General features: G+C 47.9%; 2 protein-coding genes across 15 annotated transcripts; one reads left to right on the top strand and one right to left on the bottom strand.

Annotated features, from left to right (window-relative positions):
* The first annotated feature begins 26,776 nt into the window (after positions 1 to 26,776).
* CTPS1 (CTP synthase 1) lies at positions 26,777 to 48,718 on the top strand. The gene is made up of 19 exons (XM_052811248.1): positions 26,777 to 26,907; positions 27,254 to 27,427; positions 27,884 to 28,054; positions 28,837 to 28,937; positions 30,154 to 30,270; positions 31,741 to 31,824; positions 32,070 to 32,150; positions 33,877 to 34,028; positions 36,841 to 36,973; positions 38,417 to 38,505; positions 39,419 to 39,513; positions 40,051 to 40,113; positions 41,007 to 41,050; positions 42,004 to 42,100; positions 42,370 to 42,425; positions 42,510 to 42,606; positions 42,860 to 43,004; positions 45,350 to 45,440; positions 46,985 to 48,718. Exons 2-18 carry the CDS (start codon positions 27,262 to 27,264, stop codon positions 45,432 to 45,434), a joined length of 1,776 nt encoding a protein of 591 aa, XP_052667208.1. The 5' UTR covers positions 26,777 to 26,907; positions 27,254 to 27,261; the 3' UTR covers positions 45,435 to 45,440; positions 46,985 to 48,718.
* A 2,873-nt stretch (positions 48,719 to 51,591) lies between these two features.
* Positions 51,592 to 127,624, bottom strand: SCMH1 (Scm polycomb group protein homolog 1). 14 transcript variants are annotated; one of them, XM_052810659.1, is made up of 17 exons: positions 127,508 to 127,621; positions 112,874 to 113,096; positions 110,469 to 110,575; positions 107,027 to 107,111; positions 104,232 to 104,300; positions 98,230 to 98,300; positions 97,215 to 97,449; positions 94,071 to 94,159; positions 92,867 to 93,110; positions 71,941 to 72,173; positions 71,242 to 71,368; positions 69,974 to 70,174; positions 69,111 to 69,296; positions 62,908 to 63,039; positions 56,966 to 57,169; positions 55,633 to 55,775; positions 51,592 to 53,770 (listed from the first exon to the last, which is right to left on the bottom strand). In XM_052810659.1, the coding sequence occupies exons 4-17, from the start codon at positions 107,049 to 107,051 to the stop codon at positions 53,645 to 53,647; spliced, it is 2,085 nt and encodes a 694-aa protein (XP_052666619.1). In that variant the 5' UTR covers positions 107,052 to 107,111; positions 110,469 to 110,575; positions 112,874 to 113,096; positions 127,508 to 127,621; the 3' UTR covers positions 51,592 to 53,644. The 14 variants fall into 14 exon arrangements, 13 of the variants coding, with proteins under 13 accessions (XP_052666619.1, XP_052666617.1, XP_052666618.1 ...); XR_008238652.1 differs by lacking the exon at positions 112,874 to 113,096 and adding an exon at positions 54,642 to 54,812 and having other exon boundaries at positions 53,636 to 53,770; positions 127,508 to 127,623; XM_052810657.1 differs by lacking the exon at positions 112,874 to 113,096 and having other exon boundaries at positions 127,508 to 127,622.
* Between the last annotated feature and the right edge of the window lie 15,699 nt (positions 127,625 to 143,323).

Here is a 143,323-nt window from a genome sequence, read left to right as displayed (position 1 = left end):
AAAGAGCATCACGAGCCAATATGATGAACTTGGTGTGACAATTCTGCTTTCCCTGTACAGCCAAGGCCACAAGGGCTGAGTCCACTCAGGGTTTCTGCTCAGGTCTCTTGAATGCCTACTTCCACCAAGTTTTCAGCTGTGCCTCTGGCTGTACCTTCCATCCTTTGCATGCTTGGAAGCAATTATTCCTGCAAACCAGCATTCGCGGTTATTCACAGTGCCTAGGCAAATATTGGAGCTGCACATGTGAACTGACATCTCTCAAAGATGATGTTGCATCAGGGACTCAAAAAGAAACAGTCTCTGCTCTTCCTGCTTCTGCTCCAGTTATACCACTTGAGAGGCACAGGAGAAAGGAGAGCATCTCCTCTGACGTTTGCCAGCAAAGGTGTGAGCAGGGCATATGAAGGGCCCGGGTGACCCAAACTTCATGGATACAGCCGAGGAGGAGAGGGAGAGCAGGTAAAGTCGTAGGCCATGTCTGGACTGATGGCAGGGGTGCACTCTTCAGGATCCATTGGATCTTCATTGGATCCAGTGAGGCTGTGGGGTCCCAACTGGTCTCCATCCCTTTGTCCAGAGAGTGATGGTTTCTGGTGCCGCCTCCTCCCAGAGACAGTTTTGGTAACACTGAGCTTTAACACAGAGTCCCCTGCCCAGGAGAGGTATCAGCTTGGTTTATGCTAATTAGCATTTCTGGGGTTACATGAAATGGGAGAGAAGGATACAAAACATAGGCTTATCAGCTGAAATTAGTGTTTTCTGAAGAAGTCTCCTCACTTCCCCATGACTGCATCTGGAATTACAGGGGAGCTGGCTGCTGTGACAAAGCTGCTCCTGGCACGGTGCCTCAAAGAGGAGGATGGATTTACTGGGACTTGGGTGACATTAATAATAGATAGTTGTCCTGAAATAGCAGTTTTGTCTCTATCTCCAAGCTCCATACAAAGAGAGCTCTCATTTCCCAGGGCAGCATGTAACCCTGTGTGTCCATAATAGAGCTGGGAATACCATACACCATCCTGTGCACCAGCTCTGGGTCCTGTTCATGGTGGCTTTGACACACACACGTGCTGCTGTGGGTCTCCCACTGTCTTGCCTGAACCTCCAACCACTCCCCATATCCAGGGGATAATTAATAACACATGCTTTCCTTTGTCCCACTCTCATCTGCATTGTAAACTGATAACCCACAACAAGTGTCTCTTACGTAGCGGAAACCCATCCTTCACCTGCTCCATTGGCCTTATCTGATACCTGCTGCCTTACCTTGGCTCAGCAGCAGTAGTTAAGAGCAGACCTCTTCAAGGAGATGGTTTCCTAGTTTTTGCTGATCTGGGTCACTCATAAATTTAAACATGAGTTAAAAGCTGTCAGCTGTTTTGCCTGATAATTACATGCACATGGGATTTGTTTCAGTTCAAGAGAAAGTAGCAATTTCTTTGACTAAAAGTTGTTTGGAAAAACTGTGGCTTATAGAAATTAGTCTTGCAACACTCCCAGCTCTGACTGCTCTGAGACCTGCTTTCTGCCTTAGTATCACATCCCTTTGTTATTCACCTAAGCACTCCATAGTTAATTGCAGAGCTCACACTTTTTCTTGGCTAGCTAGCTTCCTGCTGTTTCATGATTCATTACTTGTAAATGAGTCCCTGCGGTTCCCAGGCAAAGCTGATTCTCAGCTACACAAAAATCCTCAGATCTGTCCTTTGGCTGAGCTTTCACTGTTAATGTGTGCGCCTGCTACTGGGGAAACTGTCACTGAGTTACAGGTAGTAGCTGCGATTTGAAGAATTGTTTCATCTTCTTGAAAAAGAGACTTTTTTTTTGGAAGTCCCAAAATTTCTATTGACTTTGGGACTGTGAAGTGAGTTCCCCCCTCTGTGCAACAGCTCCAGGGCAGGGTCACAAGTCATGTTCGTATGGGGGCCGTGGGAGTAAGACCTATAGACAGACAGGGCAATTGCACTTCACCACGATCTCCACAGCAGCCCATTCATGTCCAGTGTAGATCCTGTCCCAGAACCATTCCCCTTGACCAAAACACCACCAGTGCCCAGGGACATCCTGATCATGTCTCTGGGAACAGTCATTTAAGATCGCCACTTAAGCATCACCTCAGAACTAGAGCAATGATTTGTTATCACCTGAGATGGACAGAGAATAACCATCCCAGACTGGAAAAATGAATTTTGTTGCAGTTTGCAATGAAACGCCCGAATTTCAGAGTGTTTCTCCTGGAACAGATGAAGCACCTGCTCCAGGACTGTGGGTATGGGAAGCTCCTGCCACCCAGGACAGCAGAGCAGGCTGCATCAGGGCAAGCCACCAAGAATTGGCTTCTTCTGACTGGTCACCACATTCTGAGTGGGAAAAGCCTCTCCAGAATTTGTGTGACTCATCCATGGCAGGACAGGCACAGCCTACTCCACGTGCCCCAAACTCCTGTCCTGGGAGCCCATGTGGCTGTGGGCAGGTCCCAGACCATTGCTGCTCCTGGTCTCTAGGGCTCAATCCCAGGACACAGTCCTCCCACCTGACACCCCTTTCTCTGCTCCCTGGGGAGGACATTGCTATGGCAAGAGCTGCAATTAGGATGAACCCTTCCAACTGTGACAGTGGCTGGTGTCCTGTTCCCCTCAAGTACCACAGTTTAATTTTGTGGAGAATGAGGCAGTTAGAATAAGGAGCACATACTCCCTACAGCAATTTTTAATACTGCAGAGAGATCATGCACAAGGCACAAAGCAGCACAAAGCAGGACTCCTTGGATCAGCTTCCCTGGGCTCTTCGCGGTCTTCACAGAGGTGAAGTTCGAGGCATAAATGCAGAGCAAATCACTTCATGGAAGGTCCTCACAAGCAAATGGATCCTACAGAAAGTGTGAGCATGGGGCATGTCCAGCACTGGCAGAACACCACCTGAGCCAGCCAGGCACTGGGAGTGTGAAGACAGGATAGTACCTGCCCTGGGAGGGTGAGAATTGAGCCATGCAAGCATTTAGGAAACAGTCAGATCCTTCCAGAAGAGCATTTGACATTTCAGGGCAGGTGTTCAGCAAGTGTGTTGTGTGTCTACAGCCTTCACAGTCAGGACAACATTGCTCACAGGGTGTTAGCCCATGTGTCAACCCACAGTCAGGAGTCACTCGAGCTAATGGCTGTACAGGTAGAGACTCACATGCTCCCAGGCTTGGTACCTGCATTTTTGCTAAAACTTGCCCAAATTGACTGTTTTCTGATTCCAGACAGAGGCTCTCAGCTGCACCAGTACAAGGGCCATAACTGCCAACCTGCAAGACAGAATCCATCATGCCAGGATGTCAACAGAGTGCCTCATGTGTGTACCATCATGGCTGGCTGCCATGGATATGACTGTAGGGACATCAGCTGGGACCCACAGTCCCCTCTGAGAACTCCTGGAAAGAAAATGAGAAGGAATGTGTGTTTTCACTAGACAGCATTGTAAGGTAGGAGTAACCTTCTCCCAGCCATTGGGTTAGGACTAATTCACTGCCTCCCAGCAACAAGTGAAGATTAAGGATCAGTCAGCAGTTTGCAACCCAAATTGGGTAGTCATTTGGAGGATCTTCCCTCTTCTTGGGGGAACATTTTAAAACAACTTGCCTAACAAATGGGTATGCACAGCTCTGATGGCAAACACCATGGGAATGGACCATTTAAGCAATCACTTCCCCAGGACTGACGTGGGTGACTCAGCCCTCTGCGCTCACAGCCGTTCCCTGTTTCTAGATGGATGTGGACAAACTGCTTCCCCCGCTGGAGCGGGTCCCAGGCAGCAGGCTGGCATGGCAGGAGTCTTCGTCTCTGGAACAACATCCTTTCCCTTTGTAGTCAGATAATGACAATGATTTCATTTTTGTTTCACTTTCTTCCTTGTCACCAACATTTCTTTTGTCCCTTTCTCCCTTTACAAATGTTAATTTCCGTCTTTGTCTCAGCTGTAGCTGTTTCAGTGCATTGTCTTCTGCCAACTGAAATGAAATCCTCTTCGATAGACAGATCTTAGAAAATTAACATCATGCTGCAATTTGGAACAAGCACAGCTAAAGCAGCTGCTCAGCTGAAAAGAAAGAGAGACAAGAACAACAGGACCGTTAGTTTGAAAAGCACCTCCAGCCCAGAAGAGCTTTGCAAACTTGGGGCTATACTTTGCCTGTATTCATCAGAATGGTGTTACTTTATCATTTGAAGCCAGAAGAAATACCTAGGGACAGGCAGTTAGGCAGGGTTTTACATTCCTGTTGAATTTGTATCAGCTGGAGCAAGAAGAGGACTGGGAACTATGGGCCAGTCAGTGCCTAGACGGGTCATGGAGCATGTCTTCTTGGAGTCCTTATCCAAACCTGTGAAGCATGAGGAAGCAACCAGAAAGAGTCAGAATGGGTTTTACCAAGGACAAATCATGCTCAGGCAAACTCATCGCCTTCTATGACAGTACAGGCTGGAAAAAACTACACTTCAGTGGTTGAAAACTGGCCAGACCACAGGACTTAACAGTCATCAGCAACAGACTGACAGCTGGCTGGTGGGCAATAATGAGTGTGTGTCCCCAGGGTGATATTGGGGTTCACGTCATTCAACATCTGGACAATGACAGAGAGCTCACCCTCAGCAAATGCACGATACAAAATTAGGGGGAGTGGCTGTTGTGTCAAATGAGACATCAATCCATAGGGACCTTCGAAACTGGATCTTGGGGTGGGTCAACAGAAACCTCATGAGTTCACTAAGGAGACATGCAAAAGTCCTACAGATGGGGCAGAATAATTCCATGCATTGGTCCAGTCTGGACCCAACTGGCTGAGGGGCAGCCTGGCTGGGAAGGATCCAGGTGTTACAGCGGGCACGAGGTTCAGTGTGAGCCCATAGGAGTGTCCTCTCATTGCAGATAAGGGAACCACTGTGCTACCCTGGTGGCAAAATGGCCAACGCATCAGATGGAGCCCAGTAACCATCCCCCTTCCTCAGCACTGCTGAAGCCACACCTGAAACACTGCATCTGTTATTGGACTCCCACGTCGAGAGGGATGTGGGGAAACCAGAGAAGGGCCAGTAAAGGGACACCAAAATGATCAGGGGTCTGGGGCACACGACCGACAAGGACAGGCCAAGGTGGCTGGGCTGCATTGGTCCAGCAGAGAGGGGAAGGGACAGTCTGATGGCAGTCTGGAGATACTCAAACTGCAATTACAAAAACAACAGAGCCAAAACCTTTTTGCTGGTGGCAGATGATGTTACAAGGGGCAACAGGAAAAACAGCAGGTGGTATCCAGCTAAAATTGCTGAGGATCCACAGCTACATGTTGGACTCTGACTGCCTAACTCACATTGTTGTAGGACACCTGGTTTCTGAAACAGTGTGGCTCACTTTTGGATTCTCTAATGTCTTATATAGTAGGATTGTGAAAATTTTACCATGGCTGGAGCATTCACAGTGTAAGACTGGATTCTCTGGCATACCACCACTTGTGTCACTTCCTTTCAGAAGAAATAATCCACTTAGTTTAACTTTTCAACTGAAGTGGTGAAAAAGTCATAGCTACCACAGAAAGCTAATACTTTATTTAGACTTAGGACCTTCCTGAGCTATGAACTGTGGGAGGCTGGAGCATTCTGTGGTTATGTGTCTTTACACACTTTCCTGGGCATCTTCTGATCTTTACTGTGGGAGAGAGGATCTTAAGATGAACTTTTGGTTAGACTCAGCACAACTCCATGGGTGTAACGAAGCATCTGCTCAGTCAGGGACCACGGGCAGAGAGCTCCTGTGTATCTCAGAGGCACCATAAATCCAGACTTGCTCACTGCTGGTTGGGCACATGACTGGGATCACCGGTCTCTTCCTTGGCCGTCTACTTTCTGTCACACACGGGCACCTGTGGACATTTTGTTCATCTTGTAGCTGACCATGCTCTGAGCAGGTGGTTGAACTAGAGACCTCCTGATAACATCTCCCAAGGTCATTGTTTCTGCTGACACATTCCTTTGACCCTCTTCTCTGTTCATCTTGGAGGGGCTGTACCCCTCCCTACATGACTCAGGTAGGGACTATGTGTAATATCCCTGCCAGTAACAGCCTATGTCAATAGTAATGCACCGGGCACAGCCTTTCACCAAGGGATCCCAAAGTCTTTTACACAGGTGCTGCTTAAAAAAATCCTATTTTGCCACCGGGAAAGAGAGAGAAGGGAAATGACACAGGGTCATCTATCAAAATGGGACAGATCCAGGTGTTTTGACTTCTGGGCTGGTGGGACCCTTGTATCCAAATCTGCGTGGTGAATAGCAATCTAGATCCCTGCCTCTGCTTGGAGTTGACCCTCCTAGGAATTTATTGGTACTTGGAGAGTGGAAGGCACTTTTTGTCAACTGTGTGTGGAAAGATAGCTCTGTAGGAGTTTCCTTGCCAGCACCAGTTCTTTAATTTAAAACCACCACGTCACGACTTGTTATTTATTTTCTAAAGATATAAGAATGAGCAAACCTTGAAAACTACACAATTTTTCTTTCTAACTGTCATTAAAATTGCTCTCAGAAAGCAGTATTTATCAACCTATCCACCAGTACATTGTGCACATATTAAATGCATTATAGATAACAAAACCAGCTCATTACAGCGTGAAATATTGAGGTCCCAGCTTCTCTGTTTCAGTAGGTTCATAGTTGCTCTTGAGCCTTAAAACCTGACAGAGCAGATCTGGTCTCTCTGGTCCCATTTGCCCCTGTCTTGGCTCTCTTGACATGAAATAACAGAAACATGGAAGAGAACAGTCCAGAAGCTGTTGTAGGTTGTTGTGATGGGACATCTTTGATAAGGATAACCTGACTGTTTATTATTTGGCAAGATAAAAGTTATGATGCCCATAATTGCTATGTTAAGTGACTGGGCTTGTAAACAAAGTCACATACAGTTCTGTTACTTTTGCTCTGCTTCTACAATACTGTTAATCCAGTTTTCTTGGGAGATCAGGCTTGTGAAAGACCTGCAACAGATTGATCTGACAAGTTTCTCCAATTTAAGTACAGAATAGTAAGGAAATACTACTTCTGTTGGATCTGAACCTGCCATAATTCAATGGGATTTTTTCTTACTTGGTGTATCACAGGGGACAATGGATGGTCATTCCCTACTCATCTTCTCCAGGTGGCTCATCAGTTTAGAGATCTCTCTTATCCTCTTCAATACTTCTTTTCAAGGAGGATGGGTGCTGGTCTGCTCCGGGCTCCTCAGATGGAAGACACTCCAGACCTTTTATCATTTTTGTTGCACTTCTCTGAACCTTTTCTAGCTCTGGGGTATTTTTCCTTGTTATTATCTGGCCACCCATGAATGCAGTGATAACCAGGGACCTGGTCGTGTGCCAGACCTTGAAAAATTGGTGACATCTAGGCACTTGGGGAGGAAGAGCTGCACTGAGGAGTAAGAACATAGTGATGTTCACATACTTTTCCATGGGGTGAAGCCAGATGAGGTAAGCTTAATGCACAGCAGAAATGATGCAGACCTGTAGGGAGGGAAGACAGCAACCAGTGAACATGAAAAGAGATTGTGCCAGCAATGCCCCCTGCCTCGTTCAGCTCCACGAGCCCAGTCCAACAGCCCATTTTCTACCACAGCCACTCTATCACTCTGTACAAGAAGACACCTCCCATCTCCCACAGCTCTTGCAGACGTCCCTGCCCTCCAGAAGCAGAGTGCAGGAAGAACTTTACAGCTCAGCACAGAGCTTCTCTTGAGAACCCACAATCCTGGTTTCAAATCTTTGTTTCAAACCTTTGGATCACTGCAAATATATGTAAGAAGTTAGACATATTTGTTCCTTGTAAATAGATTAACTGTGTGGCCTTGTTTTATGGACTATACTTTTCATAAAGTCCAGTACTTTCCTCAGGTGGCCAGAAAACTTTTCATTTGTATTTATGGGGAAAAGCCCAAAATCTGGGTGTCAGAGTGTCATGGTTTAACCCCAGCCAGCAACTAAACACCACGCAGCCGCTCGCTCACTCCCCCCCACCCAGTGGGATGGGGGAGAAAATTGGGAAAAGAAGCAAAACCCGTGGGTTGAGATAAGAACGGTTTAATGGAACAGAAAAGAAGAAACTAATAATGGTAATGATAACACTAATAAAATGACAACAGTAATAATGAAAGGACTGGAATGTACAAACGATGCGCAGTGCAATTGCTCACCACCCGCCGACCGACACCCAGCCAGTCCCCGAGCGGCGATTCCCCGCCCCCACTTCCCCGTTCCTATACTAGATGGGACGTCCCATGGTATGGAATACCCCGTTGGCCAGTTTGGGTCAGGTGCCCTGGCTGTGTCCTGTGCCAACTTCTTGTGCCCCTCCAGCTTTCTCGCTGGCTGGGCATGAGAAGCTGAAAAATCCTTGACATTAGTCTAAACACTACTGAGCAACAACTGAAAACATCAGTGTTATCAACATTCTTCGCATACTGAACTCAAAACATAGCACTGTACCAGCTACTAGGAAGACAGTTAACTCTATCCCAGCTGAAACCAGGACACAGAGCAAAGCTCCTGTGTGGCAAAGCTGGAAATTACAGAGGATAAAGCCTTAGAGCAAAGGACCCAGCAGCTTGTGTGCAGGGTCTGCCCTGAAAGTATTGCGAGTGAGCTGTGGAGAGAGCAGACTCTTGGAGCAGAGGGATGTGTAGTGATGCTTGTATGTTTTCAGAGCAACAAGTACATGTTACAACATGGTTACAAATACATTGACGTTAGTTGTAAGTGAAGAAATGAAAGAAAATATTGACAGTGAGAGTTAACCTGAAATGTCTTTCTCTCATGAAATTCAGCCATGTAGAAGGCTTGGGGCACTGTCTTTCTGCAAATCTGTCATCTCACCCTGTATTTGCTGAGGATAACTTTCCTGATGTATGATTCCCTTTTGGAGAATTTCCTTCTTGAACTCCTTCAGGGACTCCATTCAGATTCACTGTCCATCCATCAAGGCTCCATCTCTGATTTGTGTAGTTTTGATCTTTTTCCACTAAATTATGGAGTATTGCACCACACTGGAGATGGACTGCACGCCTCTTGGGTGATCCACCCTAGTATACCACTGTCATGCCCCTTGAGAAGAGAAACAGCCCATCAAGCGAGTGCCCACATTTCAGAAGGAGAGAGACATAATTCACTACATCTCATATTTAGATTGACTTGTAAATTGGCAAACACATCTGATACAACAAGGTGACTGAGATTATAAGTGCAGCTCTATACTGAGATCAGACACAATGGTATCTCTGTGATGATGTGTCTCAGATGACTGATCTCATGCTTATATTCAGGAGGTAACTACTGCTGGAAGGCTGACACAATGACTCTGTTGATGGGCTTAGTAGCAGGCACATACTTCCCTGGTGTATGGTTTTGCCAGCCAAGAGTTGTAGAAAACCAGGGCACCCTGCCAGTGGTGAGAGAAGTAAAGTACTATGGCAGCCCACAAAGCAGGATGGAGGGATACACCTTCATGTCAATATATGGGAGGTGGAAAGGACAAAGTATGTGGATTTGGTCTAGTCAACAGCTCAGAAAGAGATGGGAGATAGCTGGGTTGAAATCCTTCAGAACCACATTGTTGGCTGACCATCAAACACAAATAAGCAGTCCTTATATCACAGCTAATCAAGCTTATCTTCTTGTCAAGTACAGGTGAGACTGGCACACATCTCTCTGGGCATCACATTTCCCATCCTGAGGCTGCCTTTCTGCTTATGATCCCCGCTTCCTGGACACCCCACTGCCGAGAACGTGAGCCAGCACATCCCCTCCCCCACCATCAGGGAGGACAGCTGGGGGTGTGATACTGTACACTGGGACCAAACCTCAAGGACCACTGCAAGAACAGGAAAACAAGCTCCCTGCTCCCTGTCTCCCTTTGTAGACCACCTTTGGAAAGGCAGAAATAGAGCAAAAACTTTGTAGTACCAAGATGTATGTGGAATCATGGGAGTAGCCCAGTAAAGCCTATTGAAGGGGATGTCTGTCAGTCCCAATTGGTCTGACGAGAAATTTCTATAGATTTTGTCAGAGATCTAGAGGTCTCAAAGATCCGAAGTTTGTGTAAATACAAAAGCCAACAGCTGGCTAGAACACAAGCATCCCACCTTGAAGACTTTGCATTCTGCTGGGCAGCAGCCAGCAGGTCAACCAACACGCATGTCCTGGCCAGTCCGCTGTCACACGTGTAGCCTTGGGACAGCCACAGCACAAGCCCATTGACCTACTCGGCAGGTGAACTACGGTGTGTGAGAAGTGGTCGTAGCACAGTCTGTGGGCTCAAGGGCCTTGGATGGCACATGGTGGTACTACAGTGGTACAGGAGACGGGGCAGGGAGCTGAGGGAATTGTGTTTGGGCACCCAGAGGGACAGGAGCACTGGTGGCATGGTCTGAGGTCATGGGAAGGGCTGGCTGGTATGCAGTGCCAGCACCACATGGTCATGGAGGAAAGGGGGTGTTATTTCAATAAAACGGAGTCAGGGCCATAGCACAGAAAACTGGAAGAATCAGGCTTTTCAGTTCCTGTAATCCTGAAAAATCCTGATTTGTCTTGAGATGGGGAGACAGAAAAAGCAGTATTGTGATTAAGCTCCAGTGATGCTTAGGGGCCTCACGCAATCTCAGGTTCCCATCACTCAGGGACTGTGCCAACATGCACAACAGTGCATTTGTCTCCACAATAGTGGAGACAAAGATGCAGAGCCTCAGCTTTGAGACTTGGTGAGAAGTTTGGTCTCACTCTTGGTGGCTAAAAGCCAAGTCCTATGTCACTCTGTTAGAAATCATCAAGGCCAAAACCTGAGCTGAGGCTCACAGCAAGAGCCCACAAACATTCTTCTGAGGTTTTAATCTATCACTTTCTGGGAGACAAAATGGTTTTGGATCATTCAAATTCATATAGCTGGGGATGGTGTCTGAACCCATGGCAAGAGAAGCAAGACCTTCATGCGGCTAGAAGGACAACACAGCTTTAGGTACGAAAAGCCTGTTAGCAACCTGAATAATGTACTATCTACAAGGACATGGGGTTTTTTGTTAATGCTAACAAAACACCCATGGTGTCAGCTTGTAGAAATCTTCATCTTAAACAGGCAGATTACCATGACAGAGACCTGGTAAGTTCCAAATGCCTGCTCCTTGTTTCAGGTTCCTTGAAGTAGACTACTTGTAATTCAGGGATGAGGAAAGAAAAGGAAAACAAAGATTTAAAAATTGCTTTGAACACAATTCTGCAGTTGGCTACAAAAGTCTGATAAAGGGAAGAAAGTGCAGACTTGCTTCAGCCCCCTTGTCCCATGATTATCCCATTACCTTATTCCCATTCATACCAATTTGAGTAAGACCAGAATGAGCCCCTAAAGTTTAGAGATAATTCCTTCAAGTTTTTGGTTTTAGATGTTATAGTTCAGGAACTCAAATTTAATCAAAGTGCAGTCATTACCTTGCAGCTGTATTACGTATTACAGCTACAATTTGCACAAATGCACTGAATGATGATAGAAACCTCTGTCAGTATTGTATCATTTTGAGCACAAAAGCTAAACATCTTCCTGGGATGCTAAGACAAAAGCCAGAATCAGATCTAATAAACAGCACAATCGGCTGCAGCTGCAGAACTAGTACATGAAGGGAAAAAACACTTTTCAGCAGTTCTGCTTCTGAAGTGAACTTTCTCCCTTGAGCTGCAGGCAATACAACACAGTTCAGCCATTAGGCAAGCACTGTGAGAGTAAAAGAGCACTCAAAGGCCTGCAAAAAGGATACTGATCTCTGAAGTTTCCAGAAGCTACCACTCCAGGGATTTTGGAGGAGGTTGATGGTATTTAGTTGTTTACGGGACTGAGGCCAAACGGACTGGAAAGCTCTGACTCTGGGAAGCTGACTGATTATGTTGTGGTAACCAGCAGAATGCCTCAATTAATTCCTCAATTAAACCCTCAATTAACTTATCAGATGTAGGACAGGCTGAGCTGGACAAGGCAGTTGATGCCTCAGCAGAATCCTTTGCCAGGCTGGAAGGAATGTGGAAATCATTCAGGATTAAAATTCCTCTGGACCATCCAGATTGCCCCTCTGCAAACACAGCAGGACTGCAGCCCTGGGGTGACAGCAGGGACAAAAGCCTGCTCTCTGATCTGCTATTGTGGCACATCTCCTTCTCACTACTGGACTTTTAAGACCATGCTCAGGCTTATGCTAGAGAGATCAAGAGGGAGAGATCAAATAAAAATGCCAACTGTTTCACCGTGGGATGAATATTGCTGAGTTTACACTCCCGATGCTCCCACCACCTGGTTGGGCCATTTGCAGGACCGCTTGCTGTTCCCTTTCTCCTAAAACAAAGGCGATGAATAGCATTCATTTATATCTGAAAACAACCCAGGTGTGCTTGTGCAGAGCTTTCCTCTGTTCTTGACCCAGTTTCTTCTACTCCTCCTGACTGAAACAAATAAATCTTGTTACCCCTACATACTCAGCCAGTATATCACAGGTTGTATAGCTCGCAGCTGTTCTTGCAGTATCCATGCCGAGGTGTGGGTAGCTCAGCATGCAGGCGTTACCTGTCTTTTCACACCTTCATTCCCTTTGAGCTCTTTATTCGTTCGTGTCTTTCATAATGTTGGTCTCTTCTCAGCAAGGATTCGAGTTTATAACCTGCTCCTACTTAACAACCTGTCTTATCTGCAGGCATGGAGTGGAGTTTGCAGGAATGTTTAACAAAATGAGCTGGAAGCATTAGCTTGACTGCAGCTCAGCAGGAAAGTGCACCAAAATCCTTTGACTGCACTTGAGGTTTTCTTCTATAATGACTCACTTTGTGCAGGGAAATGTTATAAATTTAGGCAGAAATTAGTAGCACAAGTGTGTGAATATATCTTCATTGACAGTTAAGCAAAAACAGTATAAAAATTAGCTGTGAGGTGGCCTCTAAATGAAAAACCCATTATGGCTACATCAGCCTGGTAGAAATAGAGTGCAAATGGGTTTGTTTCAAGAATGCAAATGGTTTTATTTCAGGAGTTTTGATTGAATTAAATGGAAGTTCATATTATCCTGCAATTGAATTAACCGAAAGTCACTGTATTTCTCACACATTTCATAAAGATGAATAATCCAATCACATAAGATTTTAAAGAGTACTTACAGCAGGGTTTTGCTGCCTTTAAGACTGTATGAACTATGAGTGATCTGCCCTTTTCCATGCAGTCCATTCTGAGAGATCCCACACTGTTTATGTGATACACTCATTACCAACCAACAAAGCTAGCACGTATGCATTCAGAAAGCAATTGAAATCCCCCAACTTTTTTGCCTCTTCAAAATCAGACACTAAATGGCAGAGAAGGAGGAAGAGGCCACCTGCAGAGTCAGGTTCAAAGTGTTGGAGTCCAAAAAAATCAGTGTAAGAGAGTGAAAGGCATTTCAGACTGGCAGGTGTTCCTTAAATGACTGCATTGTGGAGCTGTTATCACCCTTCAGGGTGGGTACAGGGATGTCACTGAGGGTGATAAGCTTTTCATAGGAGCTTCTGCTCAGTCATAATGCACGTTGTACTATACCTGCTATTCACACAACCAAATGTTTAGCAGAGACTTAGGATTTTATTAAGAGGGTGTTAGATCTGGTGGCTCAAAGACCATCCAGCTCTTGAAACAACCACACCAGTTCTGCTCATATCCTAGTTCTGTTACCTGCTGCAGCCAGAGAGGCTGGTTGTTAGAGGCAAAGCCTTTTGATGGATTTCTTTGACTTTGGGCACTGACCAAAAATACCCCACCTGACACTGACCCCATGGATGTGCACACGGAGCAGCCATCTCTCAATGTGGGACAGCAGACCCGCAGATGATTTGGGCAGAACATGAACTCAGCTGCCTCTGTGAGGTTTCCTTGCCAGCTCAGCTTCACCTCTGCAGAAGTCCCTCCAAGAATCCCCCACAGGCCAGTCTTCCTTTCTCAGGGGTTATTGTCAACCTGAATTTCCTTCATTCTCTCTCTGGAGGCTTTATGCCTCTCCTCTCCTTGCCTGGCTTGCCAGGAAGACTCACAAGAGTGTCACTGTGGGACCCGGTTTTTCTCAGCCAGTCTCACTGGCCTGAAAACTCTTCTGTCTGGACATTTGCTTATTTGATTTCTCACACTCTCAGCTCATGCTGGTGTCTTCTCACACCAGTTCCTCTGTTTTCTTTGCACTTTGTCAGTGGAGCTCCTTCTGCATGTGCTTTGCTGTGCTTCGCTGTCCTCCAGTCAAGGTCAGGTCCACACGGCTCATGCACATTGTTGTGCTAGTAGTACACTCTCCTGCTGATGATCACATATGCTCTGCTCCTAAAATGGAAGGAGGACACTACCTTTTTTACAGGGAAAAGAACCTGAGGGAAAGTGACACCTGGGTGAGAGTCTGTGTCATCTGTTCTCTGCATGAGAGATCTTGTCAGATTTATGTTGTGAAGTGAAACATGGCGATCTGATCACACTCCTTAACTCTGCCAGAAATCTTATGTGACCTTCAGCAAAACACCGAGTGCCTTCATCCCTAGATCACCATCTTCAAAGACACACCTACAAACTTGCCGGAGAACCCAACTTTCTCCCAGAGCTGCCTGGCTGATGCTAGTCCCTAAAAGGTATTTCTTGCACCTCAGCACCTGTTTGCAGCTCTAAACCTTCCTCTGCACTGTTGGGAAAAAGTGGCTCCATTTTGCCTTGGATAGAGCTGAATCCTGCACTGAGGTGAGACCATTCCCAGAGGAATGGGAAGGCTCAATGTTATCCAGTTATCCAGAAATCACCTTTGCTACCAGGCAAATGTTGAGGTGAAAGCAGAGTTCAATCATTACAATGCAAATACTGTCAGTATAGGTTTAAAGACAGGTACAGAAATAATGAAGCATGTTAACAGAGCTTTAAATTAGCTCCAGATGGGTTGTTTTCTGCGGTCAGTGAGTTGTTGGGACACTTAAACAGTGATGTGGTGGAGAACTAGTGTTTAAATAAAATTCCAGTCTTTGCCACATCCACAAAAGTATCCTGAATTAGGGACAAGTTTAACTTCACATCCCCAAACCTTCTCTGGGATTCTGGTGTTTCCTCACAGTGGTTTCCTGTGACACACAAGTCTCCTATGGACTGGTCCCACCTAATTTAATAGCAGCGATGTTAAATTAGCAGTGTGTGTGTGGCATTCTGGTCCTGACCAGATGGTGTCAGGACAGGGCTCAGCCTCTGGCCTTGACTTTGTCATACACTACTCAATATACTGTGTACAAACACACACATGGAAAAATGTGATTTCTACAAGCATATACCTGAAAATGTCCCTCTTGGATCAAGGTTTAGACATGATGGTAGCCAAAAAGCTGCTGGGGGAACAATGAGCCTGGTGTATATTTTAATTCAAGGAAAAATGTTACAGAGAATCACACTTATTCTTTTCTCTGACTTTTCTGTTGAGGATATGAATTGTTTGGGAGAGAGGTGACTCAGTGTGTGCCTGTGCAGTGCCTCACATCTTCCCCTGGGCCTTGGCACACCTGGCTAGCACAAACAGCAGACGTTAAAATAAACCTTTGTCACACTCTGTTTATGTATTGTACATTGCAAATAATAAGACCCAAACCTATTTTGCCTCTTGGCACCTCGCTGCTTTGCCTAGTGTTCCTGCCCTGCTCCGCAGAGGTCATGCTTCAGGTTTTCTAAATTTGACCCTTCACTGAGCAATTGCATTATCTTGTACAGCACCGAGCCCCCCTATTCTGCGGCTGGCAATGACCTTTTCATCCCCATGCAGAAGGTCCCAACACAGCAAATTCTGCCCATTTATCGAACACCTGGCCAGGTGAGCTTTCCTGTACTTCATCACAATGGCAAGACATACATGACTGACAAATGCACAAGTAGCAGGGATGGCTTGTGTTTGCTTGTGGAACCTGCTAGCACACCCTGGCATCCCAGGGTGAAGTCACCTCCACAAATATTCCTGCAGATCTTTCACCTAGCCCTTTCACCTCTTTGTACCAAGCCGCCTCTTCAAAACTTTTTTCATTACCATACCATATCTGGTGAGCAGCTCTGTAAGATAATTTTACAATGGCTACCTGTTGCTACTAGGAGGAAAGGGAACGATTAGTCTCCTTAGTCAATAAGAACAGAAGGTGTTACCTGACAGCAGATAAAATTTAAGTCTTGAAAGTACAAAACCAACAGTCAGTGCGTGAGGATTTGGATGCTGGCCTGAGAGGCACCAGAGAAATCCCCTCAATGGCCAAGCTCACAACATTAAAGAGGCAGATGTAAATGACTCTATGGAAATATGACAGGCTAAAACCATGAAAGGCAGATGATTCAGGGCAAAAATCCAACCGGCACGTTGCCTGGGGGTAGCAAGTCTCTTTTCCCTATACTATTCTTTTTCTTGAATGACTCACTACAAAGTCCTTGCACCAGCTTTCCCTGGTCACTACTAGAGGCAACTTACTGGGCTAGAGGACTAGCAGACCTGTTGCAGCACTGCAGATTGTTAGGAAACCTAAATTGCATGGTTCATGTACAAAGACCAGCCAGTTCTCCTGGGAGCAGATGTAATTAAATTTGGCTCAGTCATGCAGGTAGAGAAGAAGCTCTTGATAATCTTGCCTCTTGTCCTTGCACGCCTCCGTAACAGACTGCATGGCAGCTGGCCTTGCCTCTCTAGAATGCATGAGCTGGAAACCCAGAATGCTGGAGGAGCTGAGTAACCCTTAGGCTTTAGATGGTCTGCCTGGTTTCTCTCCTCAGAAAGGTGGTGTCCAGCAAAGCTCACACCAGCACAGCACCCCTCAGAGATGGAAACTTCATTTTTTTCAAAGGAAAATGCCTTACTCTGGGTCTGCAATTTCTCCATGGATAAAATCTGCACGCATCTTGCTGCAAACATGAGACCCTGCAGACTCCACCCTCACCAGACTGGCCAAACAGTGACCAGCAGCTCAATCGGCATCTCTCACCCCTTGAACAGCAGCTGGCTTTGGCAGATCTCAGTTTGCTTTATGTAGGAGATGCAACCCTAATGGAAATGAGGGAAACAAGACAGCACAGGTTCAGGTCCCCTGGCTGGTCAGTCTTATGAGTGGAGCTAAAGCCTCATCTCTTTGTGAATCCAGGTAGGGAGGACACAGGCTTACAAGCCACCAGCAGAGTCAGTAATGAAAACACAGAGCTCTAATGCCCTTTTCATTGTAGATATCAAAAGACTGTCCCAAAAGGGTCAGACTCCTTAGCTCCACCTTACAGAGGAGAAACTGAGGCACAGGACTGTGACATGACCTCCCAGGAGTGAGGACGGAAAGCTGCTCTCAGTCCAGCACTCTGTCCAAAGGCAGCACAGGCTTCATCATACAGAGCCGAGAACTTTAATCCCCAGTACATGCTACCTTCTGCATTTGCAGAACTTTTTCTTCCCACCCACCCCTCTTTCTGGTAACGTGCTGCCCTGATCTCAGCCAGCTCTGCTCACTGCCATATTCCTATTAGGTCACAGTCCTCTGAGCAAAATGTTTCCTTCCTAGCATGGATGAGCTCCGCAGCACCTCAGTGTGTTCACTCCTTGCCTCCTAGGAAAGAGACGCTTCTTCTTCATGGAGAAAAAGAAGTAGATAGGAAGAGGCCTGAAGGTGAAAAAACCTGCCTGAAAGAAGCAAGATCTCCCAGGAGGGATCACAATTCCTTAGTCCCGGTGGGAGAAACTACAGCTAGTCTGAGACTGACCCAGACGGGCGCTGCCAAATGCCATCTAATCTGCAGGGCGCATGTGGTGCCCCAGTATTTGGTCCCAGAGCAGCTCTGAGGTCCCCACGAGTGTCACCACTGTCTGGCCGCGTCCCTTTGTTACTTCAGAAACTCTTCTTTTACTGTTCAATTCCACCATCTAGTGGACATTTCTAGCGAAGACACAGGGCAGCCATCCGCTGGGCAAGAGGGAAGGACAAGAGCTAGCACAGGACTTAAAGTACGCTATGCACCTTCCTCAAACAGCTGTTATTCCTGTATTATTTTGCATCTTCTGTAAGATCTGCCCAAACCTCTTTGTTACTCAGGGTAACAGATGCGTTCACTTTGCATTTTGGTGAAAACCTGATCAAGTTCAGAGCAAAAGTGTAGGCTCAGTAAAGGATTTGAACACTTTACACAAACCCTGTATTAATCCTGCACATGGAAACCTAAAGGAGCCATACAGAAGACCCAAGGGGAACATCGTGCTATGTGAAAGTGGCGATGACCCCACTTGTAAAAGGAGATTTTCTTCCCAAATCGAACTCTGTACAGTCTGCTTGACACTTGCCAATGACTCCACATCACCCCTGTTAAGTAAGTTTATTGCAATGAAACATCAGATGAAATCCAGTGGTCAGCACATCCTGAATACCAAACACAGAAGAGCTTCTCCAGCATGTTCCAAGGCCTGGGTGACCACTGCAGTGGCTTTGATCCACATGTTGATGGGAATGGGTCAGGAGAAATTAAAAAACTGGGATTTCTACAGTCTTCTCTACAGAAGAAAGAGCAGTGTCGTACCTCAGGTAGTACATGCCTCCATTACCAAGAGAGAACTGCCACTGCCACCACTGAAGAAGCCTTTTAGTAGACGTTTGGATCACAGTAGGAACTATATCATCACTGTTTCAGCAGCCACAGTAAGAACTGAGGGTGACTCTGGAGAAGGGCAGATGACAGTCACTCTTATGTCTTGATTTTTAGCTGCCTGCAACATTCTGCATTAAAAACAGCCAACGATGGTTTCCACAGGTACTCAGAGGCAGTCCAGGGCACTTCAGCAGCATGTGAGATGATAGAATAGAATAGACTACTTCAGTTGGAAGGGACGTACAACGATCATCTAGTCCAATGACCTCACCAGTTCAGGGCTGTCCAAAAGCTAAAGCATGTTATTAAGGGCATTGTCCAAGCTGAGAGGTTTGGGGCATTGACCACCTCTCTAGGAAGCCTGTTCCAGTGTTTAACCACTCTCTCGGTAAAGAAATGTTTCCTAACGTCCATGCTAAACCTCCCCTGGTGCAGCTTTGAACCATTGCCAAGCATCCTGTCACTGGATCCCAGGGAGAAGAGATCAGCACTGCCCTCTCCACATCCCCTTCTTGGGAAGTTGTAGGGAGCAATGAGGTCACCCCTCAGCCTCCTTCTCTCCAAACTAGACAAACGCAGAGTCCTTAGCTGCTCCTCACAGGACATGCCTTCCAGCCCTCCACCAGCTTTGTTGCCCTCCTCTGGACACACTGAAGGACCCTCACATTCTTCTTAAATGGTGGGTCCCAGAACTGCACACAGTGCTCAAGGTGAGGCCGCACCAGTGCTGAATACAGCAGGATAATCACCTCTTTTGACCGGCTGGTTCTACTGTCTTTGGTGTACCCCAGGATGTGGTTTGCCCTCTTGGCTGCCAGGGCACACTGCTGGCTGCTATTGAGCTGACAGCAGGCTCCAGAGGAGCCAGCAGTGTGCCCTGGCAGCCTGGAGATGCTCCATCTTGTCAATGGGAGGCTTTGTGAACTCCTCCCACTGAAGGGTAGCATTCGGACACATACTCTGCACAGCATTTCGGGTTGCTTCTCACGGTTTGCAGTATACAGTGGTGTAAGTGCCACACAAACCAGCCGGATCTGCATGAATTACTGCTTTCTGCAGGTGTTTCTTTGGTGTGCCCTGCACTGCATAGAGGAGAGCAGAGGGGTGGAGTAGCTGCACCTCCCGTATGTCTGCTAGTGCTGTGTAAATGTTCCTGCATGGCTGGGTGATGCCAAAGCCTTCTTGTCTGGGAGGGTGCATCAGGGTAAATGTTTTGCAGTTTTCTGTGAAGTTCTCAAACTGCACAGCACAGTCAAAAAAAAAAAAAGACAAATAAGAAGACTGAAAACTTTCATAAGCAGCAATAAGGGCAAGCGGTAGGGTTTTAAGCAAAACAAAAGGGCATTTGATTTCACAAGGCTTGGAGGGCTTGGCTCACCGCAGATACTATATCAAGCTCTTAGGGGCAGATCAGAGCTGGCTCTAGGCTCAGGCAGAGCAGGTGGCAGAGCAATGGGGTGATAGCCAGCTGATTCAGCTTAAACTAGAAAGGACAGGGAGTGAGTGTCCAGCCTGCCCTTGCTGATTCCAGCCTTCTCCTGCAAAGCCTTCTGCTGCCATCAAGAGATAGGTCAGGGTGGATGGGGATGGTGTCAGGGATGTCCTCACCCACACTGTTGGCATTTGGGGCATGTGGAGGGCATTTGGAGTAGGCAAAGAGCATGGAAGAGCATGAGCTGAAACCCACCCAACATGATATGAGCGAGACAGGTGCTAAATGTAAATACCAGACATGTATGGTGATATGCAATACCAATAACAACAAAGACAAAATGTTTTCTCTGCAGCGCTGCCCAGTGGTGGGGTGGCAGCGAGCCCACATAGCTGCCAGACTCTCTCCACAGGGTCTCAGCCAAGCTCCTGGATATCCCACCACTGTCAGAAACACTCCAGTGCAGGGCCATCTTTAGCTGCTTCTTTCACCGGTCATAGAGCAGAAGAGTTACTGGCCTGAACTGATAACCCATTCTCAAAATCTTGTTGCAATAGGTCACATTTTCATCTTCAGGAGTGACCACGCTACGAGGAGGCTGCAAAAGTCCCAACTGCGATAACTGTGTTCATCCTTACTAGAGAAGCAGATGCTTCTTGGATGTCAGCCATCCCTTCTCAGGGCAGCATCTCTGAGAGGTGCACGCCTCTCCACTGTCTGTAAGAGGAGTATAAACAACTAGCTTAGGGGAACACATCTATGCTGTAGGCACTGAATACCAAGTCAGCCAAGTCAGGCACTTGTAATTCCATCTGTGCTTGCTTGTTCTTTTGAAACTCAGGCTTGTTTCAATACTTACAAACACAGCCCTGCTTATCACACACCACCCAGGAACTGCTGCACGGTACCGCCTAGGCAGAGGGGGCTTTCTGCTTCTCGAGTGGAACTAGAGCCAAGAAATATGGCAAAGTCACAGTTGAAACTCTCTGTTTTGGCAGCAAGATCTCAGAATATGGGGCAACAGTGTGATTCAGGTTAGTGGACAACTGGCTGTCGTGGTTTAACCCCAGCCAGCAACTAAACGCCACGCAGCCGCTCACTCACTCCCCCCCACCCAGTGGGATGGGGGAGAAAATTGGGAAAAGAAGCAAAACCCGTGGGTTGAGATAAGAACGGTTTAATGGAACAGAAAAGAAGAAACTAATAATGATAATGATAACACTAATAAAATGACAACAGCAATAATGAAAGGAGTGGAATGTACAAACGATGCGCAGTGCAATTGCTCACCACCCGCCGACCGACACCCAGCCAGTCCCCGAGCGGTGATTCCCTGCCCCCACTTCCCCGTTCCTATACTGGATGGGATGTCCCATGGTATGGAATACCCCGTTGGCCAGTTTGGGCCAGGTGCCCTGGCTGTGTCCTGTGCCAACTTCTTGTGCCCCTCCAGCTTTCTCACCAGCTGGGCATGAGAAGCTGAAAAATCCTTGACATTAGTCTAAACACTACTGAGCAACCACTGAAAACATCAGTGTTATCAACATTCTTCGCTCTGAACTCAAAACATAGCACTGTACCAGCTACTAGGAAGACAGTTAACTCTATCCCAGCTGAAACCAGGACACTGGCTTACACCTGAAGGCTTAAGATAATTGGTTCTGCATGGGCCTTAAATGGTGATCCTGATTAGCGAATGCAGAAACAGAAGCTACAAAGGCATAGCCCCAGTGGGAAAGCAGAACATTCCCATCACCTCCAGCACTGTGGAGACAGCCCTTTTAAATGGCAGGGAGAAAGAACATCATGAGGTGCACACAAAGTAGTGGCCTTATGGACACCACCATCTCGCATCAATCCCCCCAACACATCTGCCAAGGTACCTGTAGCACACCCCGTCTCACACCACACTAAGCTGACTTCACTGTTGATGCACCAAAGGAGGGCACGCATCACCAATGTGCGACATTTTGCACTAACATGGCAAATAAAGTTCCATCACCTGCTTAAAAATGTTTGTGCACATTTCTCTTCTTCATCTGATAATTCTCCCAGGTACTCTTCGGGTGGATTTATGAGGGCCTGCAGAAGCAGGTTCAGCAGGCCTCCTTTTGTAGATCAGGACTTGCATCTTGCAGATATTATAATTAGGCAAAATCAACTTTTCTGTGGAATTTTAAGGCAATCAAAGAAAAAAATGCAAACCCCATGATGAACAAAGTGAACTTGTTAAGAAAAGCCCTCACTTGAAAAAAAAAAAAGTTAAATGTACCTTTCAGAGAATACACGAATCCCAATACCTATAATTGGGATTATAATACAATATAATGACAAACAATATCTTAATATATCAAAATACTAATATAATAATTTATTATTATTATCATAATCATTAATATTATATACATATAATATGATAATAAGCATTTCCCTGCATCAATAGGCACCTAGACAATAAGGAAGTTCAAGTGAGTATTTGAGGATTCCAGTATATTCTTTCCTTGCATAATCCCTGTAACACATTAATATTCACCAGAACTATGCCAGTCCTCTGAGCAATGCTTTGCAGTTAATTTGTTCTGCTGTGAATCAAATCCTGTTAAATAAACAGAGTGGATCCATTTCACCTCATTCACATTTCTGAAAGGAAAACATTCACAATCTGTATTCTACTGAGAGCTGAGAACAAGACGTTATAAGGGCAAAACTTATTAAGGGCAAAACTAAGGGTGAAACACCACCACCACTCTTCCCCACTTCTCCAGAATTTTGCATAACTTGAGATATTTTTGATTGACTTTTCTGGGTCATTTATTCCACACCATTTAATGTTCACAATAGCTCCCACTGAGTGTAGTTATCTCTTAAGCACCACTGGATATCCGACCTCTGAGGCCTTAATTAGGCACTGAGGGAATGATTTATGTGTGTAAAAGGAGATGCTCACATTTTTGTTACATACACCTCTGAAAGTAAGGACCTGCCTTCAGTCACAAAGCAGTTGCCACAGGCAGATGTCTTACGCTCCACTCATGAAATGGGAAAACCTGGGACGCCTAGACCCAGCCCTGGAACAGCTCAGCCTCCCTGTGTCTTACTGGGATGTGCCACTGGATGCTCACAGCCAGCTCACACAGACAGTGCATATACAACCCCCCACCGCCTTTCCTGCATTTGTGTCACCCCTTCATCAGACCCATCACCACTCCTTCCTTAAAAAAGGTGTTGGAAAATTATGTTGTTCTCACTTATGAGCTACTTGCATAACAGAAGAAAGCAAAAGGAGCCCTTCATGGAGAAAAAAACCAGCACTGCCAGGCAATTTGAAAGCAAATGCTTTCTCAGAGAAGGCACCAGACAGTGTGCAGTACTCCTGTGCACAGTCACTGCACACCAGCAGCAAGGGGAAACCTCCTGCCTCTGGGAAAAGCAAGAGGCAGCTTTGCTCCTACAACTGATCAACACACAGAAGAACATGTCCATGGAGAAATATTCCGGCAGGCCAGAGGAACACTGGAAGAGAAGATGACCGACAGTGACAGAATCCACCGTCACACACACGTCCACAGCACAGGCAACAGACAGGTAAATGCCCGCAAGGAGGGCCTGGAACAGCATCCCCCCCCCCCCCCCCAATCCCCGGCACAGCCACCTGGGGACATGGCAATGTGTCTAAACCCACCTCACAGGCTGGTAGGGCCTGCTCTGTGCTGGCCTCCACAAACACCAGGTGACCTGGAATAGAATCACAGAATCATTTAGGTTGGAAAAGACCCTTAAAATCATCAAGTCCAACCTCAACCTGGGCTCACCTCGGTCCCCAGGCAGGACAATATATGCTTGTGAAATCAGTGCATGCCTCACTGTGGTGGGGTGGCCCTGGCTGGACACCAGGTGCCCACCAGAGCTGCTCTATCACTTCCCCCTCAGCTGGACAGGGGAGAGAAAATATAACAAAAAGCTCGTGGGCTGAGGAAAGGACAGGGAGAGATCATTCACCAATTACCATCACAGGCAAAACAGACTCAGCTTGGGGAAATCAGTTTAATTTATTACCAATCAAATCAGAGCAGGATAATGAGAAATAATCCCAAATCTTAAAACCCCTTCCCCCTACCCCTCCCTCCTCCCTGGGTACAGCTTCACTCCCAGATTCTCTGCCTACCCCCCCAGCGGCACAGGGGCATGGGGAATGGGGGTTGGGGTCAGTTCATCACACATCATCTCTGCCACTCCTTCCTCCTCAGCGGGAGGACTCATCACATTCTTCCCCTGCTCCAGCATGGGGTCCCTCCCATGGGAGACAGTCCTCCATGAACTTCTTCAGCGTGAGTCCTTCCCACGGGCTGCAGTTCTTCATGAACTGCTCCAGCGTGGGTCCCTTCCACAGGCTCACAAGTCCTGCCAGAAAACCTGTGCCAGTGTGGGCTCCTCTATCCATGGGGCCACAGGTCCTGCCAGGAGCCTGCTCCAGCACGGGCTTCCCACGGGGTCACAGCTTCCTTCGGGCACCCACCTGCTCCGGCGTGGGGTCCTCCACGGGCTGCAGGTGGAGATCTGCTCCACTGTGGACCTCCCTGGGCTGCAGGGGGACAGCCTGCCTCACCATGGTCTTCCCCACGGGCTGCAGGGGAATCTCTGCTCTGGTGCCTGGAGCACCTCCTCCTCCTCCTTCTTCACTGACCTGGGGATCTGCAGGGCTGTTTCTCTTACATGTTCTCACTCCTCTCTCTCGCTGCAATTACTGCTGTGCAGGTGTTTTTTTCCTCTTCTTAAATCTCTTATCCCAGAGGTACTAGAACCGCCGCTGATGGGCTCAGCCTTGGCCAGCGGTGGGTCTGTCTTGGAGCTGGCTGGCACTGGCTCTGCCAGACATAGGGGAAGCTTCTAGCATCTTTTCACAGAAGCCACCCCTGTAGCCCCCCCTGCTACCAAAACCTTGCCACGTAAACCCAATATACTCACCCACACCAAATACTACTGCATCCGCTCCCTCCACAGCGGAGAGGGTGCTCACACTTCCCACGCTGGACAGGAACCCCCAGGCAAAAACCTCAACTGCGGAGGGACTGAGCATCCCACACACCCCAGGGGTACTCGTGCTGTAACCTTCCCTAGGCCAGGAACGCCTGGTGTAATGAGGCATTTTGATTTGGTGGACGGGGGGAAGTAACTTGGGCATATTAGCTGCAATCAACAGCAATGCATTTCACCCATAACCCATTCAGTGTGAATACACATAGGCGGCTTTTCCGATGTGCACACCACCCACCAAAATGTCAATAAGCTCGTCAGAGGAAAAACCCTCCAAGCATTTGGGTCAGGGAGCAGTATTTTTAATTTCTTAAATCATTGGAATATGCCTTTTGTATAGCCAGACAACTCCTCTTGCTGCGAAGGTTGTCACATTACCTGCACAGAAAGGGTAATACTTTTAACTAAGATTAAAGAGCACGAATTGTGGAAGAAGAACAGCTGGAAAGACTGCAGCGCTGAGGAGGAGGAGGAGCACAGCAACGGTCACAAAAGCGAGAAGCGATGCTTTTCAAACTGCAGGGACCTAACTGCAAGGAAGATGCATGACAAAGAAAGGAAGGTAGGAGAAAATAGAAGGCGATAAACAGCTTAAGGCAACATTAAGTAATATCACAAAACCAAGAGACTGAGTGATTTATTTCTTAAGACTGTACTTCCATGCAAGCAATCGCATTTGTCATAGACAAGCAGGGTGATTAAGACACACATAGATCAACTTACTGCTCCACAGCTAAAAATCTGTGAGAACATTTTGGATAACTTACAACCAGGTGAAACTGAGTAAAGGGAAAGAGGAAGATGTGTGCGGCGCATCAGGAGCCCGACAGTGAAATGGGTTGGTCTGTCCAACAGCCAAGAGAAATCCCTTCCTATGGGATGCCACTCCACATGCGGAAGGCAAAACACTGGCCTACTGAAGACCAAGGCAAAACTTCTGGACCTAACAGGGCCAGGGTTTCCCTCGATCCTCCCCTCCATTTGCTCAGGTGTATTCCTTTTCCTGCAGGAACCGGCTGCCTGGGTCCCACTCACCAGCTGGTTGGAAAAGAGCACAAAAGTGATTGCAAAGAAACTTTTCTGTGATACTTTGAGTTCCTTTCAGCTGCTTCCCTAGCACACAAAGAGCAGCTGTTAGCACCCAGTCTGAAGGGAGGCCGAATCCCCCCCACTCCTCCTGACAGGGCCAAGCCTCCCCAGGCTCCCCTCTGTTCTTGGACCGCCCTCGGTAGCCACCGCAAGGTCTCCTGGCCCAAGACCGGCGTTTGCAGAGCTGCAGATCACCCGCCCAGCTTCCCGCGGAGCTGCTGCCCTCCCACCCCGCGGCGCTGGAGCCCCCCGCCCCGGCCCTCGGGGATGGACAGGGTGACAGGCCCCAGCAGCTGGACGGGAGACCCGCCAAGTCCGGGCCCCGCTGGCACCGGACTCCTCCCGCTGCCGGCACAGAGCGCGCCGCCCGCTGAGGCGCTGGGGGCGGGGAGGGGCGCGGGGAGGGAGGGGCGCGGGGAGGGCGGGGCGGGGCGGGGCGCGGGGCGGCCGTTACCAGGGCCGCGCCCCGCCCCGCCCCGCCCGCTCCGCAGCGCGGTAGCCTCCCCTCTTCCCCCTACTGCGCAGGCGCAGCTCTCCCTCGGCGCCTGCGCTCCGCCGCGCGCCGGCCTCATGCGCTTCCCCGCCGAGCCGGCCGGCAGCAGCGCGGCGCGCGCTCCGTCCTTCACCCCGCCCGCCACGCACCCTCCGCGCGCCGCCCCGGGGGCCCGGCGGGCACAGGTGAGGGGCGGGGGGCGGCAGCGGACGGGACCACGCGGACCCCCGCGGAGGGGGGGCGACACAGGGGTGACACAGGGGTGGCGGGCGCTGATGGCTCAGCGGGGGCCGCGACTCCGGCGGGAACTTCTGGCGGGGGCGAGGGGGGGAGCGGCCCTCACCGACAGGTGGGGGAACTTGGGGGGCCGCTGACAGGGAGGGAATGGCGGGGGCTGGTCGCTGACTGGGGGGGGAATGGAGGTTTGGTGGCTGACAGGAGTGGCGGGGGCCCGGGGCTCCTCCAGGCAGCGGGTCTGTCCCCGCCTGCCCGGGGCAGAGCCCTCGCTGAGGCGGTGTCGGTGTCGGGCAGCGAGGCAGATGAAGTACATCCTGGTCACGGGCGGGGTGATCTCGGGCATCGGCAAGGGGATCATCGCCAGCAGCATCGGCACCATCCTCAAGTCCTGCGGGCTGCACGTCACCTCCATCAAGATCGACCCCTACATCAACATTGACGCCGGCACCTTCTCCCCATACGAGCACGGTGAGTGGCCTCGCGGGGCCGGGGCCGAGCTGTCAGCAGGCAGCCGGCCCTGAGCTGGGCACCGGGGTCTTCCAGGTGGGTCCTGGGGCTGGCTTTGCCTGGAAAGAACCATCTCCTTTGCATGGTGGAAGAGGTTGCATCTGGTCCTGTGTGTGGGGCCTGCAGGCTGAGCCTGTCAGCAGCTCCTGACTGACTGGTGGGGCTGATCGTGCCACCAGCAAACAGCAGGGATGAGCTCTCTGGTCTTTTATCATTGCTTCCTGGTCAAGGGATTCAGTCCTCTTCGTTATATAAGGCTTTTAGTTTTGTTAGCCACTCCTAAACTTGCTGCAGCAATCAAAGAAGGTGTTTCCTTACATTGAATTCTTCCAGCTGTCACAGGCAATACCAACAAATTGCTTATGTGGACCATTTCACCTTGACATGTGCGCTTGTGCCTTTTTCTGTGTGCTACAGGGGAGGTGTTTGTGCTAGATGATGGAGGGGAAGTGGACCTGGACCTTGGTAACTATGAGCGCTTCCTCGATATCCGACTGACCAAAGACAACAATCTGACTACTGGGAAGATCTACCAATATGTCATCAACAAGGAGAGGAAGGGAGACTATCTTGGCAAAACTGTCCAAGGTGACGTGAAGCTTCACTTCTGATGCTTAGTAATATGTTCTGTATTTCTGTCCTGGTTGGATGCTTCTGCATTTGTTAGATGCTGTCCTTGTGATTTTTTTGTTTGTTTGTTTGTTTGTTTTCTTTAAGAGGGCAAGTAGAAGACGCGCCAGTGCAGGTGTAGTAGTGCGTGCCACACTGAATCAGGTTACCTGTAAGCCCCTCAAACCTTTCCAGTGCACAGCAATATATGGCCTATTGTTTGGACTGTATGTTGGACTTGGGTCTGACTGTCTAACGTAGCCAATAGTAAATGCGAACAGACTTCAGACTAATACACCTGTGGATTATTTGTTAGCTGGTTAAAATGGTTATTGCTTTTGATAGCTGTCGCATTCTTAGAAAACCCAGAGGCTCTTTGAGGATCAGATCAGTCCCTTCTCTTTCTGAGCATCCTCCACAGCTGGTTTGGATAAGGACTTTTACAGACAGTTTAAAACAGAGTAAGTCACTCTGCTTAGAGCAAAGAACTGTTTGTACTTGAATCTTGCAGCTTAAAGGAAACATTGCTTACATGTGTTTAAATTGAGGCAGGATTACATTTCCTGCCAAGACACTTCTCTTGAAAATCACAGCCAAGAATAATCACTTCAAAAATGCATACTGCTTTAAAGTCACAAATCAGTGCTGAAGTGATATGGGAAGCACTGGCTAGTTATTTTCAATAATTTGCTCTGTAATTAGTTAGAGGGAAAAAAGTGCATGGGTTGTGGCTTTAACCCTTGCCTGGTTTTCTTTTTCAGTTGTTCCCCACATCACAGATGCTATACAAGAATGGGTAATGAGGCAGGCACGAATTCCTGTAGATGAAGATGGCGTTGAACCCCAAGTTTGTGTGATTGAGGTTTGTAGCTCTTAAAAAAAAAAAAAAACAACCAAAAAAAACCCCCTACAGTTTTGCTTCTTGTATGGAGTAAACTGAACTATATTTGGCATAGTAAAAATTTTTTACAGTAGTGTTCAACTTTGCGTGTTATTGAGTTGGTTAAAAATCCCCCTTGTTAGCATCACTTACTCAGTCTAATCTTTTGAATGCTCTATGTCTGAATCTGCACGTAGAAGGACTGAGGTCTTGGACAGTTATATTTTTGAGATGCTTTGCTCTCTAGTGTAATGTGAATTAGTCTATAGAATTAATTTTAGCTCTTGTAACTTTATATGCCAGAGTTGATGAGTTAATCATGCTGTGCCCATTTCTCCCTTGGTGGATAGAGGGAGGGTAGGTAAATCCCCTGGAAACAGTTGTCTTTCCTCCTTAGCGGTAAAGGAAGCCTTGGAGTGACTAGTTCAAGCATAGACCTAGAAAAGGGAATGGTACAAGTTAGTGGTGACAAACCTCGTGCAGTTTCCTGTGCATTGTATGGGACATCCTGCTGCCAGAGGAGACAGAGTAGGGCGAAGGCTCTGAGACTGCTGAGTTGGCTGGTGGGGTATGCTAATACAGGAGGGAGGGAGCTTGTCAGAGTGCCCGGGTCATGGTGACATAGGACTCTCCCTGCAGCTTGAATGCCAATTTCTTTTCCAGGATTTACAAGCCTGGATCCTGAAGTACCTAGGAGGCACTATCTGACAACGCACAGGAGGTTGTCAGTGCTCCAAAGAATGCCTTGTCTCTGTTCCTGCATGTGTCCAAAACTGCTCTATATCGTTATTAAAACTTAACAGAAATTTTGCTTCTCAGTTCCACCTAATGTTCATATATGATAATTTTAACATCTAAATTTTTTCTCTGAAGAGAGAATAGAGGTAAAGCTAATGTCCCTGGAGAGGTGCTGCCCATATGAGAAGCTGTTTTTCTTGTGGCGTTTTGATTTTGGGGGAAATCATGAGGGTAAAATAATAGTTGGGGTAGATTGGAGGCTGTAGAAGTAATACATATAACTGGCAAATACTGGTGCTTTTCATATTGGGTGTTGATGCTCCTTTAGGGAATCGGAGGGAGGTGATGGGGAGATGTTTTAGTGTTCTTTTATGTATGTTTTAGTATGCTTTAGTGTGCAAATTCAGTAGGTGATGTTTTGGTACTAACTTTAATTCTAAATGTCTTTGTGTTTTTTTAGCTTGGTGGGACAGTAGGCGATATTGAAAGCATGCCTTTTATTGAAGCTTTCCGCCAGTTCCAGTTCAAAGCCAAAAGAGAGAATTTTTGTAACATTCATGTCAGTCTAGTTCCCCAGGTAAGGACCCAAAATGTTTTGGTGGTCAGAGGCTTCCCCAATCCAACACTTGCTTCCTCAATATGTGTTTCTGAAATGCTATACCTATAGGCACTGTTATATTTGTATTTCTATATATAGAAACTTCTGGAAGACATGCAGAGAATATATGGTTATGTATTTAGAAAGGTTCGCAAAAAGTGAACAGAAACTTTTCAAAGTGTGTAAATGTGTAATAAATAGGTGAGAGTTGCAGCAAATGCAATTTTGCATCTTTAACTGCTGTTTTTCTCTATGGAATTATCTCCTAGCTTTTGCAGGTAAATTTGCTTTCTAGGGCTGAAAACTTCCAGTTTGCTTTCATTTGCCTAGCCTTTCATTTCTGCAAAGCTAATATAAAAGTCAGTGAAATAGCCAGACTTCACAGCCATTTAGACTTACTAATAAGATCATATTCCAAGCTTTTCCTGGAGTTCTTTAATATTTGTTGCTCTGTGCTTTTTTTTTTTTTTTCTTTTTTTCCCCATACAGATTTACATTAGCTGTAGTTCATGAAATAGGTCGGGTTACTTTTGTAATTTCAAAACATGATACTGTGTTCTGAAACATAATCTGGTTTGGTGTCGTCGTCCCCCCCCACCCCGAGTCAATATTTTTAGTGTGTGTTTTGATCTTTAACAGTAATTTCATAGATTCTCACATCTGATGCTATGTAAGCCATAACAATCTGAGTGGCAGTTGCCCTTGGTTCAGAGATTCAACTAAGAAAATGTATTATGAAGCAGTGCTATGATAAGAATCAGTTAATTAGGAATCACAAAGAAAAACAAAATATCCTTATGTGCCAAGTAGATGGGGTGAACTCCAGTTAATATCAAAAACATGTGAAGGTGTTTTATGCCATATAACGCATGATATAACCTCATCTGTATTATCTGCTCTAGTTTTGGAGACAATTTATGGTATTAACCAAACAAAAAAATCTCTACTGCAGGAGTCACTGCTGAAAAAATTCTTCCATGGTTATGTTAACAGTAGCAGAGAGTGTTCCTCATCTTGAAACTGGATGTAACAGAGCAGCTTGGTAGTTACTGGAGTGCAGATCAATCTTTGTTCTCTTCTCCTCTCTCTCTCTTCCTCTCCCCTTCTGTCCAGGCTAGGTGATTTACAGAGAAAAAATTAGAAATATGAAATACTAGGTATTTGGAGGGAGCAGTAGATAAAATCTTTAGGATCTCTGCGCTCTGCTTCCCTACCATAATGCATACCTACTCACTGTACAAACTTGAACTCTGCTTTCTGCCAGTTGCTTTCAGTCTTGGAGATTAAAATGATAGTGTACAGGGGTATTTAAACTTCATGTGAATTGTCTAAGAACTGGGTCAAAGTTTTTACAAGATGAATTGGGGTGGAGAGTCCCAATTAGCCTGACAAATCACTGCTACATATCATCACAATTTGATATACTAATTTCTGCTCTTCTCTGACCAGCCAAGCTCTACAGGCGAGCAGAAGACTAAACCCACCCAAAACAGTGTTCGTGAACTCAGAGGTCTTGGTCTCTCACCAGATCTGGTAAGGTTTGCTGCATGGCTTTGAATTTAAAAATGCAGTACTGGCATGTTGCAACAACGTCCTAGTCTAAATAATGCTTAGGTTGAGAGCTCTTGTATATTGGTAGTAAACAAGTAAGAGTAACTGAGTTGGGTTTTTTTCCCAAGCCGTGGAGACTGCAGAAGGGCAGCTTTTTAGAGGTTTATTATATGAATGTCTGAGTACTTCTGTTTTGCTTCACAACCTTGATGTTGCTGTTTTGTTAGATTGTTTGCAGGTGCTCCACTCCATTGGATACCTCAGTAAAAGAAAAGATTTCCATGTTCTGTCATGTTGAACCAGAACAGGTAAAGATTGCTGTCTGCACTTCTTTGCAATAAATATTCTAGCTGTTTGTCAAATGCTGAGTGGAGTTTTATCTGAGTGTAGTGTTTTTGTGTTCTAGCTGCATCTTTTGTTAGCTGCATAATTCATTTGCTGCTTTGTCTTACCTATGTTCCTTACACATGTAATGGCTGTAAAAATAGTCCTTTTTATGCCAGCACCCAGGTTTTCTTCCAAGATAGTTAGCGTAGGCTTACAGAATTCTATGTAATCCAAGGTATTTTCTGAATAGCTGTTTTTGACCTTAGTTATCCTTCCACATTCCTTCTGTGAATACAGAAGAATGAGATTTTCCAGTATTTAGATGCCGAAGAGTAGTTGCCCCAAATTAGGTTTAGAGGATATACGAATGTATTTTGTACACTGCTCTTTTCGTGGTATTATTCTTCTGCCTGAGATTTCATGAGGAGAGATTGCACAGAAAAGTTGAAATGGTATTTGAGAGAAGCATTGCTTCACTTGAATGTTACATGATATGCAAAAATTCCATGTTAGCATGATTCTTTTTACACTGAGACTACTCTGCATAGCATAGTCTGAGGTAGACCTTGAAAAATAGTCAAATGGTCTGTAGGTTAAATATTAGCATCTTCCAGTCCAGCTGGAGCTTGAAAAATTTTGTCTTTTTGTGAAAGATTGAGTATCACTTTGCAATTCCAGTCTGTCAAGTAATTTTTATTAATTTTCTGTACAGCAAGATCAAACTGAGTCTTGCAGTTTCAAGTATTACATTCAGAATTAGCTGGCAATAATATTGATGTGTTAGCAGTGCGATACCTACCTCTTGTTGGCCAGGAGTTGAAAGTAAGTTGGCTCTTGTCAGTCCCTTTCCAGGAAGTTTAGTGCAATTTTACATGGTTGTTTCTCTGACTGCAGTTGCACTTGAATCGAGAAGTAAATGCTATTGACTATAAGGGAGGAGAATTTGCAGCCTAAGGGGTTTACTGGTGCAGTGTTGAACTCTGCTTTCAATTTGAGTCCAGAGAAATGAGGATTTAAAAATAGTTGTGCCAGTATATTTTTGATCCTTAAAGTACAGTCTCATTCTTGATAGATAGGTGACAGTTGTCCAGAGCCATCTTTCCTTTTCTGAGGAAGCCCATTTCAGTGAACCAGAACTGTTGATGTAGATATTCCTCATTGACCTAAGAATTCTTTGCTCATAGTTGTTTAATCTGAAGTTTGATGAAGGACGCCCTGTAAAATTTATTGCTATATTGAGATCGCAGATTTCCCTGGGCTTTAATCAAACTGGGAGCCCTGGTTAAGAGCAACAATGGTGGGAAACGGGGAAGCTGGGCCTGTGGGCAGTTTAGCTGTAGTTTCAATTAAGATTGCCAAGAAGGCTGTATCATAGGAGAAGTCTCTTTGAAGTGTTCTTTGAACTTTGCTATGCGCTCACATAACTTGCGTACCAGCTGACTTTCTTACTGCTAGGTTATCATGTTACAGCCCTTCCCAAGGAGTTCCAGTGAGCAGTAATACCTGGGAAGTGTTGAACGGTGACCTTTTCAAGCATGTGGAAACTAGTATTAAGCTATTCATATGTTGTTCAACAGATACTATTTCCTGGAAGTTCAGGTGGTCATATGATTGTCTGCTAGAGACAGAAGCTCTCTGAATATCTGTCTTAAAATAATTGCACAGGCACTTAGATCTGTTTTAATGACATTCATTTTGTATGAACAGGTCATCTGTGTTCATGATGTCTCTTCTATCTATCGGGTTCCTCTGTTGTTAGAGGAGCAGGGAGTTGTTGACTACTTCAGACACAGGCTTGACCTTCCCATTGAGAGGCAGCCCAGGAGGATGCTCATGAAGTGGAAGGAAATGGCTGACAGGTGAGCTGCACCACTGGGCGTAGTTCGAGTTAAGGCTCCAGATTGGTTTCTCTTCTTGGTCGTTGGTTATTAGGTGATGAGTGTTACTTCATGTTCCTCAAGTGTTCTTATGTGCTCAAATTTTTTTCTTCCCCCTCCCCGCCAATGTATTTTCTTCCTAGATGTTTAACTGTTAGGAAAAAAAAATTCTTCAACATGAGAATCACAGAATCACAGAATGGTTTGGTTTGGAAGGGACCTTTAACAGTCATCTAGTCCAGCCCCCCTGCCATGAGCAGGGACATCTTCAACTAGATCAGGTTGCTCAGAGCCCCATCCAACCTGACCTTGAATGTTTCTAGGCATGGGGCATCGACCACCTCTCTGGGCAACCTGTGCCAGTGTTTCACCACCCTCATTGTAAAAGATCTCTTCCTTGTATCTAGTCTAAATCTACTCCCTTTTAGTTTAAAACCATTACCCCTTGTCCGATCGCTACAAACCCTACTAAAAAGTTTGTCCTCATCTTTCTTATAAGCCCCCTTTAAGTATTGAAAGGCCTCAAGAAGGTTTCCCTGGAGCCTTCTCTTCTCCAGGGCTGAACAACCCCAACTCTCTCAGCCTTTCTTCACAAAATCCTGTAAGATAATGTTACTGAGTTCCATATCTTGTGTTGGTAGTTTACTGTCTATGTCAAAATCAGTTTGAAGTAATTAAAACGTGGACAGCTCTGCCCTCCCTTTTTATACAAAAAACCCCAGTGATGTTACAAAGTGTTGAAATCCTTTTGTAGGCATATGTAGGAGTCATCAGGAGTGTCAATAAGAACATACCTTTTGAGTATGCTTTCAAGCAAGTGAAACGACTGTTTTGTAACTGTTCTGAGACTCCTAGGACAGAGTGGTTTTTTTCTTGTGGGGAATAGACTCCATGTTCATGGGGAAATAGTGAATTGTCTTCTCAGTCAGCATTCTGGCCCTTTCTGAAGCCTTAAATATGTTTGTCCTTTGTCCTGGTTTTGTCTGGGATAGAGTTAACTTTCTTTTCTAGTAGCTGGTATAGTGTTAGTTTTGGATTCAGTATGAGAAGAATGTTGATAACACTGATGTTTTCAGTTGTTGCTAAGTAATGCTTAGTCTAAAGTCAAGGATTTTTCAGCTTCTCATGCCCAGCCAGCAAGAAGGCTGGAGGGGCACAAGAAGCTGGGAGGGGACACAGCCACGGCAGCTGACCCAAACTGGGGGGAGTTGGCCCTGGGGAGGTGTGGATCACTGCTCAGGAGCTAACTGGGCATCGGTCGGCGAGTGGTGAGCAATTGCATTGTGCATCACTTGTTTTGTATATTCCAGGTCTTTTATTATTGTTAATATTATAATTATTATTTTCTTCCTTTCTGTTCTGTTAAACTCTTCTTATCTCAACCCTCAAGTTTTAGGGTTTTTTTCTGATTCTCTCCCTTATCCCACTGGGTGGGGGGAAAGTGAGTGAGCGGCTGCGTGGTGCTTAGCTGCTGGCTGGGGTTAAACCATGACATCCTTATACGTAATTAATTTTCAAGATCTAGGTATTTTCCTTTATGTGCCGGACACAAGCCACCACTGTCAATAACATTTTCTTTGGATGGGGAAAGCCCTCTGTAACCATCTTGGTTGAAGGTACTTAGCAATTCTGAAATAAACTTCAACAATCTCTTAGCTGTAGCCAAGAAAGCTGCGTAAATCCTGTGCTGCCAGGTGCTGAGGATTGAAAGTGTAGGCAGTACAGCCTTAGGACTCTAGAAGTCTGTGCTGGTTTTGGCTGGGATAGAGTTAATTTTCTTCATAGTAGCTAGTGCGGGGCTATGTTTTGGATTAGTTCTGAAAACAGTGTTGATTATATAGAGAGATATTTTCATTACTGCTGAGCGGTGCTCACACAGAGTCAAGGCCTTTTCTGCTTCTTACCCCACCCCACCAGCAAGTAGGCTGGGGGGGGCACAAGAAGTTGGGAGGGGACACAGCCAGGACAGCTGACCCCAACTGACCCAAGGGATATTCCATAGCATATGACATCATGCTCAATATATAAAGCTGGGGGAAGAAGAAGGAAGGGGGGGACGTTTGGAGTGATGGTGTTTGTCTTCCCAAGTAACCGTTATGCGTGATGGAGCCCTGCTTTCCTGGAGATGGCTGAATACCTGCCTGCCGATGGGCAGTGGTGAATGAATTCCTTGTTTTGCTTTGCTTGGGTGCGTGGCTTTTGCTTTACCGATTAAACTGTCTTTATCTCAACCCATGGGTTTTCTCACTTTTACCCTTCTGATTCTCTCCCCCATCTCACTGTGAGGGGCGGTAAGTGAGTGGCTGTGTTGTGCTTAGTTGCTGGCTGGGGTTAAACCACGACAAAAGGCCTTTCTGTATTTCTAGCTGTTGAAGTGAACTCAGTCAGAAGCAGCGTGGGAAGATGCTGTACAGTATAAACATATGCAGAGTTGTGCTTTGATCCTCTCTTCTAATAGTTTACTGCAGACTTTGAATCTAATACAGCTTCCTGAAAAGACAGTTTGGATCTACTCAAAATGGCTTTTCAGCATAAGGAGAGATGAGTTAATTTATACATGACTTTCTGCAACTGTTTTTCTCTGTCATTGTTTTTTTTCTTCTTTCTTTTAATCTTGCTTTGATGTTTTTAAGTCATAATTACTATAAAAGGTCATCTCTTCCAAAGTCATCATCTTTCTAGTTGGACGGACTTTCAAGAGCCCAACTGTTGATGTTACTTGAAAAGCTGAATAGAATGTGATTCTTGCCCCCATTTTCCTGTGAAATAACCGTTGTGTTTTGATTTTATGTAGGTATGACCGTCTCCTTGAAACATGTTCCATTGCGCTTGTTGGCAAATACACCAAGTTTTCAGATTCCTACGCATCTGTCATTAAAGCACTGGAGCATTCTGCACTGGCTATCAACCACAAACTTGACATTAAGGTAGGGGTGGGTGCGTGTGTGTTAAAATTTCTCCTCCATACTCCTTCCATATACAGTGCTACCCATCTTAATTAAGTTTTTCACAAACCCATAGACAGTAAGGGGGAGTTGATTCAGCCAGTGAACTTTAAAATTGTCCTTGGATTACAGCATGAAAACATCTGTTGTCAGGCATAAAACGGCTTCAAAGGAAACCAGCCTTTCATCCTGTAAAATATACAACGTGTCCGTATAATTGATGGGAACTCTTCAGTGCTCAGTGTTGCGTGCTGAACTGTGATAGAGTGGTAGATGTATTTGAGGAGGGCACTGTTTGCTTTAATTTCTCTGACAGTTGTTGAAAGTGATCCTTTTTTTAGGGTTGTTGCTGTTAGCCTTGTGGTACTCACGGGTTTTATGATGCTTCTGCCTCATGCTTTATTAAGGTTTTAATGCTGGTTTGGCTGCACAGGTGCTTCTAAGGGTCTTGGTTGTAGCTATATGCTCTGAAGAGGTGGAATATGTATCTGTTGTCAGAAATTTTACTTTCATTTAAATATACTTTTTAAATGCCTAGCCGTTTCATGATGCCAGTGAGTTATGGAAATAGGTGCTTGCTTTATAACAGTTCTATGTTTGGGTTACCTTTCAACTTACAAAATCGGTAGAGGAGAAAAGAAGAAAAACAAGTAAGACTGGTGAAGGGTAAACCCTGCGCGTGCATCCATTGGTACTTCCTGACACAGCTGTATTTGTATAGTTCAGAAGGGGAATGGGTTCTGTGAGCCCCAGGCATGGAGATCTTATGTTGGATTAAAGGAACTGTTTAGCAGTATTCCAACCTTAAAAAAAAAAAAAAGCCAAAGAACAAAAATGGTTGTTCAAAAGGGTTAGCAGACTGCCAGAACATTCAGAAGTTCAGAGATACTGGAATACTGGAGATGAGAAACTGGAAAATTTGCAGGTTTTTTCCATATGGAGCATTGGTCATAACATCCTTTAATTACAACAGCCTGTGTTTCACCATATCCTATTTTGTTCTTCAGCCCCTCTTGAAGATTAAATGATGTATATTTGAAGAGGTAGTGATTCAATTTTTTCCTGCTGTGTGGTTGTTTCTGCCTGCATAGCTGTGCGTTCCCATCTTGCTGTGCTCCGTTAAGGCTTCACATTTAATGAGTCTGGGTCTCATGGACTTCATGTATGTCACAGCAGAGCTGCAGAGAGGGGAAGACAGAAAACATGGTGTCTCTTTGTGCATCAGTAGTAGGATGGTGGGGGAAAGCAGTTTTGTTGACTAGTAGACAGGAAATCAGCCCAGAAAAAACATAAGCAGGTATCCAGTAGGAAACAATTCTAGAGCTATCCAGGAAGAATGATGACATCTTAATTTAATGAGAATGAAGGAGACCCTGTACGCTCTTGTGGCAGTATTTCATCATCCTTTTTTGGATTTCTTCCCAGTATATTGACTCTGCTGACTTGGAGCCAGATACTCTGCAGGAAGAACCTGTCCGATACCATGAAGCTTGGCAGAAGCTGTGTGGTGCTGAGTAAGACCAATACTTGCTATTTCTTTGGAGCATGTCTAATAAAATTGCTGCTATTGACAGTTTTGGAATTAAGAGCCTCACTGGAGACTATTTTCTTAGGCACTGTACCAGCACACTCTGACATTGCCCCAAATACCTCTCAGTGAAATTTAGGATAAGATGTAAAATGGAGAATTGTTAAATAAGTGAGGGAGTTTGTGAAAGGCAGCAGTAGGGGAGGTGATCATGCAGATGAGGATGTGTGCAGGCTTAGTGGGGAAACAGGGTGAAAGGAAATGAGGGGAAAGGATAGGTGCTGGCAAAGGCTATTAAAGCCAGAGAGAGGGGACAGAAGGTATAAATGTGGTATAAAGTTCTTTAGGAAGAAAGTGTGAGAACGGACAAAGTGTTAGGATGCAGAAGAATGCCACGAGTTAGCCCAGAAAACAAGAACAAGTAGGGCTTGGTAGCCCTCAGGGAGGCAGGCTTTGGGTGCTGCCAGGAGAACAAAGAACCTCCTGCAGAATTAGGTGTCCTTGTGCCTGCGGTTAGGACAACTTGATACTGCAGCCAGCAGCTTCCGCAGCATGAGCCTGACTGGATGATATGTTTGCAAACATGTTTGGTGCAGAGCATGTGGGTCGTGCAACATGAACCATTCTAGTATTGTAACCTGCATTGTATTTGAGGTTTCTTGGAAAGGTAAAATTTGCATTTCTAAAATGTTTCCCTGAAAATTCTGTGACGTTTTATATGATGTGAAGTCATATGGAAACCGTGCTGCAGACAGGCTTTGCCACACAGGGCACTTTAAAGCCCTTTTCAGGAGCAAGGTCTTCCAAGTCCAAGATTTTACAGGAGAGGGCTGGTATGTGGTTGGGGGGAACTACGCTGGTGAGCCCCATGTGAATAGAATCTTTTCATCCTCATACAGCGGAGTTCTGGTTCCTGGTGGATTTGGTGTTCGAGGGACAGAAGGCAAAATTCAAGCTATTTCCTGGGCAAGAAAACAGAAAAAACCCTTCTTAGGTGAGAAACATGTTTCATCCATAAGAAGGAGGATGTTGAATAACAGCCTAACTGGTCTGCAGCAAGAGCTTTACTGATTTTCATCAGTATCTAGACTGTACAATTCTGAAGATAATTGGCGGAGGAAGGCCAACCGGGTAATACAGCCATCATCTGTAGTTAGCTCTGAAGTGGTTGGAGTTGGCTGGGATGTGATGACAAGGAATCTCTATAATGAGGGGGTAGGAGTCTCCAAGGAAGTTTCAGAGGAGGCTGTGGTGATCTTGGCACAAAGAAATACGTGACTGCATTTAAACAAAATGAACACAATGAGAGACTGGAAATGTGTGAGCAGTGGATGGGGAAGGGAGGGGTGGAGTAAAACTTGTCAGAATTACTTGGTACAGAGTGAGCAGACCCCGAATTCCAAGTCAAAGGTCTGTCTCATCCATGTTTTCCTCTGACTCACGTCTGCTCTGTGAAGGTGTGTGTGCTTTGCAATATGGGCTCAGCGGTCCTTGTCTTGACTTGATCTGTGTTCTGCCTTGCCTTCTGCAGGAGTTTGTTTGGGAATGCAGTTAGCAGTTGTGGAGTTTGCACGCAGTGTTCTTGGTTGGCAAGGTAATTGCATAAAAGCCTTTCTGGGTTTTCGTCATTTCTTTGATTGCTTAAGTAATACCTGTAATTTTTTTAATACCTGTAACTTTTAATTTTTCATTGCTAGGTAGATTTAAATTTTTTTTCTAGGCCTGTAAAATTCCCCATCTCCTTTGCTAATTCAAAGGAAAAAGAACAGTTTCCGTATCCTATTCAGATAAAAATCAATGGAGTAAGGCATGCTTATGACAGAAAACTTTCTGTTGCTTAGAGTTAGGTTCAGCTCCTGAATAAAACACCTCAGTGGAGTTGTGCTTGTGTATGCTGGACATCCTAAATTCCCGTTGTAGCCAGTGGGAATGAAGACCAAAAAGCAATTCAGCTGACCAGGCAGTTGCACCTACTGCACCAAGTTGAATTGCTTTCTGGGCTCCACTGCTTGGATTGACTAAGTCCCTCTTGTCAAAAGTCCCTTTACAGAGTACTAAATTTAGTTTCTCAGCCTGATTCTGAGTTTCACTAGTAGTGAAGATAGGGGAAAATGTGTTTCTCAGAGTACTTCTGCTCCCTTCTTGCTCCCTGGCTTTATTTAAAATATTCTAAGCTGTTGAATATGTGCTTTTCCTGAATGACCCTCACTTTCATCACCGATAGCACTAAACTGGTTGCCCTAAGATTGTAACCTCCAGGCAGTCTCAGAAATTCATGTCAAACAGTGCTGACAGAGTTCCGTTTCTGTTGTCTGGAGCTGAGCTGGTGGCTCTGTGCTCTGTGTAGGTGAGTGGCTCAGCACAGTTAAGGTCGCCACTTGCCAGAAGCGTGGGGACGAGCCGCAGCTGTACATGGGGGAGGTCCTGTACGTGCATGTCACGGTGTGAGGGACTTCATGTTTCTAATTGATGAACGTTACATTGCAGATGCTAACTCGACAGAATTTGACCCCAGAACTGCTCATCCAGTGGTGAGTTTATGATGACTTGCTTGTAATACCCTTTCTGTGCTAGACTTCTCTGCACATACCTGTTGGTACAGTTAAGAGCTTGGATTATTATTTCTCTTGGCTTTTAAGTCTGTCTTCCATCATTTACTAATCTGAAAAAATGTCTTTGCCTAGTTAACTGTATGGCAGTTGCTGCTTCATAGAAGATTGCAGTGCTTATTATAGGTGAAACACTGGTATTTTTTATTTTATTTTTATTTTTAATTGCACTTTTTCATAAAACAAGGTGTTTTCTAGGAGGTAAAATGTTCTTAAAGGGCAGTTTGAAAGCTAACTGATTTCACAGGTAAATGTTAAAGATTTGGTGATATCCAGATTCCACTGCATAACTGTTTAATTATGATCTCAGAAATTAACATAGACAGACATAAATTCCTTGGAACATTTGTGGACAGATTTCTGAACCTGCCTTTCTAAGACTGCAGGCTCTACGTGCCTTGTCCAGGGTCCACCATAATGATTTGCTTCTGCTATAATTTAAAATGCTACTGAAAAGGAAGAAGTTTTCAAAAAACACAGCTTATGAACTTATTTATCAAAGTATAAGGGATTCTGATTTGGGGGGTTTGTTTCTGTAAATTTGTTTTTGTTTTTTTTTTAACATTTGGTTCAGTAAATAGAACAGTATTTATTCGTACATGTGATCTGTGTAGGCTTTGACTGAGACCATTTCCTATGCTAAAGGTTCCTGAAAACCTGCAAACCTTCTGTATGTTCTGCAGAGCCTTTACTAGGATAACTCAGCTAACTAATCTAGTTCTGTTGGTCTACCTTGTCAAGACAGTGTTGCTTGGGTTAGTTTGCCTGTTTTCTGTACGGATGTTGTTTTTTTCCCCCTCGTTAATGTTTCAGAGTCTGCCTGGGACTGTTATCCCTTCCTCAGTCTCACCTTCCTCTCTGAATGCTTTTTGCAGGTCATAGACATGCCAGAACATAATCCTGGGCAAATGGGTGGGACCATGAGGCTTGGCAAGAGACGGACACTCTTCCAAACCAAGAATTCAGTCATGAGTAAGGCATTTCTTACCTCTTTTGGAAGTGTTTCCTGGGAATGATGTGCATGTGTGGTGGGCATGGGGAAGTGAGACCTGGGAGTGTTAAAGCATCCTTGAATGGTGGGTGTTTGCAGATTTTGTTCTGGTAGTGAAATGGAGATCAATGAATTTGGTCCCTTCTAGAAGTGGCAGATCTGGTGATGCTATTCATATGAACTTCTTAAAACTTGGCATCGTGCAAACTGTTCAGCATTTGCTCTAAGAAATGTCTTCCTTTTGGTGTAGGGAAGCTATATGGAGATCATGATTTCTTGGAAGAGAGACATAGACACAGATTTGAGGTAAAATTGCTGTTGTAGGTATTGAGCTTTTCTGTGTAATCCAAACACAAGAGATCATGGGTTTTCTTGCTTCTGGTCTTCTAGGTCAATCCAGAATTGAAGAAGTGTTTCGAAGAGCAAGGTTTGAAATTTGTAGGCCAGGATGAGGAGGGAGAGCGAATGGAAGTAGTTGAGTTGGAAGGTGGGTACTTAAGCAGTTAGTTTGTGGGTGTTGGTATTTACAGGGGAAAATGTTTGGAGGGTAATCAAGCAGGTTTTTGTGTGGGACACTAAAAGAAGAATCCCATGTGCCTGTCCATTTAGGGACAAAAGGCAGAAAAGAAATGACACTTCTTCCCCATCATCAGGGCTTCAGTGTGATCAGCACTTTCAACTGCAGTTCAGCCACAGGCTTAAGTGACTTGACATTAATATTTTCTGTTTCTTTCTCTTAGACCATCCTTTCTTCGTTGGTGTTCAGTACCACCCTGAATTCCTCTCTAGACCAATTAAGCCATCTCCCCCATACTTCGGCCTCCTCCTGGCATCTGCAGGAAGACTCACACATTATCTACAAAAGGGCTGCAGGCTCTCACCCAGGTAGGTTGAAGGAAGAGACCAGTCAGACCTTTCACAGGGCAGTGCTTCTTCCTACAGGATAAACCAGAGAATCCTCTTGGCACAAAGTTACTGTGTGGTAACTAGGGGGTATTTGCAACACCTCTTCTTTCCACTCTTTCTTTGAAACCTCTTGTCTTGCATTTTAAGATTGACTGTAGTGCCATAGAGCTGTCCCACAGTGAGGTCCTGACTTCAGGGAGAGTAACTCTGCAGTCTTGTGTTTGGGGAAACTGCAGCTGGGCCTGCTCTTCTAGATGATTGGAGACCTCGTGGGGTTTTCCCAATGTTCCTTGTACAAGTTCTAGGTACAGGTTGGTCCTTAAGAAACTTGTTCCTGTTGCTGGTTTAAAGAATGGGCCCTGGTGGTAGCAGCTTCATTTTTTTTTTTTTTCCTGCTGACTTAAGCTGTCTTTCTTCTCAGTTTGCAAAGCAACTAATGTTTTGGGTAGACTTAATGGTGCATTTACTTTCTTCTGCTACTCCCTAATGCCTTGCAGTTCTGCTCAGCAGTTGTGGCAATATGCAACAAATAAATGTCACTTTGGTAGTGACCCATTTTCCTCCTTGTGGAGGAGAACACAGAGGATTTGCTTGTGTAGCTGGAGTGCTAACATGCACTAAACAAAAACCCCCAAACTAAATGCAAAAGAGAAATAGCGCTGAATGTATTAAACTAAAGCAATGCAAAAAGGAAAGTATTGGCCTTTCTGGGTTGAGCTGCAATGCAGCTGCACCACAGGAATTCCTGAGTCAGTGTCTGGAGAATGGCTGTCAGTTGTGCTCTGACTGATCTGCTCTGAAGGGAGTTTCTCTGTGAAGGTGCCTCATTTCCATGCTTCCAAGGGTTGAGGGATATTTTAATTTCCTGCTTTTGCACATTTGAGTTTGAATTTACTTCTCACAGCAGAGGAGCTGAAGTTTCCTCTGTACTGCAGCATCCTAAGTTACTTTTATCTGCTCTTGGAGTCTTTTGTGATTGTGGTCACAAATTGTTTCATGGTTAGCATATTATCTAAAAATATTGGTGACAGTTATAGCCTAGCCTGTACTCCCCATTATTCCTGTGCTTTTGTAACTCTTGTCAAGTTTTCAGGTAAGTCTCGATCATTGCACTCTAATGAGGTTTGCATGTGACACCAAACTTGGGGGAACGGACTATACACTTGAGGATGGGGCCGCTCTTCCGAGGGACCTGGGCTGGAGGAGTGGGCCAACAGGAACCTGATGAGGCTTAACAAGGACAAATGCAGAGTCCTTCACCTAGGAACGCCTTGCAGTCACACAGGCTGGGGACTGAGCAGCTGGGCAGCAGCTCTGCTGACGAGGTCTTGGCGAACAGCAAACTGAACATGAACCAGCAGTGTGTGCTGGCAGCGAAGGAAGGACGAACAGCATCCTGGGCTGTATGAGTAAAAGCACAGCCAGTAGATGGAGAGAAGTGATTATGTCTCTTCACTTGGCATTTGTTAGACCACATCTAGAATATTCTGTGCAGTTTGGGGTTGCCCAGTAAAAGTAAAACATCAATAAATTGGAGAGAGGTTAGTGGAGGGCTACTGAGAAGGCCAGGAGGTTGGAGTACTTGCCCAGTGAGTAGAGGGCAAAGGAGCTGGGCTTGTTCAGCCTGGAGAAGGGAAGACTTTATGGGGCGCCTAGGAGCAGCCTGCCAACACCTACAAAAATGTTATCAAGAAGATGAAAACAGGATCTTTACAGAAGCGCATGGTGGGAGGATGAGACACAATGGACATAAATGGAAATAAGAGGTCCGACTGGATATAAGGAAAATCTTTTTCACCATTAGATCAGCTGTGCATTGGTGCAAGTTGCCCAGAAAGGCTGCACAGTCTCTGTCCTTGGAGAATTTCAGAATGTGACTGGATAAAGCCCTGAGCAGCCGTGTCTGATCTGATAGCTGTCCCTGTGGTGTAACTTTCCTGAGGTCCCTTCCAATCTGAATTATTTTGTGATTCTGAAGAAGCTGTTTAATGGATTAAAGGCAATCAGCTGTTACTGGGAAGCTGAAATAGAATGGCTTATGGGTGGTTAACCAGTCTCCTATTTCCTATTTAATGAATTTCATTTAGGATAACTTTGCCTTATAAAATACCTATTATATATATAATGATTTTAATTCACAAACCTTAAAATTGATGATGACTCAGCCCTATTTCCAAAGGGACCGCTACACTAGGAATTTTGTGTGCTCTGCTTTTCAACCTCAGCTAGCAGTACTTGCTACCAAACCCCACTAACTGCTGATGCAAATCTAGGTCTATAAAGCACTTGTGCTCTGTAAAACAAAATCTTTCTGAATTCTGCAGAGACACCTACAGTGACAGAAGTGGCAGCAGCTCGCCTGACTTGGAGATAACAGAGCTGAAGTTTCCATCAGTAAATCATGACTGATTCCTGGTAACTTCTAATGACCTCAACCTCCTTTACTTACGGAAAAAATTCCTTGCTCAGTCTTTCCTCCTGGCTTCTGAATGTTTCATATCAGTAGAAAACTAGCACACCATGAGAAGTGCTGGTGCTCACACACGTGTTCCAGCTGTGCTGCGGGGTTCATAATACCTCGTGTCTGTGTAACAGATGTGGGTGGGTATTTCCTTAGCAAATTGACACATATTAAAGTATAAAAATACATGTGGGAGTTTGAGATTAAATTCAAATAAAGAAACAAAGCACAAATACAGCACACATTCCTGAAAATGGAGGCAAAGCTGAGCAAGGGGTTACTGGATTTAGAAAGTTTAGTATTTTGGGAGCAATCTCTCACCTTTGCTAAAGAACTTTTTTGAAATTGCCATTCTCCCCCATCTCTTGAGACAGCAAGTTTCTCTGTCAAACCAGTGCACTTGAGCTCTGAATTGTAATAGCTGCTGCAGATGTTAGGTGGATGCGAAAATCAGATGTATATAATCCAGTCTTGGGGGGGGCACTAAAACCTAGAATTCAGACTTCACCAGCAAAAAAAGGTAGACTTAATTTTTAAATGAGTTCTCCCTTTGTGCAGTAGGTGATCGTGGATGTGACATTTTTTTACCTACTGCTCTAGCTGGTTTTATGTGTTGGTTTTCGAGAAGTTAAGCAGCATTTGTGCACACTCATGTCAAGTGAGAGCAGGGGTTTATTGCTGAATGCCAGGGGACCAAGGATGTCCAACTCTTCCCTCCTCCCCCTTTCCTTCATATAACAGATGCTTCCAAAGTTAACTGCAGAGTGAAAACGAGGGTTAGCCTGAGTCTAGCGCAGAATTACTTCCCCATCCATGGTCATGGGACTGGGCCTTTGCGGTGCTGAGGATAGCTGACATTGCTTGGTGTTGGGTTGTTCCAGTCTGGCACAGTAGCAAACTAAAAAGCTGAAGAATCCTCTCTGTAAATTTTTATCCTCCTTGAAGATATTCTGAACCTTTGGCTTGCTGACAGTATCCAGTGTGCTCCCTAATGTGACCAGTCTGGGTGCTGCATCGATACCTGACTGCTTGGAGGCCATCCCCAAATGAAGAAATTGTAGGGAAAATGACATTGCATGTGTGGCGTGTCCCCTGTCGGGCTGACTGGCCTGCTGGTACATGTCTCGGCTTGACTCTCTCTTAATAGCTGTATCATAATGAAGCTTTTCCTTTGGTACCGGCCATGGGCAGTGCTGGGAAGGGCAGGAAGTTAATTCTTAGCTTAACAGTGCTCACTCCCTACAATTTATTTACACGCTGACTTTGAGAAGGAGCTTGCTTAGGGGTGTAATACACTGGTCTTAATGTTGCTGTAGTGCCCCTCTAAAACTAATAGACATCTCTTGTCCTGGGAGGAAGAGTGTTGTCAGGTCCCATGTGTTAACGTTTGTCTAGAGTGACGTACATAAGACTCGGACTTCAGTGTGCTGGGCAGTTCCAGCCTGTTGCTCTTTGCTGTCAGTAATTTCCTGCTCCTTTTTTTTCTCTCTTCCTCCAGATGTGTCTTCGCTGAAGAGAAGAGTCTTCATTAGATTTTCCAGGCATTCTTATAGCAATAGCTTGAACACTGTCAGCTTTGGGCTTTCTTAAGTTATGGTTTTATAACTTTTGTTATGAAATCATGTCCCTTTTATTTCCTCAACTCTTTTGTCCTTGGTTTATCTTCTGCGTAGATTGTTTATTTCTGGAGGAGAGCTCATCACAGCACATGCACCTCTAGACTTTCTTCAGTTAGCACCATCTTGGAGATAAAAAGCAAATTTGGGTATGGGATTTGATGTATTGGGGAGAATCCAGCTGCACACTTCCTTCCTAATGCATAGTAACGCTGGCATGAGTTTATATCTTGGACACTGACAGTTCAGTTGCTTTCTCCAGCCTTTCTGCTCCCTCAGCAGTCTTTGTTACTTACTGGTGAAATTGTGTGGATGAGACTAGATTTTGGGGGCTTGCTCAGTTCTTTGAGCTGTGCTGTGCTGCGCTGCAGAGGATGGGTCTGTTCAGCTTTATGCAGTCTTTTTTTTGGGGGGGGGGGAGATATTTTGTTCTCTTTTGGTTTTTTTTTTCACTAGTATTTAAAAACGTTTGGCACTGGTGGTCTTGCTGCATTCATTGCCGGCAATGAACTTTTAACCAGGAAAATCTTCCTGGAATAGAGTTAATCTGGAACTTGATCAGCTCTAACTGTGATACGTCACTCTGCAGGGATGCAATTAACTTGGATCGTGTGGGGAAAAAAAAAGAAGAAGGAAAAAAAAAAAAAAGCAAAACTGTCAGGAAAGCCCATTGTTGCCTGAAATGAGGCGTAACTGTTAGCCCTTCCTATGCCAGTGTTTGCTGGTGCTGCTTCTTGGGCTGGGAACTTTCAACTCCTTGCATCAAGGGGGAGGTACAGAAAAGAAAGTGAACTACTTTCAGATGCTGCCTTTAACAGCTCCCGTGTGATTTGCCTTGGACTGAACAGTTCATGGTGCTTTTTTTCGTTGATTGGAAGTGGAGCCTTCCGTTGCCTTTTTTTATACGGCGGAGCCGCGTGTCCCGCACTCAATGCAATACAGAAGTGCTGTTTCCTGAGGGAGGGGCTTTGCCATTTGCCTGCAGTGTTACTCGGTTCAGTTTGTAGCGTGCTGTCCTGCGATGACGAGCTCAGCTTTGCAGTTCTGGGGTGGGAAATGCACTTGTTCCCTGCCCCCCCCCCCGCCTCCTGCTGCAGTGTAAGCAACAGAGTTTTTGGTCTTTGGTAATTTAGAAGAAAGGAAGAAAGTGTCTCAGTTGTCTGAAGTGTCATATGTTCAGATCTCTTCATTAAAGTTTGGAGAAAGCTGAACGTCTTGAGCCTGGCTGAGTACTAACTCCTGTGTTGTCTGATGCCAAACTTGATTAAACACTGTCCTGTCTCATCTTAAGTGATCTTCTCCACAGCCCCTCTTGCTTTGTTCCTCAATTATTTTAAACACACGCTGTAAAGCTGCTTTTAGCCCAGAAAGCTTTGAGCATTCTTCGTGTGTGCCAGTTACAACAGTTCTGCAAAAATGAGGAACCGAGTCGAGATGCTCTCCGTACTGAACAAACACCAGCCATGAAATGGCTGGTCCTCCAGCAGCGTGAGACCATTCCTTATCCGTAGCACAACTTTGTTTTCTTTCTTCTGAAATGTTTTTGTTTTGGCCAAAACTGTGCAACTGACTCGGTCATTAAATGCTTATTTGTAATAAAACGAGTAACTAGCCAAGAGCTTGCTATATTACTTCCATAGCTCAGAGGGAGGAAAAGGACTAAAGTATAATACTGTCTAATTTTGAATCAAACCAGTGTAAGCTAGAAAAAGTTTGTTAGCTGTACTTCAGTGGGTTTTAGACATGTATTTCCAAAGTCTGGCTGAAATTACGAGGCTTCCCCCCAGCAGTGGAGAAAAATCTGGGGAACCCGGACTGAGCCTACAGCCTCTGCAGGGTAGAAAAATGAGTTTTTAATTGATTTATGCTGCAAGCTGCCTGTTGGGTGGTTTGCTGCCTCTTCCTCCACAGCGGGGAGGGCCGCATGCCTGGCGCGCGCTGAGGGCTGGTGGGAACACGGGGATGGCCAGAGCCACATGGGGCCGTCGCTGCCGCCCTGTGCTGCGCTCGCCGCCCCAGGAGCAGCGTGACCCTCGCCTCGGCTGCGGGTGAAATCACCAGCTCCCCCCTGCCCAAAGCTGCCCTGGGGACAAGTGTCCCAGGGCTGCCCTCACCTGGGTGCGGGGCCCGGGGCACCCTGCGGGTGCTGACCGCTGCCCTGGGGTCTGGCGGGGAGCAGGGAAGCGCTTTGTCCCCTCACTCCTCATCTCGCTTCACGCCGTGCTCGGCGAGCACGGCGGCCAAGCGCCGTGGCTGGGCTCTCCCTGCCCTCCCCCAGCTGTGTGCTGCCCGCAGCCTGCGGGCACCTGGGTGCTCCACTCCCGAGAGGGACGGCTGTGTGTTTTCCTCAGTCGCTGTTAATTATCATGGTCATCAAGAGCGGGCTGATTGCCCCGAGCTGTGGCTGCTCCCTGGGAGCTGCTCGGTGGGGAGGAGGGCTTGGCTCCCCCCCGGGGACAAACCCCGCAGCCCTCCCTGGGCACCGGGTGCCAGCCCACCTCTCTCCTCTTGCCCTAAGGGAGGACGTGGCTGTCTCCACAGCCCGACTCGTGGCCGTGTTGGTAAAGCCCCCCCGAGCTGGGCTCCTGGCTCCTGCTGTGGTGGGACAGGGAGGAGGCAGCCCCTGGCTGTCCTGTTACGCCCTGGCAGGGCTGGGGCAGGCGCCCCAGGGTGGCAGCTGTTCTGCGCTTTGACACCCACCCTTAGCTGCTGCATTCTACCTCCTGGGCTGGGGCTGCAACAGAAAGGAGCATTTAAAAGAAGGATGATGCACTGAAATTTTACAAATAAAATGGGCCTCCTCGGGGCTCGGCATGGGGGTGTGGGAGCGTGGTCACTGTGGGACCTGGCTCAGGCACCACCGTGCGTCAACAGCTCAGCCCCTTCCAGCCCAAAAGGTGGAAGGATGCAGCCGCCACACAGGCTCTGCGGGGCTGGGGGCAGACACCCTCACTCCCGCGGCTGCTGAGGGAGGAGATGCTGGCTGTGGGGGGCAGGGCTGGCACGGCGGAGCCCCAGGTGCCCATCAGCTGGGGCTGGGAGCACCACGCTGCTGGCAAGCGGTCCGAGGGGCAGGTTTGGGCCAGAGGCACCCAAACAGAGGTCGTGTGGTGCCCAGCATGCCTCAAGACAGCAGAGCCAAGGCTGCAGGAGAGACCTGGGGTGCTTCTCCCACCTCATGTGGTGCTGGACCTCCAGGACCAGCCAAGACCCCTTCTCCCCAGCAGCACCCACCTCACTGCCCTCCCTGGGGCTGGGTGCCTCTCACCTGCCTTCTCCAACCACCAGCATCTTCACCACCAGCCCCTGAGCAGATGTCACAAGGTGCTCCAGGTGCATCTCGAGCCAGGACACAAACCCCAGGCTCACGGCACATGAAGGCGAGACCCACCTTGGCTTCGTCCCCACCTCGTTGTGGTGCTGCTGGAGGGCCAGCCCTGCTGAACCCAGGGACATGCGCGGAGCACCCCGGGGTGTGCTGTGGGTGCAGGTGCCCTTAGCATGGTGTGGGGCCTGGCTGAGCCCCCTTGGTCTCTGGCCCTTCTGTGTTGCCCAGCCCATGCCACCAGCCCCCCTCCCTGTGGGATGGAGCGGCCCCGACAGCTCACAGGGGCTCCTGGCTGACCTGCAGCCACCCAAGTGTGTGGTCCGTGGTCATGGCAATGGTCTGTGTTGGCGAGCAACATGGGGGGCTCAGCTGTCCCATCCCCCGACCTTGTGCCCACTGTCTGGCTGTGGGTGGTGTTTGCCCACCTGCTGTTACCTGCCTCAGGGCACCGTCGCAGGGCAGATGTGCAGATTTGAGGTGTGTTTGCACAGTAATGGGTTCAGGGACTGCAGCTGGGGGCTGCTCCCTGCCCCAACACTCCCCACGAGCTCCAGGCGGGAACAACGAATTGCGAAACCCTCTGCCTGCACCACTGCCAATCCCGCACATCCCTGAGAGCAGCCGCGCTCCTGGACCAGGAACTGGCGATGCCGGAGGGCTCTGAGCCAGCACTGGAAAGGTGGCCATGTTCGTGTAGCGACGGAGCCCCTCCACCGTGTGTGTGATGCAGTGCAGGGCCCTGCAGTGGGGATGCTCCTGGGGAAAAACATCCTGGGGAGCAGCGAACAGCTGCTTTGGGCGGGACCAAGCAACGCTGGAGGCTTTTGAGAGGCAGAGCTGCAAAGAGCAGGAGCCTGGGGGGGTGTCAGAGGGGCTGAGCAGAGATCGGGCAGAAGCCAATGCACCTTGCTATTGTCACTAACGAGCCCGGGTTCATTGCATCACCAGTTCGCTTGTTTTGCTTTTCTCAGCCCAGGTCTGGCCCAGCTCCCCCACAAACAGCACCGGAGGAGCAGGGCAGGAGCAGCCAGGGGTTTGTCCTGAAGCAACACCCCACGCCCTGTGCCCGTGCTCACCAGGGTCCCCCATGGCAGGCGCCCGCAGGGAGACACTGCCAGGGGCCCAGCCAAGCACTCCCATCAGTGCACACACAACCAGCAGGGAGGAACTTAGTTATCCTTTTATTTATAAACAAATCAACGTAAAATAAGTGCAGAGGAAAGCACTGGCTGACCCCGCACGGGGACCTGTCTGTAGTGGGCCAGCAGGATCAGCATCAGGTAAAAACGAGGGCCATCCCGGGGCTGATGCTGTGAGCAACGGGGCTCTGCGAGTGGCCAGAGCCCCACCTCCCTCCGACCACACCGGGGCAGCAGCAGGGACCGCAGCAGGGACTGCAGCACAGACTTTGCTGTACAACAAAAAGCCTTTTTATTACTTTGGGGTTTGGGTTTTGGGGTTTTTTTTTGTTTGTTTTTTTGCAACTTTTCCCCTTAGGGGTAAACCTGACCCAGTGCAAGAGACTGGAGGGTTGTTCACCAGGGCGCCCGTTCTGCTGCTGGCCAGGGCCCTCGAGGCTGGCGGGAAGAGGGTGTGAGACGTTGCTCTGGATGCACAGAGGGTGAGCTAAAGGCAGGAGAAGAAACAAGTGCTTGCGGTGGAGATCTCCGTCCCAGCCCTTTGGTCATTGCAGAAAGGAAGCGTGTGCGGGAGCGTGCTGTGGGTGCATGCGTGGGCACATGCCTGGGACAGCCCTCGCCGCCGCTGCACCTCTCCCCGTCAGCCCTTCCCCAGCTCCTCCCAGGCCGGGGCAGGCGATGCTCCAGGGAACCACACAGCCCCTGTCCCCCCAGGCAGCCCCAAGCCTGGCAGCCGCTGCCCAGGGGACAGGGTGGCACGGCTGGGTGGCCTCCGCTCCGATACTCCTCTTGCAGCTGCAGTAACATGCGTGGGACAGCGGGTTACTGCTCAAGTGCCATCAAAAATAAATACATTAGACTGTCTGAAACAAACAGGTGCCCCCAGGTAAGGCAAAGCCCTCGCAGGAAGAGCAACGCAAGGGCAGGTCACCACACCGGGATCCTCTGACTTGCCAGACCCAACACCCTCTCGCACACGCTGAGCTGGGACGGACCGAAACACCAGAGGACCGGGAGGGCCCCTGGGAAGATGAACCTTTGCATCTCTGGCTAAAAATCGCCAAGAGTTGCAAGTTCAGCAACAGGTAGAAAAATCATTTCATCATTTTAAACAGACAACTCCTTATAAAAAAAAAAAAAAAATCCCCCCAAAAGAAAAAAAATACTCAAAAAAAAAAGGAGAGAAGGATCAGTCGAGTCCTGCAGCATCCAGCCAGTCTCTGATGCCGACCCAGGTCCATCCTTGCCACGGGTATGCCAGACCCAGCCACGCTTCTCAGCTCTCCCGCAGCTCGCTCCACGCTCCTGGACAGTGCCGTGTGCCGCCCCACGGCCTCCCCAGTCAGAAATAAATACAAAGGCCTCCATTCCCGGCCCGGCGTCCCCAGCTGGAGGAAGGCTGGGAGCTGAGGGGCAGGTAGAGCTCGGGAGGTGAGCGGCCCCCGGGACAGGCGGATGGGCTCCCCCAAGGCGTGGAAGACGGGCATGGGGGCAGTCGTTGCTCTGAGCTCGGCGCGGTGCTATGGGGGCTGAGCGTGGGTCAGGGGCACCGTCCCCCTCGCAGCCGGGCTGCCCGGTGAAGCGCAAAGCGTCCAGCCCCCCCAGCCCACCACCCCTCCGAGGGGATGGGAGCCGAGGGCCGCCCCGAGCAGGCGAGACCGGGAGCGCACGAACAACAGCGAGAGGGAGAGGAGCCGGCGCGAGTGCCCTCTCCCCACAGGCTCTGCCCAGAGCCGCTGCTCCATCCCAGGGAAGCAGGACCAGGAGCCTGCAGAGAAGCGCTGGCTGGGCAGCAGGGAGAGACCCTCCGCTTCCAACAGGATGCCCATGACTCGAGTCCAGTGCGAAGGCCCGGGGCCAACTGTGCGCCAGCCTCCTCCCGAGCGCCTGCTGGGGCCTGGCTGCTGGCGCAGGGGCGGGCAGGCGGCTGGACCCCTGCAGCGGGGCCGGGGTGTCGGCAAGGTGTCCGTCTGTGGCGTAAATGGGTGTGTGTGCATGCGTACCTGTCAGCAGGCGAGCGCGGGTATGGATGGCCAGGAGCGGAGCTTCCAGGATCCGTCCTGCCAAGCGTCCTCTCAGAACTTGCCTTGCTTTAGTTTGTCGATGTGGTAAGTGAGCTTCAGGGCTGGCCCCAGCTTCAGCCCCATGTACTTCATCATCATGTCACTCCGCAGCAAGAGAAGGGCTTTCCCGTCGATCTCCTGCAAGGAGGGGGAAACAACAGCACTGGTGACTACACCTGTAAGCCCTAATCCTGGCTGCTGAGCCAGGCCGTGCCCAAAATGACGAGGGCTGAAGCAGCATGGCTGGGTGCGAGAGCACTGCTCAACAGTGGAGGTGGGTTGCACATAACTGCAGCATCCCAGCGCAGGCATCCCGCCTTGCCTGCAGCACGGGGGTTCAGCCCCGGACCCCTGTGTGGCGGTGGGAAATCTGCTGGGTGATAAACACCCAGGAGCCATGTCCAGCTGGTCAGCAAATCCTGAGGGGAGGCATGGAGGAAGGAAAAGACAGGGGTTTCCCTGACAGGGGAACGGTTGAGACAGTGGCAGTGCAAGGGAGCAGTCTCACTCAAGAGCATCGTCATCCCGCTGCAGGAGAGATCTCCCAGCACAGGATGTGTTGACCCTGATGGCAGTCCTGCCATGACACACGCAGCCCTGAAGTCAAGGTTGAAGAAGGAGGCAAGGGACCAAACCTCGTAAACCCAAAAAGACTGCCACTGTGTGCAAAGCAAATTTCTGGAGTTCCTAAGTCCCAGCAGCTGGCAGAGTAAGGGTGGAGCATCTCACCTCCAGCTGGGCTGATTTCAACATCACAGCTTTCAAAAGTATCTGATGCTTTACAGCTGAGCCAGATGAGTCCCTCACCGAAGCTCAGGAGGGCAGGGATCACAAAGCTCAAAATAAACAGACAGCAGCTTTGCACTTAGCATCTGTGAGTGGAAGATTTCAGTCCCTTGCAGCACTCCTTTCCTTGACCTGGTCCAGGCTTGGCCCAGAGTTTTGCAGTGGACAGTTTTCCATGAAGAAAACGTTAATAGACTTACAAATGAAAAATAAAAGTCACAACCTTGAACAACAGAAAATCCTGTCCTATGTCGATGCTCAGTTAGGTCTCACACTTGGTAAGATCTCCAGTACCAGGTTCGTTCTGCTTTTCCCTTCTTCAGATGAAAGCGAAGTTCTTCCTCAGGATTGCAAATACAGAGGACTTTCATCCCTTAGCAGAGCTGAGCACTCTCTTGCATAATTAAAACAAAACATTTTTCAATTACTGGTGGTTCTAAAATAGAACTAATTAAAAAAAAAAAAAAAAAGAGAGTGTTGTCTCAGCCTAGCACAGATTAAGAAGCATCCCATCTGCCTCTCCTGCCTGGGGAAGGCGGGTATTTTCTCCTACTGCTCTTCTGACTTCACGAGCACCACCAGGTATAACATGGAATTAATCAAAAGGCAGAGGGAAGACGAACTGTCTGGCAGGAATCAGGACATGGAGCTGCCAAAATTTTTGTAGCTTTAATTGTACAAACTCCATGCTGTATGTCTGCAGCTATTTTACACTTAAAGACATGCACAAGAGCCAGAGCCTTAAGAGAATCCTCTTTATAGGAAACGGGGGTGGTGGTGGGGGGTGCGTTTAGCAGCAACGCACTCAATGAATTCCACTTGGAACATGCTTCTTGCCAGGAGAAATTTGTTATGAGGTGAATATTAAGACTCCAGGATGAACAGGGTTTTGTGTTTTCAGTGCTAGGTTTCAAATCCAACTAAGAGCTGAGCTCTCCATATGCACAAAGGTGGCAGTGCTTGGAGCGTTAGGTGGGCTGCGATGTCTTCCCCTCGACGATTTCTAAGTAAGAGGATCCCAAGCCTGAACACCATACGAGCAGGATTTATGAGGACGTTTTTCTTAGCACAAAAACTCCAGCTGGTACAAAGTGCTGCTGTTCTTCTGACTCTCCTAGATCTTCCTTGTGTGATGATCTGTCCCCTCCCATATATAATATACACATGTATATACACACACACATACGTATATATACATATACAGACATACTTACATGTTTTCGAAAGAGGTCAGCGTGGGGTCCCAGCTGTGGATCCGATTCCCGTATGAACTGCATCACCTCCTCCACTGTCCAGGACGAGGGGTCGCGGCTGCTCAGCCGCGACACATCTCGAGATCCAAGGTATCTATCTGAGCCTGGGGGGGAATTGTGAGAAAGCAGCCATTACTCCAAGTATCCCCACAGCATCGCTCCGCAGTTATTCACCCTTGATCTACCACTCAGTCTCCTCTCTCAAAGCAATGGCAGAGACAACGCAAAGGGCACATTCCAACTGTGCCCCAGAGATTCCTGCAGCACACGTCTAGCACCAAAGCCTTATTCTCTTTCCTTAGGCCTTACTTTTCGAGGCAGCCTTCTAAACTGAGCCCTTTTGCTCACTCTAAACTCCAATTTCCCCTTGCCCCCCTTCAGCTGAGTTTGGCCCCCCTGTTCCCACTCTTCCTTGCCCAACTGCTGATGGTTCCCACCTTTGCAGAAAACAATCCTCCATTCCCACTTCTCTCCCCACGCACCACTTCTCCCCTCGCTCCCCAGCTCCGAACACCACCTTTAGCAAATTTAACATGGCAAAGCTGTTTTATGTTTTCATCGGCTGCATTTTCTGACGGACTGAGCCCATATGTGAAATTCTGTTGTCTTGAAGCACTGCCCGAGCTAACAGAAGTCCTGCTCCCAACGTGCCAGCATCGGCACAGCCCGTTATGTCAGCTCTCTCTGCCTGCATACACAGATGTGGGGGGAGGCAGACGGACCAAGGCATCAGCAGCCTGACCTTTTTAGAGGCTTTTATTGATGCCGTGCACCTAAAATTACAACTTTTTTTTGCAAGCACCTAGATTTGACAAGTGCTGATTTACTGCAGTGAACAGCTCTCCTGCCCCTATTCCTCCAGACAGACAAGTGCTGTTCACGCATCCGCCCATTGTCCTGGCCACCCGCCCCAGCTCCCAGCCTCATCGGGCAGTTTTTGACTCCCTGGCCATTCCCAATCCATCCTCATGGACTCGGATGCCCATTTATCGCTTTGACAGCCCGCTGCCCATCCTTGCAAGTTCAGCTCCTGTCCACTCCTTCCTCTCCACCGACCTCCAGGTCCATCTAGTCACCACGCCAAACGAGTGACCCTGCAAGCATCACCTCTCCGTATTTCCACCCGCCCATCTGCCATGTCTCTAGAGCTACCGTTAAACCTAACAGACTACCTGTTTAACAGTGTAGAGGCCAGTCTCTGGTACTTGCTGAAGTTAGAAAGGTGTAACTGGAGTTAGAAAAGCCCTTTATTGCCAAATTTACAATCGGAGGGCTGGCTTCTTAACTCTCTTACCCCCAGAGCTAAGCCTACGCAAGGCAGAGGTACTGCCCTGGGTGAGGCTAGAGGGTTGGTGCAGGTGCCTGTATCCTTGCAGGCGATAGTCTCTGGAGCTCCTGCTGTGGCTGGATGAATTGACAGAGTTCAAGGCTGAGTCCATGGGGTCCAGGCGAGGCTCCAAGGGCCCTGGGAGGCCATCTCCCAGAACAAAGGTTTCACCTAGAACGCACCAAGCTGCAGTCAGTGCACCCGAACGCCACGCAGCCCGAAGTTACCGCTTGGCGGCAGAAAGCAGAACCGCAGCAAAGGCAGCGCTTGCGCACGGCTGCGGGAGCAGGGCCGAACCACCACATTGGCGGTCTCCTCCAAAGCACGGAAATTAAAACAGGCACTGCTAAAGAGCTGCAGCCTGGTGTTTGCCTGGCAAACAGCAGTCCATCCAGTTCGCGTTAGTGATAATGGTTGGTAGCCATACTGGAGCAACAGCTCCTCTGTTAATGCCACCACCAGCTCCGGCTGCAGTCCCATGTCCTTACTGCTTCCAGAAGCCTTTCTGTGGCAGTGGGGCACCGCGGTGGCAGGCTGTGGAGCGCTGCCCGTTCTGGATGCCAACGGACACAGGACTCACACAACAGCCCTGACTGGGGAGAGGAGGCTCCCCGAGGGGTCAAGCGCCGCTCATCACCCACATTAGTGTGCAAGGTAACGGACCAGGCATTTGGGGTTGTGGGGCATATTTAGTAAGACTCATGCTGTAGCCTGGATAGCAGCACACATGCAGAGCAGGATGGAGCAGCAGGCTCCTCTGAGCAGCTCAGCTGCACCGTCATGGCCTTGCAACACTCTCACACCGTGCTGATCCTCCAGCCCCAAAAGCAAGGTGCCAGTGACCAGCTGCTCACCCCTCCTGACCTCTTGCTGGGCCCTTTTTCATTGCCTAACCAAGATGGTGACCAACACCCTTTGCTGGGACATGCGCAGAGGGCTCTCCCTGAGGAGGGGTCCCAGCGTGAGACTGGCTTCCTCAACTTCTCTTCCAGAAACATTTAATTTTCAGCTGTCAATGGCAGTATTAGGATGGAGAGGCTGAGGAAACTATCTGGGGTGCTATATTGTATTGGCTGAGCCTGCAAGATCTCCCTTTGCTGTTACGCTGTGACAGCTTCATCCTAGGACCACGTGTTTGTAGATTTTACTATGGCATGCATAACCTAGTCTGAGTCCAGGTGGACCTGATGCCTCATGAGTCAGCCTCAAATACCTGTGTTATTTATTATGAAATACCTGGCAAGTTCGTACAGCCAAAAAGGAAAGCAGCTCCTACAACGAGGGGTACTGCCTGTGCACTCTAGGCTGGGCCGCTGCATCTGGCTGCGAGCTGGAGCTCCTCTACCAGCGTCCATAGAGGAGACCCTGAGGGCAGCTCACAGTCCTGAGCTGCTGCCACTCAAACACCACGGTAGGTGAAAAGGATGAAGAAACCTGAGCAACTGCCCCAGCCAGGCCCTGGGTTTCTTCCCTGGGACTTCCCAGACCACAGCAGCAGCAGGTGAGAAGCCAGCACAGTGACATAGTGCTGACCTGGGATGGTGGTGAGGGTGCAGAGTCGATACTGCAGCCTGTGAGACCCAAAAGCTGTTGAGATCTTCCCAAACTTTCCCGCTAAGCTGATGCTGCCATGTTCCAGTGAAGGGAGATGCAGCTTGCCAGGGCCTGAAGTGGTACCTGAGCACTGCAGAGGCGAGACCCCACCAACTGGGGCAACCTCTCTTGTAGGCACATTATTTTCCTCTGGTTTCTATGAACTACAGGACCATTCTGTGAACTGGGATCCTCTGGTTTCAGTGCTTCTGCTGTCTGTGTTTGAGCAGAGATCCCAGAGGTGACTTCAGCTGGAGGCAGCCAGCCCATACCTTCCCTGGCTTCATCTCATAAGGCTACAGAATGGAAACATCCCTCTTGACTAGCTGTTTGGCAATTCAGTGCAGCAGATATGAGGTTATCATCTGCATAACTGCAACCCTTTATCTCATGGGCTTTGTTACTCTGCACTTCAGGCATTTCTGCCTTTCTTTGCTTTTAGGTCTCTGGGATGCTCTCAGAAACCAGCAGCACATCCTTAAAATCTCATGTAGAAACAGTACTAGTGTGAAGACTGTTATGCGACCTGTGCTGTGTGCTGGCCCACATGTCACTAGCTTCCCGCGTGGGTAGATGTGTTTTCACCTGTTCTCTATGCATAAACGAAGGCTTTCTGACTCATGACTATTCCTGAATAACTTTGAACCCCTCCTTCACTCTCTCACCACTTTCCCACCATCCCATTTCAGCACAAGACCAGATGCAAACCCAGCACTGAGGTGGCTGCTCTGGCCCAGGGGTGCATAGAGATTCCATGGCCCAGGCACAGAGAGACTGACACAGTGGATGTGACTTATACCAGTGGCACTCCATAGGAGCTTCTTCACATTTGGTCTCCTCTCCAACAGGACAGTTTTGCTTAAAACCCAAACCACTTCCCGTTAAAGATCTGTGCAAAAGGGTGATGTCTGACTCGCAGGAAAGTGCCGAGGCATGAGAGGGGTCAGTGGGCACAGCCCTCTGCACCGGTCTGGATGCTCTGTAACAGGACGGTGGCTGTGAGCATGGGAACAGGTCTGTGCTGCAATCTCCATCCTCCAAGGAAAGCCAGTATCCCCTGCGAGGTGACACACAGCTTCAACTTGCCAGGAACTCCCGGGACACTCGCCCCAGATGTGCTGGGTCAGGCAAACGTGCGCGTCTAACTGCTCGTGAAGACCCCAAAGCTCACACAGAGGGGGGTCGTGTCAGCAGAAGGAATTTCTGGGCTCAGCTAGAAAAGACTACAGCTTGGAAGGCTGGAAGACCATGTGCACAGGTTCATGTCAGTGCAATGCTAAGGATCCAAAACTCACTCTCAGAAAATATTTACCTCGACAATTAACACACTGTCGTTATTCTGATGTGAATGCACTGTGATGCATTCTTCAAATATGTGATCATGTTCTCACACGTGCTTATGATCATACATCCGAAGAAGAGGATGAGGCCATGCAACTGGGGAGCACTACTTTGTTTTGCCCAAGAGGTAGAATTGAAGCTGCATGTTCATCCTTGGGTTACCTATCTCTGGATTGGTGAGTGCTTGGTTGTGCTGTAAATATTGCAGCAGAGCTGGAGGCTTCTTGGCAGAGTCAATGCAAGAGAGATTTAGGATTTTCTTAAAAATACACACACACAGAGAACTGCTCAGATGAATCATACCTCCAGAAAGAGGAGAGGGAAACAAAGCAAGAAGGGAATGATTACTAGCCCTGTGAATCATCTGTAGCAGAAGACAACACGCTTCTGCAAGTGGCAGGGCACAGACTCTGTTCAGGCATATACACTATCCAGAATCCTTTCGCTCTTGGTAACTAGCTTCAGAGCAAGGAGGAGGTGCCTAATTCTTAGGCAGATTTCCTTATACAAACTGCTAGTTTTAAATAAAGGCTTGCATTTAGAGCATTGTAAGAAAACATGCCACGATTAGTGGCAGAGAGGCAGGGAGCAGATAATTAAAGTTTAATTAAACAAATAGTGCTATAGATTCAAGAGTGTTGTTTTACTGCTAAAACATGGAGTTTGGCCACAAGCATAAATCTGATTTGCACAACTACTAAACACCCACTGTTTCCAACAAATGATAGTCTTTGAAAAGCAGGTCCCCACTGTGCTGGAACTGCAGCTTTTTAGCAGAAAGCTACATAAATGCCACTGGATGCAAGAGGAAAAACAATGTAAGAAGTGAGATCCCCTCCTCGTCTTTCTGACTTCTTGCCAAAGGCTCCATGAACGAAGACTTCCCACTGCTACTCGCTGCCTTCTGTTTGGCAAACTGGAAACTGTTCAGGTACTGTTGTCTGTCACACTGCTGAAGCCAGAATGCGCTCTGCTGGGGGAGTTCATCACCGTAAGAAGAGGTACCTCCTTGCTCGAGAAATATTCAGTATCTGGGTATTTCAGGCTCATATTCTTAAAATATATCCTCTGAAATGCCAATATTCCCACCCGTACTTAAATTTCATGGTGGAGGAGGATGAATAGGCTTTCAGCTGTGGGATAAAAATTAATTTCTAGACAGAATTTGGAACTGCACCTCATTTCCCCCTGCCCTGTACTGTATTTTGCCCTGCTTGGACCAAGAACAGAACAAGACCAAGTTGCTGTAGGAAGTTCACACACCAACAGGATCATCACCCTCACATGAAGGCACGCCTTCTGCCCACTTGTCTCTACTTTTACAGAAGAGGCTGGAGTATTCTGGGCATCCAGATGGCATGACCCATTCAAAGGCCAAGAGATAATTGAATAGACTTTGAAGTAGACTAAGAATCAATCTTGTAGACAACCTAATATAGGTTCCTCCTTGGAATTACCCATTACAGAAGCCTTCTCTCTTCACTGGCAATACAGAGAGTGTACAATATTCACCACCCAACCAAGGCACCTTAGCCTTTAGAGCACACCACTGCACTTCAAGAACAGGCCAAACACTGCATGTTCCACCTGCTGATAGAGGAGGAGCGGACAGGCTTTGCTAATGGTTACCTAAGTGCAGCAGTTGATGTATTAAAGGAGAATGTCAAGGAGACCAGCAAGGACGTGTATCTAGAGGTGAGAAACAGACTGGGCCTCAGGGAACAATTTTTGACTTGTCAATATGCTGGAATAGATGAGACAGTCCCACACCTCACCCTGTTCTTTGCTTCAGCTATGTGACAAACCTACAATTTTAATCAATGCAGATACCAAGGCCACTAGAAACTGTCCATCATAGGGTGCAAGTTCAGATCAGCTGTGCTTAGATACGGGGTCAGTAACCCTGAAGAGCACAGGGCACAGTGATGGATGGAGACTAAAATTACACTACAGCGCCGGGAGGCTGTGCACTTTCAAATCTGGGTTCAACAACCCAAGCCCAGCAAACTCAGCAAGAACCAGGGAAATGGTGATTCTAAAAGGACAGCAACAGAGCACAAACCCGCTGAACTATAAGCCCAGCCAAGAGTCTCCAGCAATTTTTCAGGGACATATTACAAAGAATTGAGACTAACACCTTGGCAGATTTCACCATTAATTAATTAAAAGGCTTCAGTAAGGTTAAATCTCCAGCCTGCATTACGGAGTGTTTGCAGTTCAAAACAAAAGGGAAGGTGGAAGTGTATTTATTGAAGGCTCCTGCTCAGGCTCAGGTGGTCCTCCAGCTACCCGGACCCCCTGGAAATCTCCCACCTGCAAGGGACACCTGTGGACCACATACCAAAGACGACATTTCTGCAATTGCTTTTGAGAATGTGGCACAGCACATCTGTACCAGCATTACCCAACAGACACTGCAGGAAGCAGCAGCACTGCGGGATGTGATTTGATCTGGTTCAGCTGGTGGAGCACACACTAGTGAGACCCTCCCTGCTATTTAGGGAGGATTGTGAGGAACAAGATGGGATCCTGGGAAAGGGCAGCATGTTCCTGGCCGTACAGCTGCACATCAGCATCTGTACAATACACTGCAGCAAACCATCATGGAAAAATTCAGGGGAAGATTGACTGAAGCAACTGGGGCAGTTTTATGACTGTTAATACCATGCAGACCAATGGAAGCTAAAATACGGGTAATTAAATCCCAGATTATATGGTATTAGATGATGACTATCAGGGTTAGAAGGAATTCTCCCTGCGTTCCACACGCCTTACACAACTGCTTGGGGAACTTGCCTTGGCATAAAGTGGTTTCTTCACTTCTCTCTGAAACACCAAGCACCGATCCATGCCACAGACAAAGCAAAACAGACTTCCTAAACCCACGGCTCGATTTGGCACGGCAAATCTAATCCTGCTGTATCCATTACAAGTTGCTATAAACAGCCTGCTTTGGGAAGAGACGCAGTGCTCACCTTCCAAAGGGTGACGGTCATTCTTTGGTAACTTGGGGGAGAGAGGAGCACTGTATGGAGGGGAATCTTGGGAATATCGCTTTGTACCCCGGCCTGGTCCCTGCAGAGTGCCGTCTAACGAACTGCTTCTGTCTAGGAAAAGAGAACAAGCCCTATTTAGGAGTGGAGACTTTCTGGGAAATTCAGTCTTGCCAGAGTCAATTCAGACTCGCGTGCATTGCCAGCCTGGTAACAGCCTGTTAAAACTGCAATCCAGCACATCTGTCAGTGCTTAACATTTTATATTTTGCTTTGCAAGTTTTGTCAGAGAAAAAGGGTGGTGAGAAACCTAATGAAGAACCTTAGCCACGTTTTGCCATATTTCACCCCAAATATCACCTCTGATTGACTTAATTCCATTTCTCCTCATTCTACCCCTTGGCTCATCCCGCATGATTCCTGCTCCTCCCCACTCTTCACCTTTCAGACGCACATAACCCTTGGACGATTTGCAAACGCTCTGTGCCATACACAGTGCTTGATTAAACTGTACTCAAATTTTCAATCTTTCCCCAAATGGATCCCTCAAGCGTCCCAGCTGTCGCTGCTGCTCTTCTCCAAATGCTTCCCAACGATGGGGTTCTCCGTATTGTACATGGCAGATGAGACATCAGGCTGGGCTGCGAGACGTCTCTTTGCAGACGGCTAAAGGCTGCGCAGAAAGTGTCAGGGGGTGGATGAACACAGAGAATGGAATGGGAACAGCAGCCAGGCAAGCGATTCAGTGGGTGGCAGACCATGCCCCATCTGGACAAGGCATGGTCAATTGTGAAGCAATGAAGAGGTTACCCACCAGCCGCTGCCTGCCCACGTGGGCCACCGGTGCTCCCGGCTGGCCCCTTCCAGCTGCCCCGAGCACGGGCGACACGTGTGAGCCTGCAGTGTTCGAGGTGTGCGGGGAGAGACGGGTGAAATGCTCATAGACAAATGTTGGGAGCTGGACAACACCACGGAGCAGCCCCAGCTGCCGATGCAGGGCAGGAACGGGTGCTGGAGGGGTGACAGAAATACGGTGGGGAGCGATTGGGACCGGACACCAAGGGAGATGCATCATGCCAAAGAAAGAAATGAAGGTACAGATGGCTGGGAAGCATCAGACAGTCACAATTTAGTTGACTAAAGAGAAATAGAAAGGTAGAGAAAAGTATCTGTTCTATCAAAATCCTTTGGGGAAACAAAAGATAAGCTGCTTATACTGAGGTCCTGGGACTCCATACAAGTATGATCCAAAATCACTGTAACATGATTAGAAAAGACAAATACTGTCCTCAGGACAAGTCCCTGTAAAAAACATTCATTGCCCAGACATAGATGAGAAACAAATGCTCTTAATCATGTATCTGGGTATCTCTAAATGTAAAACTGCATGACTTTCTTCACCAAACAGTCACAGAACCACAACAAAAGGGGATGCTTTTTAAAGGTTTCATCAGGTTTTGTTTTGGATTATTTTTTTTAAATTGGTTGATTTTTAAAGTAATGCAAACACAGAAGGTCAGGTTGTAGAAGATAACCCAGAGAATCAGAAGTTAGGTCAGTATAAATTAATGGAAGGATAAACCAAAAGTAGGTCTGTAGTTAGGGTGTCCGATTTTAAAGGACTAATTTTAAGAAAATAAAGAAATGGAGTAATATATAGAGCTGCGCTCAGCACTCACAATGCAGATCATCAGGAAAAAAAGAAAATACCTTCAGTTCAAAAGATGCCATAAACATCATGAATGTGTATCATCAGTGAGGAAATAATCTGGGAGGAAAGGACCCCAAATCTAAGTGGATAAATGTTTACTTTGAGAATGATGCTGAGAACAAGCAGATCATCTACTGGACATGAAAAGGACCTGCTCAGCATGTAGTTGTATACCTCAGAGGATGGTGAGTACAGGGACAAAGTGAACTTTTAAACTCATTCTGTCTTCTGACACAGTGCAAAGGAAAAGACAGGACCGCATTTTCAGCTACAGAAGTAACAAGCGCATGGGAACGGAGCGAGAGGATACTGTGCAGAAAGGTAAGGATTGAGAAAAAGGACAAAAAGGTTGTCCTTGCCTGCAAATGATGGGACAGCTTTGAGGGATATTTCACCTCACCTAGCTTGGGAGGCTGGTGGGGAGGAAGAGAAGCACATCTGCCCATGCCTGGGTTTGTGCTGTTGGCCATCCCAAGGCAGTCCGGACAGATGCCTTTACAGTCAGTGAGAGTCTGCTCACCTCATCAAGTCAAAGTCAAGGCTCCTACTTTAGGATGCTGTAACTTGCACTGATTGCACTGGTGCCTTCTCCTCAACTGCACAGCGTGCCTACACAACTAGCTCAGGTGTTGATGCCTCTGTGACATCCACCTGCGTTCAGTAAAACAAATCCCACCCTTCAGTTCCAGTTGCAGCCATGCTGAACACCAGGGCAAGGCTCAAGGGATAAAAGAAACAGGACAGGAACAAAAATATACACCGTTGACTAAGAAGTGGAAGTCAAATAACTGAATGTACTCAAACCGGGGACATGAGGGTGCACAGGATGCCAAAATGTAACTTAAGAAAGAAGGCGCACATGAAACCCTGGGTCTGCTGCAGCAAACTGTAACAAAACTCAGTGACGCACTGCTCAGAGTGACTGGAAACATGGTGCTAACATTTAGAAAAGAAGGTGAAAAAATGATTTTGGCAACAAAATGCTCACGTCTGACCACAGCAGTACTGCAAGGGTTGTAAGAGGTTCTGAAGGAAAGGGTAGGGAAAATCTTGCAATTGCACATGGCACATACTGCGGTAGGCGTTCATCAAAGGAGACTAACCCAATAGCTTCCTTATCATGGGAAAATAAAATCTAATAAAATCTATCAGACAAAGGAAGAGCGGTCAATCTCATTTACCTGGAATTCAGCAAGGCGTTTGATATGGAGAACCACTAGCTGAGACAGAGAACGTGAGGATTACCAGAAGCCTTGTTATATGAACAAACATCTGATTTGAGGGAAAAATCAGTCAGCAGAGCACTAAGCCACAACATGAGGCTGGAAAGCAATTGCTAATAAATTTTCTTGAGGATCATTCTTGAGCCCAGTGTCATTTAATATTTTTATTTATAACTTTGGCACAAATTTTAGAGGTTCATCAATGAAATCTGCTCATGTCTTCCCACATCAGGCCAGATAAAGTAGCATTTGAAATTATGCAGAAAAAATATATATAGAACAGAGTAACAGAACGGAGGTAAATCCAGCAGCAAAACACAGATGTGCACTTGAAACATTGTCCCATGAGCTGGGAACTTGCAGTTGAAAATAATGGGTAAGAAGAACAGAGTATGCAACCAGGACGGGTTGATCATCACCTGCTACAAGGATACAGTGACGAAAAGAGGCTTCCAGAGACATTTATTGTGAACATGGTGGTGCCAGTGCTGTGGCACCAGGTCCCCATGAGCTCTTCCCCAGAGTGCTAGGTGGCACTCTGGTCACCTCATGAAGTTTAATTCAAACCAACACTAGATGAAGAGAGCACAGAGCCTTTCTTACCAGAGCAGCCAAAAGGTGAGCTCCCCTGAAGGATACAACTGCTCTCTAACTACTTCCAGAAGAAGGAAAACTGGGTTAAACTAAAAGACAATGTTAAGACAAGGAGACATGGATACCAAGCTGCCCAAGAACAAATCTGGGCTAGAAACTACAACATAGTTTCTAAAAATTCAGCAAAAAACCTTGGAGCAGGCTCCAGCAGAAAAGCAAAATCCCCAAATCCAGAGTTAGTTAAAGCAACACTGTATGCTGTGGTGCCCGTAATAACAGGACCCAAGGCTCAGTGGTCCAGAAGGTCCCTCCAGTCCTATGTTTTCAGATGGCTTCAGATCAGACCTACCTGTTCACAACATTTCACAGTCCATCCCTGTTCCTATTAACAGCAATTAACTTCCCATTTTCTTGCAACTCTACTGTTTCCTGATGTACAACTTGATCTATTTCCCCGTATTTCCATGATTATGCCTTACATAGCAAGAGAAAATGCTAGGATGCAGCTGACCTAAGGCCTGCTGCAGACCTTCCCTCTTTTGCCCCAAGCACACACACGAATTCTCCACGGCATCCACATTGGTGCTCCTGTAAAGCGAGTTTGTTCTGGGAATTGAGACCAGCTCCCAGTCCTAACCAGTGATAGTTTTTTCTAAGAGCCAGCCCCATTCAGGCACACAAGCACCTGTACTGTAGAGGAAACAAGGCAGGACACACAGAGCTGAAGGTGAGAACAGGGCAGCCTTGACACTTGGTGTGATTTAAGCTGATGTTCAACTGCATCCTCATTCTTCCATGACCAGCCCTAACCTCTCAAAATCGCCGGTACTGTTTCTTTGCCCTCACCAAAAGCCACTGTAATGCGTAGATAACAATGTTTATCATCTTCTTTAAGGTGCTTGAGAAAGGTGTTAGATGACCAGATGCCCAACAATCCCTGAGATATCAGTATAGACTACAGGACTAGGTGTTATCACTTCTCTTGACTGTTGTTAATCTTTCTTTAATCCCTGCAAACACCCTAAAGAAGAGTTCAGGATGGGCAAGTCTCAGCATCGTGTCATATCTGGTGCTCTGCCTGAGATCCCTGAATTCTGACTTTGCTCTTTATACTTTTCTACCCTGCCAGGCAACCCAGCTCTCAGCACAGACACCACTGACATCTCATGGTGGCTTGAAACCATGTGTGTGAGCTACAGGACCCTCTCCATCCAAGCCTGCTACCATGCCCAGACCCTGGGTCCTCTTCCTCCCATTCTGGTTTTGCTCTCTCTCATGACAACAGGATACTTCCACACTGAAACATGGGGATTTCTTCTAATTGAGGATTCCCTAGAGGGGTAACCTCTAGTCCCAGTACCTAGACATGCTGCTCCTTTACTTGCCACAGCAGCCAACCCACTTCCTACAGCTCCTCTTCCTACAGCACAGCATGGCTCCCTGCTCCTGGCATTGCTGGCTCCAGCATGGCTCTGCACAGCCCCAGCCTGCAGGCAGCTGATCAGCCATGGAGGAAGCAGGGGACAGTCACTCCAAGATCCTCACGCTCTTTAGACTCTTGCTAATCCCTTCCCCTGAGTACTGGTGCTTCGTGAGATGCAATGAAGCACTGTGGCATTATGCTGCTGCCCCTAAGCTTCATGCTTAGCAACTTTTTCTTTAACAGTTCTTCCTAAGTGCTTATTCTTTTACATTAGAAATTCTTGCTTTTCTCATCAGAGCCATAATTATCCAAAGGATTAACTTTGGAAAGACCTCAAACAGTACAACAGCTATTTGCTGACTCGGGGGGCAGAAAGACCGTGGACAAAATAAGACAGGAGAGCAGATCAGCACAAGACACTTGTCAACTACCTAAAGAGGGTGCAGATAGCTTTTATCCTCTCCACAACTGGCATTCCTACAGCAGTAGTTCCCCCAGAGGCTCACAGCTAGCATGGGGAGGCAGCTATCACCCCAGGGGTTTCTGCCACTACACAGCACTGCGGGGAAAACTACTGGTCTTCTTGTTTTCCACCGCTTTCATTTAAGAGCAACTTTGCAGCCTGACAATTTGCATTGTGGCATGAACTATCTTGCCAGGGGTGTGTTGCTTCAACGCAGAGGAGCATTAGCCATGCCAAGAAAAACAAAGCCACTTATGCCTCAGATCGCTGCAGCGTACATCATCCCTGAACAGGCTATGCTTTCACCAAGGGCTGGATGTGCTCTCTGCTGGCAGCAGATTCATGGCCAGTGTGTAAACCACTCTGCTAGGTTTTAATTCCATTTCTAATTACAGTTTACCTGCTGCACGTTATCACTCTTCTACTTCTCATGCAGTCTTTCACCTTAATTCCTAACTGGATGAAGTCACTATAATCAGATTGCAGGAAGTGGGAAGGACTGGGGGACAAGGAGAGGAGGGAAGACAAGGAGACAGCACGGATGAGCGGAAACCTACAGGCAGAGATGGAAATCAGACCGACAGGCAGAAAATACGGCAACTTGAATCCTGCGCAAAAAGAGCCCTGCGGGCATGTGCATGACACTGGGTGTGATGCAATGAACCCTGCAGAGAGGGCTCTGGAACACACGCCTGCCTCCTGAGATAAAGATAAAATCTGGGTTAAGAGCACCTGGGGTCCCTACAATGCCGCCCCCGCCCCAGCTCCTACCTGGTAGATACCTGTCGTGGTCGTACTCGTGTGAGCGCTGCATGTGGCTGTTCTGAGTGAAAGGCTGGTTCCCAAAGAGGTTGTCACTGCGAAGATTGTGGCAGAGCTTCTCCAGGAAGCGGAGGACGTAGGTGATACTGTTTACTGCTGGCAGGTTCAGAGTGTGCTGTTCCCGATCAAACACAGCTGGAGACAGAAACAAACAGAGCCCAACACGTAAACCCCCAGCAAAGGCAGGAGCCTACGCCCAGGGCTGCACAGCCAGCTTCTGTATCTCAGCATCACTGGTCTAGACTAGAGCAAACAAAAGCCACTGCCTTCCGCTGGCTGAGCGCTGGCGAGCTTGCTTCCCTGGGACAGGCTAAAACCAGTCTGCTGCACCCAGCATCAGGTATGGGGCTGCAGCGCCTGAGAAGCTGCGTTTGAGGGAATGGAAAGGCATTCAAGGAGGGGCCTGCACTTCCAGCATCCGGGTAAACACAGACTTAAAAGCAAAATTAAAAACCGGGGTGTTTCTTGTCTTTCCATCAGGAGTTCAGAAAATCCCACCCGATCTGCCTCCTCCTGGGGGCTCGGGCAGTGCTGGGGGATGATAGGTGAAGCATAACGCTGCCCAGGCTGATACCAGGGCTGCATGCTGCCTTCTCCAGCAGCTGTGCCTGGAGGCCACACTAACTGCTCTGCTCTGAATCAGCTGCTAGCTGTTGCTTCACTGACACAGATGTTTGGCAAGAAAGAGAAGACAGAAATCTTCTGTCTGCCCCTGGCCCATGACTGCACCAAGCTTCAGGAGAGACATCTTCCAACGAGCGAATTCTTGCAATGACATCTCTGAAGGCAAAGTGCTGCGGGCCAGTTCTCACCTGAGATGACCTCTCCCCCGTGGCCTTGTTTTAAGAAGGAGAAGACTGTTTTCTGATGATAAGCGCAATCAATGCAGGCCTGTACTGCTTGCTGCAGGACAACAGAAGCTCGAGCTGGTCCAAAATGGTCCGGCAGCTGCTGAACCTTCTTCTTGTCTAGGTGGGGCCCAGTGCTGCCATTCTTGTTCAAGTAAATGCAAACTGCCAAGATGAGAAATGTGTTTGCCATTAACCCACTCAAGAAAGCAAGAAACAGATGCCTAAAAGCCAACCTGAGAGATGCTGAGATTTTAAGACGGTCAAGTCACTCACAAAGGGGAATCCACCATGACTGCCTGTCTGCATCCTAACAGCAGAGCCACTTATAGAGGGGAATCGCCTCCAAAACCTTCCTGCCTCACACTCACCTTCCAAGCTGCTGCTGTTTCTCCTATGCTTTGCCCAGCACTCAGGCTCCCAAAGGCAGGCTGCAAAGTGGCTCCCATGCCTGTGAGGTAAGGTGGCCACGATGTTCAAAGGAGATGAAGGCACACAGCCTCCACTTTTTAGGGAAACTGGGTTCTTTAGGTTCCTCTGAAAACAGGCCAATTATGTTCTGGGGAAACAGAGGGCTCAGACCATATCCAGTGCTTGACTGAACATATAAAAAGCAGTTTTGCATTAGACTTTCCCGCCCAGATTCATCTTCAGCTACATCTCACAGGTGTAGCAGAGCATATAGTCTGCACTGCTGCTCCTACTACTTCCCTTGCTCCCTCTTGTCCCCGTTTGCCTTGATAACCTGGCTGAAGCTGAACAGATCATTGCCACTGTCATTCAGCAGTTGTTCTGCATCTTGCTGTAGCTTCAGCAGCTGTGCCTGGCATGGTTTGGGAGAGCTCGCACTCTGGACTCACGAGAGGTGCTGCACACCGTACTGCCTCTGGGCATGATGGGCCACAAGAAATGCCCTTCGAGAGCTGTGGAGTCACTAGCATGCACGTGGTAACTCAGGGAAAGGGGTCCCTGCACTGAACAGATGGACTCGCAATCTTCCTATGACTTCATTATTTCCAAAATGGACAGAGAGATAAATGAACAGCTGTCCTGAACTCGTGTGCCTCTCTTTTCCTCCCGACACACTCTCTATTAGGCCAGCCTTTCTGGAATTGTAACATTTGCTGGTTTACAGGTTTAGGAAGAAATGGGAGTATCTTGGTGTGTCACTTTCTGACTGATGCAGCTCCTAACTGTGCAATCTTGTCAAGAATGTGGTTCGAGACCCTTACCTGTGGGAGCCTGCATGGCAGAGCTGGGGATTGTAGCAGCATCCTGGGGCACAGTGCTTGTGTCTGGTTCTGGGGTACTGGTTGTTGGAGAGGTGGGTGCTGGGTTCAGCAATGTCCTAGGTTTCCTCTGCAGAAAAAGAGGAGATATTTCTCCTTTTATCCCTGCTCTCCTTTACGACCCATGATCACTACACTCTCTCCTCTGCATCCAACAGACAAGGCACTGTGGAACATGACACACTTCTGATGGTGATGACGGGGAGACGGGTTCTCAAGAACCTAGTAATCAATATGTGTGTATTTTATAAACCACAATCCTAAAAAAATAACAAGCCTGAGATCTGCCACCTCTGCTTGACTTAGACTAGCTACACACGATGGACGAAAGAGCTTATTCCACCGTTTGGCCATCCTGTCATGATCACAGCATCTGCCATGCTACTTCACAGCTAATGAAGCTTTGCAGCTCCAAAGACACGGTTTCTTGATGGAAATGATCTTTAGGACACAGACATTCTCTACAGCTCTGGGGCTGGACTCTGAGGGATATTCCCAGCCCACAAACCCCTTTTGTCTCCTACTTGCTGCAGTCATACAGCCAGAGGTTGAGACAAACGTGCACAACACACGCATGCACCATCCCATGGCAGAACTTGCAGCACCTGCTTTTCACCCGCCTGCATCAGCATCAGCTTTTACCTTACTGCCAGGCTTGGGGCCTCTCTTTCTGGGGAATTTCAAAGGCTCCACTGACTTGGAGGGTGTAGGCATGGGGTGATGGATTAGCGCTTTGGTCGTTCGACCACGCTTCTTCCCTGTTTTGCGACGCCTTTGCCCTTGTTGATGCCCCAAAACAGTCTTTGTGCTACTGTGCATGCTAGGTTTCTCCGAGTTTACTTCGGAGGCAGGTAAAGGGCTCTTTGGAATCACAACTGAAATAAAAAGAGAAAAAGCAAATATAATTAAATCAGGCGAGAATCAAAACAAGACCAGCCTCCATCTTCATACAGTGTCACATGGAAAAACCTGAAGTATTCAGAGCCCCCTGAATGGAGGCTACTGCTCTCCATGCCAGAATAAAAACCAAACGCACTGATCCTTGGTTCAGCACTGGAGCTGTGGGACACTGGGCTTAGCCTGGGTGGGCTGAACTCCAGAAGGATCACACTTTCAGCCATACCTTCCTTCCTGAAAATAAATGGCACCTACACCTCTTCCTTCTGCGAGTGGTGACCTGCCAGCAATCATGTAAAATGCACTCAAAAGCATTCCTAGGGGAAGGATCAGTCAAGACCTGCCTGATTGTCACAGAGCCAGTGCTGTGCTGGAAATCCCCTCTTTCAAGGCAGAAGTCAAATTTGCTCTGTCCCTAAATTACCAGTGAACTGCAGTGGAAGGTACCAGCTCCAACCTCGATGCCTGCAAGGACTATTGCTCCTGGCCCTGAGTAAAAGCTCATCTCAGTTGGATCAGCTGACCTGCTCCTATCACATACTGCCAGAGGTAAGCAAAGTGCCAGCACACAGTCCATTCCTTCTTATCTTCTCATGCTTTCCATAACAAAAGCAGGTTTCTGGTGTTATTTGCCCACGAATCCCCTGAATTTGGTCATTCATCTTTCCCAAGTCCTGCTAAAGGCTAAAGATGAGCTGGCCCAGCTCAGCAGACCAGTATTTCCTTTAGATTTAAACTTCTGCTAAAAAGAAACAAAACAAAACCCTCCTAGATTTTGAAAAATGCACAGTGACCTTTAGGATGTCTTGTTTCTCAGACCTGGAAACCTCACTCTGTATTCAACATGGGGGCTCTGAATTCAAAAAAAAACCCCACTTCTGAAGTGAGGGGCTTTATAGCTAAGTAGAAAATCTTGGCCAAGGAAACAGAATACAATAAAAGATTGATACCAGGATGGCACGCAGCCCTAACAGTGGCAAAACTGTGGGTATATAAAGAGATTTTTAAGGTTTTTCTAACGAGCGTTTTATGAGCAGTTACTGTGAGCAAGGACTCATTCCCTTGGCACAAAGACACCGTTTCCTGCCGACAGCTCAGAAGGAGCGAACTGAGCTGCGTCCAACTTTCTAGGGGTCTGGAGAAGATCAGTGGGCTGCGAGGTGACAGCAGCAAGCCCAGAGTCAGGGGATACTCCAGGGATGGGGCAGTGAGCCGACGGCTGTTAACTACTTCACTGCTAACCAAAGCACAGACCAAGCAAACGGCATAGAATCATAAAATTGTTTAGGTTGGAAAAGACCTTTAAGATCATCGAGTCCAACCATAAACTAGCATTGCCAAGTCCACCACTAAACCATGTCCCTGAGCACCACATCCACACATCTTTGAAATACCTCCAGGGGTGGTGACTCAACCACTTCCCTGGGCAGCCTGCTCCAGTGCTTGACAGCCCTTTCGGTGAAGGAGTTTTTCCTAATACCCAATGTAAACCTCCCCTGGTGCAACTTGAGGCCATTTCCTCTCATCCTATCACTTGTTACTTTGAAAAAGAGACCAACACCCACCTCACTACAACCTCCTTTCAGGTAGTTGTAGAGCATGATAAGGTCTCCCCTCAGCCTCCTTTTCTCCAGGCTAAACAACGCCAGCTCCCTCAGACACTCCTTGTAAGACTCGTGCTTTAGAGCCTTCACCAGCTTTGTTGCCCTCCTTTGGACACACTCCAGCACCTCAACGTCTTTCTTGTAGTGAGGGGCCCAAAACTGAACACAGTATTTGAGGTGCAGCCTCACCAGTGCCAAGTACAGGGGGACGATCCCTTCCCTAGTCCTGCTGGCCACACTATTTCTGATAGAAGCCAGGATGCTATTGGCCTTCTTGGCCACTGGGCACACTGCTGGCTCATATTCAGCCGGCTGTCGACCAACACCCCCAGGTCCTTTTCTGCTCGGCAGCCTTCCAGCCACTCTTCCCCAAGCCTGTAGCGCTGCATGGGGTTGTTGTGACCCAAGTGCAGGACCCAGCACTGAGCCTTGTTGAACCTCATACAACTGGCCTGGGCCCATTGATCCAGCCTCTCCAGATCCCTCTGCAGAGCCTTCCTACCCTCAAGCAGATCAACACTCCTGCCCAGCTTGGTGTCATCTGCAAAGTGACTGAGAGTACACTCAATCCCCTCATCCAGATCACTGATAAAGATATTAAATAGAACTGGCCCCAATACTGAGCCCCGGGGAACACCACTTGTGACTGGCTGCAAACTGGATTTAACTCCATTCTCCACCACTCTTTGGCCCCGGCCATCCAGCCTGTTTTTTACCCAGTGAAGAGTACACCCATCCAAGCCAGGAGCAGCCAGGTTCTCCAGGAGAATGCTGTGGGAAATGGCGTCAAAGGCTTTACTAAAGCTGTTGTCTAGGTAGACAACATCCACAGCCTTCCCCTCATCCACTAAGCAGATCGCCTTGTCATAGAAGGACATCAGGTTGGTCAAGCAGGACCTGCCTTTCACAAACCCATGCTGACTGGGTCTGATCATCTGGTTGTCCTGTATGTGCCATGCGATGGCACTCAGGATGACCTTCTCCATAACCTTCCCCAGCACCGAGGTCAGGCTGACAGGCCTGCAGCTCCCCGGATCCTCCTTCCGTCCCTTCTTGCAGATGGGTGTCACATTTGCTAACCTCCAGTCAACCGGGACCTCCCTGGTTAGTCAGGACTGCTGATAAATGATGGAGAGTGGATCGGTGAGCTCTTCCGCCAGCTCCCTCAGTGCCCTTGGGTGGATCCCATCCAGCCCCAGAGACCTGTGTGTGTGTCTAAGTGGTGTAGCAGGTCACTAACCAATTCCCCTTGGATTATGGGGGCTTCATTCTGCTCCCCATCCCTGTTTTCCAGCTCAGGGGGCTGGGTACCCTGAGAACAACTGGTCAACCCATGGCGACTGGGCCTCATCACCTGGCATGGCTGGTATGAGAAGATGTGTATAAGGTCCCATCAGTGGCAGCTCATTTTGGTCTTAAGTGAACAAGCCACTGGAGGTGAAGGATCCATTCACCAGCTTTAACTCTGGGCTACCCTGTGCTCTCCACAGGGAGACTGGGCGTGAATGAACCTGGCTGCCAGGTCCAAGAAAATCTGAGCAAATAGTTCATTCAGGCAGCTCGAAACCAGGACTGGTGTTATCTCACAGCAGGACTAGACAACTTCACATGGGCAGATGCACCAGCCAGGCACTCCTCCAGGTCTAAGCAGCCACCAGGACTCCCAGCCTCCAGCCATGCGGGCATCTCTGTCTCATGGCAGTGCCAAAGACGGCCGTGTAGGGGGCAGGAGGGCAGACAGAGCTGACCCCCAGCTGCCAGCTCAGTGTCACGGCGAGGCTGCCTAGCCAGGGCACATTTAGGAAGCAGAGGTCAGCAAGTACCACAGAGATGGGCCAGGAACACCAGGTGGTACTCCTCCTGCTGACGACTGCTGCCACTGGCAAATCTTGTGTACGCTTCCACTCGCTGCTGTGAGATGATGAACTCTGTCTCTGCCCTATCGCACTGAGCTCCTGGGTGCTGCTGCGAGTAACCTGCACAAAAAGTGAAGTGCAGAATTGTCTTCAATTGGACCTGCAGTTGTCTTCAGGTGGTTTACACCCACCCTAACCTCACTTTGCACTGGCGCAAATAACACAGTGCATGGTGCATCCAGGAACTGACCCCATTCTGCTTGTCACGTAGGCAGGGTAGAGATTTCTGGTGCCCTCAATTTTTTTGTTTAGTTTTAATTTTATTTCCTTGCTTTTGTGCATTAGCATTCTGTTTCAGATGCTGGGGAGAAGTACACTGTCATTCAGGCATCTATCTAACTTCCCAAGTAATGTCTTTTGTGTCAGGCAGATACAGAGAATCACAGTAGAAGTAGGGTTTTACTAGTCCTTGTTTGAGATGTTAATATTAACGGCAAGGCTACTTTGCTGGCAAGAAAAGGAATATGATAGCTCAAATGCTTCTTACAGTTGATGGTTTTCTAGGACAGTGTCACCTTCTACAGGTGACATCTGGAAGCGAGCAGTGCTAGCAGAGAGGAATGGCACAGATAGGACAGGCACTGATCACTGAATTGCTGTGCCTCCTGCCTTACATGTGCACGGCTGATCTCAGTGGAGAAATATTTGTATTAAAGGATTTACTAGAATCCCACAAGTTGATAAAACAAGGATAAACACAGGTAAAATGCTCTGTACTTCAAAGAAACTCATCAAAGGAATGTGTAAACCAATGTGGGGGGCTTTCTGTTTGCAATCTGCACCAATGCTAAGTGTCTAAACCAAGCTGTGCTGCAATAAGGTTTCTCTAACCTGGAAGAGAAATTGAGGATTCTACAGACAAGCTGTGAACCAAACACACAATCTCAGTTTTACTAGTGAAAAACCCACAGAAATGGTGCATTTGGAAGTTGGGATGCAGCAGGCAGAGCAGCTGAACTGCACTCGGCTCCCAGGCTGGAACCATGTTGGAGAGAAATCCCAGTGCCAGGGAAAAAGAGACTGATGTCAGGTGAACTCCTAGTGTGCAAGCTTTCACTGTATAATTTTATAATAAAAAATGGTTTCATCTTTTGGTGCAATAAATGCTAGGAAGATCTATTGTCCACTTCAGCCGTAAAGATATTACAGGTAACACTAATTTGCCAAGCTTAAGGAATCAGTTTTGGTTTTAGAGCAGTGAAAGCTTGTAACTCGGTGCAGACAGACCACACAATAGGAAACCTCATTTCATTCAGCCACACCAGAGGAATTTCCACTGTGCCTGCAGCCCCTGGCAGCACGTCCCTGCCACAGCCACAGCTCCCGCCGGGATGGAGGAGCTGCTACACCTCAGAAGACTGTTCAAAGAAACAGGCTAAGTTACATCTAAATGTGCAGCCAGCCCAGGGCATAAATACACAGAAAATGACATAGATTGTTACTTTGTGCCTAGTAGTATTGCTGAATATGCACTACTATTTTTTCCTGTGGCTGCTTCAATGAGACTGATACAATGCATAGATATTTTCCTGACCTAGAGTGATTTAATGAAACGAGGTCTTATAATCCCACGATCTAACACCATTCAGCAGACTTGCCTGGCTTTTTGTTTGATTTTAAGCAGGATCTGAGAAAACACCAGCCAGTCCTAATTCATTTCTCTTGCCCCTGCCAGATGTACTGAGCTGCACGCAATCAGCGTGACGAGGAGACACCAACCACTTCAGAGCAGAGTCGTCCCACCGGCTGCACCTCCACAGCAACGGCACAGCCCCAAAAACACAGAGGTATGGCTGGCCATGCTGCTGTCTTGTCACCAAGGCATTCATAACCACTTCCAGTGACTAGATGCTTCCTAAAGAAGCCTAAAGTTTTTGCCAGCTGCCTGTTAACTTTCCTTCAGGATTTCAGCCCCTGATGTTACAAGGACATGGTTAAGCAGCACGGGATTGCTGCAGCAAGGAGCAGTGCAGAGTGCTCAGCCCTGCTTGCACCCACTGAGCTCCAGCAGTGGTAACAGCTGTGCCCAGCAGGCAGGCTCATCTTGCAGCTGCAAACCATTGCCCACAAATCCTTTGACTGCCAAAAGCTTCAATTTACTGCATCTTATTCAGCTGGTGATGGTGCCAGCCCAACAGTGAGCATCTGCCAGGGACATCCTCACCTTTTTCTTCCTTGTACCACTGTCTTCACGCCATGGTGAGCCACCGAGAGGAGCCAAATTTTCAGAAAACCACGTGAGGTTCTCTTACTTAAAAGAATCAACAATTTGCTGTAGCTGAGAAAAGCAACGTCTCTCTGCCCCACAGCTTTGGTGCTCCCATGAGCTCTGAGCAATCTAACGCAACTCCAAAGCTGGCCTTGCTTTAGGCAAGGAGTTGGGCCATGCAACATCCAGAGATCCCTTCTAACCTGAATTATTCTGTGATCTGAACTCATGGTTAATCATTTCAGCTCATTAATGGAACAGAAAACAAAATGAATGAAGGTTTTCTGCTGGCTGAACTGTTTTGTTTTGGGTCATACAGGCATCCGGTACAAGGGTTGACATGGAGGAATGGGCCAGCTCCTTGTTGGGCTGTCTGGCATCAGATTAGTTTGGCTGCAGTGAGAAACATCACCCTAAGGAGGCAGCATCAAACATTGCTGAACTCAAAGCCAAAGAAAAGACAAGCACCACTGACTGGGCTATTAATCACTGAAGGATTATTTTAAACAAGAGCTCTGAGCTTCCTGCAGAAACAAAGAGACTTGACAGAGAATTCAAGACTTTAGGGTCTATTTCCTAATGCCAAAATATCCCTTGCCAGTTGATACACAGCACCAGCAGCACCTGCAGCTGCCCACCGCACTGTGACTCAAACTATTATTTACAGAAGACTCTCTAAAGTTGCCGTCCACACTTTGAGGGTTAGCCAATACTAGAAAGCAGCATTTGTCACTCATCAGCTTATCTCAGGCTTGTCACAGCTTGAAGAAGACAAAATTATGTCCTTGGCATAAGAATAACAAAGCTAAAACATGTAGGAAAATAAGGAATAGAAGAGTTGAAGATGGAGAACAGTTTCCTACCTTTCTCTCCAATACACCAGCTATTTAACAGTCTGCATTTACTAACAGCTGCTGGACCACAAAACCTGAAATCTCCATTTTACCTGCTAAGGGCTACTGTACTCTCAGATGCAGCTGTAGCTCACACTCCTTCTCTCTAGAGATATCAGTAATGACCATTACAGTGTCCTGAAACACAGGGGGTGGTTTCTGGGAAGACTGAACACACCATTCATACCCATTTTAAAGCATCTATGAAGAATGCCCTGTAGGCCACCTGTCCAGTGGTTCTTTGGTACTCCAGCTGCCCCTTGTCCCATCTTCAGCAGTTCACGGTCAGAAGCATGACTCAAAGAGGTAGATTAGAGACACATTTAATTTGCCAGAGAACAGAAATCTTGTTGAGATCTGGCTAAATCCTTCCCTGGATGCAGCAGTTCAAACCTAGACATCTTGAAGGCTGGAGCTGGACACGAAACAGAGCTCAGTGCCCGTCTGAGAGCAAGATGTGAAAGCTTCAAACCTCTGTGATTCTTCCCAAAGCAGAGACCATCATCACTGGCCAACATGAGCATGACTGGGACATAAATGTGGGCTCTGGGAAGGCTCAAGACTTGGTATGACCTGAGCTCTCAGCAGGCTAGGCAGACAGAACACAGGAGAAAAGATCAGAGCATGGGTGGAAGACACGGGCTCCTTGCAAAGATGGGGATTAAGGACAATCCTTCAAATCCTGGAATTTGAAAGTCAGAATGCAATTATTCTGATAATTCAGTATTTCCTGCAGGGATTCCTGCTCTCCAGCCTAAAACATCTGCTTGAGCTAAGGCTGAGAGACCAGAGGATACATCTAATACAATAATACAGCAAGAGGACCCAAGCGCTGTATGATTCAGCATGTTCTAGATGTTCTCATGATCAGTTATCTTAACTCTCAAAGATGCATCTTCTTTTTACAAAAGATTTGTCTAGATTCAGCTTTCGACTACTGAAACTTGCTGTTGCCTTTGCTGGAAGCCATGAGGTGTTTATTCACCGATCCCCTCCCACACCTCACTGGCCAGTGGTTACACAGCAGCACGCACAAAAATGCAAACCCACAGTCCCTAAAACTGTCTCATCCTGCCTATCCTGACGATCGTGTTGCATTTTAATGTCCGGTTTTGGGCTGGACATCCATAGGCACATGAGGAAGAGAGGTTACTTAAAACTAAAGCAATGCCTTATGCATTTGTTGAACCTGAGAAAGGCTCTGAACATTCACCATGAGCGTCTCATTTCTTAAAGGCTTAGAAATCTGCACAGTCTGCAGCAGCAATTTTCTTATTTTAATTGTTTGCATGTGCTTGGATGAGCTCTGTGCACTGTAGATGCCACTGTACATCCCACTGGCACAAGCTGTAGCATTTTTATGGTTGTTTTATTTACAAAAATAAGTCTCAAGAGTCACAGTGATACCAGCAACTGCTATTTGCTTTTTGCACAAGTCTTACATTTACAGCTCTCAAGGCAGCATTCCTGTGTGTCCTAAACCATATTGGTAATTACACTCAGCACTTTCCGAAGGCAGTGCAGCCAGGGATCTTAAAAACCTTCCCAGGCATTCAATGTACCTTGCAACACATCTCAGAGATGCTGGGCAGCCCACTGACAGCCGGAGGTTTAGTGACTTGCCTGAAGTGCCAGACCAATAACAGCATTGCAAAATGTCCCAAGTGTCCTACCTCTAATTATAACCACATACAGATACGTGAAAAAGAACAAGTGAAGACTGCAGTCCATGCTACTCCAGCTGAAGACGAGAAAAACCCTATTCTGGACCTGCAGGGTCTGCTTACATGGATCAAACAACAGAACTTGCAACCCAAAGAGACCTCTCCATCACCAAGGCTGCCCTTCTGAGCATCTCCATCTGCCCCATTCACCCAGTCATTTGCTAAATCCAAGTAGCTAATTTTACCCAAGCACAAAGTGTATATGGCTAAAACATTTTCCAAAACAAAACTGAGGCTTTATCTATTAACACGGCCCCAAAGAGGAATCTGACCTATTTGGGCAGTGCCAATACAGCTTCTATAACAGAAACTCAGTCTTGTGAACCCGGAAGGGTCTGGACTGGTCAGCGACCACGTGGACGGACGTGACACAGCCTACCTGCCTTTCCACAAAGTCTCTGAGAACCTTACCAAAGGCTTTTATAAAAACTAAAGAGCCATGGGGTAAGAGGAAAGGCTTCTATAAGGATAAATCAAGGGTTAGAAGAGGTAGGGGTAAACAGTCATTCTTGTGGAGGAGAGAGATCTATGTGGAGGACACAGGGATCTGCACTGCTCAGCGTATTCATGAGTGACCTGGGGAGGGGATAAGCTCAGTTTTCTAATGATCCACACTTCCCAGGGCAGATAGGATGATGGCAGCCCATGAGCAGTTCCAGACTGAAGCTAGGAGACTGAGTTTCAGGGCAAGAAAACAGCAGGTGACCATCACGCCGATAAATATAAAGCAATGAATGTGGAGAAAAAGAATCCTACCTTCAAATGCAAAATGATGGGCTCTGAGCTGCCTGGTGCTCCTTCAGGAGGGAGAACTTGGGCTGTAATGTTCACTGCACAAGAACATCAGCTCAAAGCACAGCAGTGGCCAGAAAGAGCCAGGGAAAAAGATTCCACTTTGGAAAAATGAGAGATCAGGACATTGGACGTCACGGTAGAAACCAACTGAAAAGAAAGCCTCATTACACTAGTTAAAAATCAAGCAAAAAGCCCCCAAACCTGCAGCCGATCCCTGGATTCTCATTTTCACAGAGTTCCAGCCTTTCCGGGGATATCTTCAGCCAGGGCTAAGCTCTGCCTTGCCCCGCTGCATGCCGAGAGCCACTCCGCGTCTGCCCTTCACTGATCCTATTAAGAAAACTCTTTGATCAGATTGAGCATTTTTAAGAGTTCCTTCACACTGCTTTGGCTCTTCTGCTTAGCATACAATGTAAAATATCTTTTAATGTTTTTAACCGGTTTCCAGCATCATTTCAGAGACAGTAACTCTTATTATTACTTAGCAGTTATTGACGCTTTTTAGAGTATAAATGTACGTGTGCAGATATTCCCCAATGCAGGGGGAAAGTGCTCTGAGACCCACCACAACAAGTGTTATGGATGTGCAACACAATAGACTTATTCATCAAAATGCCCTGGGGGTCAGCACAGTCCCCATTCTGCTGATGGCAAAATAAACAGAGATAAGTGACTGGCTCATGATCAGAGACAAAGACAGTGACAGTGCTGTGGAGAGCAAGGATGCCCAAATCATTGTCCTCAGCAAAAGTCATTTTCAGTTTAGTGCTGAGCACACAGATTTACTTAGTCCCGAAACCCAGGTCTTAATTTCTCCCCCATACAGGAAAGAAATTAACTGCTTTCTATCCACTGGGTAGCATTATAAAATGAATGGGTAAACTGAGTTATGCATCTTTTTTATAAAATACTGCAAAGGCTAGCATTTGGGTAAGGGAAAATGGCATCATGCCTGCCACCACTGGAGCAGTCAAGCAAGCTTCTCCACGAATAGCAGTTCACAAGCCCCCCATCTCTCAGCACCTTTGCTGTAGAACATCTGCACAACCAGCCATAAACATCTCACATTCCTGCTTCTTCAGCCCCTCTTTTCCCTGCCATCCTCTCTTCCAGCTCCCAGAAGGCAAAGCAAAGGAGCAAAACGACCGTGCTGGGAATGAACCTGGCACAGGCATTTACACTGTAGAGAAAAATGGCAGTTTTGGATGGTGGGGCTGGTTCCAGTGATTTAGTGTGAAGATCTGGATTGCACAGGAAGCCCTCAACAGAATTACAGCCCATACTGCAAGAGCACTATTATTTATTCTATGCAGAGTATCCTCATCACCCTTAGAGAAATACTTGCTTGTATGAGCCAGGGTCCAGCAATCTTTGCAGCCCATTTTTATGAAGGTGGTGGCCTTGGCTTGCACTCTTTGTGCCAGCATCATTTTTTATTTCTTCAGTGATCAGACAACTTAACTCTGGGTCCAGTTCTGCAAGGTCAGTTAGATACTCCTTTGCAGGTGCAGCCAAGAGAACGGGTGCTACCAGCTCCCCCAGCCTGTCTGAAGCACAGCTACCAGGTCGGACAACAAGGAGCTGCAATGAACCTACAGGGGCATATGGTTCAAATGCAGAGGACAAGCAAATGCCAAATTTGTCTATAATCACCCTCTTCACATCCCAAACCAGCAGTTTTCCTCCTGTCCCCATTCCTCTACCTCTTATTCCAAACAAACTGGCTGCAACACAACCTGTGTTCTTGCTTGTGATCCCCTTATTAGCCTCATCTTCTCCAGTCCACTGCAAAAATAAAGCTGTTGTAACAATGTGTTGTTTTAATCAGCTGTGAAGCAGCTATGGAATTAAAACAGAGAAATTCTGAACTACAAAAAGGAGATGAGAACTGAGCTGGGCAGCTCCAGCATGAGAAACGCATCAGCAGAGTTGAAACTCAAACCCCTGACTGAAGGGATGCACTAGCAAGTGAAAGAACACATACAGGGGCAATCAGGGAGCACCAAGAGAAATGGCAATGCCAATATTTATTGGCAAAGTCAGAACAAAATCAAGTAAAAATCTGAACTTCAATACTCAAGCTTAATCTGATTACCCCAAAGCCAGGCTGATATTGTCTCCTGCATGACAGTGCCCATGGACACATAGTGAGTACTCCAGCAGCAACTGCAAGAACCCACCTGTGAGGCCCCAGAATTGTTCAGTAGATGGTACATGAGCAGAACTGGCACTTTTGGTCCTGACACAGACACCGACAACGTAAATAAACTTGTTTCCACACCTCAGGAAAACCATCATACTGCAGCTCTTCCAGGCTTAGTGCTTCAGGAGAGGGCATCAGCAGAGCGTGTACTCGTAGAGGGCTGCCAAAAGCACCAGGGATGACTGACACATGTCTGGTCCACATAGCAGTCCTCAAGAAAATCCCAGAGCCATGGTCTTAGGAAGCAAGCAACCTGCAGACTGGGTAAGACTTCAGCTTGTGTAAGCATGCCCAAGCCAACCTGAACTACACCTGCAGCAGGACAGAGGTCACTAGCTTCTTCACAGATTTACAGCCTGTGGGAAGTTTGCAACGGCATGGCTATACTGCTATTTATATCCAGCTAGCTCAAGGACATACATTCCATGAGAATATGTGGCATGAGTGGCCACCACAGTCTATCTACTGACTGATCACGTCTTCTGCCCCTGGGAGTTAATTACCAGTGGGTTTCCAAAACCCCATGTTGAGAATGGTTCTGTAGTCTTGCCATATTCAGGCTATTCAGGACCGTTCCTGGGGTTTCTGCTTGTTCTGATCTTCTCTGAAGCTCTTTTTTTAGCTTTGGCTTCCTGGTTAAATATTAGCAGAACACCTTCAACATATCAGTCCAGAAAGAACAAGGAGACTGCTAGGTGGGTGCAGTTTATTCCACCTTTTGTTCTTTTTTAAAGCTGTTCAGAAGCTATAAAAACACCGAAGATCAAGAGGAGAACCATGACAAGCCACAAAAGGTCCGATCTTTATAACAAGTGGGGCTGTATGTTCAGTACAAAGTTCCTAGATTCAATAAAAATGCACGCCATGGCAACATATACCTGTTCGCCAAAGCCAGGGTCAGAGCTAGGCTCAACAGCATTTACTTCCCCTCTCCAAAAAATGGGGCGGAAACAAGAAAATGAAGAAACTACCCAGTAGGTCACAAGAAGAGGATGTAATGTTCTTGCTCCCATAGAATCACTGTGAAAAATCCCACCCAAATGGGTCCATTTCTCCCATACGTGCATACGCTGCTCTGACCACAACCATCCCATTAACCGTGCACAGCCTTTACAGACTTTTGTGAGAAGAGTCTGGTCGATGATTTTGTTTGCTCTGGCACTTACCCGCATCAGAAGCGGCATCTCTCCAAGGGACCAAGCTCCTGTCACCAACGGCTGGCATATGTAGGCTGGTGACAGGCTGAAACAAGGTGTGGAGCCCTAAAGCCTTGATGCGAAGCTTCTTAAGGGTTTAAAACACTTCGTCTAGATGGGAAACTGTGCTCTCCCTGTGGCTCTCCTAAAGTTATACAAACTGTTACACTGGGCATACTTTAAGCTTATTTAACTCTGCTTCCAAACCTGGCAGCAGAAGATGGTTAGGCAGAAACACCAGCCCTTCTTGTAACCAGCAACTCAGGATATCCTGAGTCAGACACTTTTAGACCCCCAGAAATAAAAGCCCCGGACAGCTGCTCTTCCTTGAGTTTGTCCAATTCTACCCTGAAAGCACTCAGACCTTCGGCCTACACAAGCACAGCCCCGTACCATGTCCCATCAGCAGAAGCATTGTAACTGGTCAGAGATCTTGCAGAAATGGAGCAGCGACCCCAGTGCTATTCACCCGAAGAGAGGAAGGTTTCAACAGTGAGGCTCCTGTTGAAACGTCCTGCCAAGACTCAGTAATGCCCTGAGATTTTGAAACCCTGTTTTGGGCCAGGAAGTAGGATAGAAAAGGGAAGGAAACATCCTGAATACAACCCAGGCTCTCTGGGTTATGAAGCATCTTAGAATAAAACACACGAGAAAAAGTCAAGTTGGGAGGAAGGCCTAGACACTGATATTAAGGACAGGCTGGGGGATAGCGGAAACTCTGCCTTTCCCAGGTCAGCTCCTCTTCTCAGAGGCTCTTGCCAGCCCCAAGACATCACACAGTAATATCAGGTCTCTGAAATGCCAGATCCACCATTCCCGCTGAGCCACAGATTTGCTGTTTGTTGAGCCACGGGCACCATCAGCATCCAAAGAGGGCTGGGGGAGCAGCACACCCTCCTGCAGCGCTGGGCTGCTCTCGTCCGAGCCCCCAGACCTCCAAAGCCATAGTGTATTCCAGACCACACATTTGAGCCAAGCCAGGATTACTGCTAAGTGCCTTGGCTCTGTGCTCTGAACAGCTCAAGAGTTTTTTCATGGGATCTTCCAATAGCAGTCACGAAGGCAGCAACACCCAGGTACCATGACTGCACATGCATTAGACTCGCACATAAAAGAGAAAATGCTGAACTTCTTTGCGTAACCTTCTGTCAGTACATAAGCTCTGCCTGTGTGGTCCCAAATCCAGCCACCCCAACACAAACAAGTGTCACCCAGCTTGATGTATGAGCTCCAAATCCCAGCTCAGTCCTGAATTGACAGTAATTAATATTTTTCCATTTCCTCCAAGCAGGAAAGCACAGAAGCACCTGAGCGTTACCCTGCCAGCTACCCCTGATGAGGATCCTCCACCCACCGCTGTGTTCTCGCCCCGAAGGAGAAGAGAAACCAAGCAACATCAAAAATAAAGAAAAGCCATAAAATACACATTACCTTTGCCCATGGGCAGAAAATCTAGCATCTGATCATCCTCTCCATTTGAAGACACCAAGCAGTTAACCAATAAATCACATGGCAGCAACGGTGGCGAGAGATGAAGAACTTCATGAACTTTCTACCCAGGGTCAGCATTTTCTGCCTCTCTGTTACCTCCTGGAGTTATCACTCCTGGCGCAGCACCCACGCAAGGGCAGCCCAGGCCCTGCCGGCACACTCCAGTCTCTTCGGCGGGCTGTGTAAAGCATGCAACAGATGGCGAGTCCAGGAGTGGATGTGAGCTCCACTTCAACATATCCCCATGGTAACTATCTAAAACTATTAACTTTTGCTTGCTTTGCAAGCCGAGGGAAATGCTTTCAAGGCAGCCAAGCCCAGAGAGAGGGAGCAGTGTGCTGACAGCTCGCAGCAGACCCGGGAGAAGGCAGTCAAGGCAAGTGCCTGCTGTTTAACCGCGCCGAGCACCAGGGTCTCCGCTGCCCTCACTGCAGCTCCCCATCGGCCTTGGCACAGCAGCCAGAAGGACATGCTCTGCGTTAGCTCTCCCTGACCCAGCTGAGTGTGGGGCCTCTCCGCCAGCGAGGCTCGTGCCAAGGCAGCAACTCCACTCCTCCAAATTCCAGCGCTGGAGCTGCTTCCAGCTCTGCCCGCCCAGCCTTAACGCTTTCACTGCTGCCCCTCTCCCACACCCAGCACGGCGTCACCCCTCTCTCTGTTACAGAGCATCCAGAAGTGTGGAAAAGGGCGTTAACAAACCCACCAGGGAACTCCAGAGGAACTTGGCATCAGCCAGAGGCATAGCCCAAATGGAAGAATGGCGCAGGAACCTTCTGAGTTACAGACTTTAATGGCTATACTTGTGACTGTGGGCAGGTTGGTGCAGGCTGCATGTGTCCCTGCATCCTTGTTTTTAAGGTTACAGTATTTCCCTGCCCTCCAGCAGTGATGTACAAAACATGGTGGAGCAGACTTAAGGGACGCTATTACAGTGGAAGAGGTGTGTGTATGCATGTGTGTGTGGGGAAGGTCCTTGTGCAGGTATGGACTAGATCTGGATTTCTCAGGACCTGGAAAATGAGCTGCTTTTCAAAAGGCCAGAAAAGACTGTCCCTACCACAGCATCTTCCAGCAGCAGTACTGTTGGGATCATGCACAGAGCCACCAGCGCTCAGCTGTAAGAAGGGCTCCTGTAAACGTCTCACAATTTTTGAGGCAAATCGCTGCTAAAGTAGCATAAACACAAGAAAAATGCATGTGTTTCTTTGAAATTTAAAGCTAATGTTTAAATAAGAGTTCTACAAGCTTTCTTGTGTAAAGACCCAGATCTTGCAGAAAATCTCGGATTCCTGTGCCCACAATCAGCACATATAGGCAGAAAGCCCTGATCCCTTCTGCTCAGTCTCTTTTTCCCAACTGGTGTCCTTTTGCTGGCGTAGATAGACTCTTCAGTGCATCACCTCCTTGGGTGAAGAGCTCAGAGCTGGAAGCTGCCTTGCAGAGGTACCTGAGAAGACCCCAGTTTGGTTTCTCTTCCCCCAGGGGCTCACAGCTCTCCACCCCACAAACCACTTCAGAAAGGAAAATAACTGCTCATGGAACCTCTTCCAATGTGTTTCCCTGACTACAAAGGACTGAACTTCACTCTAGCCTGTGATCAGTTGTGAAAACCCAAATTTCCCATGGATAACAGAAGCAGACACATCTCTCTACAAGACCATGCCTTGGCTGATGGGGGATTTCCCTCAGCCCCCCTCCCCGCTGAGGTTTCCAGGGCAGGTGGCCCTGGAAACTACAATCATTAACCAGCTTCTTACTTCCTCTTTTCTTCTCAGTGATTTTTATCCCAGTCTCATATTTCCCTCTTCAATCCATTTTGCCCTGAACCTTAGCAGCAGCACCTCCATTTGTGTGTGCATCTGTTGCTCTTTCTCCCCAGACATGATTTAAAGTAACTAAGCAACAATCCTCATTCTTTAGGTTGATCCTAAATATTGATTTTCTGTACGGCTTACAATGGAGAGGGACTCTCCAAAGCAGCTTTCCGAATCTGCGCTCCATTTATGTCAGTGACCTGAGAGCAGGATTGTTTCTGTCCCATTTAAGAGCCATGAAAGCTTGAATTGCCCCCAGACTCCCCAAGGAGCAGGAAGTTTAGAAAAAGTAAAATGCATGCAAAGTTTTTCAGAAGTACTGTACTGGTTTTGGCTGTGCTAGAGTTAACTTTCTTTAGTAATAGCTCTTATGGTGCTGTGTTTCGGATTTGTGGCCAAAACAGCGCTGATAACACACCCATGGTTTAGCTATTGCTGAGCTGGGCTTGCGCAGTGTCAAGGTCTTCTCTGTTTCTCACAGCGAGCAGGCTGGGGGTGCACAAGATGCTGGGAGGGGGCACAGCTGTGACAACTGACCCCAACTGACCAAAGGGATATTCCATACCACGTGACACCGTGCTCATCAAGAGAAGCTGGGGGAAAGAAGGAGGAAGGGGGGGATGATCGGAGCAATGGCATTTGTCTTCCCAAGTCACCATTACACGTGATGGAGCCCTGCTTTCCTGGAGATGGCTGAACACCCGCCTGTCGATGGCAAGCAGTGAACGAACACCTGGCTTTGCCTTGCATGTACAGCTTTTTCTTTACCTATTAAGCTGTCTGTATCTCAACCCACAAGTTTTCACACCTTTACCCTTCTGATTCTCTGCCCCATCCCACTGCGGGGGTGAGCAAGTAGCAGAGGGGGGCTCAGCTGTCTACCAGGGCTAACCCACAACAGCTGACCCACGTATTTTACCCCTTCAATCTCTGCTTTCCTTCCAATTTACACTTCTACCTAACATTGCCACAGTGCACAGACCTGTACACTCCTTGTATGCATCACAACTTAATCTAGACCTTGAAGCTCTCAGCTTGAGAAATATCAGCTACCTCCTGCACTGTATCTACTACAATGTCAGTTGAGTCACTACATAACTCATACAGAAAAGCACGCAGGCCTGGCAGATGGGGATAATTCCTTCCCTACCCAACACACCTTCAGGGTCTTCTGTTGAAAAAATCAACGTTGTTAGTAATGTGCACGCAGTGTATTTTGGCCCCGCTTTTGTGTGCTGCAATATCTAAATATGGGGAAAACACCATTCTCCTCTGTTTGCCCTAATTCTGAAACTCTGACCCCATCATGCAACAGGAAGGTTCAAAACCTTTGCAGTATGTTTGGGTTCAATGCCCCACGCAACCTTAATTCAGCTGTTTTATGTATATGCTCTGTGATAGATAAATGTTTCTCAATCAATATTTCTCTAGGGTGACTGCCTGACTCTGAATGGATGTGCAAACAGCTCTTTTGGAAAGTCAAAAAAAGCTAATTTCTAAAACTCTGAAGTGAACCCACAAGTCACGAGCACCTAGTGTACAGGGTAACTGCAGAAACTATCATTAACACAGTCTGCCCTTTGAGCAGAGCTCAAAGCTGCAATCCAGTGCTTAGTTTAATAGGAAGTCCACCTCACCTTATATTCCTAAAAGCCCAGGATATGCATTTAAGGGTAAAAAAGCACGTGTGTAAGAGGCATGAGAAGACATATAAGACGCTGTACACTACATGTGAAGAGTGGAGTGGGGATTCCTGGCCAAGAGACAACCCTGGGAGTGCCCCGCTGGCATGGGTGGGAAGCTGGAGGAAGCCTGCTGCGCACCCATAGAAACCCCCCTCCCTTTGGGATGGTCACGGGGACCTGCCTTCCCCTACTGCTGCCAAGCTGGTGTGAAGAAGCTGAGGATGCACAGGATATGCTCAGGATGCACAGGCATTTCGCCTTGCTCTGTAAGCCCAGCAGAGCTGACCTCCAACACCAGCCCGCAGGCTTACATGGGGCAGAGAGGATCAGGACCGACCGCATGTGTAGGCATCCCTGGAGCTACGTTTCCCCTGTGGTGTGTGTTTATTTGAACCCCCCAGCTCCAAGCTGTGTTGCGTCAAGAGAGGAGCTCCAGGAGACGCCCGGGAGCCTGCAGCCATCTGGCCACCGGCCGCAGCGGAGCTCTCCCAGCAGGCCACCTCACAGACAGCACATCCTGAGAGCGATGTAATTACCAACCTGGTGCGCAGAGAGCTGTTCCTCCTCGCTGTTTGACCTCCCTTTCCTCCCTTCACACACATGTGCCCTTCTGAAAGCTCCCCTCGGCGTGGCTGGCCTGGCCCAAGCTCCACCAGCACCCTGCCCAGCCGCCCCAGCTAAGCAAACACTGGTGGGAGTGGGAGGCCCCGGAGCTGGAGAGGGGATGTGCCTGGGAGAAGCCCTGCACTCCTCCACCTCTGCTGGCAACCAGCAGAAGGGACAGATTAGAGCTGAATTAAGTTACCAGCATTAAACAAACATGCCTGGCCTCTTTGAAGTTCTGCTTCCCTTGAACGTGAACTCATTTTGCGAGGCCTCTTTTCGCTCAGCCCCAGGAAGCCATCAGTCTCGCTGGAGTTAACTCTTCACAGGACTTCTCAGCTCTCCCTGCTGGTACCCATCAGCTCAGGGCAAGGCTGTCAGTCTGGTATGTGAGCAGAGCCCGGTATCACCACGGTTAGCACTGACCTCCTGCATGTCTCCCTGGGTCTCCCTGATTTAAGGGGAATTCCCACCAGGAAAGGGAACCTGCCCAACTCCACCATGTGGTCCTGCAGGCTCCAGGCTGGCACACAGGGAAGCTTTATTGGAGCTGAAGGAAAGGGGGATCCCTCTGTGGTGAAGCATCCTCCAACCCTGCCAAAGGCAGCACTCTCAGGTCCTGGGAGGACTGTGCTCAACCCTCCTCCAAAGCAGGGCTGAGGAGTAAAGGAACAAGGGAGGAATTTAATTACAGATGAGGAAAGTTCCCAGTGCTCCTTTCTTTTGGTTTAATCCCACAAAGTGGAAACTGGAAAGACTGGGGCAGGAAAGGGAGGGGGTAGCCACAGAGAGGAAAGTAAAATACCACAAAGACAAGGCTGATCCCGACTCCACGGCATTTTTACATGGCTCATGCAACCTCTGCCAATCCCTGCTCTTGCCCCAGTACTTGAAAAACACAGCAAAGAGAGCAGAAATCTGCCCGAGAGCAAGGGCTGCCTCTGCCTGGGAGTGGGGAGATGTGACTTTCAGGGTTCACTATTTTTGTACATAAGCGGGAACTGCAGAGTTGCTGCCGATGGAGCCAATGCGAGAGGGAGAGCCTGTCACTGCTGCCTGCCAAAGGGGGAAGCAAATGCTTCTCAAGATGGCTCCAAGTTACCACGGTGTTGCCCCCATGATGGGGTGTTATTTCTGGATTCTCTGCTTGCTCCCAGCTTCAGCCCCTGGCACAGGGAGGCTGGAGAGGAACAGAGCTGCCTGCGCTGCATGCTGCGAGTCAGAGGGAGGTTCCCACTTCTCCTGGGAAGGCAGCTTCCACCTTGCTCCTGAAACCTTCCACCCCCAGTTGACTGCCAGGAAATCTCCCACCCAACACAAACATGTCTTTAGCCACTCATGCAGTACCTGAGAAGCACCTTGGAGATGCTGGGCGAGAGCCCCTGACTCCAGGGTACCACTGGAGAGGTCAGCCACCGGCTGGGAGGTCCCCAGCAGCTCTGCGGAGCCTGCAGGGCGGCAGCAGGCGGGACACAAACAAACAGCAGGAAGCAAGGGAGAGGCTGGGAACATCAAGGCCAAATGCATAAATCCAAGATAAACAGCGAGAGTGCCTTTCAGTTCCCAACCATGACAGAAATCATCTCTATCCAAGGGGAGCCCGCAGCTTGGCTTGCACACAGGCCATGCGAGACAACCTAAGGCAATCCACCCCGACACCAGACTTGCAGCAGAGGACAGAACAGGCTCACATCAAGGGACAGCAGGAAAGCACAGCCTGACGGGTTAGCACAAGCTGACCCTGGATTTTCAAGAGGAACAGTCTTATCGCAAAAATGCCTTTCCTAAGTAATCCTTCAGCTCCAGTAGAGAGGTTGCTTTCCTGCTTCTCATTTCATTGACAGGCATGCGTCAGACTTGCCAGCCAGCAAATGCCAGAAGCATGTGCATGTGGACAATGACAGCTCCCCTGGTTCTAAACACAACTGCAATGCTAGCAAGCTAGAGACACATCTGAAAATCTCAACAGCCAATGCTCAGACCTTTGCAAGGCAGCAAGTTCCCCAATACCATTCCTAACCAACAATCATGGTTCTAGGAACAAGGCAAGTACAACCTCATTCAGACCTGCTTTTTCCATGTTCACAGTAGAGATCACAGCATAAGGCAAAGCAAGATAACTGTCAGAAGTACAGGCAGGCGCAGTCCTGCAACTTAGTTCTCATTATTCCCTTATATCCACAAATAGCCCAGTCCCCCTGTGAAAAAGTCCCTAGGAACGTGTGTTCCAAAGACGCAGGAAAGACTCCAAGGAAATTCCTGAAGAGGAGCAGACCTCAGCAATGTTGTACAGCACCACTATCCCTCCAGAAAGCCATCACCCTGCCCATCTTTATGGATGGCTGTTCCTTAGCACCTTGACGCCAGGCTGTTACACTGCTAATAGGTATGATCGTCTGTACCTTTACCACGCATGAAGCAACATAAGAAAGCCAGACAGGGCACCCAGATGTCCTTGCTACTAGCCTCTGCCTGTTTTTCTGCTCTTTGAGAGCTGAGTGGAGGAGGAAGACAGCTAAGCAACAACGTGGGCCTTACCTTTTGTCCCAGGGGGCTGCAGATTATCTCCAGTCAGCGAGCACCAGCCTACGGGAAAGATGTCCCGGGAATCATATCGGCACCAGTAATCGAAGGCACCTCTCCAGCCATCAAATGTTATGAGGACCTCAGAACCTCTCACCTCCCCAATGGTGGCCGGGCAGATGAAGTGAGGGTTCTTCCTGTCCACTGCTTCCAGCTTCATACCTGTCTTGAAGAAGTTTTGGGATGGAGATGGTGGTTCCTACAAGGAGAAGTTGAAAATGTGCTCAAAGAGGATATGCCAGTGCCTCCCCAGACCAGGGCTGTCCCCTCCATCAGCAAAATCACCTCCACAAGCAGGTGAAGAAGGGAGCTAGTGAGGTGGACTTGAACCCCAATTAGGTGTTCACACGCTGGCCTATCTATGCAACCACATGCCCTTTAAGTCAAGAGGCAACAAAGTCCACTACCGACTGCTCTGCCATCACCTGGCTGCTGGACCAAATCCAGACAGTGCTGTGTTAACACTGCACCCTGTGACAACTGTCACGGAACACAGGCAGAAAATAGAGGTCCAAAGAAAAGAGCCTCTATAGGATACTCTCACCTTGTTATCTCAGAGCAGGAAAACCTGAGATATGACAGTCTCTCTCTCTCATTCTTCCCCTACCTTCAGCTTTGCTAGACACGTGAGAGATCCACCATCCATCCTGATGTGGGGCTTGCTCTTCCTAGTGTTTTATACCTGAGATACACTAAAGCCACACCAACCATCCCATACCACAGCACACGGCTCTAGACTGGCTTCTGACTCTCTCTGACTTCACTAGGGGTGTGAGAATAGTGTTGCCTCACAGCAATATTTGCACTCCTTACAAGCTCTGGTACACTAAAAGGTTTCAGAGAGGTGCTTTCACATATTGCATTCCTGACTTTGAGTAGCACCTGCAGCCCAAGTGAAAAACAAGCACATCTCTCAAGCCCAAGTGTTGAAGCCCAGGACACTTTCTTAGCAGACCTCTGTCTGCATCCTGACACTGCTACAACACAGCCGCAGAGGGGCCGGGTCTCTACTAGAGAAGCAGCACTCTGGCAAAGCTGGGCAATGTTCACCTCCTCTGCGATCAGAAGATCTCATGTGAGATGCCAGCTGTGATTTTGGTGCTTTGCAGTAAAGGGGACATGCCAGAAGGATGTCTTCACAAACAGTACGGTAAAATACCTTGTGAAAAATCCGGACAGGAGCCATCTCTGCTCCATTCAGAGTCTTCAGAAGGAACATGGGCCAAGAGGAGGCATTCAGCCGAAAGCCTGCAGAGAAGGAAGCAGAGATGGAGTCTTTAAGGCTGTGGGGGCCACTGGATCTGGCAGCACATGCCTGCTCTGATGGGAACTTTGCAAGCGGGCACATACCGTGATCCCACACCACCCTCCTCCTCAGGCTGGACAGTCAGGTTTGACCTTTTCCAGGTACTCTGAACACAAAACATTATGTTGTTGAAAAGAAACATCTGGAAATGGATTTTTGACTGCAATATTTGCTTATCATAACAAAAGTCTGTACATCAACCATACAGGCAGAGCACTATGTGCAGCACTAGTGCTGGCGGCACTATCCTACTACAGGGGAGACATGAATCAGCAAGTGCACACTCAGGCTATAAAATTTCTTCTTCAATAGGGAATCTCAGTTTCTGGGTGGCCTCCTCCACCTTTTAGAGTGAGCTGCAGGCAAGCTAACCTGAAGAAATAAAGAGGCTGTGACTTGGCTGGGAAACAGATTTAACCATTACAGGAAAGGATAGCAGTTTTTGGCTCAACACCTTCTGTGAAAAAAAGTAGAGAAATAACAGGAAGGGGCTTATGGGAAGAAAAAAGCAAATTCACATGCTGTGAGTCTATGGCACTGCGTATGACTGCACAACTGACAAAAGTCTCCCGATACCACAAAACACCATCTTTGCTGAATGTGCATCTTCCTGTACAGGCAATTTCTGCTGCTCAGCTGAACAAGGCACCGCACTTTCTGTATTTACTGTGTTTTGACGGTAACCCTGGGACTGCACCTACATGGAAAGCATCCCATTGTCTTGGTTTCAGCTGGGATAGAGTTAATTTGCTGGCTGGGGTTAAACCACAACAGTGCATGATGATTAACATGGCAAAGTTTTGCCAGGGTCGAAATGCCAGAACACAGCCAGCTCATTACAGGCCACCCTGCCAGCCCTGCAACTCTGACAGAGCAGCTTGGAAACCAAACAAGCTAGCCACAAACCTAAGCTCCCTGAGGGGCAAAGATAATCTTTTACATGAATTATCTACGTAAAGGGGAGCAGCAGTGGATGTGTACATATGGAAAATACTACAAAGAACACAGAAAATCTTTGCTGGGTCTTCTGGGCCCTTGCACTCTGCAGGCAGAAACGACAACTGCAAAACTAGCTATTTGTTACCTGTTATTATGCTGGGTGCACAGAACCATTCTTGTCTGGCCCACGGTTAAGCAGGCAATACGGATCAGAACTGGGCACACAGGCTTCTTCCAGCGTATGAACCCTCTCCTTTGGCACAGTCGGAAATCGAGTTTTGCTCTCAACTCGATTACACTTATTGCCATCTGCTGGCAAAACCCAGACAAGGCACAGGAGGAACCCATCACTGCCAGCTAGGACAGGTACCCATGCCTGCTGGGCAGGCCGCAACAGAGCTGTGAGCTGCACCCTAGGACCAAGGTTTCAAGGAGATGTCTGCAAATGGACAGCGGCATGCATAAAAGTAATATATAAAATGGCAGCTTTAATGTTAATAGCTGCAGCAGGTTTTGTCTGTAGCAATTAGGAAGGGAAAGAGTGTAATTAGACTTGCATATACACAGCTTCGTGTGGTGTGATGTGCCAAAACATGCACCTGCTGATGTTTCTTCCTTCTTCAGAATGGTCAGTCCCAAGTGTCCCATTGCAATTTAGACTGTACTTCCACCAAAGCTCACAAATGGTGCTCCAGGAAAAAACATGAATAAAAATATTCCTAACTCAAGGTATGCTATTGAAGGTTTCTTGCATCACTATAGATCAGCTTGATATTATTTGGGGATTTGCTAATTGAGAGACAGATTTATGAAGACGCTTCAAAAATAATGGGCAGCAGAATGCAAAAGCAGATTAATCTTGCTGCTTAATCAGGAAAGAACCAGCAAATCAGCTCATCATTTGGCCAGTGTCAAAAAAAAATAAAAAAAAATAAATGTGTGTTTAACTGAAGACAAGACTGGAAGAAGTGTTCGACTGTCCAGGTTATTTATAAAGGTGTAGCCAAGCAAAATTAAATAAACAAACAGATGAAATATCGCAAATGTCCCTTCATGTGAGACAGTACTTAAATCACTGGGAACCTTTTCAGACATTATGTTTCCCCATCAGACGGTCTCCAGTGAACCTGCTATTGCCCCAAAGACACTTGGACACAAATACACTTAGACAGCATGAATGAAAATTTAAATGCTTTTGAAATCACAGTGTCAGGATTAGCAGTGATACAGCAGATGCCTCAGCCCTAATTGCCCTCTTGGTTATTCTCTACATCAGTTTTACAGACGCCCAGCAAAGCACCTCCACCCAGACACCAGTACTGTGCTCAGCTCGAAGGGGGAGTGCAGGGGAAAGCACTGATGGATGGCAGCCATTTCATGTCAAGCACACCTTTGAGATGACAGTGCTTGCAAGCAGGATCAGAAGCCTAAAGCAATGGGCAATGGCCAGAGATTGAGCCATTGCTAGAGCTATGTGCCAGCACTGCCTGTGTGACTGTGTGGTGTCTCCCAGCAAAAAAGAACCTGGATTCATTCTGTCCTTATACAGGCAATCACCCAGCAAAGGCCATCACAGTTGTTCTGCCTTCAACACTACCGCCCACACCCTGGTCACCAGGACTTTGGGGTGCCCCTTGATTGCTTGTGTGTCCTCTGGGAAATGGAGTGGCTCTGGCATCCTTTCACACGAATGTACGGAAAATGTGTTTTCCCTTTGAGGTACACAGGGAGAATTTCAGAAGGCTTAAGAGCATGGTCAGCATGTGCTAATCCTGAGCTTGAGCTGCAAAGAGTGCAAGCAGCTCACTTAGGTGCAAAGAACTCTTTCATCTACACTCTAAAGCATCTCCCTATCCATGCCGTGGTGTCCATGTGGAAATACAGACCTGGTGTAGGATACATCTGTTTAACAGTCCAAGCTAACAGGGCTAGTCTACAACACAGTGGTAGGCAGGGGCAGTCCACGGGTCTCTGTCCCAAGCACAGAAATATAAAAAACCCTAGGGTTTTCCCCACAGATAATGTAGGCGCTTGCTGGACAGTTGAACTTCAGCTCACCCAGTGGAGGCTGCAGCATCCCTCCATTCTTCTCACAGTTTCCTATAGGCTGGATTTCAGCTGAGTCCACCAGCCGCCAGAAGTCATTCTTGTTATCGCTGCCATCAAGGCGCAGGCGGAGGCGTGCACCTGTCAGACCCACCACTGTGGCAATGCAAGTGGAGGTGGTGTTCCTGGGGTCCTGGGCTTCTAGTTTCATGCTGATCTTGAATTCATTTGCGGGTGGAGTGTATGACTGCAAAGAGAAAAACAGGGACGCAGTTAGAGCTAGGATTTCCAATATACGCACCACCTCAGTCATAAAGCTTAAGCCGTAAGAGCATCAAAACTGATTCTACCGAAGACTGACAGCATCCTCCAAGCACAGCATGGGAGCAGACACCACAGAGCAGCAAAGAAAGTTTGTCAAGCCCTGGCAGTTCTGTAACCCAGACAATCATCTTTTGGTACTGCATCATCTAGACAACTAGACCTACATTTTCCTCTTAGCCCTCTTCCCAGGAGAATCACCCAGCCAACCTAAGACCCAAACAGATACTCCTTTCTGCTGCTGCCCCTCCATCTGGACCCAGGTGTACCATGCTGATTCACTCCTGTATCCCCTGTACTCAACATGACCACGTCTGTGCTCAAATACCTGATGCCCAGTGGGCTGCTATTCCATTCACAAAGATCAGGTGAATTCTGCAGAAAATCTCCATGCTGGGCAGGATCCACCAAAAGCTGGGTCACAGCCTACTCAGAACATTTTCTCCAAGGGCCAGTGCTTGGCAGAGTAAAAACATTGTTGTGTTCCTATCCATGCACAGCTGACAGTAAAATCTTCTGTGCTACTCTAACATTTGCAGCGCCTAAATGTATCTTTTTTGGTTTTGCTTCAGCACACTTGGATTTCTATTAAGTCTCCGGTATCCTTAAGCATTTTCCTTGACAAGAAGGGGCCTATCCCAGGCACAGAACTCCTGGGTCACCAATGCACCATCACCCTTGACCTTTCTTGTTTTCACCCTCTTACCTGCTTGAAGCAATGGGCAGGAGCTGGGATGGCACATGTCTCTTTCAGGTATTTCTCCCAGGTGAAGTGACCTGAGAAGAGAAAACAAAAGGATTCAAATAGGAACTGATGAGCAAAAAGCCCAGAAAAAGAGATGGCTGGACTCCTAACGCCAGCAGTTCTCCAATTCTCACAGAGGAGGTGCTCACAGGCAACATGTTTTCATCAAGATCCTCTGATGTTTGTGACCACAGAAGATTTACAACTGCAGCTGACAGGCAGAACAAAGCATGGCGTTGCCTACGGCATCTTACTGCCTCTGCACTGCCAAGAAGGGTCTGCAAAAGGTGAAGATAACAACTTACAACTTAATATAAAATACCTAGCACAGATGGGAATCCGGGGAGTCTTCCAGAGAAATGCCCCTTAAAAATCATTTGTTAAACACACTGCTCAGTCTGGGGACTAAGAACAGTCGCTGTGGGCTAAAAGCAGCCCAAATCAACAGGAAACTGCACTGTGCTGTGCATGGTCCAGCATGCACACAGCCTGCCCCACGAGCCAGCAGCTCGAAGCAGGTATCAGCCCATCCCCAGCAACTAGTGTACAGGTCAGTAATTAATTTCCTGAAGCAGACACGGGGCCCATAGCTTAGGCAGGATGGAAGCAGGGATCCTCCAAATGGGGATTTACTGAACACAATGGCTCACATCCAACACCAAAGCCCCTTCCACTGAGTGCTGCTGCTGGGGGAAGTGCATTTTATCCTTGCCTGCACCTTTCCCATGTACAGCAGGAAGGGTAAAAGCAATATGCCATCCAGGGAAACCTGTTATTAAATTAGGAATTAAAAGCTCCTGTGATCCAAGCAAATCATGACTTTTGCCATTTAAGCTGAGCAGCTGGGAAAGGATCCTTCCAGCATGACATTAGCTTGTATTCATCTGAATGGCTCCCAGGAGACCACTGTTTTCAAGTCATTTCGAGAGCATTGGTGGCAGCACAATTAAAGAGTCAGCTACCGCTTCCCCTATTCACGTCAAGTTTTTAATCGGTCTATTTTCAAAACAAAAGCTACGTTAAAAGCCATTTTAGCTACTGCAGTGCACACCACACCTCTAAAAATTCGGGCATTAAGGTCAGTACACGTTACTTTATTTCTGCCTCACGTGCACAGAGAAGCCTTAAGGGCTTGATAATCTACTAGCTTCAAATAAATAAAAGAAATGCTGCTTTCTTGCCCTCCCATGCAGACGACTAGCACACTGGTAAATACAGTGGAAAAGAACAGAAAAAAAATAGTTTCGTTGCCACACTGGCTGAATATAATTCTGTTTACAGACTCTGACAGCAGCTCTCCATTCCTCAGAGTACGCATTTCCATCCATTGGCACGTATTTTCTTTTCAGCCAACGGTCTCACACCAGGACGAATGAAGAAATTCAGTGATTTACTGCAATGATGCTCTCACAAAACCAAATTTCTTTTGCTTTAATTGAAGATATGATTTTACACTCTGTTACGTCAATGAAACTCTTTGTATGAATAATGTGTAATAAATACCCAGGCAAAGCAAACCCAGGCACTCCTGGCATGGAAATGCCTTATGCATCCCACCCCTTTACTCTGGTTGCTGATCTGGGCTCATCTCAGACTGCGGTGGCCCTTCAGAGGCCCTTGTCCATGAAGCACAGAGGATGCCCATGGTAACAGGACAAGGAGTGCAAGCCTCAGCCCCAGGGCCTGAGCAAGTATCTTGAAAAGGATCAGCTGCGCTTGACAATTTTATTTCAAAAAGGAAACCTACCCTCCCCTCAGCTGGTTTCAATCCCTCGCTATTAAAAGTAGTCATGGTTTTAATCCTTCCACTTTTCACTCACTCTGCACCAAGTGAGGCCGTTCTGCTCCCTGCAGCAGCTCACGCTGCTGTTGAGATTGACGCTGCACAATCCCAGCAGGAGCAGCAAATTTCTGAGGCAGCTGCGTGCCTCTAAAAATAGTGTTTGGACATGGAACTTATTGGAGATTAATTCTAGAGCCTGTTGGGACCCAACCACCGTACAAAGACACACACAACACCAGAACTGCAGCTACTTACGACTCACAGTTCTGGTGACTTATTTTGCAAAGAAAAGTAGGAGCAGCAGAAAGACTTCTCTAAACTCTAAGAAAAGACAGAGCAGATACAACAGAGTTAAGCCTTCCTTCCTCCTCTGTTCACTGTTGGCCATTTCTTTGCATAAAGATGGCATGACAAGCACAATTAAAGACTGCACTTCTTTTTCAGGATTACTCTCAAACCAGGACAGAAACTGCGTATTGAAATTGGAGGCTGCCACCATTGCCTTAGCGTGAGAGGAAGCCTTGCACAGAATGTAGGGAATAGTTTTAAATGAATTATTAGTTAATTAGTTCACAATACAATGTTTTTCAAGCAGGAATTTCAAAGTACACTTAAACTTAACCAAATACCATCAGCTTCAACCGAAGAACTGCTGGAAGAATCAGAAGAAAATGGCATAACACAGAAGTTGGGGTTTTCTTTTTACAACAAAGGGAGAGCTGCCAATAAAACAGAAAAAAGCAGCAGGCGCTTAAGGCTTTTTTAATCGGGGAACAGAGAACAAGCCCTGAGCTCTGTACTTGAGAAAGAGTGCATATACTTGAAGATGGACACATCACACTTGGCCCTCTCAACCTTAACTCCTCTGGACCATACCCAAATCCTGCTCGCCCTACTGATCCCCACTCAATTCCAACACTCAGCTCCAAATGGATCTATTCTGGACCCTCCAAGCCAGGCATGCTGTTGGCCAGGACACCAAAGCTGCTGGCTGATGCCATTTTACAGGCGCCCTGTGTATGGAGGTTATAAGACCAGAGGGAAACATTGAGAATATCTTGCTTGGCTTTCTCATTAGCACAGACCAACTATCTTGTATTTTATATTCTCTCAATATTCTTATTCATATTAATAAATTGGATGCCTTACTGTAGAGGGATAGGACATTTTAGTCTGCAAGATGATTGTTTCTTATCTGGCCTGGGCAGGTAACACTGGAGAATGTTTTCTGAGTGTTGGTCAAAAAACCCTGGTGACTTTTCTCCAATTGCCAGTGAATTACTTTGCTTCACAAAAACCCAGCACTTCAGCCAGTCCTAAAGTATCCCTTTTACTAGTAATGGAGCAGGAGTGTCCAAGGACAGGGCTGACTATAGGGACTGAAATCCTCTCTCACCCTGAAAAGCAAAGGGGAACACTTGCTCCGCTGCTGCTGCTGGCTTCCAGTACAATATGTAAAATGTCCTACCAGCCCTAAAATCACCGTCTCTTGCCTGGTCTCTGCCTTCCCTTTTGTGTTCTCTCCCCCACCTTGCAAAGCACACCATATTCCCACAGACTTGAAGGATCACTGTTTGAATGGACTGGGTTCCTCTGTATAACATACACCAGATCTTTACAGGAAGAAACGAGAGAACGGCACTTAATGAGAAACACCACAGTTTTGTAATTGCATCTGTGAGCTAAACAAAAGCCAAGGATTGTAAACCTATATGACTCCCTGTAACTCGGCTGTGAAAATGCCTACTAAGGGTGACTGTCTATCACTTTTGCTTGCCTTTGGAAAGCTCCTTACTGTGCGCTTGTGCCAAAGGGAGATATTACTTGCAGGCAGAGTGTCAGATTTGGACTCTGATGTCTTAACCTTCAAAAATATTTACTACAAAAAAAACACTCCACACACCCAAGGGGTCAAACTACAGTAGTTGTGAACAATGCAACTCTGCACTCTTGTGTTTGGATTCTCATCATGTTGCATTTAACGTTGATCTTTTGCCCAGAATTTAAATGAAGACGGAGTTTCTGTTTATATCTTTAACTGAAGTCTGGTTTGGGCTCCATTAGCATTTCGGCTCCCAAGGGGTCATCAATCCAACTGAAACGATACATGTGCGTTTCAGGTCACATCTGTGAAGGAGAACGTGCCCTACGCAGATCAAGGCATCCCATTAAAGTCTGCAGCCCATATGTGTGTCTGCTAACAAGCATCAAGGCAGCACATGAAAGCAGCACAGTTTGAGCCAACTCAGTATGAAAATTAGCAGAGTATTGTCTCTGCTCGCAGATCCAAAGGCGACAGCGGTGTTCCACTACGTCTGGCTGCAGCTTCTCAAGGGGTCAGCTCTCCCACCATGATGGCAGAGCTCCTGCATGTCCTACCTGTTATAATTTCCAGGCACTTTGCTCAGCCATCAAACCGGCTGCACATTCTCCACTGGTAACAGCTACAACCGATAACATGATCCCACTTACTCACTGTCTTGCTCAGAAGAAACTCGAGAATGTGTGAGCCAAAACTAATAGGTTTCAAACACCAGGATGCTGTCTGCTTTGCTTCTTCTCAGTTGTGTCCCAATTCAGTATTAGCTTTGAGCAGAAATCCTTTCAGCCTGGATTACAGGGTGCTCTGTGCCAGAAAGCTGCTGCAGTTTCACCCCCCTCACCGTGTCCCCAAGCTTCGGGCAGTGATGAGCTGCTCAGAGTTTCTCGCAGGGAGACAATCCCTGAACCTCGCTGCTACACCATGTGCTTGTCAAGCAGACACATGCACATTGGCCTATCTGCAGCATTTCCTCCCTAGGCCAGCAAGCCCTGCGATGAAGTGAGGCGTGGAGGTTGGTGTACTGGGTTACCATGAGCACTGATGGGAAAGCACGCCTCTGAATTTCACAGAAAGCTCCATTTCAGGTTGGCATTGCCACTGAACAACAGCCAGTCCTCTGACATCTGCAAACAGTGCAGCGCATGGAGCAGAGGGGAAACTGCAATGGAGCCTCCAACACCCCAAAGGCTGGCTATACACAGGCCATGTGAGCTGTGACGGTGCCCCATAATATCATGTGGAGATCAGCACAGGGCGACAGAGGACCCAGGACTTTATTGGAGGTGCTAATAAACTTCCTCCTCTTGGAGAAGGTCCTTCCCAAACTGTGATGCATATTAGTTCAGTGTAAGGGCAGACAAGGACCGACAAGATGGCCCGAAAGAAAACGGTGAGGGCTGATGGTGGCCCACAGTGCAACATGCCCGAGAACCACCAGCCTGAGTCTCACCTCAGGGCCCAGGACAACTGAGCCCTTGAGGCACAGCAGCCACCTCAACTCTCCCAGGGGCTCTAAGACAGGAGAGCCTTTCACAAAGGCAAACACGTTTCCTGTTAGAAATGGCTTAACTCAGGCAATCGTTTAGTTTATTGTTGCTCTGTACTTGGTGGGAAGTATGGACATCACCTTCTTAATATAAGGACATGGAGAATATAAGGACATAAGGACATCACCTTCTTATATTCTGTAAGTAAAATACAGGTCCTAAAATCTTTTACTAAATTATACAAGCCTTACATAAACCTCCTAAAGTCAGAAGTCACCTGCATATCCCCCCTGAGAGATAGCAGGAGCTACCAGTTTTATGAACTCAACCTGCAGGCATTGTGCACAGGGCCACAGCCCACCCTGCCTGTGCACGGGACACCTCATCTCCAAAGAGAGCAAGAAGTGACCAATTCCTGTGCTGCTACTGCCAGCCTTCACCCAGCGCTCCACTGAGCCAGCCAGCATCGCCTCTATTGGGGTAAGGGCCAAATTCCTGCCACTGGGGAAGGAGGAGTGCAGGTCACACCATGTTTCTGCTACAGCAACAATGACTGGGCTAGCCGCTGCTGTGAACGTGGAAGAGGACCTTGTGGAGGAGTAAGAGGCTCCTTATGCCCAGCACACATGTGAAAATGTGGGCAGAGTCACTCCTCGGCACTCACAGCTGGGCAGTAAAAAACATCTGCTCAATCCTGTCTGATTTAAAAATGAGCCAGCTCAGCTGTGTGCTTACCCTGGTGTCTTCTCAGCCATTTTTGACTCTGGTCAGAATTAAACACACGAGGACTGTCCAAAAGCAGTTTTCATCTGTAAACTAATTTGGCATGCTGCAGTTTCCCACATCAGGAGAAGGGAGGGAGCTCTCTTACCTTGGTACTGGGAAGGAGACTCTGACGGGCGGCCATACTTGTGCTTTTTACCATCTTTCCAGTCTATGGCTGAGACAAGAAATAAAGCATTTGTGTCAGTGAAAGAAGCCAGCTAATGCACTCTTCAACATTATCTGCTCATGTCACTTGCTTTACAGGCACTTCAGAGGAGAGGAGTGACCACCCTGTCCTCCCTGTCATGACCCCAAGTAACATGGACCATTTACCTAAATCTGTGGGGTGTGCTCCCTTCCTCCACATAGCTCAAGAGAAGACCTGACATGAGGTATCTGCATTTGCATCTTAGTTTCTGCCTAGTCCTCACCAACTGGTGTTCTTCCACAATGGCAAGCAATAATGTAAAAAGCAGCAAACTGCTAGAGCTTCATAATTTTAACTATGTGAAGAGGTGGCAAGGCTCGAGAGGAACAAATGCGAAAGCCACTAAAAACGGCTCATGTGGAACTTCTATGCCGAGAATTGGAGCCTGAATTGCTCCTTGTTTATGAACTCCAGGTTACTGCAGCTAGCCTTACTCACACAAACAGCCTCAACCCTCTCTGGTGATGGGTGACTTCTCTGAAAGTCTGCACAACTGCCCTTTCCATATGCAACACTGGGTTACCACCACCTGTCCTGCACAGCTCACAGGAGAGCACAGCAAAGTAGCACCAGCTCTGAAGAGCATCTCATCTGAGATATCTTTGCTCACGACAGCTTTGGGCCTCAGAGCAACAAAAAGATAAAGTTCCCAAGACAGCTCTGGAAAAAATGACAGAGCAAGAAGCAGGGGATGCCCATCCCTGCTTCTAGCAGCCTCCAGCCCAACGGAGGGATGCCAGATCAGCGTGCCACGGCAGAGCTTTCCCTGAGTGAGCTCCTCCACCCGCTGCTGCCTGACTGATGCACCCTGGGAGCGCTGCTGCAGTCCAGCTCATTTTACAAAGCATTTTTAGGGCTATTATAAACAACAATTTGGTAGTGCTCTACAAAACGCACCTTGCCCCCACGAAAAGCAGTTCCTTGTGAAAGGAAGAAAAAAGAAAACAGGAAAAGTTTTGAAATCTCCTGACAAGCAGCTGAAAGAGGCAGGCCATGAGCTGCTGCTAGAGTGGCCTCATGGGTCTTAAGATGTCTGAAATTGCTTTTGGATCATTATTTTTGCAATCTTCTCTTCTTGACATACTTTTTAATACAATGGACAGGAGGATGGCATGTAGGTTTTATCCCTTAAATGAACGCGAGGGACATATGGAGCGTGGCCACAGCATCCAGACATGGACCAGACAAAGAGCCTCCTTGGAGAGGCACAAATGAATGAAAAGGATGGAAGGACACCTTTCCCATAAATGTATTCCTATGAAGGACAGCATTCTGCCAGCTCCTTAAGAAAGCAAGAATAAAGGACACAAAGTATTTAAGTTGGAAGCAAAAAAGCCCCCCAGGATGGGTAATGCTCCTCTCAAGTGTTGCAGGATAGCTCTCTAATAGCATCTGTGCACTCAAAGTAGCCCTTCGCCATACTCTGCAGGTGAAGTTACATTTTACTTTTAACCTTTAACATGCAAAAATCCTCATTAAGCATGCTGCAAAAGCAGCAGAGAGGGAAAGAAACAAGAATTTCTGCAGGCAAATAAAGAAAAAGGAAAAGTTCAATGCATTATTAAAAAAACAGGTAAGTAGGACAGAAACCCATGTGTGCACGATGCAGGTGTTGCTTCTGCAACCTATGGCACGGTATTCACAGCACAGGTCACACAGCTACACTGGCTGGAGGCACCCTGCTCTACGAGGCAGAGAGGACAAGCTGTGTGCAAGGCTAAATTCAGCCAGCCTGGTCCATGGCCACACTGCTGACTAATCAACCTGCCTCTTTTATTACCAAGCCCTCCAGCTGCCTCGCAGCAGGCTCTCCCCATTCCCTGCTTTCCTTCATTTATTTTCACTTCATTAAAGGACAAGCAGTGTTAGGAAGAGGATAATGCTTCTGTAAGATGAACCACTAGAGAAGCAAAGGAGACATTTAAAAAAAATAAAGGAAGGAGAGAAATTGAGCATAGAAATCTCCTGCAATAAACCTTGTGAGCATGTAGCAGATGTGAACAAAGAACTGCAGAGGATGCTCCATCCTCTACGCTTCTCCCTTCCCCCATCCTCTGAAGTGCATGTGATGAGATCACTCCAGTCAAACACACATGCATGGCACAACACTAAAGGAAATCAATATTTTTGTTAAGCACACGAAGTCTGAGCAGCCCAGCTACAGGCAGCCTGCTTGACTTCACCGTTTTTGTTGGGGCAAGCAGGACACAGGCAGCATGCGCGCGGCCACCCTGAGCTCTACGGCTGCCACTGCGTGTAACAGGATGAGACACTCGGGTGGCGAGAGGTAAGCGTCCGTAACAGATTTCATCTCCACAAGGTAGGCTGGTCTTTGGTTTCACGCCTCATTAGAAGGGGGAGGCTTGTGCCAGCGGAGAAGCAGTTTGCCTCACGCTGGGAGCACTAGCAGATGGTGCGTGCTGCAGGCTCTGCAGAGCACCCTTGCCGCCTGACACTGTGCCCCACAAGCTGCAGGGGTGCACCTGGCAAGGGACTCTTCCTCCGCCCGTCTTGGGGGTGGATTGATGAAGTGTTCTCTGCATGCTGTCGGAGAAACAAGCGGCTCCGTTTCAAGCTTGCAAGCACATGTCCCCCACACTCCCACCCCATCGCTGGCCTCCCAACGTGCTCGGTTGTTCGGTCCGCGCCAGCTTGCTACCGGGCCTTTGGCTGTGCCAAGCATCACTGCTTACCTTTTTGAGGGCCTGGTTTCCGCATTATATCACCTGCTGCTGTCCTTATTCTGGAACTGGCTTGCTTTTAGACAACTGAAGATGTCTAGGACAAAAGAAACAAACATGAGAAAATTCCCCATTCTGGAGCACACAGTCATCTGCAACATTAAGTAATCACACAGTGGGGAGAAAATAAATGCTCTTTCACCCTGGGTTGCACAGAACATCTACTGAACACAGACAATTCATTTCAACCCCCCTGAAACTACAAGTCTTTCTCCAATATGTGGACAACTTCAAATTTATGGCAGCGGGAGTGGCATAAATAAGTGAGAGGAGCATATGCCAGTCTTCGTGCTAACTCTACAGCGAGTCCCGAGTGTGTGCATGGAAGTGGGGGCTGCTCCTGCTCACTAACAAAGGGAGATAGAGCTGAAATTTATGAAAGAAAACACATGGAAGCATAACATTAACTCTGGCAAAGCAGCACCACAATCCCCAGCTCACCACTTGCAATTCAAATTGCTCACAGCAGTTGTGGGTAATAAGGATGAGAAATTGGACAGTGACCCAGGAAATATTTTTGCTGTTAGTACTGCAACGAGTGTCCAAGTTGCGCTGCATTTTTTTCTTCCTGGTTGGAGGAAAACTGGCTGGACTGTTCCCAACAAGAAAAAGCATTTGCCTTCTTGTTATAAGCAAATGTTACTGAAAATCAGAGCTCTTGGGAGATGTGTGCTGGACATGCAGACAGAGACCAGTGCTCCTACACAGCCAGTCTCGCAGGGCAGTGCCTACTGCATACACCGAGCCTTGCCAAGCCCTGACAGAAAATATCTAAATGAATGGCTGAGCTGCAAACAAGCCCTTAGGAAAGCTAGTAAAAGCATGTTTTGACACTACACTAACTAATGAAAGATTAATTGTGTCAATATAACTCCATTTTGTTCACAGTGGGGCAGTCAGGCAGGAGGATGTAAGAGGAAGTTGTCTCAGGACGCAATGCTGCGTTTCTGCTTAAAGGGTTATTTACAGATCCAACTTGGCAAGAAGTTTTGATTTTGAAAACCAGCCTTCTTCCAAACCTAAGAGAAATAAAGAGTTTAATTTTTTTATAAAAGCACTGCAAACTTCAGCCCTTACATGCAGTGCTTGCAACATTGAGCAATACTCTGAGAAGGAAAATACTAAAGGAATATTAAGTACTAAAGGAAAAAAAAAAGCCTAGTTGTTTTTTAATCCAAATCAAAAGGTATATAGTAGTTTCTTATTGCCTCTCTCATAAATAGCGTGTTTGTACATACTTGTGAAAGGAGTAAAGTTTCTTTTCCTTTCAACAGCGGAAGGTAATCTACATGTGAAAGCTTATTTACAACTTTTAATGCTTCTTTTCATAATTTTCTTCAGTCATTTTTATTAAAAGCTAGCAGTCATGGTAGGAAAAGTCCCCCAGCCATAAAACCCAGGGTGAAAGGTGTTACATAAAGGCACCAGACAAGCATTGACCATCCCTGGCTCTGCACCTCTGCTTTCTGCTCGGCTCCCCCAGATGTGGGACTTTCTGAAGTATCTGAACACTAATCATAAACCTCATGCGTTTGGCACAGGACGGGTGCTCCTGTGCCACTCAGATGGCTTTTGAAAAGCTGCTTCAGCCTGAGCACTTTGAGCCTTACCCGGCAGGGATGTGTAACCCTTCTCTGTGTAAGTATTTGGAGGAAAAATTTGTGACCACTTATGAGATGCTCAGATACAACTTGTGGAAGGCTGAATCTCAGGAGGAGAGGTGAAACTCCTGCACCCTCTGTCCTTGTGCAGATGGCAATGGGAGTAACCGTAACTACTTGTAAAGCACACAGATGACTGCTGGTGTCCCTCAGCCAACACTGTAGTGGGCTCCCAGCAAGATCTCATGTGGTGGAAGAGAATGAGACATTGTAAATGTTGCTCCTATTAAAAAAAAAAAAAAAAAAAAAAAAGGCAACTCTGCCCCAGAGGAGAAGATTTAGGCTCCATGGGGACTCCCACTCTGCTGAGAGCCACATGGGTGCCAGCCTGCGGACAGTATGCTCCAAAACCTGCTTCCAAGAAACTGTCCAAATGAGATGGCCTCATGACTCCTGCCACCCTTCGCAGTCCTCCACCGCAGCTTTGCACCATCCAGCTCCCCCGTACATTCTCATACCACAGGACAGAAACACATGGTTTCATCCTGCAAAATCATAACTCAAAAAATGGAGAAAACAAAAAAGCAAAATAATTAGTGTGTTTCAGGGCCTTATAATGCCCAGAGAAGAGCCAGAGCCAAACTCCACAATGCGTGGCTTCAGCCTGCTTGCCCTGGTGGCAGCTAGCCCTGCGTAACTCAGATGCCAGCCACCAGAGCCACCAGAGCCACCAGCCTCATCACATCCCAGGGACAGGGACTGGTCCCTGCCCATTCTTCTTTAGCCACAGAGACATAGCCCACGTACCCCAGCCCTCCTGAAACTGGTATAAGGTGGGCTTTACTAACATAGGGCTTGGGAATTGGTAATTCTCACTGGCTATAATTTCATTCTGTAGTTGCGCAGAGAAGCCGTAAAATCTCCATCCTTGGAGATACTCCAAGCGTCACCAGCTACCATCCTGAGCAGCCTGATCTAACCTTGAAGTTGGGTCTGACCTCAAAGCCAGCCCAGCTCTGCGTGCGGGGCTGGACCAGACAACCTCCAAAAGTTCATTCCAACCTGAAATACTGTATGATTTTATTTCACTGACAACTGATTGGAAGGCAAGCAGAATTGCCCTATAAGCTTTAGCAAGCCTGAAACACCCCAGTGAAGAAGGCAGACTTCAGTCTAGAGAGAAGAAAGGGAACGGCAGAACAGGCAAGCTAACAGGCACTGCAGGACAGGGAGAAATGCAGTATGGATGTATGTGGTCTTTACACTGTTCAGGGATTGAAGACTAAAAAAAAAAATCTTAAAGTAATAAATAGTAGAAGCTACAGTTTGATATCCAGGGGGGAAAAATGGGCTATCCACACAGGTAGATCTTCCTGAATGACCTTAGACACAAACATGCCCTAATGAGAACTTGTCAGCTGGGTCAGTGACACAAAGGAGACAATCTTACTTTTGCATCAGATAAAGCATTGGAGATTTACATAGCCCAGCACATGCTGCAACATTCCATCTCCAGAACCTGACACTTGTACAAAGCTGCATACCAGAGTTAAAACTCCCCTCTTTTTCAAAAGCTGTATTTCTCATGCTTGTGGATATCAAGACAATCTTGCAAGCATGGACCGCAGTTTTACATGGCGTTGCTTTCCAGAATTTATACCCTGAAAGGACAGATCAATGTGCAAACTCATTTCAGCAAGATGCTACCTTAAAATCTAAAAAGGCCAACTGATTTGCTGCCTTTTTTAGCAGATAAAGTGCCTTTCCCACAGTTTCAAACAACTTCCACTCACCGAGATATCAAAAGTGCCAACGGCTCCACTGAACTGTCATGGGCTCTAGTTCCCCATCATTCCTACAAGACAGCAAAGTCAGTACAAGTACTGCGGCATATCAAAACCTGAAAGCATAGAGACAAAATGAAAAAGTTTGCATTTAATTGCAGAAAGGCTAGGTTACCAGTTACATTATTCATGTTCATATTTAATTCATTTAAAACATCCAAATTTAAACTTAAAGACAGCTGCAACAAACATTCCCACTTGCCATAGCAAAGCAGCGCAGAACTTGACACAATTTAAGTTCAGCTTGCAATGAGTACACGGGACTGCAGCTGTTAAACACCTTTGATATGAGTAAGATCACATCAACTGAGTTGGTATAAACTAGTTCAGCTTTTGTAAAATGAAACTATCACACAAAGATGGATTTAAAAGACTAGACCTGATTAGTAATAAAAAGGAGAGACGCCACAGGAGAGGCATATAAAATAACGAATAGCACGAAGGGAGTGAACTGTGGACTCCAAATTATCCCTTCCACAGTGCAGCAGGGCAAACCTATAATACTAAAAAACCCCAAGTATATACCAGGGAGAAGGAAATTTTGTTTATTGGAAACTGACAGACATGCAAATTCCTCATGGAGGATGTTATCAAGACAAGTAAACAAGTAGCACTAAAAAAGGACAAAGACATTCAAAAGCAAAACAGCATTTATGACTGTATCAAAGTATGAAATGCACAAGCCATTGGTACTCACACCTCAAGAAAAAGCTGACTGAAAGGTGAGGTGACCAGCCAAATCCTGCTCACCACATTACCACGTTAGCTGCTGCACTTTGCCAAAGAAAAGCCAAGCACTTCCCTTGCTGCCAGGCTGCCGGCACCGGGTTGCGACCAGAGGCAGGACACCAGTTTGAGACGCAGTTTTGTTAGCACACCAGTGACTCCCTGCATTGGTTTACACCAAGATTTACACCTCGGATGTATTTTCCTTTTTCTTGTTCAAAAAATAAAGGCAGCACAGAGGCAGCCAGGGCTGGGAAGAGCATCCCAGGGCATCCCGAGCTCAGACTGCCGTTCTCTCCGGCGGCCACACTGCACAAACCTCAGCATAAACATCACCGAAATGCATCTTAATCTAATTACGTTCTCCCCCCCACTGCTCTTACCAACAGGCTCTTCCAAAAGTTCATCCTTATCATCCCTAAGGGGAGAATGATTCAATTTACCTGTGCCAGATTGGAAAGGACCTTCAGGGTTACAGGGTAGCCTCTCTGCAATATTCTTCCACTAAACGGTGCAACGGCAATGTCAGTAAAGCAAAAAGTGTGAAAATGTGGGTGGAAGATACTGTCACATCTATACAGACCTCATAAGATGCATGTAATCTCTTTATCTACAAAGCCTCCGCTCCTTCAGAGTGCATAATTATGAAAAGAGTTAAAGCTGAGGTTCTTAATGTCTCTTCTAGGCAGTTCTTTATTCGACTAAAGGCACCACTCGCATCTGAATTATTTCCTGGGGTTGTTTGGACTTCCTATTATACGAGGAAGATTATGGTGAACCTTGGGATGGAGGCCAAGTCAGTTCACAGCGCTACCATGTTTGATTGAAAGGGTAACTGAAGTTTTGTTGACAGCGTGCCAAGCTTCAAACCTCTTTGCACAATGCAGATGCCAGCAGGCAAGATGTTTTCAGAAAGAAGAGGAAGAAAACTACCAACAGTGAAACTGAAAAATGGTTTTATTAGGTCAGATACATACCCCACAGATTAGGATCATGAAAAAAAAGAAAACTCTGCATATTGCCAGAGGACTGTGAGAATGATGCTTCTTGGAAATCCCATGGGACAGCAACAAGAGAATCCTGATGGTTTCTCATAATGCAGTCATTGATTTTTTTCCCCACAAAAGCATGGGTCTTGAGCACCATGACCAGTCCAGCTAGTAAAAATCCCTTCCACATAACCTCTGCTTCAACCTTCTGAGTTTTTTCTTCACAGGTATCTTTCCATCAAACACTATCAATGTTTCCAATAATGAAGAGCGACCCCTTACAAATTCCCTCGGGGAAATGTGAGGGCAGCATTGTAAGTTCCTGCCTGTCAAGGGTGACCGTGGTGCTATCATTCCAGCTTCCCAGCTGGAGGCTCAGGCCATGCTGGCTCCTGTTTCAGCACCGTTCTGGAAGCCCATACATGCGTCACAGGTTACACGGGAGCATCCAGTTGCATCCCGACCTGATCAGAAAAGCAGGCACAGAGACATGATGAGCAGATGCATATAACCACCTCAGCCCGCTCATTTAACATCTTTTTTTGCCATTTTTAATTTCTATGGTGGAGAAAGAAAGGCACTTTCAGCACACTTGAGAAATTAGAGGACTGCCAGCATGTGATTTGAAACACTTCTTACCTCTTTTGGTTTTCATACCAGGCTTAGCTCCTCAGATTTCTGCCCGACCTGCGGACACTGTAACTTTTGCTGGTCTAAAATCATGGTTCTCCCCCTCAAAGCAAGCTCTGATGAGGCAGCCAACTGACTCCTCTTCTGGCTAGAAGCCAATGACCAGCAGACAGCTTCCAGCACCAGCCTGAACACCAACCTCCTCAGAGCCAGCCACAACCAACAAGGAGTACTGAAACAAAATGACAAACAAATGCTTACATGGGACCTGAAGGAAACTCTCAAGAGCAACCAGCTGCAAAGTTTGAAGAGGCAAATCAGAATTTGTCTTGACCAACAGGTTTATTTCCTTCCACCTCCCTGTTACTGTCTTCCTGGACAAGACCAGAGTTTTACTTCTTGTTTCACATTTTGGCAGCTCTGAACAAAGGCTGATGAAGCTACAGCTCCTCTGAAAGCATCTCCCCTCATTAGGTCTCGAGGGTCCCTACATTCATGCTAGGAAATTTTTCAAAGAAACACTGTAACAATGAATGTTCCTATTTCCATCTGGAGTACTGATCCCCTTGTGTGATCTGAAATATCTGATGGCTGCAAACCATTACTCCTCCTTCTACCAGGATTTTGTGTCCTTTCCAACATCTCTCTTTCTCTGGAACTAATTTTATCTTTCTACCATGTAAGAAGTTGACTGATAAACTCCAGACTTCATGACTGGCTCCTCAGAAACACATTCTTGTGAAAGATGTTAAGACACTGAGGTGTCTCAAAGATGTGATCATGAGCAACACACTTCCTTAGCCCCTGAGCCAAGACTCAGGGGAGAACATACTTTAAGAGAGACAAAAACATGTAAAAAACTTGGACAGACCATGTTTCTACAATGAAAATATCAACTTTATGACTTCCTTTTGAACACCTTCAGGCTGGAGGGGAGAGGAGATGGGTCAACCTCCTAGCAAATGACAGCTGGATCATCAGACACTGCCGAGTCGAGCTCAAGGGAAAGCCAACAGCTCAGGATGAGGGTGAAAACCAAGGACCACTGGAAGGAATTACTCACCACCGTGAGGGAGGCTGCAGCAGTTACCATGTCTCATACTGTGGAGGAAATGAAACAAAACCTTGCAGGATTCCAATAAAGGTTTCCTTCTCTCTCAAAAAACCCCCAACATGAGCCTTGGCTCAAAATAGAAACATCTTGCCACGTATCACTGCAAGCAGACCTTGCTCTCCACGAAGATTCAAGAAGTTGCAATAAAAACTACGTTTGGCATGCTCCAGGAACAGGATACCCAGGCCGAGAAAAATGGAGAGAGGAAAGGGCTTAAAAAAAAAAGCTAGGTGAGATAGTCCGGCTTGAGTCTGTTAAGAGGAAGCCCCTTAACATGTGGAATCTTCTCAGTACAGACTCTTCTACTGATGAGCTGAGAGTTAAAAGCCAGCCTGGTCCATCCACATCTGCCATTTCTGTAGTGATGGGAGTGAGCACTCTGGCCCTTCAAATCATCTTTGACTGCTGTAAGAAATTCACACATTGTTGAAAAATCAGAACTGCTTTTGTTTTAAGACCGGTGTTGCTTTGCTTCTTAAAAAAACCCCACACAAATGAAAAGAAAACAGTGCAAAACCTAAAGCTTCCCCATGCAGGGCAACACAGAACCACAGAATGGTTTGGGTTGGAAGGGACCTTAAAGATCATCTAGTTCCCACACCCCTGCCATGGGCAGGGATAAACATCAAGCAGACGATCCTGTGTTGCTCCTCCCCAAGGCAGTACTGCGTTGAAGGCTTGGAGCAAAGACCTGGGCTGCCTCCCATTGCCAGGGAGACAGGGAATGGCCCACCATGAAGACTGGCTGATAGGGCATAGACTTAAGCTAATCATACAAAACCAATCCCCTGTCATTACAGTTGGGCTTAAGGAAGCTTCATTATGCTCTGGAATTTTTTCAGAGGATCCCTTCATTGCCGGTCCCGCTGCTGAACTGACTTTCAGGCTTTGCATTGCCGTTGTTTCCCCTTGAGTGAGCAAAGTTGCTGGGTTAAACCACGACAGCGGTACACAGGCATTGCTGTGAACGAGGCCACCAAGACCACAGCTCACCATAAATGTTCTGAAGGAGCTTTGGGAAAAGCAGCAGGTCTCTGTTTCTGCGTGTTAAGCAGAAACATTTCTGACCCGTACCACCACTGTACCTCCAGTTGAGCTCTCCCAAATGCACTGTAACAGAAACCAACACAGAAGACTGACTTTTGGGGCAGATGAGGCATCTTTTACATGTAGAAAACCGATGGACTGATGGACTTACCAAGTGCTGTATGGGAAGGACATGCCAAAGCAAGGAATTGAATCTGTGTGCCCTAGGCTGATGTTTCTGCCACTGAACCACCTGCGTTATAACTATTCGGTGTCAGCAGGACTCACACAGTCAAAAGTTAAAGTTTTCTCCCTTTAGAAGAGGAATGGTTTGGGCTACAGCAGTGGAAGCTATCTAGAGTGGCATGCCAGCGTACCCAACACCCAACCCACAGAGGTCACCTTGAAGCAGAGAGAAAATTTCACACACATGCGGCACTCTGTAGTCCTGAGCCCAGCATATTCTGACCATACCCTGACACCCTGATGGCTGGGAGCCAGGCCACGTGCCAGTTTTGCACATAGCTGGGTTTCCTTTCAAAGCAATCCCAGGAGCACGTAGAGGTGCAGACACGGTGCACCCCAGCACGCCTCTGCGCTGGGTCACACATCCCCCATCACCCAGGGAGAAGCTGGAGGGCACACACTGAGAGCAGGGTGTAACGCAGAGCACCCTCTCCCATGAGGGTGCACCCAGCCTGCGAAGGCTCAATGGGAAGGCCAAACTGATGCAGGAGGTAAAGAAAGTTTTGCAGAAATGTGGCTATTTTAATCTGCACTGAGCCACATGCCAAATCCAAAAGCTATTAATGAAAGCAGATGGCTTACAGAAGACCTTGAAATGGGATTCTGCCCATGATGGTTACAAAGTCACCCCATACAAAAGCACATAATAGGATGCTTCAAAGTCTTTAAATAAGAATTTAAACAGGAGTGCATGGTTTCCATATCATCACCAGGCTGTAAGAGAGGCACAACCTTCTCTCCCAGCTACATAACAGGCTAATACAGCATCCCTCCCACAGTAAATCATGACTGCTTTTCCAGACGCCAGAAATGTGCCCCAACGTGTAAACTCTTCACAGGTCCCTGTTCAACACCCAGTATATATATTCTACAAAAACCTGGTTAATCAGCCTTGTATTTATTCTCTGCTGGACTGTGTCTTCTTAAAAATTAAGCTCTTTATGGGATGGGAGATATGGGAAGGAAGTATCAGGTGGATAAATATATACATGATTTGTAATACTAACTGATGAAATGAATGTACCTTAACTCCTGGAAGATATTATATACCCATGTCTCTAGCAAGGGGAAACAAGAGGCAATCCAGAAAGAAAAGTCTGACTTCCAGTTGTGTCTCTATTGGAAATATCATGACAGACTGTACAACGATGCTGCAAGCTGGATGTGAGAATTCCTGAAAGAAGATTTTGCATTAACTATTTCTAGTAATGTAAGTTTGATAAAGTTTCAGCATAGCATTCTCAGGAGACCATAAGCAGGAAAAGGCAGCTCGAGGGGGAATAAAAAAACCAAAGGGATGGTAATTAGGGGACACAACAGAAATGTAAATGGAGAAAGCCTTGGAAAGAGAGGGGAAGGAGATGATCTGATCCCTTACATTACCATGTATCTTGCAAGCACTCCAGCACAAAGGAGGAGGATGCTCCCCAGGGACAGACACACAGGGCAAGGTGTTTCCACTGAAACAGCAGAAAGGGAGATGAGAGCTCAGGGAATGGACAAGAGCAAACCAGCCCTGAAGAAAAGGTAAAGGACAAAATCACCACTCTCTAATGAGCTAAAATACTAGAGACGTGGGGTATGATGATGGTTACATACACCTAGAATTGCATTTTGCTGTCTTCTGCTTTCTTTCTATAACTGATCCTAACAATTAAATTGAATGCTTAGCAATAACCCTTGGGAAAATATACAGGATGAAAACTTTCATCCTTAAGCCTCACATGGCATCAAAGCAATCACTAAGCATGTTACTTAGAGCGCTTAAGGTGCTCTCTTCCCGCACCCAGCACAAAGTAATGACCTGCTCTGGAGTTAAGTATTTTTTAACTTCCTGGGGTCCAGCACCAAAACAGTCACATCCTTACTGGAAAGCAGCACTGGGGACACATGCGACTCAAGTCACGCTCAGGGGTGAATTCTTCATAGATCCGTATACAAAACCCTGTCCCTGTCTCAACACCCATACAGCCAACCTTCCCAGACCTGCCAAATACAACTCTCTCTGCCCTCCTGAACCTGTTTTCTCAGAGAAGACAAGGTAAGATGATCCCTTTAGTATATATATCCTTAGAGTGACAAAACTCAGGGTCTCCCCTGCCAAGCAGTACAGCCAGATTCAGAATCAAGCGCTTCCCTCCAACACTCCCAGCAGCTGATTCTTCTTGTGCAAACAGAGGACAGACAAGAAGAAGTTCCTACTGATCTGCCCCACCTGCGAAAGAAATGAAAAAAAAAAAATATCCGAACCCTCACAGTATGGAGCAGAGCCACACAAACCTGGATTTAGCCCTGCTAGAGCTGGAGAGGAGTTGGTCTCTGCCGCTTGGAGCATGGAGACAGAAATCCAGTCCCTGATAGGGGGAAAGAGTGATGTCCGGGTGGGCAAAGGGAGAGGCTGTGCCATTACTTCTGCTGCCTGGCCTCCTTGAGCCCAGCAGCAGCCTGCCAAGGCAACAGGGCTGCACGGGAGAAGAGAGCTCACAGAAACTCACTGTACCCCAAGGGAGTGGCGTGCCGGGGCAGGAAGCAAGCATCTTTGTTTTATTTTCTTGCTCATGTAGGGAGATAATAATTCATCTATTTCTTCAGAAAAGGAAAGGAAATTGCAGCAGTGCAACATGTCAAGAGAGAAGAGAAGAGCCAGGCTCACCGAGGATGGGTATTAATTACTGCTTTCTATTTTTATCCTGTGTATAACTCTGGTCTCGTCTGTGACTTAAGGAGCTAAAATCTCAGGAGTTGAAACTGTAAATCTATTGAAATAGGTGAAATATCCTCTATGGGCTGCAAAGTCTGGATACAAAGAAATTCTAACAAGTGCACATCAAAAATTCTGTAAATTTTAATAAGAAAAGAGAAAGCAATCTAGCAGTACACAGAAATATTATCTCAAGAGAATTACTCCCAGAGAGGAAAAATCACTAGCCAGTTCCTGCAAGAAATGCTGAACAGATTGCTTTTAATTACGTAAAGAAAAAGTTGTTAGGCTGCTTTACATTCCTGAAGGGCCAAGAGTTTGGAAAACTAAAAAATACATTGTGAGGCCCTCCACTGTTGTCTGTACAAGACACTACGAAATCTCTTATTTTGGCAACAACATGTACATATGGTAGATGCCAATATAAAAAAAAAAAAACCAACCATGACCACAAGCAACCAAAAGTCCATCCTGCAGCTATGAAAGTATGTTCAGTGTCTGCCAAAGAGCTAATGAAAAAAACGCACTCTTATAGAGTGTATCTGCTAGATGTTAAACTACCTGCTGGACATTTTGTACAGCTTATAAAGCCATAAAGTATCACGGGGCATTTACAGATTTTCCAGCTGACAACAACATGAAATAACTGAACAGACCCAGAACAGACCAGGTCCTCTGGTCAGGCACAGTGGATAATGCTGAATATATACTGCCACATATACAACTAGAAATTATGCCAGCAATGCACAAGACAAGAGCAAAGCTCTTGATGGAAAATGAGCCAAGATAACAAAGCCATCCCTCACCCCCACTGTAATGCTGGACAACAGTGGGACTGTCAGATTTACAGTGTAGGGGCTTGGATAATGCCCAAGTGGAATCAGTTCCTCCTGCCCTGTCTGGGGCACAGGCAATTCACCGTCAAGCAAGCTGCTACCTCCTGCCATGCTGGGGGACATGTGGCATTGTACAGCCACCCAACAACCTCCATTTTGGGACTGCAGAAATGACAACATGGACTTCACCTCTGAAGACATGTGACAAGCCAGGAAGATCGGCCATCTGTCACGGTTTATTTCCCCTGTGGTAAGAGTCAAGGGCTCCAGGCAAGCAGCAAGGTGGTGGCCTCGCAGGTTAGAGATGATACCTGTTGCCAATCAGTCACCAATATCTTCTGGATGATGTTATGTCAACTGTACATAACATGAGGTACAGCAGATATTCTGCTACAGGGAAGAAAAACATTTTACTGACTAATCTGCACACAAGGAGAGAAATACTAATAGCACCAAAACCTGAAAGATGTAAACTTCCACCACCTAGGGAACAATGTGGGAACCATGCATTATGCTGTTACTGAACTAGAAAGAACTACTAACAGAGATGTAAATTAACAACAATCCCAACATTTGGTGGCTGATAGCACATCACTACACATTAGCAGAGTTTTCAATCTTCCATTCACAGCTGATACTCTAATGGAAACCCCCACCTGAAAACTTTTTTTTAATGATGCTACACTACCACAAATAGTTATTTTCTTTAAGAGTCTGACTAACAACTCGGACGCAAGCTGATGACAAGGGTGTCTCCACAGCCTTTTTGCAGGCAGGCGCAAGCTTGCCAGACACCAGAAACTCTGAGCTGGAACTGTGCAATTGCAATCAGTACACCGCTGCCCAGCCCAAACGCAGCATCATGCAGCTACAAGGCTCCCAGTTCAGGGCTGCCTTGCACTGGGCTTGCTACCAGCAAAAAGCAGGGAGTATTGCTTTCCACCTGCCAGGTACCTTTCAACAGTCTTGCAGGTCTGGAGAGCTAGCATAGGCACACACAGAAGGGCATTTCTTATCAGGCTGTAGAGACATCCAGCCACCAGAAGCGTTCAGACAACTGCCTGACAACACGAATGTGCTCTACGTACACGTAACAGTGAAAAGTTTCACCAAGGACTTCTGCAGAAGCAAAATGGAAATAAAATTATGAGGTTTAATACATAATGAGACTAAAGACTACAGTGGCAATGATTTCCAGGAGCTGGGCAGATAGGAGGGCAGGAGCACCATAAAGGCATTGTGCACATTTGCACATTGCTGAAGTCTCCTCTTGCAGGGCTGCAGGAACAGTCAAAAACAGGAACAGTACAAAAACACAATCCAGGAAAACATATGAGCCCCAGGGATAACAATTAGCAGATACTAGTGGCTAGAAAATACAGTAAAGAAGCAGGATAACTGTGTTACAGAAATATTCATGCAACACAGAGGTCTTCAATATTGTTACTGCTTTACGGCTAGGAGTCCACCCCAGCCCATCCGGGCATTGCGAGGCAGTAACTCTCATCCCAGGAATAATTTGAGAGTGCCTCATCCCTTTTTTTTCCCCTTTCTGAAAAAAAAAATCACAGCCTATTTCAACTGTAGATCCCTCCCTGAAATGCATCGTAACAATTTTATCAATGATTGAAATGAAGAAATGTTCTAACACCTTGAAGTTATTAGAAAGACCCATCGTAGCATGGAAAGGTATGGGAAATCAGCTGCAGATTGTGAAGTTCCACAGCAAATGCACATTTCATAAAATGTTCAACCACAGGCAAAGGAGACAAAACCCCACTCCGTGACAGAAAACAATATTCTGCTCCTTCCTACCCAGCGACAGTTTTATCAGCAGCATCTCTATATGACGTTTTGAAGTAATGTAACTTTTAATGTCATATTATTGAATTTTATAAAATGTATTACTAACCAAAAACTCTGTAAGATGTTTGAGATGTGCATTTTGCTATAGAAGTATGAGACAGCCATGGAATTTGTGATATACAATTTTAATAAAACACACATCACTTCAAGTACCACACTTTCACTGACATCAGTTATGGCCAATACAGCACAAAGAGTCGGGACTAGGGCTTCCCGGCTGCCACACACATGTAATTAAATATACGGCAGTGCACGAGGGCCAGCAGATGCTCTCTGAACACAGAAGGGAAAGGTAGAAAGGAAGATCAAACTCTACACAAATGATTGTTTTTACATTTACAGAATTTTTCATCTCTTTGGTAGCCTGCCAGAGAGAAGGTTAAATGTCAAAATGATGGGGGTTAAAGTACAGCAATACCAGCCTGAAATCAAGCAAAGCTCCTTAATCATCTGAATAGTCAGGCACTGGAGTAGATTGCCGAGGAAAGTCTGAATCACCATCATTGGAAATCTTTAAGAACAGCTTAGACAAACCTCTAGGAAACAGTACGTGTAGGTAATCTTTCAAGGTCACTTCTAGAAATACTGAAACAACCAAGACTCTCTTCATAAGCATATATCTGATCACACAACTACTGCAGTATTTCAATGGACTGTAGCACACTTTTTAAAAATTTGCTGGAACAAGACAAAAAAAAAAAAAAGCAAACAAACTCAGCATACACAGAGAGCAGCAGCCTCCAGGCTGCGGGAACATTCGCTTGACTTATTTTTAGAAAGTGGAATTGGTGCAACTTCCTCCTCTGTCCGCATCAGACTTCATCAGCTCTTCTGCCTGCTCGTTGCGCCTTCACTTAAATAATGCTCCATGTGTGTAGAGCAGAAATTTCTCCTACCTTACGTGTGCCACTTGGGCAGGAAAGGCCACACTCTGGCGAAAGAGGGGAGCGGAGAGGCGAGGGCCTCTTTGCAGCAGCGACAGCAGGGAGGGGAGCGCCTGCTAGGAGATGCCCAAACACGCTGTGGAGCCCACCCAGCGCGTTCAACCCGAGCTTGGGGAGCCAGCCTCACCCTAACGCCGCCACCTCTGCAGACCGGCCGGTTTCAGGAACATAAAGCAGCACGGTGTGGACAGCATTTCGTGTCGCTGGGAGCCAGAGCCAAGCCCGCGTTCTCGCCTCGGAGAAGTGCTGCTCATCCCCGTCCCCCCACGTGCAGCCCAGCCCGGCTTCCTAAGGACTCTGCTCGCTGGCGGCTGGCCTCCCCCGCGGGCTGCAGGCAGCAGCAGGCTGCAGGCAGCAGGGGACACGGGGAGGGCAGGCAGCCTCTGGCAAGCGGCCCAGGGAGGCTCTCCGACCGCCAACAGCCAGGAGGTAGTAGTGGAGAGGGAACACAAGCCGCCCCCCCACCCCGCTCGCCGGAGACGCAGCTGGACACGCGTCCCACCGCAGGCGGAGAGGGCTCAGCGTGGTGGGAGGAGGCAGGGGCTTGCTCGAAATGGGGAAGGGAAAGAGAGGCCCAGGAGCAGGAGATGAGGTGCGGCCGTCGCACAGGGGGAGGTCAGGGCAGACAAAAACTGGCACTGGATGCTGGCTCCTGGGAGGTATTGCAGCACTGCTTCTTCCAGGCGGGCGGTGGGCAAGGCGATTGCAAACGGCATCCGAAAGGACCGTGGCTCCCTCGGTGCAAACCAGCTGCGGGCCGAAGCAACGCTGGGCTTTTCACCCTGTGCAGCGCTCTGCCAATGCCAAACTGAAAGAAACGGCACAAGCGTCCTCCAGCGTCCTCCAGCTCCCCCCGAGACACAAATTCCTTGCTGGAAAGCAACCACTTTTCCCAGCAGGACCCTTCCCTGGAGCCAAACACCAGCAGTACCCTGGGGGAGCTCAGAAGGGTGAGCCTACCCCCCACAAACCCAAGCAAACTGCAGCAGATGTAGCTCCAGCAATGTGTGAACCAAATTTGTCCCCTTGCCACGATAGCCAGGAGAAGGGACCTGACAGAGTGTCCGGTGCAATGCTGGAAGGGCCAGGAGAGGGGAGGAATTGCATGTGTTTCTCAATGGGCAAAGATGGAGCTTCACAAATTTCCACTGGCATCTACTCCTACGCTTTCCATTGTTAAAAACAAAACCGAGCCACAGGGAGGTTTCTAGACTGTTCACACTGTGTCAGTCTGGAAAACTTAAGAGCTAATTGAAGTTGGGTAACTCGGAGCACACTGGCTGGGAGAAGGTACCTCCAAAAGGAGGTAGGCTTCTGACTGGTGCTAATACCATTTGATTTATAACACATACAAAAAAACTTCTGAGCAAGAAACGGACAGGGGTGTATGTAATTCAGAAGCACAAGCTTGTCCCAGGGGAAAAAAAAAACCAAAAACCAAACAGTCCTGCGCTGAACTCTCATGTCAGCTCCCTCGTGTTGGTAATGGCCATATTGACTTATCTCTACTCTCGTTTCCTTATCTCCAATGACCAGTTACCAACCAGACAGAGGAGCTGCAAGGGTGGCTTACCGCTGCTGATAAAGTCATCTCAGGAAGACAAGTGCTGGTAGACTCCTCTACAGCAGCTTAAGACATCACCCCGTCCATCTGGCCTGTTGGACAAGGCTGCCCGTGCAAACAGTGGAGGCAGCAAAACGGACATTCATCTTTTCCTTCAGTTCACAGCCAAATTCTTGAACTTTTGCTCAGGATGAGTCTGCATAAAACCGTGAGACTGTGCACAGCAAGAGCGGAGGCACAGACACAAACTCTGCTTAAATCCCTGCTACAGTGGCAGAAACATTTGGTAGGTGTCTGAGTGAACCCAGCAGATTACAATACTGTATATCACAGCGTCTAAATCTGCTAGAGGTTGTCTGCCAGAAACCTTTGTAAAAGAGCTAAGTATTATTCTGTTTTTTTAAGGAAATTTAACGCAGATGGAGATCTCTGGGAATTAAAGTTTTCAGCACCAGCCAGGCTGCAGCGATGCCCCTGCATGGAACTCTCCTTCTGCTTGGTGAGAGCTCACAACTGAAGCTACCTCTAAATTTCCTATTAACAGAGACTGCTATGCAGGACAATCAGCAAAGAGCACAGCTTCACAAACGAGAAGCACTGGTGATCTCCAGTGCTCATGTGCCCCCACCAGATACTGGTTTGACACCACCAGCTCAGGCCACTAGACATGGACAAGTCCTGTTTGCTCCAAGCCCAAGCCCAGTGAGACCTGGTGACACAGATGGAAGATTTCATGTGTTTCCTGCTACTTTCAGGCTTGCATTATCACTTTAAACATTGAGCAAGCATTTTATAAAAGTCTCCCCTGTTAGATTATTTAAGCTTGGTAAGAAAGGAATTCTTTACAAACGTATTTTAAAAAAAAGGCATTTTCCTTTAGGACTAGACCCTGTCAACCTGCAAATAAAGTGGGATGAAACATAGTTCATGTCACACAGCTTAGAGTGCATGTGCTACACCAGGGCATACCACTGAGGCAAAGGAAAGGGTCAGAGTTACAGTTCCACTACACTAAGAGTTTAACCGTGGGGATGATTTTTACCTTGGCCTGTTTCTGAATTATATAAAATAGACACATATGCAGGAGATTAACCACCTTGCAAAAGAAACTGGCAGCCAGAGCTGCTGCTCTCTCCTCAATGCATTTTGCTTCATTTCTCATGGACCCCTCCTGGCCATCTTGTTAGGAAACTTTTCAAACATATATGGACAAGTAAACAACTCAAAATCTGCTTGTCTCATCACAAACTGCATTTCAGTCGCAGCCAAGAAAAAAAAGGAAAAAAGACAGGAGGCTAGATGCAAACATTATGGCTTTAAGAGACCCAAACATGCCAAGCTTTAACTTACACCAGCTCCGAGCCCACACCGCTAGAACGCTACTCCAGGTTTTGCAAACATGAGTTCACCAAGCCACTCCAAGTCCTTTGCCACAAACGCACAGTTCAACATGCAAATACGCAAGCGTCTGATCTGCATTCTTTTTTCACATAACAGTACTTAGACATACCCAAAATGGGGTCATTTGGGCCCACTTATTACAACCGCTCCACAGAAGCTCAACTAACACAGTCCTACCAAGCCCAGCGTGACCACAGCGCTTTAAGGAAAGTGTGGATTGACAGCAGAGTCCAGAGAGGGGCAGAGATCAGCTGTGCAGGCAACAAGCCAATGTGAAAAGAGCAGAGAAACAGAGCTTGTTCAGCTTAGGAAGAGAAAAAAAAGTCTTCAAATACTTCAAATTTAGATGCAGAGATGTAGGGAGTAGAGTGTTGTCCATGTGCCCTGGAGATCAGAGAAGGAACAGACTTAAAGTGCAAGACAAAGATTTAGATTAAACACCACAAAAATATCTCTAATGGTGAGGAGGCCCGAGTCTCGGCATACATCATCTGCACAGGATGTGAACTGCCAGCAGGAAGAGCCTTAAAAGAAGAAACATTACTCAGGGAGGGTTTAGCTGTGTACCTGACCTTACGCCCAGGTTGGGAAACAACGATGACATCTCTGGAGGTCCTCCCTAGATACACTGTGCCTGAGGCTATGAAGCAAAGTCTCAGATATTTAATATCTAATTTAAAGGTAGATTAGATATACCGCAAGGACACAAGCCCCAGATCACCCACATCCTAGTCTGAAACACAGCTACTTGATGAATAACATCAACATTTTATACTCTAACAGCATCTCTCGTTTAAAGACACCAAACTGTGCTGCAAAATTCATGAGAAGTGACTCAAGAGTTAAACATTATTAAAATTTTAGACACAGGAAAACCAGGGGGCACAGGCTCATAACTTGCAGGGGATGCCACTTGTGCTCCTGTTCTAAACTGTGCATTTGCTTTCTTTTAATTAGCTAATGATCTGATTTATTTAATACCAAATATTTGACTAAAAAGCAGATTATCAAGATGTAGATTTATCATTTCCTAAGATGTAAATACTGAAACAGGAGGATCAAGGGTCAATGTATCTCTCTCAGATAAAACTCACTTTAACCCTTAATAAAATAAATGCTTTAAACAACACAGAAATACCTGTATTTCCCTATTGCCCATTGTAAAGGACTCCCCTATTTTTGTCTGCATTTTCATACCATCTACTGGGCAGATTCTGAACTACCCAACGACACAGCACAGGCCCTGCAAGGCTGCATCCCATGGCAGTTCATCCCCAGCTGAGCCCCCCAGGAGCCAAGTTTTATTCCCTGCATTAGCAGCAAGCCACAAGCCAGTGCTTGCTATGAAGCGCAAGGGAGGTATGAAACCACCATCCCATACTCCAAATATTTCCAGCGAGCGCATGGGGACACTGCAGCCCAGCCAGAAAAAGCACGAGGGGAAGAGAAGAGGAAGGCAGAGAGGAGGAGGAGAGGCGGCCGTCCCTCTGCCAGCAGCCTCAGTACAATCCGCTGCATGCCGTCGCTCAGGCAGTTGAACCGAGGTGGGAGAATATTTTTCCCCAATATTACTGGCTGCTGAAGAGGAGCTACCACATGGCTGTTCTCAGCCACTCAGTGCACAGTGTTTACTATAAACAACAACAGTAAACAGAAACAGAGCCAAAAATCAAAGCTGGGTACCCCAGAGCTGGGTCTCCACATCCTGACTTCACCCATGGAAACAGTTTAGTATTCAGCTGCTGAACCCAAAACATCCAAGGCCAACGACAGGCAAGTTGCTCAGCGCATCCGAAACTTAGGCTGCCTGTTTAGATTTGCTATTTCTACCTGTAGTAGTCAAGACTCCAAACTGCTGCCACAGTTTTACACTGGAGCTTCAAAGAGCCTGCGGATTAAACCTGAACGGCATGTGGCAGGAGCCAGCCTGACACCGTATGTATTTTTAACCACCTCACTGTGCACAAAAAGCTCAAACCTTGTCTTACCCCCAGCTCTGTTCAAGCGCTCGACTCGGGGGGGGCTGTGAAGTTGGCGCAGACGTTTCCCCAGGGAGGGTGGTTATGGGATTTCTCCGTCCGGTTCCCGGGACCACCCTTGACACCTCCAGCGGCAGGGACCTGGCGGCAGGTCCTGCTCAGGGCATCACCGTCCGTCTCCACAACACACCGCGGTGACAAGAGGGTTTCACCGATGTCCTAAAGGACTCGGGGGGGAGGGAAGGGCACAGACCTTCCCCGGGCACAACCCGCAGGCAGGGGCCACCTCCTGCGAATCCTCCACCAGCTCGGTCTTGCTTCCCTTTTCATGCAAGGAGTGTCCGGCAGATAATAAACGGCGCCGGGGAGCAGGGCAGGCTCAGGCGGTCCGCAAAAACCGCTCTGAGGCCTTCGGGTGAACATGATAACCGTGGCCCGGTGCTGCTGGAAGAGCTGCTGCGCCCCGTCCCCCCGCGCTGGCAGGGCCGTCCCGGTCGAGCCCTGCCCGGGGACACCGGGAAGAACAACAAAGCCCCTCGAAGGTGCTTTACCGGGAGCTACAGCCCGCCCGGGAAGAGGCAGGCTGCCGCCGGGCAGGCGGGGGGGGGAGGCCGGCGCAGACAGTGTGTCCCCCCCCCCCCCGGGCCTCTGCCCCGCCGCCGGCGGGAGCCGCGGCGCCGGCGGGGAGGCCCCGGGGGGGGGGGCGGGGCGGGCCCTGACGGGCACCAACAGGTGTCGGCGGTGACAGGCCGCCTCCGGCCCCCGGCCCCCGCGGTCCGGCCCCGCGGGTGAGGCGGCGGCCGGGCCGCGCTGACAGGCGGGATCCGCGGCCGGGCCGGGCCTGCCGCGCTGCCGCCGCGGGGCCTACGCGCCCGACCCCCGGCCGGCCTCCGGCAGCGCCTCACCGGGCCGGGCCGGGCCGGGCCGGGCCGCAGCGCACGGTGCCGCCCCCGCCGCCCCCCTCACCTGCGCGGCCGCCGAGCGCTGGGGCTGCTCAGTCCCTCGCCGCCGCCATGTTTCCGATGCGCAGTGAAGGCGGGGAGCGGGGGAGGGAGCGCGGACAGACCCGGCCCGGCCCGGCCCGGCCCCGCGCCGCCCCCTGCCGCCCGGGACGGCGCCGCCACGCGACGCTGGGGGGCAGTTCGTGAGGGCCGGGCCGGGCTCGGCTCGGCTGGGCTCGGCGCGGCTCGGCTCGGCTCGGCTCGGCTCCGCTCGGCTCGGTTCGGTTCGGTTCGGCCGGGCTCGGCTCGGCTCGGCCCTCACGAACTCCCCCCGGGCGTTGCTGAGCACTGCGGGCGGCCCCACGCCGTGTCCACTCGGGACTGGTCCTCACGCAGGGGTAGACCCCCGTCCTCACCCCACACTCTGGGCACGGGGCAGACGCTCACCGTGTTCCCCACGCCTGCGGAGGAACCCCCCTGTACCCACCCGGGACCCTCTGGGCACAGGGCAGACCCCCGCCATGATCTCCAGCCTGGGTACGGAGCACGCCATGCCCACCCAGGACCTTCCGGGATCAGGGCAGACCCCCACTGTGAGCCCCAGCCAGGGGATGGACCCCCAGCGACCACCAGAGACCCTCTGGGTACCGGAGAGTGATGTCCATTCATGTCTGGGTCCCCACTGGGGACAGCCCTGTGCCTGCCCCAGGCCCCACTGGAGACACCCGGGACCGAGGTGGACCCCATGCAGCACAGCCAGGCCCTGGGGACAGACAACCCCCAGATATTCCCTTTCCTCCCACCCCGAGCAGGACCTCGCCCTGCACGCCGCCCTGCAGCACCCTTCCAGCTAGAGACACCACAGATGTACCTCAGTGCCCCAAATCCCCCCCAGACAGAGTAAGACCCCTTTGACTCCTGGCTAAAAGGATACCTCATGCTGCTGTTGTATCTCATTACCTTCACGGCACCATCCCCAGCTTGCATCCAGTGAGACCCCTGTGCAAGCCAACCCCATGAGCACCCGTGAACCTTGATGACCTCTCCTGGCCCAAGACAGACCTCCCTGTAGACCTCCTCTGTCCTGTAGAGCAACCAGAGCCTACACTTTGTACCCCCAAAACATCCCCTAGCACCTCTTAGCTAGGGAACCCCCTATGTGACACATGGCTACTGCAAGGGCCACCTTTGCCCCCACGACCCCCCATCAGCGATGTCTTCCCCCACATCCCTTTGAGCCCCTTGCACCGACACACCCACAGCCGCCTCACCAACACATCTATGCGTAGCAGAGCCCACCATCTGTTCGCCCCAAGCCCTCCACCCTCTGTCCATTGTAGCCACCTCCCATCCTTGCCAGTCAGGACACAGTGTTCCCGGAGCCAGGTTCCCAGCTGAGAATGCCATTTCCCATTTGCTCTATGCAAATATTCTGGCTGCTGGGTTTGCCATGCTGAAGACCCAACTGTCACAACTAAAGAAAGCCATTCATCTTAAATGGCAAGCAGGTCACGCTGCAGCTGGATACAGAGTATGAGATCATGTCCTCTCTCTGCTTGCTGGATTGCCAGGAGAAAAAAAATTAAGAAATTATTGGGTTCTGGAGGTCCAGTTCTCATCTTCTAAGCTGCTTATGTGAATGGTCGGTGGATCTAAAGGACCCCTGCTAGGTAACAGCGACTTCTCATGACCCAGATATTTCACTGGGCCAATGGAGACATCACTTTGGAGTGACTCACAGACATATGTGACAAGTCTTCTCAGGGAGAAAGCACCTGAACGCTTTCCAAAGTGTGTGTAGTGACATGGCCAACATCTGAGTCTCTCCCTGAATGATTTCTTGTTCTGGGGGATTACATGGAAACTTGTGTGTTTTAGGTCAAAACTGAAGCAAAAGATCAGAAGGAAGCATCCCTGGTGCAGACAGGGCTTGGTGGAGTTTGGAAAGGCTGTGCATGAGAAAGCTGTGCCAAATGCAGGGCTTCCTACAGTAAGTTGCTTTGTTATATGCGATGGAGGGAAGGTAGAGCCATGATTCATCTGTTTACTGCCCACTGCCAAATCTGTGATACCTCCCGTTCCTGGCCAGGAGCCCACGCTGATGCTGAGCAGAGAGGCACACAGCGAGCAAGGGCTCTGGTGGTGCAACGAGAGGGGGGACCTTCCCACTGCTGCCCATGGGGCAACCCATCAGGGAGGTCTGAAACCACCTCAGCCCATTCCTGTGCTCTTGCCTTTTTCTTCAGGGAAGTTAATGCCATCTCCTGTGCTGGGCAGAAGGCTGCAGGAGGGTTCCCAAAGAACAGAAATGGATGGCTGGCCTCTGTCTACTGAAGACAAGAGGCAACACAATGTAGGTGCTAACGCTGTCCTGGTTCAGATGCTGGACTTGGTCCAGCCTATGCGAGGCTTAAGATCCTGCCCAAGGCCAAATAAGCTTCTGCCTGGCCAGTAGCTAACCTCCGGGGTCCAGCAACTAGTCCACAGCTCTTCAATCCCTTTCTCAGGAAAAAAAAAGGGATCAGTACTCTCAGAGCAAAATACAACCTGTATTTGCCTGTTTCTCCCCCTGAAAAATTAAATAAAGACCTATACTTCATCGAATGGGGTGGAATTTCTAAAGCCTGCGAAGAAAACTCTCAAAGAGTGAGCTGTTCCAGAACTGCTGTTTGGAGGTTTCTCATGTCTTTTTCTGAACAGCAGTACTGACCACTGCTGAAGACGAGCACTGGCCTGGAAAACCTCTTGTTCCTAAAATATTCACATTGAAGGGATGGACAGTTGGAAATGCTGGTGAGGACTTTTTTTTTTTAATATGTGGAATACTCAGTTATGGTAGGACACAGAGGTGTGTTTACTTCCATATCAGGGCTTCATGGTGCTGCCTATCAACTTGGCATCTGAGCACCTTCCCTATAAATTCAGAAGTACTATCAATGCTCCTCATGGGTTTCATCAACTCTGGTATTTCCTCATTTCCACAATAATCGGGATTTCATGAATGGAATAAATGCGCACAAGCTAAGAGCTGCAAGATGCAGACAGGAGAGAAATTTCCCCATTGACTTCAATTTGGAGTTAGCAGCAGCTGACTTCAGAAGGATTTACATATGACATCCATATGAGCACCACAGGAATTCAGTTTGATTAATATTACAATGGAAACGAGCCGCAGAAATGGTTTGCCATTTATTATGAAGTGTTGCCAAAAAAGCTCAAGCACATTTGCAGTCTGCTTTGGGCCAGCTCTTGGAGAGTGCCAGCACAATGAATGACTGGGAGCTAACCACTACAAAAGGGCACCGATACCCTGATGCATGTGGTTTCACACACACCGGAGCAGGACCTTCAGAAGGAGAGGATGGAGGTGAATATAAGGCAATGTGACTGGGAAGAAAACCTCCTGCTGTCTGTACTTCTCCCCTCCCTCTTCCTCGCTCGTTAGTGCCTTTCAGCAATCCGGGACCAGACTTCCTCCTAGGCTGGTTCCCACTATTTGCAATGTTCCCATTATATCATTGACTTTGTTTTCTGCCAGAAATTGATCCTGAATCTGGCATGGATGGTATAAATATAGACCATGTTCTGCTAGAAAAAAAGCCTAACATCCCATGATCCATGACCTTCTTATCCTGAATCTGATATTTAATAAAAAGGTGAATAATAGGGCACAGGGACGGATGCAGAGGAGGATGATCTAAAGGAACATGTGCACACAGTAATCCTGGCTCTCTCATCGATATGTTTTTTGACCTGACATCTCCCTTGGAGAGAGAAGGTGGGAATCTCCTCCCCATGCCTTTAAAAGGCAGGAGGAAAGGTTATTTACAGAGTTGAAAGCCCCGACAAGCAGCAGATCACCTTGCAGGACCTCCTGTACATTCCCTTTCCCAAAGCAGTCTCATATTGAGACCAGCTGTTGAATTGACCTGGGATATGTCTTCCCAAAAGGGTTCATTTTTGTTCCAAAGACTTCATGGGCTGTAAAATCACCCTGTATTCACAAGTAAGCTCTTTTGGTAGTGAGAAATCATCTGGCTTCATGTCCCAAATGTTTGCAGGCAGCTCTGCCTTTCCCTGCCAGATTGCGGAGTGATCCTCTACAGGAAGGCTGCACGCTGCAAAACCATGCAAACCCACTCCCCTTTCAATCTCCTTGTGAGGCAAAAGAACAAATTTTCTCACTATAACACATTTCTCTTTCTCCTATTTCTGATAGCTCTTTTCAACTATTTCTATCTATGTGGAAAACCACATCCACTGTGGACACCAAGCTTGGGTGCAAAGCACCAAGGTGTTACCGTGCCATATTCAGAGCTCACCCCCCCCGTTCATCATACCCACTCCTCTCCAGTATATGCACCCAAATTTAAGCTAAACCCCCTGTGTTACAGGGTCACTCCTGCAGTACAGGTCTGCTTTTCTCACCCCTAACTTCTTCCCAGAATTGCTGCTTTCTTGAGCACAATTGCCTATCCCATCCACCATGCTTTTGTTGCTCAGCACCCCACCAAGCTAGGGTGCATATATATCATCTTTCTGTTATTCTAGTATCAAACTAGCCAGCCCATAATTATCTGATTTCAGGCTCTTGCTCAGCAGTTGTTTGGTATTTCAAAAGCCCACTATATACCTCCGCCAACTCTTCAAGGATGCTTCTGTTTAGGTTATCCAGGCCTCAGTGTAAAAAATAACTTTATTTTGAGTGTATGTTATTTAAATTTCTTGGCTAATAGCAGTCTTGCAAGTGCCTCATCAGCCTTATGTATTACAAGAAAAATGATCCAGTTTCTCTGCAAAAGCAGAACTTAGGAAGTTGTTGAACACCTGATTTGTTACCGCTGTTAATAAATTCCCTATGTCTGTTAATAGATTCATATGGGTTTGAATTTTCTTTGTTCCTAGATTATTCTAAACATTTCCTACTGTTGCTCTTTAACCCCACCAGCCACGAAGACTTTCCCTAACAGCTTGTTTCTTCTATTCGTACCCTTCACAAATTACTGCACATCTTAATCCAAGCTGACCTCTCATCCTCCCGTAGGGATTCACGACTCAAGAGTCCTCTTTGATCCACCTATGGGAAAGAAACGCCGTTCCCCAGGACATAACAAGCTGCTGCGGATGGGTCAATAGCGCTGCCACTGCTGGCTCGCAGGCTGCCAGCCAGGCGGCATGGGGTGAGTCAATCCCTCGGTCTGCAGGGAAGGGGCAGGGGGTGTGGGACTGAGCAGCAGGGACACGGAAGAGCCGAGGCACGCTCGCTTGCTGCTCAGTGGCCTGTGTCAAGAGAGCGGAGGGATCCTTCCTGATGCTCGCAGGCGCAGCTGGATGTGGGACAATATAAATCACATCCGTAAGTCCTGTCCTCCGATGCCTGGCACACAGGGGTAGCACTAAGCAGGTCAGAGCTGGATGAAAATTTTCATCAGTTTTCTCTTGCACAAAAAAAGAAAAAAAACCCCAAACCCCAACCTTCCTCTTCCCGTCCCGTCCGACCTTTGAAACCAATTGTTTGAGGTATTTAATTTAGTAGGGAAAGTTCTCATGTTCAGTCCTCCTCTCGCACTTTCTCCCTTCTTTCCTTCTTGCCATTTTTCCCAGCACAACACCTGCTTTGCTTTTCAAATTATTGTAGAAAATTTCAAGCAAAATATTTTTCTTTTCAGAATCATAATAAACTATTGGAATGAGGAAACAGCTCAGGTTATTGATTCAATTTGATTCATCTTTTCTTAACTGCCCGGTGCATTTCTGGCATTGCTCACATTCAGGGTCATCTTGGACTCATTGAACTTGGATGATATAAAATGTTATTATTTATATGTCCTGCTATTTGTTTGCCCTTACTGCTCTTTGACACATATGTATCAATTTGTGATGATCAATTTACCGTTTTTTCCCCTCCTTTTCCAGTGAAACAGGACAGGATTCCTGTTGCTCTCCTCCCAATGTTGTGACCATTCTGAGTATCTGAAAAAGTTTCTCCAGGAAGTCCTCACCTTTGTTCAATTTTTCTGACCAAATTTTACCTCCCCCAAAATCTGGCCAATAGCTTGCAGCTCCTTCAGAGCAACAGACTCATAGACTGCTGGCTGGGATCACCCTCCCAGTGAGCATGGCACCCTTCTAGTCTCTTCAGAATAGAATATCCCTTTAGAATACAAAAAAATTATTAATTATTTCATGCTAATTTAAGGACTACATAATCAACAAACCAGAATGTAGATGGAAGTCCACAAGTGATGGAAGGTTGTATGTGTCTTTTTGGGTAGCTTTTCTTTGTGAATCTGGTATGAGTTCATCTAAGTACTACTCCAGCTTGGCTGGTTGTCCTTGGAAAATCTGTCATTTTGCATCAAGGACGGTGCAAGCTCAATGACACTGGATATTTTCAAGTTGACACTCTGGAAAACCTAAACCCAGGACTCACAACAGAGTTAGCTGGGAAGCTGAGTTATGAATGGTGAGATTTAGCAAGCCTTGAAAACTTGGAAAATCCCAAGGGACTGGGGGATTACAAAATTTTCATGATGGTTTGAGAAAGGAAGCCACGAACCCAGATCAAATCGTGGGAAGGATAATTGAGTTTCTACAGCTAAGTGTTGGCTAAACAATGTAATTAATGACTTTTGGTGTGGAAAGCAGGTCTTGCTAGACAAATTTATGGTCTTTGCTGTGAGAGATTGGAGCTGGTGAAAACATCCACGCTGGTCCAGGCCATGTCCGAGCAGTTTAAGCAGGCACCTTGGCAGTACCATGAGATAGGGAGACTGAATACAAGTCAGCGTGGAAATGGTACCACCAAGGAAATCATTAAATGCTCTAAACTAGGAATGTTAAATGTTAGCTGTCTGTCTCTGGCTTCATGACGGATCTCCCTACCAACACCAGCACCTTGAGATGAAGGAGAGATGCTGTTCCTACTGGGACTAGAAATTAGAAAGACAGAGCTATGGATTCATTTTATTAAAGATGTAGATGACAATCATAAAATCTACAGTAACGTTTGCAGATGAAAAAAAGACTGAGCAGAACAGGTTACTGCTGCAAAACCATCAGGATCATGAAATAGTCCCAGTCCAGCTGCTGTGTTTGAAGAGCCATCCACAAAACCACACCCGAGAGCCAGGAAAACACGTTCCCCAGGATGAGAGACTCTGTCTCACAAAGCATCATTCAGGGCGGCTTCAGAGTCATTCTGTGCATCTGCCTGACATCGGGTTTATAAAAGAATAGCAAGAAGTCAGGAGTGACCTAGATCTTTCACACAGCATCGGAAAAGCTATTACAGGAACACCGCGGCAGCTCTGCTGTCAGCTTCCGATGAGGCCTGTATGAGCACAAAAGAGAGTTGGAAGAAAAGCTACAAAAGTCTTCAGGGGGCTGGAACACATCCTTGACTTCAGGTCAAGGAGCTTTTCACGCTCGGCACAGAGAGCTGAAAGATCTTCGCCATGGCGTGCCCCTCTTGTGGGGAAGCGGCTGGATGGTGCAATGGGATGGAGGGCCTGGGAATGGAAACATGGGTGATGCAGAGTGGGAAGAGCTGCCTGTGTTGGGGGTGGCCTGACCAGGGCCAGGGAAACTGAGCACCTCCAGCCAGGCAGTGCTCCGAGTCACGTTTTTGGGCTTTACCCCTTCACTGCTGACCCTGGTGGAACAGGGGAATTCCTGCACTGAAGCAGTGATTATATTTAAATACCACACACTGAGCTTCCGTTTTTATCTGCAGAAAGACTTGTCGTGCCTTTCTGGGTTTTCCTTTCTCCAAATTATTGCAGATCCATCCCACCTGGAGATGGAGCGTGGTGGACCCTGCTTTCACCTATGATGGAGAGTCTCCACTGGCCCTGACCAATGCCTTTTAACCAAGCACAAACCCCGGGAGGAATCTGCTCCGCAGGCTGGCAGAGACCTGAGGGGTTTCCATCTCACTGAAAGCACGTGGTTTGCCGTGTTCACCTGTGCGGGTGTCATGGTGGATCCCACCTGATGCAGTGGTCCTCCTGGTCCCTTTTTGCTGGCAGCTGGGTCTTACAGGATTGAAATAGTTAGCCTCACTACAGTCTTTGGGCTCAGTAGAGAGTATTTGGGTGAGACTATGATGTAGGACAGATAAAGTAAGTGCAGTAAGTAATTGTTACTTTTGGCTTTAATTCTTGCAGCCCCTCTGTGGGTAGAAATAGCTGCTCAGCCCATTCATCTCTTCCAAATTAAATAAAATTATTTGCTGTTTGCATGTGAAGAGCCTCTTGCAGGTCAACAGATCTCAGCCGCTTTCACTCACCCCGTGCCCGGCTGCCGTGGTGCCATGGCCCGGTGGGGGTAAATCCTGTAGCTAGTGATAGTGGGAAAGCAGGGCCAGCCCTCCGTCCTTCCCACGGAGCTGGCAGTGCTCCGAACTCCCCTGCTTCAGGCAAGCCCTCGCCGCAAGCTCCTTGCTCCGGCAGCATCAGCCGCGGTGCCCCCCAGCCGCTCACCGTGCTGCTGCGGGCGATGCTCCCCGCTGAGCTCGCCTGCTCGCTGGATCGACAGTTGGCAACCATTTCTAGTCTGCATTTGCCTTTTTCTCGTCACTACTTGCAGGAGATCCTTGGATGCGTGCTCCGCTCAAAGCCGGTTGGAAAAATCATTTTGGCGAATTAATTTGAGCGAGTTGTTCATTCTGATTATTGACGGGTGACTGGGCGCTGCGGGGGCGCAGCTCCCAGCACAGGCGGGTGCTGGTGGCCATGGGGAGCCCTGGGGTTGGGCTTGTAAAAGCGATTTCCAGGGCACCACTTTGTTTTCCTACAGATATGTCGCTTCCTTATTTATCGCCCATCTAGACATACAAGAATGCAGAGACTGAGGTAAAGAAAGGGGGAGGCGTTCCCGTGCAGTCCTGCTGGTAAATGGCTTACAGGGCTATTTCAGGACATGAACTTGGAAATCAGGCTGTTCAATATGGAAATGGAGCAGTCTCTGTTTTCAAAAGTACTTTTCCTACATAACGTCTTAGCTCTCCTCGGGACGTTGCTTTCAACCCCTGCCAGCGTGCTGAGGAGACTTGCATGAGAATTTTTTTTTTTTACTTTCCAGGGGTAACGCAGGGTTTGCAGCCGCCCAAACCAGGCACCAGCCGATCCCCCTCCTGCCCAGGACGGGCCGTGCTGCGCGGGGGGGGGTCAGCAGGCGGCTGTTCCCTATGGCCCACGCTCCGGCTTCACGTCTTCAGCCCCCTGAGCTCACCCTCGGCTCCAGGGTCTCCGGGCTCAACGCTGCGCTCCCGGGGCAAAGCGCTGCCACCGCAAGGGCTCGAACTGGGGGGGGGGGGGGGAACCCCGCCCGGGGCGGGGGGGGGGGGGGCTGAGGGCAGCGACGGGGCCGAAGCGGGGCCCGGCCGGGCGGGGAGGGGCGGGCGGGGGGGGGGAGCCGAGGCCGCCGACGGCCTCACACCGGGGGGCGGCTCCGCGCCCGCTGACCGCCCCGCCCCCTCCCCGCCCCCTCCCCTCCCGGCTCGGCGCCCCGCGGCGCCGGGCACGGACGGCAGGGGGCGCCGCAGCACCGGGCACTGCCCGCGGCCCCGGGCCCCGCCTGCACCTGCCCTGCCTGCAGCACCCTGTGCCGCCGGCACCGCGCGCTGCCTGCCTTACGCACTGCCGGCAGCACTGGGCACCGCTCTGCACCCGCTCTGCCTGCTGCCCGCACCTCCTGTGCCCCGTGCTGCCTGGAGGGCCCGGCACTGCCTGTGCTGTGCGTTGCCTGCAGCGCTCTGCTCTCTCTGTAGCGCTAGTCGCTGCCTGCAGCGCCACGCACTGCCAGCCCTGTGCACTGCCTGCACCACGCGCCGTCGCGCTGCCTGCTGCCCCATGCAAGTGCCTGCACCCTGCGCTGCCCGCGCTCTGTACCCCCTGCAGCACCATGCGCGCCTCCAGTGCTGTGCATCGACTGGTGCCCTGGGCGCTGCCTGCAGTGCTGGGCACTGCCCACAGCACCGCGCACCGCCTGCCCGCACCGCCTGTAGCTCTGTGTGGGACGTTGCATTGCGCACCGCCTGCACCATCCGTTGCCTGCAGCGACGGCCTCTGCTTCGCACCACGCACCCCCTTGCAGTGCTACAAACTGCCCTGCCCTGCAGTGCAGCACTTGCAGAGCCCAGAGCCTGGGCCACGCTCCCTCGCCGCGGGGGAGCTGCAGGCTGCGGTGAGACTGGTAGCATTACTCAGCTATCCCGAGGCATGCTGCGTAGCTGAGCACAGGTAGGTGCAGCAGGGTGGGGAGAAGGTGTGAGCAGTGCACTGCAGCATGCGGGAGGCTGGGAGCCACATGCAGGTTTGGAAGAAGGGGCGAGGGGGTGTTTGGCAATGGGCTCGCTGGGATTGCTCAGTGTGTTAAGGAGCTTGGCCACTGTCGTGGTTTAACCCCAGCCAGCAACTAAGCACCACGCAGCCGCTCACTCACTTCCCCCCACCACCACACAGTGGCATAGGGGAGAGAATCGGGAAAAAAAGTAAAACTCGAGGATTGAGATAAGAGCAGTTTAATAGAACAGAAAGGAAGAAACTAATAATGATAATAACAATAACAAAATGACAATAATAATACTAAAAGGATTGGAATATACAAGTGATGCACAATGCGAATTGCTCACCACTCTGACTGATGCCCAGTTACTTCCGGAGCAGTGATCTGCACGGCCCCCAACCCAGCCAACCCCCCCCCCAGTTTGTGTACTGGGCATGGTGTCACACGGTATGGAATACCCCTTTGGCCAGTTTGGGTCAGCTGCCCTGGCTGTGTCCCCTCCCAACTTCTTGTGCCCCTCCAGCCTTCTTGCTGACTGGGCACGAGAAGCTGAAAAATCCTTCACTTTGGAGTAAACATTGCTTAGCAACGACTGAAAACATCAGTGTGTTATCAACATTCTTCTCATATGAACGCAGAACATAGCACTATACCAGCTACTAGGCAGACAATTAACTCTATCCCAGCCGAAACCAGGACAGTCATCCATGTGCACCCAAAACATGGCCAGGCTGTCATGGTGCTGTGACAGCTGCCCTGAGCTGCTGTGTGCATTTCACCCTGCAGCACTGCATGGAGCGCTAGCGGCTTTTGCCTCCCTCTGCAACGCGTGTCCCACTGTTTGGGTGATCTGGCCTCCCTGTGCTGTGGGTGACTCTCTGTGGGGAGTTGGGATCTCTTTGTCATCTGAGTCTGTGACCAAGTTTGGAAATGCTGCCAGAGAGCATGAGAAAGCCTATGGCTGTATCACAGCCTGGCAGCTCTGTAGGACCAAAAGGACTTTGCCAAATGCCATGTTGTGTTTTCTGAGGACTGGGCAGGAGCCTGTCGTGTTGCTGGTGTGGGGAGGCAGCAACACGGAGCCCCACCCCTGCTTTTCCTCCGTGCTTGCACCCAATGCAGGGGGTCCATTTGATCACGGCCAGCTTGGGCATCTCTGCCATCACCTGGGCCATTTAGGACAGCAAATGCCAGATGTGTCACAATGGGGAGTTGCTGCTGCAGCGTGCCTGGTCCTGCTCTCTTTCCACCTGAGTACTTCAATGCCCAGGACAACATCACAGCTTTCCTTACACCTGATGTCTCAGACCTTCTGCAAAGTTGCATATCCTGAAGATTATCAGTAAGCTGCCTTGCAGGAGAGAAAAACTTCAGCAGCACCAGCCTGGCGGGCGGACGAGCTGTGAGGCCTGGGAGAGCTGGGAAAGGGCCTGTGCGCCTGGAAGCACCTGCTGCATGGGGTGTGCCTGCTGATGCCAGCCCCAATGCCAGGGGAAGGGGCTGCAAAACAAACCCCTGGCAGAAGAGCAAGGCCTGGAAGATCCCTGGGTCAGCGATGCAGTGCTATGAGCAGCCAGTGCTTGCACAGACTTGGGAGGGCGATGTGCACAAGTGCAGACCCACCAACACTGCAGTGCTGTCAGGGCCTGATGGCACATTTGCAAAGCTGACTTTTTGCTTAAAAAAGGCTGAAACAGAAGTAGGATTTCCTCTAAGGCACTTTATGTCCATTGTGGTATGCTGTACCTCATGAAAACGGACCTCCAGAGAAGAATTCAGCCATGCACTGAGGGACACTCCAACCCATGGCCTGCAGGGACATTTTGGCACAAGCACAGGCTAAAAAGAAAAAACTTTCTCTGTATCTTGATTTGCAAGTGGTCATTTCACTCATTAGAAGTGAAGGGCTTTGCCTTTCTCCTGAAATAGCAGCATCTGTAAGAAAACATTTGATAGCAGTCTTCCCCTGTTACACTCCATGGTGGAGTAACTGTTGCAAAGTGTCTGGGCTCATCTTGGAGCCATCGTGATAATTAAGCAGCTGGTTTTAATGCTGGTGCCTAAAATGATCTGTGCAGCTCCCGGGAGAAGCCTTGGGGCGGGCTTCAGGGAGCCGACCCGGTGCTGCTGGAGGAGTGGAGAAGGATGTCCCAGCAGTGCAGTTTTCTGGAAGTCCTTCTCCGTGTGCCTGGGTTGGCGAGGGCAGCATGGGCAGTGCAGGCAGCACGGGCAGTGCAGGCAGCATGGTCAGCGTGGTGACACGACCACACTGGGTGACCCACCAGGCTCAAGTAGCCTCAAACCTGAGCCTGTCTGGGCTACTCGGAGTGGAAGAAAATGCTGTTTGCCCCCACCTTCCCCCTTCCTCCAGGCTTGACCTCATGGACCACCAAATCAGGATTGTTTTGGGCACTTCTGGGAATTTGTGGACAGATTTGGGGGTCTATTCCCTTGTCCTGGCTTGCAGTGGGATGCTCCAGCACTGCATGCCTGAGCAATGACAACAAGCACTTCGGCTCCAGCCAGCCTGTCTTGCCCCAGGCTGGCAGGCAGTGTCGGATGTGGCTGTACCTGGGAATCCGGCCGGCAGCTGGGAAATGGGATGTGCAGATGAGCCACTTTGCTCTCGCCAGCCAGCAGTCATGCATGAGTTGCGATGCTTCTCCAGCAGCTTGCTCTGCCCCGGGGCTGTAATGCTGCAGCCCACAGGTCTTGTGTGGCCTCTTCCCAGTATCTCCCTGGCTGTGGCCATGGTGGAAGAGCTGGGTCCTGCTCCCGTGAAGCTCTGCAGGCTCCTGGAGGAGATGTGTCCCTGCTCTAAGGCAATGCAGCATCCTGCCATGGTGGCTTTCAGTTGTTCTCCCAGCTCTGCTTGTGCTGCTTTGGCTGCAGACTGGGGGAAACAGGGACGCCAGTGGGAAAAATGGTCCATAAGATTAGTATTAGGTTCCTTCCTTTCTCCCGGCATTCATTACCAGGTTGGTTGTTTCTGAAACACTGAAGGACACGAGTTCCTTCGTGCTGGCAAGTGTCAGCTGAGCAAAATGGGACCAGAAGACTCCTCTTTGCCACGGGGCCCTGGTTGTCTTTTAAGACCAGCTCCCTTATTATGCTCTTCAATTGCAGCATCCTACTGCTTCTGTGAGCAAAAAATCCAATGGCCACACGCACAACTGAGTAACATCATCTGATTTGATTCATATTTTAAAATCTATAGAGGCCAAACACGATGCACTCAATAGCAGGCAGATTTACAGATGAATTGTCACGCTGCACCCACTACCTCCTAGTTTCAGGAGGAGTTAAGTGCTGTTATGTGATACAAAGAGTGTTTCAAGGCACGCCTGAAGTCTCCCCCTGGTTATTTAGGGAATCTCTGTGTGTTTGGGGTTTTGTCTTGATTCTCTCTGAGCCATTGAGAAAGGCCGTGCAAGACTTTCCCCCTTTGTGGGAACTTGCTTTGCTGAGAATGGAGGGTCCTGGGGCTTCTAATTTGCCTCTCCCAGAACATTAATTGAATTGCAGATATAAACTGATATTAGAGTATTCTGGAAATAAGATATAAAAAGATTTCCTGGCATGGTGCTGCAGATTTTTCTTCATTAACATTGTGCAGAGAACAAAATATGACTCACAAATACCTGCTATTAGTTTCACTGTTTATTACGGTGTCACCAACCGTACAACAGGCATGAGATTTGTAGGATGGAGCCTCAGAGCTTGTGGTGGCCTACAGGAGACAAGAGGATGGGCATTGCCAGTGCCTTGAGTTCCTGATCCTGCTTTCCAATAATTAGGTAAAATAAGGAGATGAATAGGAGGTGAGGAGTGCTCCTGATGTGAAGGAAGCAAAAACTCCAGTGGTCCTTGGCAGATCAGGAAGGATAGGTCCCTTCTTGACCCAAATCTTGTGAAGGGGAAGACATCGTAGCAGTGGTCACACAATGGTTGAAAATTACAAAATTGCTCTTTTTTAAGAGCTCTGCCTCCTCCTTAGGGAGCATTCCTTATTTTAGGAGCAAAATAGTGCTGAGCTAAGCTTGAGGCTGCTTGTGGCATCGTCGAGCATGGCCGACAGTGATTTCCCACTGATGACCCTGAAGGGCACGACATGTCTGCGTGGCAAGAGCAGTGCGAGACAGGCTCCAGGAGGGGCTCAAAGGAGATCAAACATTTTCCGAGAAACTATGTCTGTAAGTGGCCGCGGCAATTTAAACATGGGAAGAGATACAAGAGTGTGCCTGAGCACTAGGAGGAAAAAACCTTGGGGAATTTTAGCAAGGGAGAAGCAACAAGCCCATAAAAAAAATCCTAGAAAAAGTGATCTGCAGATGTGTAAGTTCATATCAGGATACTGATGGTATACAGGAAAAATGTCTAAAGAGGAAGAGCCAAAGTACAGCAATGCATGGGACAACTCCAGCGGGACTTATGAGTTTGAAAGATGAAAGAAACACATGATACTCATGAGAAAGAGAGAGAAAAACAGATAGGAGATGAAAGCCTCACAGGTACCATGGTTCTCCATCTGCTTTCATAGGTAGGAGACACGCTGGTGGTGCTGAGCAGCCTGGAAGCACAGCTGCTCAGAGTTATGTTTCCCTTGCAACAGTGCCTTTTGTTAAATAAGAAAAAGCAAGCCTGGAGAAGCTTATTTTTTACATTTCCATTTTGACAAAATTGGAAATGAAGAAAAGACAGTTTTGGGATCTTGCTTTCATCCTTTCTAGTGTACAGTGTTTCAGTGGCAAGGCACAGGATGAAGAAAAGGGGGGAGAAAACGCTTAGAAGAGAAAAGGCAAACAACATATGAAACATAGGGTAGGAAAAACCATATTGTTTGAAACTGATGAAATTAGTGATATCAAGGTTTTTAAAAGAATTGCTATTTTCCCTTCCAGCTAAAGCAATCTTCAAAGGCCTGGACTTGACTCTCCTCTTAGTCCCAGAGAAGGAAATAAGTAGGTGAAGCTGTGAAAAACAGACTGGCAGTACTGAAGGGGATGTGAGAGAGATGGGGGTACCATAAAAAAGCAAGCGCTGCTCCTGCATGCCCTTACAGTTGGCTGTGACCCACCCTGTGCCCAGCTCTCTGGGGGCTTATGAGATGGTCCAAGGCAGTGCTTGATGCTCAAAGGTGTTGCATCCCCATCCAGACCTGATGCAGTGGTGTTGTGCAGTGCTGGCATTGGAGCTCTATTGCCTTCTGCGATGTGAAATGAGGGAGGTCGGGAAAGGAGAGGGTCCTGCGGGAGACTGGCTTTGATCTGAGGATGGTAAAATCTTGGTAAACCTTCCCTGAAGCCTGGCAGTTTGAACAGCTTTTAGCAAGTCCAGGTCTAGCAAGTGTGGAGTGACAGCTGCTGCAGGAGGAGCAGGGTCTTGCTTTCTACCTTCATCCCTGTGCCTGTTGGCATGGGCTGTGGTTACCCGACCAAGTCCCTGTGGGGAAGCCATCCTTAGAGCAAAAGGAGTTAAACCAAATCCACTTCCAGCATTAATTCATCCCCATCCCCGATCTCCCCTGTGTTTGAGACAGCAGAGCCCTTGC

Source organism: Harpia harpyja, chromosome 16 (assembly GCF_026419915.1).
Source record: "Harpia harpyja isolate bHarHar1 chromosome 16, bHarHar1 primary haplotype, whole genome shotgun sequence".
Classification (NCBI taxonomy): Eukaryota; Metazoa; Chordata; class Aves; order Accipitriformes; family Accipitridae; genus Harpia; species Harpia harpyja.
The sequence above is the reverse complement of the archived record's forward strand: the minus strand, read 5'-3'. Positions and strand labels throughout refer to the sequence as shown.

Bases quoted from the DNA above. Each gene is read 5' to 3' on its own strand.
- CTPS1 (XM_052811248.1), top strand. From the start codon at position 27,262: ATGAAGTACATCCTGGTCACGGGCGGGGTGATCTCGGGCATCGGCAAG. The intron at 39,514-40,050 runs GTGAGAAACATG...TGCCTTCTGCAG, and splicing joins ACAGAAAAAACCCTTCTTAG to GAGTTTGTTTGGGAATGCAG. The intron at 42,101-42,369 runs GTAAGGCATTTC...CTTTTGGTGTAG, and splicing joins AACCAAGAATTCAGTCATGA to GGAAGCTATATGGAGATCAT.
- SCMH1 (XM_052810657.1), bottom strand. From the start codon at position 107,051: ATGCGGAAACCAGGCCCTCAAAAAG. The intron at 97,450-98,229 runs GTAAGAGGGTGA...TTCTCTTTGCAG, and splicing joins CTGCCCATTGCTTCAAGCAG to TCATACACTCCACCCGCAAA. The intron at 53,771-55,632 runs GTAAGTATGTCT...CCCTCCTTGCAG, and splicing joins CTGACCTCTTTCGAAAACAT to GAGATCGACGGGAAAGCCCT.